Below are 121,896 nucleotides of genomic sequence, written 5' to 3'. Positions count from 1 at the left end.
TTCCCGTCCGTTTTTCACTGCAAGAGTTTTATGGTCAAGCTGCAGCTGTATTTACTGACAATTAACGTTTTATGAGTTCTATTTTGTGCCACCGGCCCCCCCCCAGCACCAGTTTTAACGCTTTTATATCGCTTCACGCCACGCTACGCCACGCGATTCCACGCTCCATACCATGCCACTTCATTTTATTCCAGAAGCGGCTAACTGCCTAATCAAGAGTTAATCCAGCTACCCTGCTCCTCCGCCTGGTCTTCCCGCGTTCAGAGAGGTCATGGCAGATGGCAGCGAGTGGGAGTACTGGGAACTGGACGCTACTGTAATGTCGCATAATAATTAGCTGGAAGCGCAAATTTTGCACAATTTATGCGCATACAATCAGCACAAACTGTACTCGGGCAGTTTATGCCTTTTGTCTAATTTATTCACAACATTTTGCGATTATAAATGCTTAAATGATGGCCGGCATTAAGTTTTGGCTTCCGGTTTTGATTGCCATCTCAAGGACAATGGACAAGCGGATATACTCACAGACGGGATGTACCATGTGGACCATGACTTTCATTTCGTCTTGTCTGTGAGGAGCCAAGGAGCCTTGTGTTAAGTGAATTTCGGTCGACGTTTTCTATTTGCAATTTCAATTGCAAATTAACTTTGCAATTCCATGTCTAACAAGGCCAAGGAGAGGAGAGCACTTCCCCTGTGACTGTGCCTGTCCCTGTACCCACCAAATGTGTGCAAATGTTCTACAAATATACGATGCCAAGAACGCTGTCTATATAGTATAGATGTCGGTATATGTATATATCTAGATAGCACCACATGGCAGCCACAAAAATAAACCCAACTGCCACTGCTGCTGTTGCTGCTCTGAAGTGGAAAATGCAATGTTCTTTGCTTCGTTGGCTGTTCGTTCCCCCTTGTTCGGTTCCCCTTGCACCCCTCTAGTTATTTCTAATTAAAGCTTAATTGTGTCTAACATTGTGTATGGCAGCCTCAGGGCCCTGACAGCTGTATGCTGCCAAGTAAGTGAAAAAATTAAACGGAATATCAACAAATTAAAGTTCAGCCTTAGCCGCTCGCTAGATAATTCCTTCAGCCACGAACCACCCTACCAAATATCCAACCGATATTAATCGACACAAATCCAATGTCCAGCCCGGAGGCTTACACAATTTTGGAGCATCTTTCTCGGGCCCATTCCGGCGATTATTTATGTTCGTACGTGCATCAATGTTGCTGCAGCTGCTACAGGGCAGCAGCCGGAGGCTCACAAGCTGCAGCAGACAATACTCCGCCACAATGTCGGAGAAAGAGAGAGGGGAACATATTTACATAAAGACTTAAGCCGGAAAGCCAGTGAACGTGGCCGAGTCACGTTTATTGGCCACAGGCTGTGGTCGGTCACACAACCAGCACAAATCATGCAAAATTAAATTCCAAAATAGGAAACAGAACACTGAAAATAGAAAACTGAAAACAGAATTTCTGTTTTCACTCCACCCCACCCAAAAATTTAGTGGCAGAAAAGTTTCCTATTCAATTATTAATTGAAAGCAAAAAATGTTTCTGCATTTTCCACTAGCCAAAGCAAATGCAATTTTCCAACTACTCTGCAAAAAGATCCGCCACACCACAGCAAGAAACCATTTTGGGTCCAAGTGTTTTGGCCAAAATGGGGGCCGGAGCTGGGGGTAACATATGTCACTTGGCTTGCTTGAGCAAACGCATAGGAACACGAACCGAAACACGTTGGAACAACTGTGGAAACCAGTGTACGACACAGGAAAGAAACAGACCGAGAACCAGAGTCAGGGTCAGAACCAGAACCCGAGGCAAAGGACAAACAACAGACAGGCAGCAAAATATGGCGGACGTGTGTGTTTGGTGTCCGAAAATGAAATGAAAACGAGAAACCCCCAAGTCAAAAGCCAAGATACGAGTAGCAGCAAATTTGTGGCATGCACGAGCAAATGATATTGGAGTAAAGGAGTAGATGTCCAGCTAAATGGATGTTTGTCTGTGCATTTAAAATTCCATGGAATTGGGATTTGAAACTGTAGAGCTTGAGTAGAAAAGTGCTGGTTTATCTGGCCACAAACTTGAGTAGTTATTTAGCAGAAAGGCAACTTTTGGTGTATGAACTATATTTGCATTTTTTACCGAATCCTAAAACCCCATTTTCCATATACCTCAAGTCGAGTAGAGCATATCTCACATACGCACGGGCAAAGCCAAAACACACAGCTGAGCTATTGTTTGATTTGAATAGTTTAGTGCTGCATAAACTTTCCCATACATGCCACACATGCCACACACACAGCGAGTGGTCTACTTGTGTTAGTGTTGCCTACTTTTGTGCGACTTTCAGCTGTTTTAACTCGTCGTATTTTTGTTGCACTTGTTGGACCTGCCAAACTTTAAATGCAACAAGCAAAGAATATTTATACATATATATGCGCACGACATATATTGTATGTGTAAATATATCTTTGGACAAGTTTTAATTATAATTTTTTGTGTGGCGTTGCTGCTGTTTGACCGCCATCACGCATACGCTCCCCATGGCGTTTCGCTATTCAACTTATTTATGACTTTATGTTTTTGGTTGAGCAAATTTAATTAAAGTTCATTTTACGGCCATTCATCAGCAGGGGAGTAAATATATGAGGGAGTACATATGTACATACATATATGCAAACATACACTGCCAATCAGACGAATAGACTCACGAGTTTTCCAAGTGAAAAGAGGTTTCTAAAAGTCCAGCAGCGAATGTTAGTGGAGCAAATTTATTTTTCCATTAATCAAGATTCTTTTCCTTGTTTGAAAAGTAAAGAATTCGACTTCTAAGTGAAAAGGGTTTTTTTTTTATGAATTATTTTGTGTAAATACCCCAAAAAAAAGGCCCGTTTTAGCGATCACCGAATAGACTCAATAATGAATATTAAGCAAAATCTTTCAAAAGCTTTGTAATAAATATTTTTTTTATAATGTTTGGAGCTTAACTAATAATGTTTGTGGACAACTTTTTTGGAATTGCTTTGTAATGTCCTTCAGGACATTAAAATTAAGGGGATTCAAAGGGTTCAATTAAAGCTCGCTGCAGGCCTGTCTGATGCAATTATGAAATGGTTTAACTTCTTAAAATTGTTGACAGGACTCATATCCTTTACGTAAAAGCTATCCCCATGCGATCCCTGCAAAATTCTGATCAGGAGAGAAAAAACTTCAAAATTAGGTGAAAATTTGAGTCTTTCATCCACTTCTTTATCAATTTACCGTTATATTTCGTGCGAGTATCCTGGTGAAATTAGCACGACCGTGTGACAAAAAATGTTGCAGAATCTCACCAAAGGACTTTAAGAGTAGCTTTCCTACTGATTTACTCAACATCCACGAAACAAATCGGGTGTCAAGTGCGCCATAAAAGCAAATGGAACCCAACACCAGTATGGTCCTCAAAGGACTATTGTAACGAGTCAAAAAATTTTCTTTTTTTCTTAGATCATGAAAGAATAATTAAATCGACCTATTCTTTTCAAATTAAAACTTTTTTAAAAAAAAAAAAACGGATACAAAAAATTCGGTTTCCGGTGTCATGACACGCGCGACAACAATGCAAGAATCCTTGCGAGACCCAGTAAGAGGATAACTTTTGTCTAATTTCAATAATACCACAATGCTAATAACATTTTTGTCACACGGTCTTGCTAATTTCACCAGGATACTCGCACGAAATATAACGGTAAATTGATAAAGAAGTGGATGAAAGACTCAAATTTTCACCTAATTTTGAAGTTTTTTTTTCTCTCCTGATCAGAATTTTGCAGGGATCGCATGGGGATAGCTTTTACGTAAAGGATATGAGTCCTGTCAACAATTTTAAGAAGTTAAACCATTTCATAATTGCATCAGACAGGCCTGCAGCGAGCTTTAATTGAACCCTTTGAATCCCCTTAATTTTAATGTCCTGAAGGACATTACAAAGCAATTCCAAAAAAGTTGTCCACAAACATTATTAGTTAAGCTCCAAACATTATAAAAAAAATATTTATTACAAAGCTTTTGAAAGATTTTGCCTAATATTCATTATTGAGTCTATTCGGTGATCGCTAAAACGGGCCTTTTTTTTGGGGTATTTACACAAAATAATTCATAAAAAAAAACCCTTTTCACTTAGAAGTCGAATTCTTTACTTTTCAAACAAGGAAAAGAATCTTGATTAATGGAAAAATAAATTTGCTCCACTAACATTCGCTGCTGGACTTTTAGAAACCTCTTTTCACTTGGAAAACTCGTGAGTCTATTCGTCTGATTGGCAGTGTATATCTATATGTATGTAGAATATACTATGAACAATTATGAAAAGACATTTAAATAATATTCTTTTTGGCCCAGACAAATTGCTGCAGATTTTAGTTTGGTAAATAAATTAGGGCAGATTGAAGAGTTTTTTCGAGGGACAAGAAATGATTTTTAAGAATATATCAAATAAAATATTTTTGCATATTTATGGTATACAAGAAAGTTTTTTTTTACCATTTTCTTCGTTTTCAGCAGAGGGAGAATTTCTCTAAAACATTTTCTCAAAAAAATCTTTAAGCCCTTTATAAGATGATCATATATAACGGACATTATAAATCATAGAACCCATTTATTACAATAAACATCTTTCTATTAAAAATAATTTATATAATGTTTTCCGTTTATATACGATTATTCTCCTGGCATGCTGCGTTTGGTTTTGAACATACCACATATTATCTCTATACTAAGGATCAGTATATCCCACCAAAAACTCCTTTATCGACACACGTTTCCTGTACAAATATCATGACCCAGAAAACCATGAAGACCCCCTTTTGATTTTTGTTTGTTGCTTTTTCGGTTGAGGCTCTTGCTGGTTCTGTGACCGCAAGAAAACTTCTATCGAGTTTCATTTTCGGGATTTTTCTTGGCTGTTGTTTTGTGTGGGTGCGTTCTGGCCGCCTGTAACTTGCCAACAGGGGACATTTTTTTAGGTTTTTTTTGCAGCCCCTCCCCGGCTGTTTCTTCTTTTTGCTGTTTGCTGATTTATATCACAATTTACTCGCATTCTTTACGCTATTGTGTGGCACGATGGCCGACTACTTGGCTGTTATTGAATTACTTGTGGCGCGGCGAAACTTACCTAGAGCAGGATCTCCAGCACCCATTCAAAAGGAAGAGAGAGAGCAAGAACTGTCGATGATAAATCAACGTACTAACGAATTTTTCGTTTGCTTTTAGAGCTTTAGTTTCGTTAGAGAGAGAAAACCAGAAGCAGCAGAGAGGAATCAGAGAATAAGCACAGAAACCAGAGTGAGAGGTAGATTCTCTGGGTTCCTTTGGGTTACTTTAAGCCTTTTGTGTTTGCTTTGGGCCAAGAACAGAAGAGCTGTGGCATTGGTAACTGGGCTGCTTCATAAATTTGCCAGTTTTGCTTTTGTTTTCTCGAGATTTTAGCTTGAGTTATTTTTAATTTCATGGCTCTGGCAATTTCTCAGCGTCAGTTTGGAAAAACCTGCCACAGACAGGGACAAAGTGCGGGAAAAACCCGAACAACGAAACACTCATTAGCTTTTGTTGTGGCCAAAAAGGGAAAAGAATGCATATTTTTCTCTACGCAGATAATCATTCCCAATTGTTGATGGCCTGAGTTTAATTAAATTAGCAACACTCGAGTAATTAAAGGCTGTTTTCGTTTTCGTTGCCCCACACGCTCCCCTTCCTTTGTATCCCTTTTTTGCGGCAACATCAATCATATGCCAAAACACAAATACGAGTACAAGACTTGACGAAAATTTTTCAACTTTTTGCCTCTTTCTCTGTGTGTCAGTCTCAATAAGATTTATGGCTAAATGTGGGTGGGATGGAGGGACACATGTGAGCTGGAAAAAGCAAAAATAAACGAGAAGGGACATGTGAGACACTTCTTACGCGTCACAACTTTTATACCCGGTACTCAATACTACATCTGTACCTTAGCGGTTTTTATCAAATTTTACATATTTTCTTCATCTGTCATCTACATACAGCTACATCACTTCTCACTCTGACACACTCGTTTAGCTAGCCCCCCTCCCTTAGAGCCGCACACTCGAGTGTCGGTGGATTGCGAGAGCTATGTATAATAATGATCTGAGCCTATCTTAGTATGGGGATTTGATAGATATGGCCATTGTCTATGGAACTTCGTACGGACACACAAACATAGCTATATCGACTCGGCTATTGATACTGATCAAGAATATATGTATATAGTTTAGGGGGTCGGAAACGCTTACTTCTGTGTGTTAATTGATATTGATTTTTCGAGCGCAAATACAACATACAACATTTACTCTTTAAGTAGCCCAGTCTAATTACAGTCATGGCAGGCAGCGCTGTCGACCTCTCATCTTGCCTTACATACAATGTATAGCATAACACACCGACTGTACTTATTAATAGAAAATTAACGATCAATTAACTAGCATATTATTTTGTAAATTTGAGGATATCAACCACAGAGACCGTTATATAAGATTTTCATAGATACAGATATTTTTTATTTTTACGACTTTCTAGCTGATTTCGGATTTGTGATAAACAAGGGGTGAACATTTAACGTATTTTTAAAAGCCGAAATATCCACTATGTTTGTTGGATCATCGACATGTCCCATAAGTTCTATTTTGATATTATTGCCCATCTGTTCAAACAAGAGCTGTTCATAGGAAATGTTGCGCTGTACTTCTTCCAATAGTTTAGCCAAAGAACCGGGTCGTATACCGAATCCTGTTCCTGACCTCTGCCTAGCATCCGAAATGGACAGTGTTGGAGACCGAGCTGGTAGATTACTTTGACCAACGACCTGGACTGAAAGCTTTCGAAAGTCACTGTTTTCATAGTCCAATAAGAAATCCAGAACGTTCTGCTTAGAGATACCATTTAGCGTCCTTATTTCAATTTCCTGGCGATTAAAAAAGTACTCAGTGGTAACGATTTCGATCCAATTCCGCATAACTTCTTCGACTAGGCTAGTATCGCCCACGCTCTTGCTACTGATAAGCATTTCGCGCACATCATTGAACTCAATTTCACTAAGCTGGGACACAAGATCCGGTATGCAAGACCTAAATGCCTCCATACGTCGCTCCACATAGTCAGCTGAATGCTTTGTCTCCTGAGTATTGATTGCAAAAACATAGGCCAGCACGCCGTAGCCAACACATTGATACATACTGAGGCTGTAGCCCAACTGTTCTTTAGTACGCAGCTGTTTAAAAAAGGGCTCTTCCACAATTAATTTTACCAGATCCATCATACATTCTAATTTTAGTTCGCTTGGTCCAATTTGATAGTAGTTTGTTACAATTGTATTAGTATCTTCCTGGTTTAAATTTTTCGCACGCAAATAATACGATCCAAGTGGAAGCTGAACTAAGCTATTGTCCAATGAGGATGGATTATCCAATTTTTGGCTATTGTAAGTGGAAATTACTTTTTCCATTACCTCACTTGCTTGTTTTTGAGTAAAATTTCCCTGTACGAGTGCCTGTATATACATTTTCTTGTGAAAATTATCCTTGAAGTGCCTGATGTCATCCACGTTTAATTTATCGATAGATTCATATTTCTGTAGCATACTAAATCGTTTATTCTCCAAAACCATTAAACGTAAATCATGATTTAAAATCTGTCCACTAATGAGCGCATTGAAAATTTGGCGCTTCTTGAGGGTTTTAAAAGAAATCACTTGCGCTGGATCTATTTTTATAGTACACATTACCTTCATGATTGTTTCTACCAAAAGAGGTAGTTTTTGGTTGTAACCACTCACACGCAGAATCAATCCCTTATCACCCATATAAAGGCCATATGTTAAGCCGGCTTCTATAGCTGGATATAATTGCTCGGCGATGTTAAATTCTACCAAGTAGGTAAAGAGCACGCCAAGCATATAATTACGTGCGCTTTCACGCACCAAAGGAGTGATAAAATATATATTTATGTAGCCATCAGGCAGTAGGAATATATCATCTTGTCGAAACCACAACTCACAAAGATCATTCCTTTTGAGGACCTTGGGACGTCGTGGTATATGTAGCATACCTTCTTTTTGCCAGTGCAGCGTGAAGTCCGTGGTTATGAAGGGATTCGATTGTGGAAATTTCAATTCTTTAAATGACGGTGGATCATGCCACATGGCTATCCATTTTAATGGTATAGGAATCGTTGTGTACTGCGTCCCAAACCATTTCTCCGTCTGATTGTAGTCATGATTTAAATATGGAATGTGCGAAGAGATCATTATATTAACATGAAATGCACTGAGGTGCTCTTTCAGTATCAGTAGAGCATCTGCATCATATTCAAAATACAGCTGAGATCCTGTAAGGACATCTTTTGGAGGTAGATAACCAATGCTCTCCACCACATTTTGTACATTTTCCATCGAAGGTAGTTGGATTTGAAATCGAAAACTATTTTCTGCAATCTGTTTAAACTCTTTATACATAACCTCTCGAGATTCATCGCTCTCATTTAACAATTTAATCCATGCAAAAGTAACTTCCAATACCTCATCTATGTGCTCGAAACCATCGTCTGTAAGGTATATGCATATTTTGAACATCGAGTAGATGGAGTTTGATTCGAAACTATCTCCTCCAGTTCCCGCCATGACGCTCATGCTCCATAAACGTTGTCGTAAATAAGAGCATAGGCTTCCCACACCCTCATATTCAATTAGTTGCGAGAAAAAAGCCTCTGGCTTACATCGATAATAATTTCGCATTGGGGGAAGAACCCATGTCAACTCCAATTTGCACACATCTTTTACAGGATACACAAGAAATACGTCGCTGAAAAACTATCATTAAATGCTTTCTGATAACTCAAACTATCCATATTTTTGGCATTCTCCTCACTATTGGGTATGTCTGCACAATGACGAACTAGTAGCTCTTCTATTTCATCCAACGATTGCTGCGACTCAATACAGACAATCATACGATTTGACCCATAATGCTTTCGTCGAAAATCATGAAGCGCCTCGTGTAGCAGTTTGTCATCTACCTGATCTTCAAGAGATTTTAGATTTCCCCAACTGAAAGTGCTATGGGGATAATCTTCACTAGCTAAACTCGCTAATATCTGATCACGCCGGACTTCATCCCGCATTGATGCCTCTTCGAACTCTGATTGAACAGCAAAACGTTCTCGGACTATGGCATCGGGAAGAAAAAGCGGGGATTTTATTAAGTTCATGAACATATCCATACCTTTATCTAAATGGGCTTCTTCTACCTCAAAGTAAAAGCACGTTTCTTCGTTCTCTGTATGGGCGTTACTAAAACCCCCGCTTTTCGTTATAAATGCGTCAAATTCGTTTTCAATGGGATACTTCTTGGAACCCATAAATATCATGTGCTCCAGAAAATGTGCCATTCCCTGATATTGCCGCGGTTCGCTAAAGGATCCAACGTTCACAAGTACCGCACAGGCAGCCAAATTTCCTTGAAAACGCTCTATAGATGGATTGGAGCTTTCACTACTACTGGCGATCAGTGTGGGTAGTCGGTGGAGAACATCTGGTGTATGTTCTATTTTATTCGTTGAATCCGATATCAGCATGGCTCGCAATCCATTCGATAGACTTAGGGCTCTGTAGAGTTTATTGTCGTAATCCGATTTATCCGGTGGTTCATGATATTGAACAGTGGTTTCAAATGTTCGACATAGCCACTTGAACATTTTTCTTTGAGTTTTTCTGATCCCAATGAGCGGCTCAAGACACATTTTCAGTTTCATGTAGTAGGTAACTTTATGTTGTACTATACACTATTTATTAAATGAACTTTAACTCTGTTAACGCAAAACCAAACAAATTTTGTAAAGGCTCCTACAATTTCAGAGAAAATGCCACAGGACACTTAATCCAACCCGTTTCCAACTGAATTGTAGGTATCCGGGACATGAAGCCTGAAATATTCTCAGAACTGCAAGGCTCTTTGAAAAAGTCTAACCGCTATTAGGTTCGTCCGTCCGTCTTGAAGAGCACCTGGATATCCAAGACTGTTAAAGCTATAGCAACCAAATTTTGCATAAAGTTGGCTGGGAAATGTTACGAGCGTATTTCAAAACTTCACATTTCAACTTCGCTTACTAACGACCAACAAAAGGGCCAACATCTTCTACAATGTAGACAGACGGACAGACATGGCTATCTCGACGCGGCTACTGATGCTGATCAAGAACATATATACTTTGTGTGGTCGGAAATGTTCTTTCTGTGCGTTACATACATCCAAAACTGTGCACAAATACAATATACCCTACTTACTCTTCGAGTACCAGGTATAAAAGGTATAAAAAAGATTAAAAAAATGAAAGATAGATTTGTTGACGAACTTCTGGTTACACTAAGGGGTCTACGACGAATATGAAGAGTTCCTCAAGCTACTGTTAACATAAAAACTAACTAGAGAATATTGCCAAAGCTTGAGCCTTTTTTGTTGATTCCCATCAATAATAAATATATGTACTTAAAGATATTCACTTAAAATATTCAGTCCTGCCTGCCTTCCTAGCCAACCTCTTCCCAAGCTCCTAATACCCTCTCAAAGGGCACACAAAACGCAGAAAGAAAGCAAAAAGAAATAGCAAAAAAAGAGGGCGGAAAAATCCCCCTTAAACGGGTCTAGCAAATGTAGTTTTGAGTCACATTTGGCTCGGCAGCCGGACTGATTGTTTAAATAAATGAGTCACAGCGCAAAAAAGATTCCCCTCCTTCTATTTATCGATTTTCGATTGCAACATGTAGCTGTCCTCCCAACCACCGCGGTGCAAAGCCCGCCTCTGTGTCCGCTCCTCTAAATTGACAATCTTTTGATTGATGGTAATGCCTTCTGGGGCATGGCAACCTTCCAAACCCTCCCTCCCAGTACATTAATTCACTAAAAAATTGCATTTTAGTTTTGTTTTTATGTGGAGGGGGCCCGCTTGTAGAAACCTTTTTCCTTGTGGGGTTCTAACGAATAGTTTGCAATTATCCCCGATGCCAGAGTTGGGTGGGGGCTGCCATTATGGGGAAAGGACGAACCCACAACCGGACGACACCCTCGCCAAGAACTCATCCACTTCAATGTCTTCGCCCCCTGCCATCCATCGACATGTCGGGGCGTTTGATGGAACGACCACATAACCATTTGACCGTCCATTCCTCAACATGCCTACAGTTCGGTACACAGCTATAAGGATTCACTATAACGATTGGTCATATTGGTTGTGTTTAAGATGTTTTGTTTAGGATTTAGAGATGGAATAGAAACGAATGAAAGCGAATGAAAAATTTAAAAACTTATGAATATGCTAATGTACCGTACTGTTCTCTGCTGTGGCATAAAAATGCTTCATCAATGAATGAAAAACTATAGATGTTCCATCCATATGTGTGAGTATGTGTGTGTGTGAGTATGTGTGTGTGTGTGTATGTGTGTGTGTTTGTGTATCGAATAATCGATAAACATAAACATTTGAGCTTTAAATTCAATATCCTTGATGGCCCGACACTTTTGTGTGCCACACAATGTATGAATGAATGAATGAGTGAATGAATGAATCAATGGTCCATTGGGCATTCCCTGTGTGTAGCAATCTGATGGTAAGTAGTTGCAACTTAATGTTGCATGACACACTTTTAGTATAACTAATTTTCTTTCCCATGACATGGCTACTCAAATAAAATTCGATGCGCTCGGGCAGGAAATGAAATTATGTGCTCTAATTTTTCAGCAGCTGTCTCAGGATTGATGCCTCTTCTTCACCTTAATAAGCCCCAAATTATATGGCAATATGGTTGGCTACCGCCCACCACCTCCCACCCCCAGGCCTTTCTTGGCCACAACTTTTTGTTGTTGGCCTGCCTGCACCAATTTGATTTTGTCATTAAAAAGTTTTTGGCGAAATAATAAAGTTTGTCAGCGCGTAATGCAAGTGGAAATCGAGGAAGAAAAAAAAGTATAAGAAGAAGAGGAAACAAAAAAGGAAATCAGAACCAAAAAGTGGCCAATGAAAGTTTTCAGTGGCGAGCAATCGGAATGGGGGGGAGGGGCCAAGATAGCCTGGCCAAAATTACAAGTACGAGTAGCCAGAACCAAAACTTAATACTTATCCTCGCTCTCCGCCGCAGAGTCAGAGATGTGTGGCCAACCGATATGCCAAGAACTTAAACTGGAAAAGCTACTCAGTCCGGCCCCCCAAAAAGAATTGCGAGTAAATAGCCAGCCCAGTTATCGCTTTTTGCTGGAGAAATTTTTAATTGATATTTTTAATTCCATTACAGAATTGATGACTGTTTAAATAGTTTCGGTTTTCGAATGCAGGCCAATCAAGATTGTAAGGGATGATAAAAATGGAAGGGAAGATAAAAATGGGAAGTGGAAAACATTTGGAATGCTTAATAAATTCCAGTGAGACTTTTTTAATTGCATTAAAATTGGCAGCAGAAATCTGCGCTCTGAAGGGAGGTCTAATGAGGAATTTTGTGTAACCGCATAGCTTAAGCGATGGCAAAATATCCAATTACACGACACTTGCTAAGTTAATGAGATAAACTAAGCCAAACCGCAAGCCATGCCATGAGTTTGATCAACATAAGACAGAAATTTTGGGGCAATTTTGAATGGTACATTCTCTTAAGAAGTTCATAAATTAAACTTGTGAATGCAGGTGACACTGTCGAGTCACTTTCTGTTCGTAATTGAATTACAATGGAAACTCTGGCCGATGCATAATTCAATTAGCAATGTGGAAAAAAGAGTGGCCTGCCCCAATGGCATGTTCTGTGCACAAGGCAACGTATGCGCAATGCGGAAGTACACATAGCCAATGAACGGGAATGTCGGAGGAACATGGAGAAGCAACAGGACGCGAGTTGCGATGCGCTCCGATGCGATGCTGCTACGTTATGAATTACATTTCAATATGCTTCAACGTGTTCATCATTTATTTAGCCGTCTGGGGAGAGATGCCAGGCTGCGAAATGCCAATAAAGGAGGTTCCTTCGGATGGCGGCTGGCAGCTTCAGCTTCAGCTGATGGCAGTCCTTCTGGGACACCTAGCCGACTGCAAACAGGAAGCGGAATGCTGCTGCTGCTTCTCAGCAGAGTGCTGCCGAGTGCTCCGTTTGCAATTTCCGTTTTGTCACATTTGTCTAACTAAATGGAAATTTATGCAGTGCTCTCCTGTTGCTGCTCCTCCTCTGCCTCAATGATCTGACTCTGGCTCACTGTTTCGGTGGCTGACTGGCTCAATGCTTTATTCACGGTCGAGTGCTTAATGAAAGAGTCATTACACTCATTCATTCATTCAATCGTTGATTCATTCATGAGAAGACAAGTGCGCGTGTCCTTTTGTTTTTTCATTTCCCTTTCGGAGTTGTCCCCCTCTGCTCGCGACTGTCTCCGTCTCCTCATCTTGTTGTTGTTGTCGTTAATTAATTGATTTTCATTGAGGCGTCTGCCAGGGCTTTGGGCAGCATTAATCATACGCCATGTTACCACTGTGGAAACAAGTGGGGGAAGCCTTCGCAGTCACACTCGCCTTGTTATTCTTTCATCAGATTTTCTTCATGTTTTACCTTTCCATTTCCATTGCCATTTCCGTTGCTTTATTTTCACAGAGTTTTCTGGAAAGAGAACTTCTGCCGTTCGGAGTTCTGAGCTGCAGCAGTTTCTTATGCCGTGTCAAAGCTTTTCATTAACGCTTGAGTGAGGTGGGTGGGGGAGCGGGCAGCGGAGACACAAAAATTGAAAAGCGAAAAAGTTGCATCTGCTGCAAGTTACAAATATTTCAGCTACCCTAGCCAAAAGGTACAATTGAGGTGTAATAAAAGTGAAGGGCAAGAAATTTTGTATTTGATTCTCAGTGACAAAATAAAAAGGGCATCCAAAAGTTTACATCACTCCACTGCAATCCTGTCATTAAATGATTGAAAATTGAATAGAAATTAGCCAGTCTTTTATGCCGCAGTTCAAATAAAGGAAATTCCTGCAATGTTGCTTATGAGAGTTTAAAGATAAAAACCTGTCAGTGCACTGGCACTTTTCCAATTTATGCATCTCCTCCGTAAACTTATAACTCACCCGATAATGGCCGCCCGTAAAGAGCATACAGCCTTTTGCCATTTGGCGGTAAACAAAATTTTCCACTTTTCCTACACTTTTCCGGATGCCAATGGGAAAGTTTTTCGATTGCTGCATGCATCGCTGAACCCAAGGATGTGCGCTCCTGCGAAAGTAGCAGCAACAATTTAGTGCATCAATAATCAAATTAGTGCAAAAAGATTAAACAAGTTTAATTGCATACCAGAGGAAAATACAAAATGCATTCCAAAATGCAATTAGGTATAGGCAAAAATAAACAGCAGCCAAATATCCTCTGCGGTAACAAAATGTCTCATAAATAATTCTCGGGGGAGCACCACAAACGGATTTGGCATAATAGATGGCCAGGATTTACGTGAAGTGCGGTGATGCTGCCTGAAATACATATGTATATGTATGTACCATATACATATGTATGTACGTATTAGTTGAATTTATTTATATAAAGATTGCATAACGACAGAGGGATGGGGGAGGCTTACAGAAAGTGTCTTCCGGTCCCTCGAGGCGATTGCCAGCGCCGGCTTAGCATGAATCAATTAAATTGGGGCTCCCGCGCCGCGTGTTTGCGGTCCAAGGAGCTGACATTTCCGGCTTAGTGGTTGACGTTTTGACAGTTTTATTGTTAGACCATTATTTCGGCGCAGACGGCGGTTAAGAAGTCAGTCAGTTCTATGATATATCAATTGAATTTGTTTTAAATTATCTAAATTTAATAATATTTAATACATTTTTATTAATTAGTTAATAGCTATTAAATATATTCGATTACAATTTGAATTTTAAATTGAAATGAACGTGAACAAATTACAATTGCTTTATGGACTGCTTGTTGGGCTGGACTGCTTGGCGAACTGCATGGTATAATTTAAAGAAAATTTTATATAAACTGCTTGATGCACTGCTTACAAACTGCTTGCTCGAGTGCTCTCGTTTTCTTGCTAGCCAAACTCACAACCACTTTTAAAAGCTTATTCAGAGCACCAACAGATGGCGCCAACTGGATTTTCCAAATATAAATTATGTTTTATTCTGTTAATACAATATAATTTTATTAAATTATTTAATTAATCAACTGTAAATGCTAATACGTAATAACTCTCAATCACAATAAAGAAATCGTAATATTTCGTAATACATATAGAGCTAAATAGTCGGTTTTTTTGGGACTTAAAGGTAACAAAAAAGAGATACCATAATATCGCAATATCATTTAGGCGCGATATCTTATCAAAATTTTAAGAATTCTAACTAAATGAAGGAAAATAACTTCCCAAATATACATACGACTAATTATACGAACTATACTTAGTTAGAAACTATAGTAACAGGCTCTAAATTATAGCTAATTTATAGTTAAGTTTGGTAATTTGTACAAATGGAAACTCAAGGGGAAATTGAACTAAGGCAAGAGGGGTACGACAGACACGACACGGAATCTACTTGTAGTCTAAATGGAAATGGATATGGTAATGGCAATGCTAGCATAGCTTAGAGTTATATACAATAGTTATCTATATACATCCAGGGGCGGGCCATCCTCTCATTTACTCCGTCTTGGTCTCAGTTTCTACGGAACGTTTGGACACCTTTTCGCTGGACGCTTCAGTCACCGGCTCTTTCGGAGCTGGCATTAGCTCTCCCACACCCAACTTTGTAGGCAGGGCATCTGGGGCATTGATGATGCCATAGGGTCGCAAATGGTAAATCAGATAGTCCAGAACATACATTTGATTTGGCGAAACATAGTGAAAGGATATGGCATTGTCCGAACAGCAATCCAAGCCCTAAAAGAATAGAAAGAAATTAGGAATCTATCGACATTGGAAAGAGGAGCAGAAACCAGCCTCATCGGTCTTGTAGAAGATGTACTGCCAGTACCAGAACTTCTTCTCCGTATGCGCTGGTATTAAATGGTGTTCTGGCACAAAAGGAAAGAATCGTCCCCGTCCATTGGCATCGCGGGAGTCTCCGGCCAGCACCTTGACATTCTCCAGGCACTTGCCCATCTCCACATCCTCAGCACCGGTGTTCTCCTGCTTGCACATTTTCGGATTGGGCAGGGCCTCCTCGACGAAGCGACGCACTGACTCGCGACTAAGGACATAGCCAGCACCACCGGACATGTACCCCTGCTTTACGTACGGCTTGAACTTGCAGCCAAAGTAGACAGGAGTCTCGGGGTTATACGGATACAGCATATAGCGCAAATTCTCCACTATCGTGTAGGTGTCGTCGTCGGCCTTCAGGAACCAATCCGCGTCGTTGATGTGGTGCTCGTAGATGTACTTGTATGCCTCCTTTGTCTTGCCCCACAGATTATTCCGTCCCTCGCCTATGGGCAGAGCCACAGCATCTAGTTCCTCATCCTTGGCAGAGCTCATGAAGATCAGCTTGTTGCAGCGTTTCCCCCATGTGCGCTTAACGTGGCGCGCCTTTTTCTGGTGGTTTGTCGGATTGGTCATGATCCAGCACAGCACCCGCACCTCGCTATACAGCTTCTCCGCAATCGAGGCATTCTCATGAGCATGCTCATGGGTTCCCACATCCTGCTCTGGCCCCGTCAGCTCCATCATATCATGGCTGTGATGGGCATCATTGACATCGCCATGCCGGTGGCCATCATAGGGCATAAACTCGGCACGTTCCGGCGTGGAGTACACAAAGAGCTCGGCCAGGCAGAAGCCCACGATGAGGCCCACAATCAGTGAGACAAAAGATCGTTTATTCGAACGTCCTGCGGAATAAACGAACGATTAGTTATGGATACCAAATCAAATTTAAGTTAATTACTTACCTTCATTGAGTATGGATCGTCCAAGCAGACTATTGGCAGTCATTTGGCTTTAGTTTGGGATTCTGTGCGGGTTTGGGTTTTCGAATAGAGTTGGAGGAACTCTTTTGGGACTTTCTTCTTTGGTTGAGTTGAGTTATATCCACTTTGGTTTTATCTTACATCTTCTGCAATACAAGATCTGCTTTATAGAAACATGTGTACCATAGATTGATTGAAACCCGAACTCTGGGGTGCAACTGCACTCCTCTGTCGCTCATTAACAAGTGTCAGCTATCTGAATATTTTGCAGGTTGTGGCTCGTTTTGGCTTGCCATCGTTCTGAAACTGTGTTAATCTCATGCAAAAACGTGACAATTGCTTGAAGAATAGCTCATTGCATTCCCGCGTCTGCAACTGCTGCTGCTGATCTGCTTCTGCTCTGCTACTGCTTGATAAATATTTATTTAATAAAACATTTTACTTATTTTTCATTTGTTGCATATTTTTCATTTGCAGTTTCTTTCCTACTACGAGTATGCACGTATTAAACACTCGCGATCCGCTCTTTCTTCCTCTGTTTAGCTCTAGAATTTCCGCTGAACTTTTTTTGGCATTTACTCATAGATCGTACATGTATCTACATTGGCTGTACATATCTACATACATATGTGTTTGTGTACACTTTGTAAACATCTTTAACGATGGAATAATGGCCAAAAGTATCTACAGCAAATTTGTCTAATTTCGAGTTGGTGTCATAAAAATCGCAAGACAACATCAAAAATTATCTAAACATTCATTATGTTTGACTTTTCCAGTGCAAATGTGGTACAAAGACAATTACACGTTTGACACTCGACTGTGAAAAACCACTTGGGGTGTGGGAGTTATTTTTTGTTGAAGACTTCGTTGGGTTTCGTTCATTTAGCTATTCATAAATAACAGGGTGTACATACATACATATGTATGTCACTAAACATACAGTTAGAGCTCTTAGTAAAATGATAATGAATACAAAATAATCGATTTATTTAATAAGCAATTATTTATAGCGTTAACTTTGATGTCTTGATTTACTTGATTAGTCTGTATAGACATTACTGTGGATCACTCACTGCTCCTTCGAGTATCTTCTGCTTACTGGGGATATCTTTCGGATGTCTTTTTAACTTCACTGTGATGCTTCGCAATTTATAGGTGCAAATGTAACCACATTATTGGACTTCAACAATTACAGCTGCGTCATAAACAGCTGTGACAACAGATGAAATCAAAATACAATTTATTTTATACCCATCATTATTTAAATAAAACAATACAATGATTTCCGAGTCTTTGTAAATATTCAGAACTCCTGTAAAAGTATGTTGGACCGGACAAGACCACGTTTCGTTGAAGAATGCAACTGAAGAACTCGATGAGAGAGAGTTTTAAACAAACTGCAAGTGCATTCTCCGAATTATCTTCTATTTTTTGCTCCCTAATGCATTTTTTATCAGCTGGAAAAAGCAGAAACACGCTCTCCGCTGACAGTCGACTGCAGTCGTGCTGTGCGTTTGCCAAAAAGCGATAATATGTTATGGTTTGTTCCTTAAAGTAATTGATTTTATTTTGGATGAATCACATGGGTCTGGGGCGAAACTTGGGCCTGGGCCTGGGCCTGGGCCTGGGCCTAGGGCGTGGACTCAGCCAATCAGCCACTACTTAACCTTATCGCCAATTGATATTTACACTTTATCATTAGGTTTGGCACGGAGTATAGCGATAACGTTTCATGATTATTTGATGGTTTTATTTTTCAATCACATTTTGTGGGTCAATTTTTACCGGCAAGCCAAAGTTTCCCAATAAGTATTCCATTAAGAATCTATTAACAAAATCAGTTTCTGCGAATTGGTTTTTATACCCGGTACTCGAAGAGTAAATAGGGTATATTGTATTTGTGCAGATAACGGTTGTATGTAACGCACAGAAGGAAACGTTTCCGACCCCATAAAGTAAATATATTCTTGATCAGCATCAATAGCCGAGTCGATAGAGCCATGTCTGTCTGTCCGTCTGTCCGTCCGTCCGTCTGTCCGTCCGTCCGTCTGTCCGTCCGTCCGTCTGTCCGTCCTGATGAGCGCCTAGTACTCAGAGACTATAAGAGCTAGAGCCACCAAATTTTGCATCCAGACTTCTGTATGCTCACACTGTTACAAGTGTATTTCAAAAATGAGCCACGCCCCCTTCCGCCTCCGCAAAAGGGCGAAAACCTCCCAAATCTACAATTTTGAAGATAACAGAAAACTAAAAACGACATTCCGTAGGGAATGACCTTATCTTTCAGATCACCAAAGTGGGATCCGATTGGATCATTATTATAGCCACAATGAAGAAATTAATTTGCAGTAGCCAAACCCACCCCGTCCCCCAGCATTCACACTCTGCTTCGCGCTGTTTATGGCCTGGCCCCTGACACGTCACTGCCTCTGCCGCTGCCTCTGCCGCTGCGTCTGTCGCGACTCTGTAGTGTGTGTTTCTAGGGGAGGGTGGCGAGCTAAAGGAGCGTGTTGGCGTGAGTAGTGTTGTTGATGTAGATGACGGATGAAGAATAAATGTAAAATTTGACAAATAACCGCTAAAGTGCAGATGTAGTACTGAGTGCCGGGTATAAAAGTTGTGACGCGTAAGAAGACGCGTCTCACACGTCCCTTCTCGTTATCAATTGAAATACACTTATCCTTATCTTATAGATAGTTGCGGAAGTTTCCTCTCTACATGTGATTCCCATAGCGCGATATGCAGCAGCGTCTCTCCTCCGCTTGGGCGGTAGGGGATCTGAATTTCTTGGCATTATTCCACATCTTGCAGCAACTTCCACCTTATTGCCAGACACCAGTGTAAGATCGGCTTAGGTCTACAGATCATACACGTAATTTTTGTTTGTACAGCTGCCCCATAGTCTACACTACCTTCCAGTGTCGTCTGAATGAGCTAGAATTCCAAAAAGGTCTTAATGCTCATTTCCAATTCGGATGCCATAGTGAAATGATATCATCTAAAATTCAGCTACCTTGGCTGTCCAACAAAGGTAAGGAAGATCATCCAACGCATTAATTGGCTACAGTTTTTTTACAATACTTTATATTTCAGTTCCCCTGGGACATCTGATTTTGACAGTTCTGATTGGTCTGGTGGTATTCTTTGGACTAGCAAAACTAGTGTCCGTTCCGCTGCGCATCGATAGCTTTGATAGCTTCAGATACTACAACCTCCAAGAGGAGGATGGACCCTGAGCAAAAAAGGGGGCAATCCATGGAACCGCATCCGAGCAGAAACTATTTCAATTTGTGGCTGTGTCGTTGAATGTTGTGTGAATTCAATTGCATCATGTGGGTGGAGACCTCAATGCCTGCACTGCCACCATTTTGCAATTTTAATTGTGATTGCAAATTAATTAAATTTAGGCATGCACCATATGCCAGTCCGAGTTCCATTCTAGCAATTAAACGCAATTTAACAGCGTTGTAAATTTGCCTATCATTTCAGATGCATATGGAAGGCATGGCGCACCTTTCAAACAATAAATATTGTATCTAATTTTAGAATCTAATCCACCATAAGTGCAATCGCTTCCAATTGAAAATTAGCAAAATAACCAACAAAAAAGAGTAAATTATATAATTATCTATTGCCGAATCACGAATATGAACTCATTTGACAACATGCGTGCCCACATACTTGTATGTACATATGTACATATGTACATATGTATGTACATATGTACATAAGTACACTCGTATATATAGTAATTTATAAAACTGAAACTACGTTCCTTGTGTTTTATTTATCAAATATTGTAGCTTTTTTTATATGCACACATTTACACTGCCACGGGGTGTTATCATTGACAATTAAGTTGGCAAATTTGAGTCCGTAGATTTATAGATAAAACGTTTATCATGGGTAGACACACCATATTAAATTTGTATGGCAATTCATATAAAGTTTATTACGAGGAACGTTGTAGATCTCTATCTTTTATCATTTATAATACGAATTTTGTTTAATAAGTAAACTAAATTATTAAGAACTTACTGAAAGAATATTATACAAAAAAATGAGGCGACTTCTGTGGCTCTCAAGAAAATATTTTGTAACCTCTCTCTGCATAGAATCTTTTAGAAAAAAAAAACATTTATTAAATTAATCCCTTTATACACATAATTTGATGCAAAAAGCCGGCTCAAAAGTTTAGTGAAACTGGATATATTATTATGTCATTTGGTTTAATAGATTTCGCTTTCAGCGCTTGCCCTATGGCCGTCCACACTAGCGTGACATTTTACACCGGCCCGACTGAACGTCATAACCAAACCCCTAACCTGAACCCTAAACCCGAACCGAACCCGCCCAATCGGCGAATGAGAGCCCAAACCAATTGTTTAATTGTTTTGTTTGGCCGCCGTTCCTCTTGGGGCAATAAAATCAGCCACGCTCCACGATTCCGCTCAAGTTTCAATTCATTTCAGTTTTTTCCCCGTGGTTTTTTGTTCTTTTTGTTTTTTTGGGAGCATTACATATGAGTATTTTAAATGAAAATGCTTTGTGGTGTGGGGTGATATTATTTCACTTCACTTTCAATGGTTTCGCATGCTGATAAAGAAATAAAATAAAACAAAATATACAAATGAAATACTGTATGTTTTGCTGGTTATCAATGTGGAACTGTGTGGTTGGTGAGGGCGGACAACTCTTATTGTTATCGGTGGACAAAAAGATATATGGCTTGCAGGCATCCGTTTGCTTTCGATTCGTTCGCTTCCATCAGAGCGGGAATTTATGTCGATGAGTAATGAGGAGCATAGAGATTGTGGCTTCCTACAATTATTATCAAAATAAACTATTAGGATATACAAACATACCCTCTCAAGTACAGGGGAGATTAATCTTCAATTCAATTAAATGATTCGCAAATTAAACTGAAAAGTCATTTCTTTGAAAGGCTGTTCTACTTAATTACTGCTTGTTTAGCTGATCATAAGAACCAGTTGTGTAATATCTATATCTTGATGGATAGTGTCTATGACATGTTAGTCGCAATGACAATACCTACCGCCAAAGAATGGAACTAGAAACTGATTGGATTTGTGGTTCTGTTAATGAATTATTGTCAGAAATGTTGTCTTTATTTATTGCCAAAGACTAAGTTATTCTTTTAGTTATTGTGTCTGTTCTACACTCTGTTGGGAGAAATCAGACTTGTGTCAAAGTTCATGAATCTGTATACCAAAATTTTGACAAAGTAGCCCAATGACCTGGACAACAACACATTTATGTCGCTTCCGATGGGGTTCTAAATGTTTAATCTTGAATCTCACACACTCTTGTGCACCGAGAGGCAGCTGCAGTCGTCGCACTTGAGATTACGATGAACCTTTGCTATGGAGGGGATTGCTCCGAATCAAATCAGAGGCTTAGCTAACATGCTCAAGTGCGAATTTAATTGGATAATAATTGGGGCTACGTCAGTGGCACGGGAGCGAACGTATACGGAACATACAATACCCTCTTTTACTGTCTCAGTGCATACGAACTTCTTCGATGACAATTTTTTTGCCTGGCCTTGTCTGTTATCGCTCTAACGCTTTTTGCATGCGAAGTACTCTAATTGTATGGGGATTCTGTATGTGTTGGGCGAACGTTATGCGTCATTGCATTGAGAGTCGTCCATGTGATACACTATAATATGCCCTGGCCTGCACTGACTACCCTGTAGGACAGGCAGCTGCACGCGCAGCATTTTTGAGAGAGCGAGAGATGCTCGCTTATCAGTGTCAGCTTCTGCGCCACTGCAATCGTAATGCAGGCCCGCCGCTCCCCCCTTCGCAAAATATGATGGGAACGAGGCCCCAACAACACTTAATCGGAGAGGCGTCAGACAATCACATGTGCAGCAATTGAAAGAGAGAGAGACACAGTCGAATTGGGACTAAGAGAGTGCTCCGCCACATGCAAACCCCAAATAAATTAAAGTAAATGCAGTTCTACCGAAGGCAAATCACCCCTGGAATGGTCACCGAGGGGAACTTGTGGGGGAGGGAGTGGAAGCAGCGGTACGAGCAGACAAAACGCATAACGGAAATGGCAGCAGAGAGAGACAGAGAGAGAGAGAAGCAAAGGGCAGCTGCTTGCGGGAATGACAGACAGTGTATTAAAAACAACAACAACTATGAAAACGCAGAGCACATCGAATATGATATACCCTAGGGACATTTGATTGCGCTAGTTGAACTACGAACTTTGATGCAGCTGGCTTTTAAAATTCATAAAAGCAACAGATGGTTGGCTTTAATTAATATTATTATATTAGCAACCTGTTGCACCCTCTACAATTTCCAGTAATGTGGGCAAAGTTACACTGCACTCAAAGAAAAATAAAGCTAATAAACCTTCAAAAGTTCACTACACATACATATATTCAAAGCACAAGATACTTTGTGAAATTGATATACTTTTCATTCAATAAAGGGCAATGTTTATTACGACGTCCTTTTTCTTGTCTTCCTTCCTCTTCCACTCACTTGCATTCCAATTGGAATCTCACTTTTTCTTTCTTTATCGTTTGCTCACTTTGCATTTGCTTTTTTCGGCTATTCTGAATGCAAAATTGTTGTGTTTTTACCTTTTGCTCTGGTTTTGGCTGCACTTTTGTGCACATGCATGTACATGTTTTTGTCGTTTTGTTTTCGTTTTGACACACTAATAACGCGCGCTGGGCTTAGCCGAAAATATATGCTGACAAAGTGGTTTTACATTATGCACAATTTTCATTTCATTTCCATTTTAATTGAGAATTTCTTGATGCAGCGTCGCCGTTACTTACAAATTGATTTTTTGCACATCCTCTCTGCTCTCACATGTTTCCCCGCGCAGGACGACGGCAATCCTTTTCGGACTCGTTTGCCTGCTTTCTATCGCACTGACGTTGTTTGATTAACAATCTAATTGCCTGCCCTGTCATTCATGCGATTTGTATTCGCATTTTGAATTCATCTAGGCACTTAAAATATTTCATTAATATTATTTACCGAAAACTTAAACGCGCGAGCTGAACCGACAAAGAGAAATGGGCGCGAAATTCTCACAGACGGAGAGAACAGCAAGTTTTGCTTCCAAAGTAGATTGAGTGAGGGTGGGTTCCCTCCTTAGTTCGCTCTCAGCGCACGTATTCTCTTGTTTTGGGAGCAGGCACTCAGCGAGCGACAGAGCGAAATAGAGACGAGCCTGTGATTGCGTCACCCCATATTAATATACCGTGCAAGTAGATTGCATTGCGAGAGGGAGAGCCAAAAAATAACCGTTCAATGCGCATGTCAGAAGGGTAGGAAAATGAGTGAATGAAAATTGGAGAGTGAAAATTAAATGCCGGCAAAGAGCCGGTTTAAGGGAACTTGAATACTGATTGGAAAAAGACTATAAATAAATTATTAATGATAGGAAGAAACGACACATGGACAAAAATATATGTTAGATACTTCACTGTAGATTTGAATTCCTTAATTCCGTGGAAATGTTTATTTCCTTTACAAACAAAGCTGCAAGCAGCCTCTTTCGAAACATTGTCTAGGTTAGGGGTTAGCACCTGGAGGGTGGGAAGTCTTTTGAAATTTTTTTTATGGCCGGTATGTGTACCCTTGGGTTCTTTTTTCTGTGTAACTTGCTAACTGATCTATTTCCAGTGAATGTATGTTTGCTATCTATCGGTGATTTCTGATAAGATATTACACATGTACTCACCTGCGCAACAATTACGATAAGAAAATATTCGCCATTTTAATTAAGAGATGTGTTCAATCATGTTCAATAATTTGTATAGGGTATCATCTGGATACAAGTCCACAGACAAATATTCCGTTATTTTTTCGATGGATTTTAAATTTAAGTGGATTTTACGTCGATCTGCAGGGAGACGCAGTTTATTTCACGACTATTTTGGTATATATTGGTATTTTTCCGAGGATCAGCCGGTATGTTTAATCGAGAAACCCGCAGTCACACTGGTATAAAGCGCGGTTTAATGAAGAAAGAACGTGAAATTACAGAAAACAGCGTAAAAACCGAACGAAATAGTGAAAAAACATCAAGACATGATGCCGAACAATTGTTCAGTGTTAATGTGTGAAATGGTCAATGCAAAAGAGAAATTTAAAAGAGTGCTTTCATCAATAAACTGTTGCCGCACCAGAAAATGTCACACATGGTGAGTCTCTACTTCTACATGATTATTTACATATCGGATGGCTTAGTGTATGTCGACTGGAAAATCAACCAGCTTCTGTCACAGTGCACTCAGCGATCGAGCGTTAAACTTCAAATCAATATTCAAATATTTGATCGACTTACATATTTATTTGCCATGATCTGTAAATATTTATTGGTGACCTTATTTTAATTGCACTCTTCGCCAAGACACTTTTCCACACAACAACGTGAGGAAACTAATGAAATGAATCCCTTTCTGATGACAATATTGTGGATTTCCATTCATTTATTATTAGCTATTGAACTGCAAACACGTATGCATACACATATCTCGTAAATATTTGCAGTGTTGCCTGTCATAATACTCTCTGCAAACAGGCAGCGAGTGACTGACTTGTGTGTGAATTAATTTAAAATGAGTTAAGCCCACAAATGGGGTTTTGTGCCCTCAAATTAGAATGAAAAATTATGCCCCAACGTGTGCCACTCCCCCGAAAACGAAACAGTCATTCCATGTGGATAATGACAGGCAGATACAATTCAATTATTACTTTATTCTTGCCCATCATTTTTCCACTTTATTCCATTTATTTTGTGGCATTTTTTTCATATGGAAACCGTATGGGACTTTATTAGTTGCATTCTCTTTATTTATTTTTACATTTTTAATGAAATTAAAGAAGGGAAAATTAGGAAATATAGCACTTAAATATAAGGAAAATTAAAAAAAATGTTTTTTAAATGAAATTAAGTACAAAATACTCAACTTTCGATGCAAATTTCGAAGGAAACATTCCCAGAAAACAATCAAATATATCTTGTTGAAGTTAAAACTGATTATAAGTACTTAGGTAATTCCTTAATTCTGATTGCTAGCTTATGATCTATTTTTATATATCATCTATAGATTTTTATACTCCTAAATGCTTGTGTCTTTGACTAAATGTTCTCTTAAAAAACGTCGATAGATCCATCGTATTCAGTGATTTGTTTTTTACATATTTATGTTTGTTCAGACTGTTTCATTCCGTAAATCGATTTTGTTGGATTTTATGGCTATGTGAAAAGCTCTAGTTTCGGGCCGGCAAATACATATCATACATACTCACATCTTCTTCGTATATCACTCAGTTACCTCAATATATAAATATCACAAGTGGGAGTCCCAAGTCGGAGTCGCCTACAGGAATGAGCAGCACAGTATGAGAATCATCACTGTGATGGGAAACAGCGCATAGATTTCGCTACGCGGATGGCACGTGGACACCAGGTAGGATATGTCATCCTCCTCATGCTCGATGCCATCCCGTGTGGGAACCTCCACGACCACAATCTCATCCGACAGAAAACTGATGTTGAAGCTGCACTCCGTGGTGTTCAGGCAGCTCTGCGACTCGCTCAGGTTCGAGTACTGGAACGTCGGCTTATATATATCGAATATGACGTGTATATCGTTTCGCACCTCATCGTTGTCGCTGTAGAATATATAATAGTAGTAGCCATCCTCGATAACATTCTGCAGGGCCTGAGCGCTGTTGTTGGGCGCCCGCTCCATGAAGTGCGGATCCGTGCAGTTCGCGTTCGGCTTGAAGAAATCACTGAGGAGTATGGCACCGTTGAAGCACAGGAATAGACCATTCTCGAAACTGGATACCGAGTTGGACTCGTCTGTCTCAGTAAAGTTGACGGCATTACCGCCGTGACTGTACTTCCTGTCGTACACATTCTCGCGCTTTGAGCGGTTGTACAGTCGCTCATACAGCTCTCGCTTTCGCTGCCGCTTCTGTTGCGCCACACTTGGCGTTGGGGCAACCACTCGGTCGCCTGAACTGTGCTGAACTGCATCGGCAGTGAGTTCGTGCTGCTGGGGTGTGCCCGGAGTCTCACTGTGTACCGGATGATGCGGGATGGGCAGATGGGGAGTGCCCTTTTTGAGCTTCTTTCTTATGGGTTTGTGCGAGGTGGTGGCAGTGGAGGGTCCGGCAAGGGTCAAGCCAGTGGGTAGATCCAATGGCTGCTGCTGTGGTGTTGGTTCCTCGCTCAAGTCCTCGCCGCCATGGTTCTCGTGCTCAAGCACGCCGCCCTCTGGTGCAGGCGCGGAGGGGCCTTCCATCTCCATTTTGTCCTCGAAGAAGACCTTGACCTGCTCGTGCCCCTTGGCATAGTTGGCACCCAGTTTGTTCTTGTTGTGATCCGTCAGGCCGCAGAGATTAAGTTGCCGCTGGCCCTTGACAATCAATATGCGCGATCCATCATAGCGCGAGCAGAACTTGACCCTCACATTGGCGCCCTTGAGCAGAAAGAAGCCCCAATATTCGAGGGTGTCGTCGGGCAGGGTCATCGATTTCTTCAGGCGAATGTGTTTGCGATTTGTGGAAATCTCCGGCTTGTTGCGCAGCTGAAATGCATTAAAGCTGGACGTCATCTTGAGGGTGTGCTTCGAGCAGAAGATCGATGAGATGCCAGCACGGATCTCAATGATATCCGACTCGGCCATGGGATAGACGACATCGGCAAAGACCGTTTTGCGCAGGTGCAGAGGCATAATTATCAGCGTGGCCGGCAGTATCACAATCAGCAGGCAGAAGATCAGAACCCGCTTCACGCCGTGCATTTTGCGGGTCTCTAAAAGAAAGACAGAAAAAACAACAAAAGATTAAGATAAATAATCGCACACAAGTTAATGATAACGGAAATGGTTAGAGTTTTTAATCCACCTTCAAAGCGATATTCTGTCAAGGGCTGCATTTTGTCTGTCTGTATTTTCCTCTGTGCTATGAAAATTCCACTGGGAAGCACGTCTAATCGGTAGAAAAGTCTGTGGAACACTGTCTTGATTGTGAGATTATCAAATTAGACTGAGGACTGGTGACTGCGGCTGGTAATTGCCATTTCCCTCGCCTCCTCCATTACTTTTATCACTGTGTGTGTGAGAGACTGTAGGTGTCAGCGATTGTATCAACAATCCCGCAAACGAATATTGATATACATAGTTCAAATATATAACCAAGCTATTCACAAGATTCGATCAGACATCCCCCCGATCGATGGCCGATCGAATGGCAAGTGACAGACTCTGTTTGATCGATGGTTAGCAGCGATCTATGTGCACTGCGCTATCTCTCTCTCTCTCTCTCACTCTCTTGCTCTATCTCAGTATATTCCTCTCTTGAACTTGACTTTTTTTAGTACATTTGTTTATCTTTGTTAAGTTTTTAGCAAGAGATTGTGATTTAGGCACAGGAGCGGAGTGGGTAAAAGTGGAGCGTGGAAATAGTTTTGCCTGGAAATATTCGACTTCTTGTGGAAATCTTTTCCTCTTCTACTCCTTCTCCTAATATAGTTTTGTTTATATAACAGCGTCTAGTCCACAATCTTCTAATCTCTCCTGGTTACGCACTATTTTCCCCCAGTCCTCCGTGCTTTTTTGATGGCCTTATCGTGGGGGCCTCTGCTAATTACCGGTCTACCTATTGATGCCAATGCTTGATAAGCCATGTTTTCCCTCATGAAAAATGCTGTTTATATTGGCCCCTGCGCTTATCATGCGTCAAGCGACGGGCTTTCTGTTCGTTCGGGTATCAACTTTATATATTTCACATTTTATTTATGGCACACACGAGTAATTTTTCATCATGTCACGTTTTTGTCGAGTGTCAATTCAGATGTTGACCAAATCATAAAAATAAAACAAGCAAATTGTTATCAAAGAAAACATGTGCGGGCTTAAAATCAACAGAAACTATGGAGTTGAATACTTTCTTTTAAGAAACTCAAAGAGCATTTGGGTCTGTCTTTAGTCTAGATTTGTTAAAAATTGATTGGGAAATTGATTAAAATTTATTGAAGAGTGATAAGAAATCTTGGAAGCAAACTTTAGTAGGCGGCAACTAGTATGTGATAAGAACTTCCATGTACGAGTGTAAGTAGACTCTTTGTCCTACTTTTGGGAATGAATAACACCTTTAAAGTCTTGCTGGTGATTGATGGTTTAATAGCCGTAGAATTGATTATCGCTGAAAACACAACATCAAAAACCTTTAACTTTCTTTTTAAAATGCACTAGCCCAAGGGTCTGAATGTATTCCCCTTTTCTTTCCCTGTTCTTTAAGGCTATTTTCAGTTGTCATAACTTTTCTACATTTGTTTTACATTTTTCAAGCTACATTTTGAATAAATTTCTGTTCGGTTCCTAGCATTTTCCTAGCAACAGCCAAGAAACCCACGAAAAAGAAAACTAGTCACGACAGGTTTTTATTTGGCTATTGCTGTGTGTCGTGTTGTGTCGGGTCGGGCATAGTCATGGCATTTTCCCCTCAGCGCAGCCGGTTTTTCGTTTAGTTTCAAAAACAAGACAAACATTCATTTGAAGGTTTTTATGCTAAGGCCTAAGACATGGCATGGCAGTGCAATAAGATCAAACAAATTCCATTTTTGTACTATAAAGTGGTATTCGATTCTTGCAATTTTTTTTTTCTGGGGCATGTGAATTGGTAAACAAATGACAGATGTTTATAAATTTTTAAATGGCTTTAGGTAGATGTTTGTAGGGCAGAAAGGGTGGCTTAAAGTATACAAAATCTCTTTGTTATTCTCCTTCGAAAATTGTAAGCAGAACCTCAACAAACTGCTGTTGTTTGTGCCAGAAATAGGCCGTCCTAACTCACTTTCTTGAAGGGTATTTGCAGCTTCGGCTTGTGCAGATACATTTTCCTTTATATTGTAATTTTCCACTTACATGCTTTTGTTGTTCCCTATCGTTCCGATTTGCGCGCTTTGCGTTGTGACAAGTGTGAAATTTAACAAAGAATTTCGCATGCAATTCGCGTCTCTTGTTCTTTGTTTATATTGCCATTGGCATTGTCTTTACTTTGCTGTTTCTATTCTGGTATTTTACTTGGGTTTTCCCTCGCCTAAAGATATCCAAAATTAGCCTAATGCATGTTTTTTATTTGTCTGTGTGTCTGTGTATGAGGGTGGGATAGGGCGGTCTTGGCTCTCTAATCACACATGCCGTTTCTCTGGCATTATTATCAGTCCGATTCTCCGATTTTACGATTTGTTATTTTGTATTGACACACATTTTAATCAACAAATGTTTGAGGTGCTCTCACTCTCTCGGATGCCTGCGTCTCTCTCCGTCTCTCTCTGTGTCTCTCGCTTATCTCGGAAAAATGCACTCACTCACTCTCCCATTTTCTTGTCTATTTCCACGCTTCGTGTTTAGCTCTGGAAATTGCATCAAGATTGTTTCTAACTATTTTTAAATGTTTCCAACATTTTCATTTTACTATTTTCACATTGTCAAACATTTTCCCAAGTAAACTTTTAGCTAGAAAACAATTATTACGAAATTTTCACCCGACGAGACGCAGCAAAAAAAAAACAAAACTTCACTTTCAAAGCAATTTTTCGAATGAACTCAAGAAATACTCTCGAGTATCTAGATACTCCGTACCGACCGATGCAAACCGTTAAATTTCATTGAAATTCACGATACGATACTGTAAACATGAATGCACAACACACAACGGTTTGGTTTGCTTTGGTTTCCCTTAACATACGTACAGTTTCCCTTATCATAGGGAATGGACGGAAACAGAGTATGGAAAATAAGGTGTCGACAACGGGTAAATACGTCACACAAAATTCAGGCTTGCAAGGTAAATTGCACCCGGCAACTTTCATCCCCGTGATGGAAATTTTCCAACGAAATCCTCTCCTGTGTCTAAACGGTCAGGGAAATCCTCTCCTGTGTCTAAACGGTCAAGGAAATTTTTGTATGAAATCCATCACGCCAAAGAGAGGATTTTTTCTCCTCTCTCTCCTCATTTTTGCGTCTCATATGAGTTTGAGTGTTTTTCAGCAAGAGAGAGCAAGATGAGTGAAAAAAGAGAGATTTTGAATTTTGATTGGTTGAAAGTTGAAAACGCGTAAAAAGTCGGAAAAAGTATTAAAAGTATTTATTTTCGATATAGAATTTCAAAGTACTTGGCGGGATGGAATGTAATAGGAAGTAAATGTAAGATCTTCCAGGCACTGTTCTGGGCAGGGAGTTGATAAATCTTTCGAAGTAATTTTGTATTACAGGTTGTTGAACTTGCCACTGTCCAGTGGCCAGGCCATCGACGGGTAGGTAGCGGGTTTTTCACACATGCATTTTTATTGCATGTTCGGTTATACCAGAATATATACGCATAACCTGCTTTATTACGTTTTACAGTTTTACAAGTGTTCTGGTAGAATTTCCAAACTGAATCGATTTGCTACCTACATTTTCTTGTATAAATAGTGGACCAGAATAGTATTCAGTATTCTGTTTTCGAATATCAACATGGATATGCGGACACTGCGGACTATCTTCCTTGATCTGGACATTTTCCGAGGACGAGCAAGGGACATCAACCGGACTTGCAAGCATGTTAGGGGGACGTCGCAAAAACAGCAATTAGCGTGAGGCAAAATCAACCGATTTGGGGGCCTAGAGGACTACACGCAGCCATTTTTCTTGGTCATGTACGAGTACAACTTCTCCTCAATTGGCAGAGAGGATCAGCACAACGAGTGAAAGGCGGTGGCAATAGCTTTATGCCATATTGATGGCACCTACTACCGTACCGTTCATCTGACTGTGGCGTCGCTAAGAGTCCAGCAGTTAGGAAGCATGGAGAAACTCGTCGCCCTGAAGAAGGTGCTAAATATGCTGGAGATCTGTAACATGGATTCCAACTTGATTGCCGTTGTCGCCGATGGCTGCTCTGCCAACGAGCAGGCAATGATGTACGCCGTGCAGAGATATCCCGTCCTGTACGACCTCCATAAATTGAAACAAACAATGTGGCTACAATACCGCCATTGGGATATTGCCTTAACGGACACATACACTCGCACATATGGGGATAATTGGGAGCAGGAGCTCCCAACCATTGAGGCGATCAATCCACAATGTGCACGCCGTCCACGTTCAGGAGCTGACGGAGATTCGGGATTTACTGCTATTTAAGTTGGCTCTGGATGGAATTCCATTCAGCCTGGCACATTTCAATGGCGGAAAGCATGAGGTTTTCGAACAGTCCCTCAGAGTCAATATTTTTAACGTATTCCGGACTATAAATACAAATCATCCAGAAATAATGTCGGACAGGCTTGCAGCCTTTCAAGTATTCAGCTGGGTGCTGAGCATGATGGTGAGCTTGACGGACCCCAGGGACTAGAACCTAATAAACATTAGCATTAAGTTAAGTTAGTTGTTTCTTCCTATTCATTCCTTTCCTGCTTTGAAATAAATACTCAAAAATAACTCTCAACTCAGCTTTAAATCAAGTACGTATCGTCTTGAAGATCTTAATATTTAAGATTCTTTCTATTTCCCGCCATTTACTTTGAAATTCTATATCGAAAATAAATACTTTTAATACTTTTTTCCGATTTTTACACGTTTTCAACCAAAAAAAAAAAAATTAATTTGGCGCTCTCTTTGAAAGCTTCGTTCAAACTTGTATTGATAATATGAGTGAAAACAGTTTTTGTTTTGACGGGAAGTTGGTGGCGATTCGATGTTTTTCGAGGGATGGAAAAAAAACATGGAAAAGGGCGGTTGGTTTTGTAGTTTTTGAAAATTTATTTGAATTGTTGTATTGGATTTGATACAAACTGGGTTTTAGCGCAATAGAAAGAATTTAAGATTATTTGTTCTAAGAAATTTGTTTATGAAAATAGATTTAAATTAAATTTGCAGCAAACAAGTCTCAAGAAATGTCTATTGCCTTATGAGAATTAATTTATTAACAAATCTGAAGATTAAAATTAAATAAATGCGGTTTATATATTTAGTAGTTTGTCCAAATAATGCTCAAAAAGTCCGCCAACTTAAGCCGGAACATGCCAGATTATATGAGGCACCAATAAAGTTAAAACCAAGAACGGTAAATATGGTAAAACAAATAAATTTAAAACGCACGCAGAGGTGATAACACAGACAATATTTGCAAAGCCACAAAACAAAGACAACAAAGAAATGAGCCGTCTGATAAAAACAGTGAAATGTTTTAATAAAACCCGAATCATTCCGCTCATTCTGACAAAGAGCAATGGGTCATGGTGGGATAACAAATTTTGAGTTAATTTAACCCTTCAACTTACTGTTCAAGTCTGGCATTGAGTAATAAAAATCCGTGTGATAGTAATGCAATTGTCCTGGACTGATGGACGTAGTCCTGTTGAACATCTTTTTGTTAGCCATTCTGTGGGATTAAGGACTTGGAGGAAAGGCAACGACCGCAGCTCACAAATTATCGCAATGAACTGACGGGAAGAATATAATCCGAATCGTTTGAAAGCGCTCCAACAAACTGGGGATAACGATGACGCTTAATCCAAACAGACAGACAGAGACACAGACGTCTCTTCTGAGCTAATACTGATACTGATAGTCTGGGGCTGGTTGCTGTCTATTATCATAATGCATTTGTAAACAGCGTTATAAAGTCTGAACACAACTGGCTACACACTCTCTGACATAATCATTCAATTGATAACAGCTTAATTGGGATTGTCAGTCATTCGGTAGTACAAACTACGATACGCAGGCCTACTTTTGGGTTCGGTATCTATTCATCCTTGGCAACAGCGTTAGGCAGCAGTGGCACGTGCCACTCCAATCTGTTGATTGGAAACATAATATCTGCATGTCACGGGGGAGCTTGTTTCCGATGGTTTTGCACCGGAAATGAATAAAGAAATTCGAGCAAAAAGTGTGCAAAAATATGAAAGACCTTGAGGAGGGCAACAATTAATTACGTTCCCTGTATGTGGAAAATGTATGCTGAAAAGTAGTTCAATTGAAATCGAGCTTCTGTTAAAAGATGTTTTGGTGTCTACACGAATGACATCCGTCAGATTCATTTGGCAAACAAACCAGATAAGATTATATCTTGTGTAGCGTTTAAATAAATGTAAAATTTATGTTCCCAAGGTATTCTATCTTATCTAGTATCATTCATTTTTATTATACAACGCTACGTGAAGGAAAGTTTTTGCATCAAAAGTTAAGGGTAAAAGGAACATTGACATGCGTTTCGATCACTTCGGACATTGGCGTGGTGTTCGGTTCTAAATAGGTGATCATATCGGAAGTTGTACTGGAGGTTACGATCCTCTGTTTCAGTTTTCGTACTTCCACTCGGATCTTTTGACGTCGCAAAGTGTTGAATTTTTCTATTTGATCCACCTTCTGCATCAAATTGTCCAACAATTTCACAACTTCAAGTTGCATCCCACCCGTTTTGGTTTTACTTTTTTGTATTATCCTGGGATTTTTCTTCTGTTTGTTGACTGTCTTACACAGACAGAACTTTTTGTCATTCTCATCCTTGACACACTTTGATTGATCCACATATCGCAACAGTCGCCCAAAGGAGGGAACGCTGACATTCACCAGTTGCCTGGTGTCGTGATTGTACAGCACAGTGGCCAGGAATCTCGCGGCTTTGGGTTGGGTAGTGAAACGCACTCGATACTGGACAATGCTCGACTTGAGGGCGGGTCTATGCTGATGTATGGACTCAACTTTCTGCAGGGTAAACGCCGTACAGCGATCCGTTAGCTGCGCCCGCGAGAGGCGGTACTCGTTGAGGCTGTCGACCAGCAGCTGGCCGAGTGGCAGCAGCTCGGCCTCCTCCTGCAACAGTTCCAAGAAGGCGTCACAGTCGCAGTAGTTCTCGCTGCGAGCTGCCTCGTGGCAGGTGCGATTCTCGGGAATTTCCTGGAATAGCGTGCGACAGGTGGGGCAGCCTTCGGGTTGGATCAGCGGATTTGCTGGTACTTTGGCTCCCAAATTCAGAATATCCTGCAATGTGAGGTAGAGATCGTGGGGTGAGGTCATGCGCTGTCTATTGATTGCCAGAGCAATGGCTAATTCGGGATATTGCTGGCGCACCCACGTTGGCAGCCACACAAACAGCATGGGATGACACACATGATCACTGAAGAATATCACAATTGATTCCCTGAACAAACCCAAGTGCTCGAAGCGTTTGATGTAGTCCCGTAGCGTTGGCTCCCGCTTCTCCGAAGCCTCGAAATTGCTTGTCCAGAAGAGCCCGAACAGAGGTTGTGTGTGGTTGAGATAATGCTCCAGCAACTGCTGACAATAATCGTAGACATAGTCCACATACAGACGCCTCTCCAGTCCATGGTACTCTGTGGATCGATTGCGCAGATGTAAACTGTCGGCAATGCCCCGCATGAAGGGTCGCAGATAGTAGTCCACGGGCTTCTGCCCAAACTCAAAGGGGAACTTTCGGATGAGCGTGAGATCCTCTGCGTAGGCCGTTAGGTAACCCTGTGCCTTATAATGCTGCCAAATGTAAGGCAACGCATCCATGGCGCTGGGCGATGGCAGATTGTGCACCGCACTGGGACTGTGCCCCGAAATGAGGGCCATCAGATTGATGTAGCTATTCTCGCCCATTCGCTTGTAGTTGTGCATTTCGAACCAGCCCTGGCTACTGCTCTCCAGTCCTGGCATACCGTCCAGGGTGGAGCGAAAGGCGCTCGCGGTCATGCCATTGAATCCGAACATAAGGACGCTGGGACGACGCTGACTCTGTGGTTGGAAATGTTCTGACTGATTGACGGGCTGGACAAAGGTGAAGGGTTGAACCTGTAGCACATCGCCCAGACTGTTCTTGCAAATGGAAATCATGCCACGCACATCTACCGGGACAATATACCTGTCCTGGAAGGGAATCTCCACTGCGCGACTGTTGAGGGAATGTTTGTCGAATGAGCTGCAGTTTTTTTGATATTATTCAGGGAATATCTCACCTGATGCTTCCCTTGATGTACAGTCCCAATGGAGTTGTGCTGATCCTGCGATAGCCACACGTGTACTTGGTGTCCCTTGGCTTTCTTTTGAGATTCTGCAAAGTGAGATTCACCGCTGATTGGTTGAAATGAAGGATGTGCAAATGGCGCAAATGATCGTAGCTAGACCTAACAATATCGTGAACATCCTGAATGGGCTGTACATATTTTCTAGTAATATTTGTACTCCTTGTCACACTTCGTCTTTGCAGTGGAATCTTTGGTTTCACGGGTTTCATGGGCTTCCTGGTTACGCGGTACTTTCCGGATGCTTTAATTGTAAAAAACTTTTTATATTTATTTTTTTTGTTACGTGCGGTAAACTTGTTTTTCTTTTTCTTCGCTCCATCGATTATGGAAATTGTGATTAAGAGTAAAACGAGTAGCAGAAAGCAACGAAAACTGCACAGGTTCATCTTCGAATGTCGACTGATACGATTTATTGGGAGAAAGTTTTATTTAAAGCATGATAAATGTAATATTTATGTGGAGAATCAATTTTACATGGGCAACTGTTAAAATGATTAAAGTGACTGTATAGCACTTGGCTTTACCAATAAATAATTTAGGTTAGGTTAGGTTGAGGCGGCTGTCGGGGATTGTCAGAGACCCGACACACTTAGGCCGGTTTCGGCCCATTGTGATACCGCATGTTTCGCTCCCTTCTCTCCCGTGAGACCCTATTTTATCCATTATCCATTATCCATTATCCATTATATTATGTTCTTTTATTCTGAGCTTGCAGGTGGCCATTGGCATACGAATATCCTCCTTATCATTGAGAAGGGGGATTGTTGTTCCAGCTCTGGCCAGCTCATCTGCTATACAGTTGCCTTCAATGTCCTGGTGGCCCGGGACCCATATTAGGCTTATGACGAACTGATAATCCATCTCGTGAAGAGATTTGCGACAGTTCGCAACTGTGGCCGAGCTTGTCGTTATCGCATTCAATGATTTGATTGCAGCTTGGCTATCACAATAAATAATCTAAAAAAGGTTGGAAATTTTCTCTCTGTTAAATCTGTTTTATTTCCCTTTTTTCTGTAGCTTTTCTTTAGTTTTTGCTTTACTGATGATTTTCAGATCATTTTTTCGTTGTTGTGCTGCTCACCGGTTTATTTTTCCTCGAAATATATTCTTTTTCGTTAGCTTGGCTTGCTTTAGTTTCAGTTTTTCCATTACTGCCTTTTTCTTGATGCTGTGCTTTTCCATTTGTGCCTTCAGTTTGTTGACTTTGAGGGGCTTCCTGCACACACAGAACTTCTTGCCTGTCAGTTTTTGCATGCACTCGGAATCCTTTCGATAGGAATTCAATCTCCGAATGGCACCCACATTCAGATAGTCCAATTCGTTCAGTTTATGGTTATATCGCAGGGTTCCGGCGAACACTGGGTGACTGGGTTGTGCGCTGAATGTCACTCGATAGGATTTGGACTCCTGCTGCTTCGTCACACAAGCGGAGACGGCCGTGACGGTTTTGAGTGTGAGATTGTAGCAGAGCTCTTGGAGGTTTCTATGGTGCAAAAAGTCATTTATGCCCCGCACAAGCAGCGCACCTAGCGGCAAATGCTTATTTTTCCTTTCATCGAGTGGCTTGTAGCTGTCGCAGGGGCATGTGGCATCACTTATGCCCACATCCGGGCAGCTGCGGCTCTCGTTCATGGGCGCCAGCAGCGTCTGGCACTTGGGACAGTCTTGCAGCTCCGGCACAGCGTGGGGCCATCGTTCGCCTAGCTCCAAGATGTGCTGGAGAGTCAGATGCAGGTCAAAGGGGGATGTTAGACGTTGGCTATTTGTGTTCAAGGATTGCACCGCTTCCGGATGCTCCACGCGAAACCAAGGAGGCAGCCAAATGAACAGCAGAGGCAGAAGGTCCTCAAGGTCTCCTTCATCGCTGAGAAGCATCACAATCGAGTGCTTGAAGAGTCCCAGCTCAATGAAACGCTGCAAATAATCCATAAGAAATGGCTCCAGAATGTTGCCATCCGCAAAGAGATCATAACTCGAGCTATTTGTACGAAAATATCCAAACAGAGGCTGAGTTTTCGTGGTCAAATGTCGCTCCAAATATAGCTGCCAGAATTCGTGGACATAGCGAAGATTCAGCAGTCTGCCAATGCAATCGTTGGGCATTTCAGTGTCGATTCCTTTGGCATAGTAGTCGAGGCTGGACTTTTCGTATTTAAAAGGACTCTGGTAGCTCATGTCCTCCCCATAGGCCGTCAGATAGCCACGCCGCTTGAAGTGATTCCAGATCAAAGGTAGCGACTCTAAGCAGCCAAATTTCTTCGCTTGGCATTCCAAGTTCTGCCATGTGTGTGGACTGTAGCCCGAAAGAATGGCCATCAGATTGGGTATGAGACCTTGGGCCACTCTCCCGTAGCCCTGCATCTCGTGCCAGCCCTCCATTTGCAGATATTTGCTCAATTCTGGTAGATTTTTCCGAAAATTCAGCCGGGAAATGCTGCCAATGTTAATCATGATGACATTGGGTCTAAGGCGTTGAGATTTTGGGGATTTTGGCAGCTTGCGGGCTGAACTGCGCGGCTGCACAAAGGCCAAGGCTGTTGTTTGGAGCACTTCCCCGAGGCTATTGCTGCAACTTGCTATCATGCCCTCCACCTCCGGCGGCACCACATAACCATCCTGAAAGGGCACATCTTTAGCTTCGATTTTGTTGCCCCTTTGGATCTCACGATAACTGCAATTGTAATCGATGATAAGTTGGGAGAGCAGATCGTTGATGTGAATCATATAACGCTGGTATTTGTCGTGGAAGCTTGTGCTTATTAAATCATCATCTTGATAGCATTCTCTATAGTCGATATTGGTTCTATCAGCTATGGTATCCTTGGATATTTGTTGGGAATTCCAAATGCGACACTCTGATGATTTGATGTAGTATTTTTCCGTTTCAACTGCCAATGGAGTGGACTTTTGTGTCGTTGTTTTATTTTGTTTCAATGCCAGAGCTAATGGCAGCCACAAACTGAGCAAGAAAAGTGTCCAACGTGGCTCCATTTGAGTTCTCCTACCGTCCCGAATGATCCACAGTCACAACATTTACCTTGGTGGTGTGTCCAACTCGATTTTATGGTAATTTATTTACTTAAACAATAGAAAATGTAAGTGATTTCTGTCTCTGCATGAATCATAGTTACGATTTATTTATTTATTATACTGTGCTGCGTTGCCCATTGCTTTTATCAGCAGATAAAGAATGGCATTGAATAAAAATTTGCTTGGGGTTTAATACTTTCAAAAATTAAACGAAACCGATTTCCTAGAAACAGCAGCTATTATCTAGCTATTTATCTTTTAGCACGGTAGCAACCACACAGAGTGACGCTTTTTTTGATTGAGTAACACGAACGATCATTCATAACTTAACTTCTTAAATGCAGGAGCCTGCAACTTTTTCTAATGTCAATCGAACTCTCTTAACGCAACGCTTATTTCCCCTGTAACCATTCGAGATATCTCTAAGTCATAACGCCACTCTTCTGAGAAAAACACCGCAAAATTGATTTTCCTCGCTGAAAACTAAATGCTAAAATGGGTCAAAAGGAAAACCTCCAAGCGCCGAGTGTTAAAGTCGAGTTTTGGCCATGGTGCGGTGTACATTTAACGCGATGAAAAAGTGTCTTTGGTGTGTTTTATTGCTGTTAATTTTAATAATTTTATGCAAGAAAGAAAATGAGCTTGTACAACGAGACAGGGAAGATTTAGGAACGAAAAAGTATTATGTGCAGACGCCCAATTGTCGCATCCCATATGTAAATCCATTTAGTCCCGAGATTATGAAGTACTACAAACCGCTGAAATTCATACCCTGCACCAATGAAAGTGATTTAATCCGTGTGCAATATGACAAGTATTTGCAACAATATGTGCTGCACATTAATGAGCATGTGATCCATGGTTTTCTGCAGTTGAATAAAACCCCCTACACGTGTTTCTACCAGCAAATTATACACGGTGAGAAAGCGGATGATTACGACAGGTAAAGTTTGCCATGCAATGATGTCATAGATGTGTGTAAAATGATTTTCCCCAAGCGCAGCATTGGCGATCGAATATATTTTGGTCAGGATTATGTGATGCCAGTGTCTGTGGAGGGTATGCTGGTGGAGTGTCGAGCATTAAGCCCCCCAAGAGTGCTGCAAAAGGATGCCTTTGTGTTGGTGCAGCATCAGAAGCAGCCGCCAGCGGCGCCCCAGGAGCATCCACGAAAGCCCAGTGTCATCATGTATGGAATTGATACCGTTTCACGCACAAATCTCCGCCGCACCATGCCACTGGTCTATGAGTTCCTGCAGTCACCAGGATGGTATGAAATGCAGGGTTACACCAAGGTACATGCAACATCCACAGCCTCCCATTCTCCACTTTTTAAATCTCCTTGTAATTCTCCCACAGGTGGGGGACAATTCCTTTCCCAATTTGTTTGCCATTCTGACGGGCTACTTCCCAGATTCGGCCAAGGCGCACATTTGCGATACGGACATCAAGGGCTGTCTGGACAGGATACCCTTTATATGGAAGGATCTGAAGAGTGCTGGCTACTTGACAGCCTTTGCTGAGGATGAGAAAGAGTCCAACACGTTTACGTACATGAAGCCGGGATTTACGGTGAAGCCCGTGGACTATTACTTTCGTCCATTTGTGGTGGCCCTGGAGAATCGCACGGAGATCCTGCGGTGCCCTGGCTGCTGCATGAAGTACTGTCTGGGTCGTCGATTGGCCAATAGTTACATCTTCGACTACTGCCGGCAGTTTATGCAGCGTTTTGTGGCCGATCGACCCATTTGGGGCATGTTTTGGTCGAATCATTTCAGCCATGATGATTCCTTCATGCCCTCTGCAATGCAGCACAAGATCCTGCAGGATCTGTTGAACTTTGAGCGTGACGGAGCCTTCGAGCACACAATTATGATATTCTTTTCGGATCATGGAGCACGATTTGGGCCGCTGCAGAAGGTGCCGGAATCTTTTCTGGAGGAGACACTGCCCATGATGTTTATCCATCTGCCGCCCTGGTTTCGGCGCAAGTATCCCGAGCATGCTGCAGCCCTGGCCCTGAATCAGCATCGTCTGAGCTCCAATTTTGATGTGTACAATACGCTGAGGCATGTCCTGGACATGGAGCAGGAGTCGGCAGTGTCCAATGCCTATGACTGTCCCACCTGTCAGTCGTTGCTGATGCCAATACCGGAGGATCGGAGTTGCTCGCAAGCGGGCATCGAGGAAACCTACTGCACCTGCAATGTCTATCGGGAGGTAAATGGCGAGTGGACCCGTCGCATTGCCCATAAAGTGATACATCGAATAAACGAATATCTCTGGCAGAGAAAACTGAATGAAATGTGCAGCAATCTGACACTGAAATACGTCACCAGAACGGAGAAAAAGGACAGCCCCATGGGCGACACCCAAATGGTTTATTATCGCACAAAGTTTATGGTAAATGAAAATGATGCCGAATTCTTTGGCACCACATTGTTCAATAATGCCACCGAAGCGCTGGAGATCAATGTGGAGCGCATAAGTCGGATAAACACATACAAAACGGACTCCAAATGCATGCACGATAAGATAAAAAAATTATATTGCATATGCCTGAGCGAGTTGAGGATAAAATAAGGCAGATAAGATATTCCATATAGCATTATTGTTGTACCGTGTTCATACGCATAGTTTTTTAGTTTCTAAGTTTGCATCCACAATTAAATTTCCTCACCCCAAGCCGAATACCCCAGGTGAATCTTCTATGCAAAGGTCAGGTTTTTATACCCGGTACTCGAAGAGTAAATAGGGTATATTGTATTTGTGCGGATAACGGTTGTATGTAACGCACAGAAGGAAACGTTTCCGACCCCATAAAGTATATATATTCTTGATCAGCATCAATAGCCGAGTCGATTGAGCCATGTCTGTCTGTCCGTCCGTCCGTCCGTCCGTCCGTCCGTCCGTCCGTCCGTCCGTCCGTCCGTCCGTCCTTATGAGCGCCTGGATCTCAGAGACTATAATAGCTAGAGCCACCAAATTTTGCATCCAGACTTCTGTATGCTCACACTGTTACAAGTGTATTTCAAAAATTAGCCACGCCCCCTTCCGCCTCCGCAAAAGGGCGAAAACCTCCCAAATCTACAATTTTGAAGATAGCAGAAAACTAAAAACGCCATTCCGTAGGGAATGACCATTTCTATCAGATCACCAAATTGGGATACGATTGGATCATTATTATAGCCACAATGGGGAAATTTTCAGTGGCCTAACCCACCCCGTCCCGCAGCATTCTCACTCTGCTTCGCGCTGTTTATGGCCTGGCCCCTGACACGTCACTGCCTCTGCCTCTGCCGCTGCCTCTGCCGCGACTCTGCAGTGTGTGTCTCTAGGGGAGGGTGGCGAGCTAAAGGAGCGTGTTGGCGTGAGTAGTGTTGTTGATGTAGATGACAGATGAAGAAAAAATGTAAAATTTGACAAATAACCGCTAAAGTGCAGATTTAGTACTGAGTGCCGGGTATAAAAGTTGTGACGCGTAAGAAGCGTCTCACACGTCCCTTCTCGTCTTTCTCTGTTTTACTGCACCCGAAAAACAATCTTTAAAGTACTTTGAAATGCCTCTTAAGTATGCTTCTTTGACTGTTAATTGCTCGGGCATGTCACAATTATGGAAAGTGGCAGATAAAATTGGTCGAACGCCCACTTGAACGTGCAGTCGGAACAAGTTACCAAATTACCGAATGCCTACGCATTCAGGGCAGAGCAGAGCAGAGCATGGCAGGGCAGAACAGAACAGAACAGAGCACCGCTGGGGCACAGCATTGTGTGTGATAACAGTTCGAAGAACTATTAAAATCAGGCAGGTATTCGGCTATATGTCACACAGAGGGTCTCAGTGCCTCTGTCTTCGTTCTTTTGCGGGACATTGGGTGCGCTTCAGTTGCGTAGAATTTGTGGTCGTTGGCACAACATGGATTCGCGCTTTCGTGCCGCACATCCACTGTACAAATGGTTCTTTGGTTTTTGCCTACTTTTAATCATTTGCGTGTTGTCCATACCGAAGGGAAATCAGCTACCGAATGTGACGAATAGAAATACGATTTCCCTGATATCGCGAATTGTTAAGGTGCCGAAGACACCCCAAAAATACTTTGTGCGCACTGCCCAGTGTCATATACCCTTTGTGGACCCATTCAATGAGGAGGTTATGAAAATCTACAAGCCACAGTCCTATGTTGGTTGCTCGAATGAAAGTGATCTTGTGACGACCCACTATGACTCGTTGCAGCAGCGTTATGTGTTGCACATCAATCAGGAGGTGGCACTGCAGCTGCTCAACTCTACCGATGAGGAGTACAATTGCTTCTATGAGGAAATTAGCTACGGCCAGGAAATAGATACCTACGACAAGTAATAGTTAGAGATGAAATCAAATTTTTGGGAAACAAATTACCGTCTCTGTTACAGACTCAAGGCAGATAAATACTTTACGGACGGCTATGTGGTGCCCAAGCATGTGGAGGGCATGCTGCTGGAGTGCCAGACCGCAGAGGAGCCACACATAGTGCTGCAGCGGGATGCTTTTGTGTTTATTCAATATCAGCCAGTGGAGCCCACACCCAAGATGAAGAAGCCATTGGTGCCCCGAAAGCCAAGCGTTATAATGTACGGCATTGATTCATTGTCACGCATCAATCTGCGGCGTACAATGCCAAAGGTGCACAAGTTTCTGCAGGGTGAAGGATGGTATGAGATGCAGGGCTACAATAAGGTTCGACTCCACGACACACTCTGTTTGCTGATACTAGAAGTATTTTTCTCCCTCTTGCTCTCCCTCCAGGTCGCTGACAATTCGTTTCCCAATCTATTTGCCATTCTCAGTGGCTATTCACCGGACACTGCCAAGTCGCAAGTCTGCGACACGGACGTGTCCGGCTGCTTTGAGGAAATGCCAATGATTTGGCACTACTTCCGTAATGCCAGCTACTTGACGGCCTATGCGGAGGATGAGAGTGGATCGAATACGTTTAACTATCTCAAGCCTGGATTCACCGAGAAGCCCACGGACTACTATTTCAGACCCTTTCTGCGGGCACTGGAGGTGGAGACAGAGGTGACCCGGCTGCCTGGACAGTATATGCGCTACTGCATGGGTCGTCGTGTGGTGAATCGTTATATCTACGATTATTGCAGGCAGTTTATGCAGCGATATGTAAAGGAGCGACCCATTTGGGGTATGTTCTGGACAAATCACTACAGCCACGACGATCCCTTCATGCCCTCGTCCATGCAGAACAAAGTGCTGACCGATCTGTTGGACTACCAAATGGATGGGGCCTTCGAGCACACCATAATGATATTCTTTGCCGATCACGGCACGAGATTTGGCAAGTTAAGAGACCTGAAATCGGGTTTCCTGGAGTCGCGGCTGCCCATGATGTTCATTTATCTGCCGCCTTGGTTTCGCGAGGAATACCCCAGCTATGCCCGTGCTCTGGAGCTTAATCAGAATCGTTTGAGCTCGAACTTTGATCTGCACAATACGCTCAAACACATCATTGAGATTGGCGGTGGAGGCGAGTTGCCCAAGTCCTACAACTGTCCCACCTGTCAGTCGTTGTTCTATCCACTGCCCGAGGACCGAACGTGCGCCCTGGCGGCAATCGATGAGCACTGGTGCACCTGTGAGCCATATCGAACCATCTCCGATCTGGAGTGGGCGGATCGTGTGGCCAAGAGCGTAATACCCCGCATGAATGAGTATTTCGCGGAAAAGAATCTCTCCCATTTGTGCAGCAATCTGTCCCTAAACTATGTCCACAATACGCAAATCAAAACGGGTCTAGCCATTAGCTGGCACGATGAGTTGCCACAACTGGAGGAGGCCGTCTATCGCACCAAGTTCAAGGTACAACAGAACAGCGCCGACTTTGAGGCCACGGTTGTCTTTAACAATGTCACCGAAAAGGCCGAGGTGAAAGTGGAGACAATCAGTCGCACGAACTCCTACAAGGAAGATTCCAACTGCATTGACGATAAAATTGCTAAATTATATTGCATTTGCTTAAGTGACCTCAAGCCATAGAGCTTTCAAATCTCGATTAATTTAAGAAGTTATTAAGAATTAGGAATACAAATTAAAGTACAAAGAAAGGGTTTTTAAACGTTGTCCAGGCTTAAAACACAAGCCAACCGATGTGCCCTGCTGCATGCTGCGGTTTGTTTCTTTCATTTCGCTCTCTGCGAGGTTTCTGCTCGTTTTCTTTCATCATGCTTTCGGTAATGTTTGCGGTAACACTTCCACAACTTAGTTGGGAAAAAAGTGTGCCCTGTAATTACAGAAATAAATACACACACAATAAATTCTTCAAACTCGAGCTATGTTTCGATACAATTTTACACGCAAGGCTGTGATTTGTGCCATCGTTCTGCTGCTGGTCTTGACACTCTATTACTACATTTGCGATCCATCAAGGAAAGCAGATGTTGAGCCAACAACTCGCTTGGATTTGGCAGAAATTAACAGATCGCACCCCAGAGAATTTCCAGCCAAACCCCTTTTGGATCTGCCAACATCTACCAGCGAAAAGATAGAGGAAAAACCCGAAAATGTTGCCGAAAAGTTCTTTGTGTTTAGTCCCAAGTGCAAGATACCCTATGTGGATGCACTATCCAAAGAGTTTCAAGAGTTGGCAGTGCCAATGCCCTATAAGGAATGCACAACAGATCCGGATTTGTTCAGCGTTAGCTACAATCGCGAAAAGCGGCACTACACATTGCACCTGCATCACGAACTGATGAAGACTCACTTTTCCAACTACACGGCTTATGCATGCTTCTATTATGAGACAGTGGCGGGCACTAATGATACATTTGCCATGTGAGTAATTGAAGGATCTTTTAGCCAGATGATTGACTCTCTTTTGCAGGGCCCGTCATGCTGAACTCTTTGACAGTGATTTTGTTGTTCCGCGACACTTTTTGGGCTTGGTTGCCAGTTGCAATGACATCAATAACGTCTCGAGAGTGGTGCAGGCCGATGCCTTTTGCTTTGCCCAATATCCGGAGAATCGCAACGAAACGAATGATGAGGGGCGCGCAAAGGACCATCCGAATGTCCTGCTCTTTGGCATCGACAGCATGTCCCGCATGAACTTCCATCGCACAATGCCGCTCACCTCGAAGTTTGTGCGTCGCGCAGGCTGGTACGAGATGGAGGGCTACAATAAGGTGGGGGACAACACTTTGCCCAATCTGGTGGCCGTGCTGACGGGTCGCAGTCCCAAGCAATGGGCAAAGAGCTGCAACTTGAAGACTCCCGGCTGCTTCAACTACATTCCCTTTTTGTGGGATCACTTTCACAATGCGGGCTACATGACGGCCTATGCGGAGGACCTGCCCTCGATATCGACATTCAACTATTTGAAGGCGGGCTTTGTACGCAAGCCGGTGGACTTTTATCTGCGCCCCTTCCTCATGGTCCTCGAGCATGTGCTCAAGTCGATGGAGTATCTGGGCTACAAATACTGCCTGGGCCGCAGGCACAGCTACAGCTATGTCTTTGACTATGCCAAGCAGCTGATCCAGCGCTTTGTTCACGAGTCCCCAAAGCCGCTGTTTGGTCTATTCTGGACGAGCAGTTTAACCCACGACGACCACAGCGGTGGCGCCAATCTGGATGCGAGTTTCGTCAGCTACTTGGAGCAGTACAAGGAGCTCGGGCTGTTTGACAATTCCATTGTCATATTGTTCAGCGATCATGGGGCGAGGTATGGCGCTTTGGCGAATCATGCCTCGGGCTTTCTCGAGGAGCGTCTGCCCATGATGCACATTTATCTGCCGCCCTCGTATAGTCGCGCCTACCCAAAGGCGGCGCGCGCCCTGAAGCTAAACCGGAATCGTCTTACCTCCAACTTCGATCTGTATCTGGGCATCAGGTCCATTGTGGAGCAGCTACGTCCAGGCATAGACTTTATGAAGACCTATTCCTGCCTCGGCTGCCGTTCCATCTTTCGAGTGGTGCCCCGCAACAGAGGCTGCCGTGATGCCAATATTCCCATCCACTGGTGCGCCTGCGAGACCTTCGTGCCAGTGTCCATCACGGGTCTGGCCGCCACACTGGGCCGACTTGTTGTCTATCGGATGAACAAGTATATGGCAAAGCTGAATCTGGACACCGACTGCCACAAATTGTACGTCAGCAATATACTGAAAGCCAAGCGCCAGCTGCACTTTAATAGCGCCGGCGTTGAAGTTGGTCCGACCAATGGCATGGAGACATTTCAATTGGAATTCACCACCTTACCGAATGATGGAAAATTTCGATGCCATGTTAGCTGTAAGGGTAACGCAGAGAATGTGAATGTTGAACTGGAGGAGATAAGTCGACTGAACTCCTATCGCAATGAATCGTATTGTGTGGAGGATTTGCTGGCCAAGAAAATGTGTGTCTGCCACGAGAGGACCCCCAATGTAGTCGATTTGCTTGACGTTGATGTCTACACAAACAAAAAGAGAAAAGTGCGCTATGGCTGGCTGGAGGATCGAGAGGACGAGTATGATGAGTCGAATGAGGAGTTCGTCAACGCTAGCCTCAAGCTTAATGTTTGATTTCATTATCAAAAATCACAGCATCCCTTCCCTCACCAATCACCCAACAAAACAAAACTCACTTTAATTCCAAATGGAATCCACACAACACGGACGATCAAACATGTGGAGACGTAGATCATTTTTCAAAATAAAGAGGTGCTCAATTATATTCTTTAGCCTCCTCTTTATTTTCATATGGGTCAATCATTCCAATCTCGAGGATGATGCAGCAACGATTCCTGCGGATCATCAGAAAAAAAACGATGGGGAGACCACACCCCGATCGGAGCGATTGTGTCACCTGGCCAAGCAGCAAATCTTGAAGGACCGGGAGTACTTCATGTTAAAGAAGGAGCGGGAACAAACTACCACCACCGAGACTTTTGAAGAGTACGAGACCACAGCTATGGATATCGAATACCTAGCCAACCGAAAGCCAAAAGTGACAGCACAGCCGGCGAACCGATACTTTGTCTACAGCCAAAAGTGCAAGATGCCTTACGCGGATCCCTTCTCCAACGAGGCTTTGGCCATTTACAGTCCAGCCAAACTCAGGACCTGCACGAATGACTCGGATCTACTTACGCTGAGCGTTGATCTAAAACAACATAAGTACAAGATGCAAGTGAATACCGAAGTGCTTGTCGAATTGGATCCGAACATCACTCAGCTGACTTGCAGCTATCAAGAGGTGAGAAGCGTTAAAGATGCCACCGGAAAGTTCTTCAGTGTGTAAGTTCGTAGGACACATATCTTAATGATTGATTACTAATTGAAAGAACCACAGACTTCTCCCACCCGTCGACATGACAGACAACATGGCGTTGGATAGGAATATAAGCGGAATATTAGCCGAGTGCCGTGATAAAAAGAACGCATCCAGAATAGTTCAGCGGGATGCCTTCCCGCTCGTGCAAGTGATCCCGAAGACATCTCGGACTGAGTCCCATCCCTTGCCCAGGCAGCCCAGCGTCATTATGCTGGGCCTGGACACCATGTCGCGGATGAACTTTAAGCGCACAATGCCAAAGACTGCCGAATATGTGCAACAGTTGGGCTGGTTCGAGATGGAAGGCTACAACAAAGTGGCGGACAATACGTTTCCAAATCTGTGCACTGTTTTGGCTGGTGGCAAGCCAGCGCAACTCGATAAAGTATGTGAAGAGCATAGCTCGTGTCCTTGGATATGGAGGGACTTCAAGGAAGCAGGCTATTCGACGGCTTACGGGGAAGATATAGCATCAGATTCCGTCTTCCCAGTTAGTGAATCCGGGTTTCGCTATACCCCTACCGACTTTTATCTACGCCCTTTTCTATCGGGCCTTACTGAGTCGATGCACACCTTCAGAAGATTTGGCTACAACTATTGTGTGGGCAGACGACTAGCCATTTCGTATCTGTACGATTTTTGTTTGCAGTTCACTCAAAGGTTAATCGAGGAGTTGGATCAACCTGCCTTCGGTTTCTTTTGGAGCTGCACCTTCACCCACGGCTATCATTACGGAGCTTCCAGTTTGGATCGCGTATTCATGGACTACCTAAAGATACTCGAGACTCATCAGATCTTTAAGAAAGCCATCGTGATCCTGTTCAGCGATCATGGTGAGAGATTTGGTGAACTGGCCGAACTACCAGACGGGTTTCTGGAGGAACGTTTGCCCATGCTGCACATCTACTTGCCCCCTTGGTTCCGCAAAACGTATCCCAGTTATGCCCAGTCGCTTTATCTGAATCGAAACCGCCTGTCGTCTCCCTACGATCTACACAACACGCTGCGGCACATTCTCCAGCTGAATGCAACGAAACCTGAAGATCTTCCCCGCTGGAAAATTGTCCCACCAGTCAATCTCTTTTCCACCCATTGCCACAGGAACGCAGCTGCAAGGAGGCCTGCATCGGAGATCACTGGTGTACGTGCAAAGAATTCGTTGCCGTTAAGCTCAACGCACAGGCCTATAGCCTAGTCAAACTGACACTTTTCTACATAAATCGTTGGTTAGTTTTGAAAGGTCATAACAAAGTGTGCGATCGCCTGTTGCTCGCGGATCTGGATCATGCCGAACGGAAGCTGCTGAACGAGGATAATGGGGAAGAGTCCATGTATGGTAACATTATGATTTATCGTCTGCGCTTTCACACCAATCCCCCTGTGGGTCGCTTCGAGGCCACGGTCCGGTTTAACAGCTATCTCAAGCGATTGGTTGACTTCGATATAGAAGATGTGAGTCGCTTGAACAGATACCACCAGGATTCCCTTTGCATAGATGATAAAACTGCCAAAAAGTTCTGCTTCTGCAGTGGTATTTTCAATCCCGAATGGACCAATCAATAGTACCAAAAGAGTTGTTTTCCAAATTACATAAATTTCATTCTTCAAATGTCATCACAACAAATATCTCAATGATTTCAATCCCAATATATGAATTATGTGCTTCCATTTAAATGTTTCTAAAGCTCGAAAACAATATTAAGAGTGCTCTCTACGCTGCTCCTTTCACATTCTCTCTCTCAAAGACTCTTCCCCGAGCCTGGTGTTGGTGTGAGAATAGCGACAGATGTAGAGGAAACGAGAAGGGACGTGTGAGACGCTTCTTAGGCGTCACAACTTTTATACCCGGCACTCAGTACTACATCTGCACCTCAGCGGTGTTTTGACAAATTTTAAATTTTTTCTTCATCTATCATCTACATCTACAACACTTCTCACACCAACACGCTCCTTTAGCTCGCCCCCCTTCCCTAGACCAACACTGCAGACTCGCGGCAGAGGCAGAGGTATCAAACTGCGCGAAGCAGAGTGTGAATGAGAGAATGTTAAAAAACAACAAAAGCTGCGGGACGGGTTGGGTTTACCCACTGGAAATTAATTTCTTCATTGCGGCTATAATATTGATCCAATCGGATGTGGTGATCTGCTAGATATAGTCATTCCCTACGGAATGGAGTTTTTAGTTTTCTTTTATCTTCAAAATTGTAGGTTTGGTAGGTTTTCGCATTTTTGCGGGGGTGGAAGGGGGCGGGGCTAATTTTTGAAATACACTGGTTTCAGTGTGAGCATACAGCAGTCTGGTGGCTCTAGCTCTTATAGTCTCTGAGAACTAGCCGACAAACAAGACGGACAGTCGGACGGACAGACGGACAGACAGACATGGCTCAATCGACTCGGCTATTGATGCTGATCAAGAATATATATACTTTATGGGGTCGGAAACGTTTCCTTCTGTGCGTTACATACAACCGTTATTCCCCACAAATACAATATACCCTATTTACTCTTCGAGTACCGGGTATAAAAAGTAGCGGAAGTAACGGAGTAAAGTAACTGAGGGAAGGGGTGTCCGGATTAACATAGCCTAAGCTAAGCAATCAACTAACTTTTTAGGCGGAAATCACAACGACACTTCCTTAAAAAATAACCCAACGAACAACTCTCTAAACAAAACTCACTTTAATTCCGAATTGGCACATGCCATGGAGCGTTAAGTTCTCATCTGGCTGCCACAACCGAACCGAACAAACGTCAGCGTTTCAAATGCTAGTAATGATAAGTGCTAATAATGATAACTGAAATAAGATTGCCAAGTACCCAGAGAGGAAATTTAATAATTGTCTGACAGATCTTAAATAAAAAGTTGAAAGACGGCTCAAAAAAAAAAAATTCCGAATGGAAGCCACACAACACTAACAGGAAATAATGTTGACGCGTAGATCAATTTTCAAAATAAAAAAGTTCATAATTTTACTATTAACAGTCTTCTTGATATTCATATGGGGCAATCTTTGGAATGCTAAGAATAATGCCGCCGTACCGAATTCTGGCGCCGAGGACCAGGCTAGGGAGACCTTATCCCGGTCGGAACGTTTGTATCAACTGGCCAAGCAGAAGCACTTGAAGTATCGAGAGTACTACATGTTGAAGAAGGAGCAGGAACAAACGAACACCTCCGAGACGACTAAAGAATACGAGACCACAGCCAGGGATATCGGATTTCTAGAAAGCCGAAAGACAAAAGTGACAGCGCAGCCGGCGAATTGGTATTTTGTCTACAGCCAAAGGTGCAAAATGCCCTACGCGGATCCCTTCTCCAACGAGTCGTTGACCATCTACAGTCCAGCCAAACTGAGGACTTGCTCGAATGAGTCGGATCTGATTACGCTAAGCTTTGACCTGAAACTACAGAAGTACAAAATGCATGTGAATCCCAAAGTGCTAGTCGAATTGGATCCAAACATTACTCAGCTGACTTGCAGCTATCAAGAAGTGAGACGCGGACAGAATCAGACCGGAGAGTTCTTCAGTGTGTAAGTTCGTAGGACTCATAGAAACATTAATATTTGAATGATTGATTACTGATTTAATGAACCACAGAATTTTGCCACCCGTCGACATGACAGACAACATGGCTTTGGATAGGAATATAAGCGGAATAATTGCCGAGTGCCGTGATGAAAAGAACGCATCCAGAATAGTTCAGCGGGATGCCTTCCCGCTCGTGCAAGTGATCCCGAAGACATCACGGACTGAGTCCCATCCCTTGCCCAGGCAGCCCAGCGTCATTATGCTGGGCCTGGACACCATGTCGCGGATGAACTTTAAGCGCACAATGCCAAAGACTGCCGAATATGTGCAACAGTTGGGCTGGTTCGAGATGGAAGGCTACAACAAAGTGGCGGACAATACGTTTCCAAATCTCTGTGTTGTTATGGCCGGTGGCAGTCCGAAGGAACTAGAAAAAGTCTGTGCTGTGACAAGCAATGTCCGCATAGATTTGTGTCCGTGGATTTGGAGGGATTTCAAGACAGCAGGCTACTCGACTGCTTACGGCGAAGATGTATTGCAGTACGGCGTCTTCACTGGCCCCGGTGTCGGATTTGGTCAATTGCCAACTGACTTTTATCTGCGTCCTCTTCTGCTGGGCCTCACTGAGTCGATGCGAACTTTTCGTAGGTTCGGCTACAACTATTGCTTGGGTCGAAGAATAACCATTTCGTATCTGTACGATTTTTGTATGCAGTTCACCCAAAGATTTATCGAGGAGTTGGATCAACCTGCTTTCGGTTTCTTCTGGAGCTGCACCTTTACACACGACTATCATTACGGAGCTTCCAGCTTGGATGGATTATTTTTAGACTACCTGAAGACACTCAAAAAGCATAAGATCTTTGAAAAAGCCATCGTTATCCTGTTCAGCGATCATGGTGAGAGGTTTGGTGATCTTGTCGATCTGCCAGACGGGTTTCTGGAGGAACGTTTGCCCATGCTGCACATCTACTTGCCCCCTTGGTTCCGCAAAACGTATCCCAGTTATGCCCAGTCGCTTTATCTGAATCGAAACCGCCTGTCGTCTCCCTACGATCTACACAGCACGCTGCGGCACATTCTCCAGCTGAATGCAACGAAACCTGAAGATCTTCCTCCGCTGGCAAATTGTCCCACCAGTCAATCTCTTTTCTACCCTTTGCCGGCAGACCGAAGCTGCAAGGAGGCCTGCATCGGAGATCATTTCTGTTCGTGCACCGAATTCATTTCCGTTAAGCTCAACGGAGAGGTATACAACATTGTTAAGCTGACGCTATATTATATCAATCGTTGGATGATGGTGGAAAATTTCAACAGATATTGCGATCGCCTGGTGCTCGCTGAGATGGATCATGCCGAGCGCAAGCTGCTGAACGAGGATAATGGTCAGGAGTCCATGTATGGTAAAATTATGATCTATCGCCTGCGCTTTCGTACCTTTCCACATGAGGGTCACTTTGAGGCCACGGTGCGCTACCACAGTGAACGCCAGATTTTGGTTGACTTCGATATAGAAGATGTCAGTCGCTTGAACAGATATCACAATGATTCGCTCTGCATCAAAGATAAAATTGCCAAAAAGTTTTGCTTCTGCAATGGAATCGTTGATCCAAAGTGGATCAATCAGTAGTACCAATAAAACTAAACAATTATGCAAATTTCGTTTTTCGATTGACAATAGAATATTGAATATTCCTTTTCTTGCACAAAAGCTCAACCTTCTAGGGTTTCCGCCCAATCTGTTGAGATGGATTTCTAGCTACCTGTGTTCTAGGTCTCAAAGGGTCCTTTTCAAAAACTCCTTATCTTTACCTGTTATGGTTACTTCTGGAGTACCACAGGGTAGCCATTTAGGCCCCTTAAGAAATTATATTATATATATATATATATATTAATTATATATTATGTATTAACAAATTATCGAATACTTATGTATGCGGATGATGTTAAGCTCTGTGTCCAGTATAAGGACATTTCATTTCACTCTCGCTTGCAATCTGATCTCAATAGCTTTCAGTCATGGTGTTGTGCAAATATGTTACACCTTAATGCCTCGAAGTGCAAAGTAATGACTTTTCATCGCTCCAGCCCCTTACTGGCTCCATACACCCTCTGCGGTAGTTCTCTTGAGAGAATTACATTAGTTGATGATCTTGGTGTTAAACTAGACCCCAAGTTAAAGTTTTCTGAACACATTTCTACCATGGTAAATAAAGCCATGGATGTGCTTGGGTTTATAAAGAGGTGGTCAAAGGAATTTGATGACCCCTATATAACGAAGACTCTCTATACCTCGCTTGTTCGTCCGATTTTCGAATACGGCTCAGTACAACATACATCAGGACTGTATTGAATCAGTACAGAAAAACTTTTTATTGTTTGCCCTACCGGGCCTCAACGGGGATGCATCTGTGAGACTTTTGATAAATCTTCCATCCTTAGTTAGTCGTAGAAAAATGCTTGGTGTAATTTTTATGCACAACTTGATCAAGGGGGATGTAGACATCCCTGACTTGTTGAGCCGCGTAAACTTTATCCACAAGAAACTATATTCCTTTGTTCCTTCCAATGTGTAGATCGAATTATGCCTTGCACGAACCCTTTAGAGTTTTATGCTCTGATTATAATTCCCTCTATCACATTATATCCTCGACTCACTCCCTTCCTCTTCTTAAATCTCTTATACTAGCCTACCTCTCCCATAGTTAGTTAAATTTTTGACTTTGATAATTTTGCTTGCTTAGCTATAGTTGCTCAACTAAAGTTGTGTTTAGTTTTAATTTTCCTCGAACATCTATCTTTCCTGCATGCTCGCGACCGGTTCGGTTAATCGCGCCGCGCGTCATGCGGCAGCGCCACTCGGTCGGTTGGTCGGGAGGAGGGCTGCGTTCTTCTGGGTTCCGCGCGTAACAGGCTTTGGCTTGGTGTCGCATGGGCCACTTGATGGTGCAGTCATTGCATATCAACGTCCAGAATATAATAATTATGTACTCGAGTGTGAATTTGTATTAGTACCAAAATGCTTACTTATTCTCTCTCTCTCTCAAACACTCACCCAAATGCTTATGTGCGCTCTTTGGCGGTGGAGAGGGAAATGTAACGGCTGGTCTTGGTGTGAAAGGCACGACCCACATACATATATATGTACATATGTATGTGATGAAAAATATAAACAGATTCAATATTTTAAAGATCAAATGATTAGGTAATTTTTTTGAGTTGGAAATTGGAAAAACGGAGTGCGACCATTATCTCCCTTTAACAAATTCAAATTTGATTCCCTTAACTTTAGAAAATCACAGCAACCTTCGCAAACCAATCACAATTGAACACCAATGTCTACAGTACTCATTATATGGAACACGAAACACACGAAGGAACAAACATGTTGAGACGTAAATTAATAATTAAAATCAAAAAATATAGTATAATATTCTTTGCGATCCTTTTGGTTGTTATATGGGCCAACTATGCTTCCCGCGTCAAGGACGGTGATGACACCGTTGGCCCATTTCCTCATAGCAAGGATCAGGCGAACACTACGGCACACCTATCACGCTTGGACAGACTGTACGAGCTGGCCAAGTGGCAGCACGTGCTGAATCGGCAATTCTACGAATGGAAGTGGAAGCAAGCCCTAACGTCCTCCAAAATGACCACGGCACAAAGCTTAGACACCACACGCAGCAATGATGATCTGCTGTTTAAGTACAGAAAGCAAAGGAAAACAGCCAAGCCAGCGAATCGTTACTTTGTGTACAGTCACAAGTGCAAGATTCCCTACGCGGATCCCTTCTCCAGCGAGGCCCTGGCCCTACACACTCCAGCCAAACTGAGGACTTGCACGAATGAGTCGGATCTGATTACGCTGAGCTTTGATCTGAAACTTCAGACATACAAGATGCAAGTGAATACCGAAGTGCTTGTCGAATTGGATCCGAACATCACTCAGCTGACTTGCAGCTATCAAGAGGTGAGAAGCGTTAAAGATGCCACCGGAAAGTTCTTCAGTGTGTAAGTTCGTAGGACACATATCTGAATGATTGATTACTAATTGAAAGAACCACAGACTTCTCCCACCCGTCGACATGACAGACAACATGGCTTTGGATAGGAATATAAGCGGAATATTAGCCGAGTGCCGTGATAAAAAGAACGCATCCAGAATCGTTCAGCGGGATGCCTTCCCGCTCGTGCAAGTGATCCCGAAGACATCACGGACTGAGTCCCATCCCTTGCCCAGGCAGCCCAGCGTCATTATGCTGGGCCTGGACACCATGTCGCGGATGAACTTTAAGCGCACAATGCCAAAGACTGCCGAATATGTGCAACAGTTGGGCTGGTTCGAGATGGAAGGCTACAACAAAGTGGCGGACAATACGTTTCCAAATCTGTGCACTGTTTTGGCTGGTGGCAAGCCAGCGCAACTCGATAAAGTATGTGAAGAGCATAGCTCGTGTCCTTGGATATGGAGGGACTTCAAGGAAGCAGGCTATTCGACGGCTTACGGGGAAGATATAACAGCAGATTCCGTCTTCACAGGATCAGGCAATGCGCCTGACTTTACTCTACGCCCTTTTCTATCGGGCCTCACTGAGTCGATGCACATCTTCAGGAGATTTGGTTACGACTATTGTGTGGGTAGACGACTAGCCATTTCGTATCTGTACGATTTTTGTATGCAGTTCACCCAAAGATTAATCGAGGAGTTGGAACAACCTGCCTTTGGCTTCTTCTGGAGCTGCACCCTCACACACGACTATCATTACGGAACTTCCAGCCTGGATGGATTATTTTTAGACTACCTAAAGACCCTCGAGAAGCATAAGATCTTTGGAAATGCCATCGTGATTCTGTTCAGCGATCATGGTGAGAGGTTTGGTGATCTTGTCGCCCTGCCAGATGGGTTTCTGGAGGAACGTTTGCCCATGCTGCACATCTACTTGCCCCCTTGGTTCCGCAAGACGTATCCCAGTTATGCCCAGTCCCTCCAACTGAATCGAAACCGCCTGTCGTCTCCCTACGATCTACACAACACGCTGCGGCACATTCTCCAGCTGAATGCAACGAAACCTGAAGATCTTCCTCCGCTGGAAAATTGTCCCACCAGTCAATCTCTTTTCCACCCATTGCCACAGGAACGCAGCTGCGTGGATGCCTGCATCGGGGATCACTGGTGCACTTGCAAAGAATTTCTTTCCGTTAAGCTAAACGGAGTGGCATACAACATTGTTAAGCTGACGCTGTATTATATCAATCGTTGGATGCTGGTGCACCATTTCAACAGACATTGCGATCGGCTGTTGCTCGCGGAACTAGATCATGCTGAGCGGAAGCTGTTGGGTGTTGATAATGACAAGGAGACCTTGTACGGTACCATTATGATCTATCGCCTGCGCTTTCGTACCTTTCCACATGAGGGTCACTTTGAGGCCACGGTGCGCTACCACAGTGATCGCCAGATGTTGGTTGACTTCGATTTAGAAGACATCAGTCGCTTGAACAGATATCACAATGATTCGCTCTGCATCAATAATAAAATTGCCAGGAAGTTTTGCTTCTGCTTTAAAGAAGGAAACACCAATCCCGAGTGGCAGAGCTTGCTAATCAATTTTAAGGAAGGTGAGGAAAAAAGTCAAACAGATTCTGTTGTCGCACTGGAACCAATCGATGTTCCAGCTTTGTAATTAAATGTGAAAATTTGCATCAGTTAAAATGGTTTGTTGAAATCAGTTTCAATGGAGTATTTGATGGGTCGGTTGTGGGGTCTCGTATTCGCTGCATCTTCTGGCTTGGTGTACAATTCCGACGACGCTCTGCTGATTGGGGGTAACCTTAGCATACAGAAACTGATCGATCAGAATATCGAAGATGCAGTGGAAAAGTTTGACGTGAACATGGAAAATTGTAAGATGCCGCAGTTGAGGGTTTTGTCAGTCAGACAAAGGCCACGTGCCCCAGAAATTTGCATAGCGAAACATCCTCGTCTGATTGTGTCCAAGTGGAACCCGCAACGCCAGCAATATCAGCTGAAAATTCAGCAGGAAGTGGCAGCACAGTTGTCGGGGGAAGAAAAGCCCATCGTTGAATGTTCTTACAGGGTCATTGACCATGGCAGACTACGACAACCAGCGATGTTTAGGGACCAGCATTTGGTGCCCAAGCATGTGCAGGGAATGCGTTTGCAGTGTGCCCTGAGGGCTAATCGAAGTTATGCTATGCATTCACGTCATGTCTCTGAGGATTTGTCGTTTGTGCAGCTCAAGGAAGAGCTGCCGAGGCTGAGCAATCGCCAGCCCAGTGTCCTGCTGCTGGGCATTGATTCAATGTCGCGTGGCAATCTGCGGCTTGTCCTGCCCAATGTTAGTCACTTCCTCGCTGGCAGGCAGTGGCACGAGATGCGCGGCTTCAACGCAGTGGGGGACAACAAACTGATGGACTGCCCGGATCGTTTGTCGTTCGTGTTGCAGGACTTTAAGCTTGCCGGCTACGTGACTGCAATGTCTGAAGACCGTCCAGAGAAGGGCATGTGCCAGCGGCACACCGTGGACCACTATCTACGGCCCATGCCCATGCCCAAGCTGAGGCGGTGTCTGAGGAAACGACGAGGCATGGAACATACCCTGGACTATTGTACGCAGCTGATCGAGCGATATGTAAGGGGCTCGCAGCCATTCTTTGGCTTTTTCTGGATTCATGCCGAAGCGTCGCATCACGATGAGCTGCTGTTTGACTATCTAAAACGATTCGAGGTATTGGGACTCTACGAAGAGGCCATTGTGGTGCTGTTCAGCGATCATGGCATGCGTTTTGGCAACTTGGTTAAGCTACGCGATGACCAGCTGGAGGAACGTCAGCCCATGTTGTTTGTAACCCTGCCAAAATGGTTTCGGAAATGCCATCCGGGATTTTCCCGGGCCCTGCAGCTAAATCGCCATCGCTTGAGCTCTCCCTACGATCTTAAAATGATGCTGAAGCATGTAGCCTCGCTGCAGGTCTACCATGAGTCTCCTCGGTCTTATTCTCGTTGTCAGAGCCTGTTTTATGCTCTGCCCAAGAATCGAAGCTGCTACGATGCGGGCATCAGGCCACATTGGTGCACCTGCGAGGCATATAGAACGCTGCCACTCAGCGATAATATACAGACCATGTCACACTTTGTGATACAGCGAATTAATCAGTTTCTGAGCGATCTGAGTCTATTGAATCGCTGTAGTAAGCTGCGCTTGTCTGGCATTCGGGGTGCCCAGAGAAAGGAAAGATCACCGCAGGACGAGCCAAATATGATTCTCTATCGGTTGCAACTGGAAGCCCTCCCCAATAAGCTTGTGTTTGAGGCCACCGTCAGCTACAATGAGCTGACGCAACTAATGGATACGGACATCTGGGAGATTAGTAGAAAAAGCTGCATCGATCTAGCTGCCAGTTGCATTGGACACCAAAAGGCTTCAGTCTTTTGCGTGTGCCACAACAGAATAACTTATAATTAGATGCCAGAGGGCGGACTCTGTAAGATTTTATTTGAATTTCCATTGCATTGGACTCTTATGTTTATTCGATATGCAACTAGATATCTATATATATTCATACTTATACATAGGCCTCTAATGAAATCAAATGTTGAATTAAATTCTGACTCGGACTCTGTCGCGGAATCTGATGACTGCAAAACCTAAATGGTCCCTCAACAAACCTTAGACTATTTCGGATTAGAAAACTATTATAAAACCTTGCAATTAAATTCTGTTTGAGATCTACATATACGAGTCCACCGGATATCGCTCGGCCTCCTCCAGCATGTGCCTAAAGTCCACGGGCACGGGCTGTGGCACAGGGCCAGTGGGTGGTCGACCCGGCACATGGCCATTCATCATTTGTGTGGGTTGCTTGCCACTGGAGTGGCCACGGGCACTGCTGCGATTTTTGAGATGTCCATTCATCATGCTCACATGATGACTGATCGTGGGCACTGCCCCCGGGACATTCGTCTCCAGATCGTGCAGTATGGCATCCGTTTGCTCGTTGCGTAGCACTTGATTACCCAGCGGTGCGGTGGCATCTGTGTCGTCGCCTTGGTTCAGCAGCTGTTGGATATGATTCCGTATAAGACGCTCAAATTCACGCTGCACCGACGGACTGTCCGTATCGCCATCCACCTGAGGGATTGGTTTGGATTATGTATTGAAGTTTGGGGTTACACATAAGATCACTTACAATCTGCAAGCGATTGCTGGTATCCAAGGTCTTGAGCATGGGCAAAGTCTGCTCCCTAAATAGTTCCAATCGACGTCTGAACGAGGACACTGTATCGTCTATGCGTCCCCGTCCCAGCTGCAGCTTCGAGCAGTCCAGCAGTATAATCGGTGGACGTTGCTGGTACTAATGGGGAATACATTTTTGCGTTATATTTCCTTGGTTTAATCCACTGTGAATTTTCTCACCTTATTCTCAAAGTATCTAACTTGCTGCAGATTCCGCGGATAGCCATCAATGATGATGCCCGTTCGGTCGAGCAGCTGGCGCAGATTCGTTTCTAGTAATTGATTTAATGACTTTTCCGGTGCCATATCGCCAGCAGCCAGAGCCTCCTTAACCGCATAACTTTCGGTATTGGCACGTGGCGCAGAGTCTGTAATATTACGCAAAATGCGACCCACACTGCAACATAAATTAATACAGATATTAATTATAATTTAGAGCGGGTCCTGGCAATCTTAACACCTCACCTAACATGCGCCCAGCCTGGATTCAAACCCACAGCCTTGAGGCAAAGTGTGGCCTTGTTGCTGCCGGGTCCACCAATCACCCATATAATGGGTGGCAAAACTGGCAGATTCGCGGAATCCGTTTGTCGCTTTGGCTGTTGTGTGACAACCACACCGCTGTCATCGTCAGCACTGGTCGTAGTGGTGTTGCCGATACCCTGATGCTGTGCCACACTGCTCTGATCGATGGCCAGTGGCAAGATGGTCTCGGTCTCTGTGGCATTCTCGTTGTCGTCTGCAATGTGAGTCGCTTGGGCTTGACTAGGTGCAGTGTCTACGCTAACTATACTGCCGGGTATATCATGTATCCCTCTGCCCATACCTGTAACTCCATTCATCATGGCCTCTTGATTCTCGAGCGTGCTTAGTATATCTAAGACAGCGGTGCGAAAATCTTTATACACCTCTGTGGGTGCACGCTCGCCATTAACCTGAGGAATGGTCAAATAATTATAGATTTATAGATTGGTCTTTGAATTGTGTTACTTACGGCCAATAGCATATCGCTTTGATCAAAATAATCAGCGACTGGCATCACATTTTTAAAGAAATTTTCCAATTCCATTTTGGCTAGGGAGAGTACAACATGACCCAATTTGGCACCATAATCGATTTGCTTTTGCAATACCGATTGGCGCCACGATATTAAGATCACGCCATTGACGACTTGTATCTGTGGACGCAAAGGAAAAGCAAAGAAAATGGGAAAGTTACTACCAAAAATACAATGCATGCAATCATCATCCAATTAGCACTCGCTCGTGTCAGGATACACACTCTAAATTCATGGGAATTATGGCTGAATAAACAAACTGTTTGTGGGTATGTCTGTGACCCATTTGCCAGTTAATTAGTTCAAATAGTTCAGCCGGCAATTTACTGCGCCAATAAGACACAACACCAGCACACATGAAATATGAGTTGTGTTTTCATAATAAATAAAAAAGGATATAGAGGAGGCAAAAATTACCTTCTCCGAGTACTCAACAACGTCGCGCATGGAGCGTGGATATCCAGATATTAGGTATGCTTTGGCAGCTGGAGCCATTTTCATTTCCAACATCAGAACTTCGGTGACCGTTTTTGATGATAGTTGCGAAAAGTCCTGCATGTCTGTTAAGGAAATACTTGAATGCTCCACTGTAAGTCAAGTTTTTCCTTCATTATATCTTACCATTTCCCATTGCATATTGCTGCAGCAGATCCATCATATTGATGTGCGTTACACCACGTCTCTCCTGCATGAAAGTATCGCAATGGGTTACCTTGCCACTACCGGGGCCGCCTAAAACAAATATCACTGGCACTTTGGGCGGATCGAATTTGATTTTTCCAGCATTTTGCATATCGATACCGACGACATTGGTAGTAGCCCCCGATGCTATAGCGGCGGCTTCCAAGTCGCCAGAATTTTGGCCATTCCGATTTCGTGTATGATTCCAATCGTTGCCTGGTTCGCCGGTATCTTGTGCCGCGCTGGCATCTGCAACGAAAAATTATAGAACAACTTTAAGTTTTCTTCTAGGACTGATTGATTCGAGCAACAGTTGACCCTGAGCCTGGCATGGGGTTGCTTGGCCATTAGTCAACCGGAAACCGGATGTGTTGGCAAGTTAGCGGCGGTGGCGGCTACTTGGCCCCTCGTGCTAGTTTGGCATTAGTCCTGCGAGTCCCTTTGAGAGGTCGGAAGTAATTTGACAGAAGTGGGAAATTAGTTGGCGTGCAGCGAGGGGTGCTTGGTGGGTTGACAAATCGCACAAAACACATCATTAAAACATGGTTAACAATTATTTAATTGTATAGCAACTGGCTTTATACTCGATGGCATATAGAATTGCGTCATCGCTGAATTCATTCATGGAAAATCAGCTGCGACATATACATAGATAAACCCCTATAGCCCCCATACCCCCTTCTATCATGCAACCTCGCGTGCGGCAATTTCGCATATTTCCAGTCGTGTCCAAGCCGCACGAGTGTCCTGTGTCCCGTGTCCTGGCTTTAGTTCTGTGACATTTTTATTGATTTTCCTGCAGTTTTATTTAATTGACATGTTTTGTTATTGTTGCTATCCCTTTTCATCTTGTGTGGCGACACTTTTCATGGTTTTTCATGGTTTCCCTTATATCGTTTTTCCCATTTGTTTTTTGTGCTTTTGTGGGTGACGCGCGCGCCTTTTCAGGATTTATGTGTATTAGGGGTTTTTGGTGGTCAACGTACATGTCCAAGGATATATCGAGGCCGCCAAGTTCCGATTGAAATTATAAGAGCATTGAGCAAGGTTCGCCTCTAACCGTTATGGATATAATGCTGATATTCCTATATTATATATGTAGACTTCATTCAAAAATCGTTGTTTTGTCACAGAAAATTGTTTTTGCAAAATGATTGCCGTAATTTTAAATGGTAATTGTCATTTGAGCAATGGATAATTGAATATCAAAATGTCAGAGTATCCTTTCAGGGTAATAGCCAAGGAGAATCTGTTCCTTAAAGCCTAAGGCACAAATGGTTGAAATTATTTTAAATGAAACTAAGAAAATGTAATAAAGATATGTGGAATATAAACCGGGAGAGGGAAAATTCTAGGAGCAATGAAATAATGTATACTGCTTGGAATATCTTTAGTTATTTTTTCAGACATAAAATTGTTCAGACATAAAATTGTGGAATTCTGAACATTTCCTGCAATGTTTTGCTGATACTAGAAATCTAAGGTAAAGAAATTAAAGAAATTGTGAATGATTCCTGGAATATCTTTAGTTGATATTTTAAATTTAAGATAACGAGACCTAAACCAGTAGACTTAATTCCCTTTTTACATTATTTGCAACGCCTAAGACTATGCTACAATTATTACAAAAACATCTCAAATTCCAGTGAAAAGCAAGCCAAAAAATAGACTCCAATTAATTTAACGTCTCTGCTGTCCATTGCAATGAAAATCCTTAATGAAATGTCCTTTATGACACACTCCCAACGCAGCTTATTGTTCGCTATTCTCCCCCCATTAGCGTGTGCCCTTCGACTCATTAGGGGTATTTGTATATATTTTTTGTTGTCGAGAGGCCAAGCAACAATCTGTGAATACAAATCTCTGGCAGGCAGGGATCGGGGGCAACATTACTCACCTGTGTCTAAACAAATACCCATTATCCATTCGGTGGCCAGTATAGCTGAATTTTCGCAATGCTGTTTACCCTACCACGCATCTACCAGAAGCAGCAGCGGCGGCAGAACATGCAGCCCGGCGGCACACACACGCTTGCAACGCGTTGCACTGTTGCACTTCGAGAACAATTATCGTAAACAGGTGCTTTTATGTGTGTGTCTGTCTGTTGTTCAATGGAAAATTTGTGGCTTTAAAATTCCATAAATGTTTAGCACATTGCAACAGCAGCGGCTGTCCATGTTCGCGACGGTTAATATATATATTTTAGATATATTTTGTATATATATTTATAAGTATGTGTTTATTGTTGTGTATCTCCGGGATACAAGTTCGGGGGGTTGTCCGGGTCTTATGGTTGTTAACACGCACGAGAACGGGTGTACCACTGCCGCCGGTTATATTATGTTGCTCTTTGATTTTGTGTTCTGATTTCCGTTGGGGTTTCCGGGAGGGTGGCTGGCACGTACTTGCTCCATGAACGTCCGAAACGAAACTGAATTTCAAAATTGACAAATGACTCGGCAGCAAGTGTGTGAATGCCGATTCCGAATAGGAATCCGAGTCGCGGCACTGGACTTGGTCAACCGGTCGCGGACCAGGCGCGCTTTTCCAATTAATGAATTTTTTATGAATTCCAGTGGGTTGCCGAGCTCCCCCACATTCGTTTCCAGGGAGTATCCCTGTGTGTGTGGTTTGTGGGGTTTATCTATCACGGTTTGGATTTTGTGGAAAACTCACGCACCATTCTACTGGCATTTCCATGACTGTGTCATTCATGAGGCTGCCGCCACCGCCGCCATTTGTTTATGCGCTCCAAACAAAGTGTCCTGTCCGCGTGGAGTGTCCTGGAGCCAGCGCCAAGCGGTGCGTTTCTCATAGAGGTTCCAGCACCACACATGTTCAGACTTTGTGGAATACTTTAAAGCCCTGCCCCCAGCCCTGCCCTGCTGTTATTTCGTGATGTGCTGGGTGCTTCCCGTCGTCCATGTTGATTGTTCTTGTCATTCTTTTGTTTTGTTTAGTTTGGCCATAGTGTTTTTTGTTCATATTTTTTCGATCTAAATAAATCCTTTGACTTGCAGCTGTTCAAGTCGAGAAGCCAAAATACTAGGCAACAGCAAGGTTCAGGCTGTTAGGATATATCGAATCGAATATCGAATGCCAAGGAATTAAATTACCCAAGCATTTAGGCTGTAATTTATTTAATTTGATTTACTTGTCTATTTTTGGAGCCGATAATTTTCTACACACAGAGAAAAAAGATGAGACCATCGAACTAGATGCAAAAATATACGAAAATATTACTAAGAATACTCTAAAAGTATTCCATCATAATATCCGAAATATCAGTAATATGAAAATATATGATTTAAAATATTTTTTAATAGAGTATATTTTGTAGTGATTGATTGTATTGTGTTTTATACGAGAATTACAGTTGAATAATATTGTGCATAATAATTAAAAGACGAATATTGAATTTAACATTTGAAGTCGTGTTTCTCTTTACTCTGTTCAAGTGCAAAAATGTTTCATTTGAAAAATGTAATAAACAAGTTTTTATTAGTAGTCTTTTGAAAAGTTCTCCAGTTCCTACATTCCATGTAGAGAAGGACATTCGGAAGGATACGAGATTTAATTATAAACTTCAACTAATTAAATGACCCTGAGTGTGAGCTAACAAGAAGCGTTCACCTGTCATGACTTGAGCCAATCTAAAAAGACCCTTCTGTGAGCCTGATGGCAGCAAAATTGCGCAATCATGCCCACCCCTCACCACCACACATCTAAAACCTAAAACAAATACTATTTGGACTAACCGTCCAAATTGATAAACTCTATAAAGCGGAGAGATGAAACGATATAGCCTGTGGGTTTCTCCGTAAAGGAAGGGCAGAATGCATTCAATTAATATTTCACACCAATAATTGACTGTAATTATTAAGTTTTTCTGTTCCCCATTGTGTGCCGAAGGAGTGTGGCAGGGAAGAAGCGTTGACAGATGACAGCTGTCAAAATTTCCGAAATCAGTTCAATTAAAATTCTATTGATTTTGTATGGGGCTTTTGAAATGCTTGTAATACAGGAAGGGGGTCTGAGAGTGGGTCAGAGAGCGGGTCTGCGAGTGGGCCTGTGGCTGGGTCTATGGTCAGGGTTCTGGGTTCTGGGGGAGGTATAGGCTTAGGCAAGGACACGCAAGGAAGTTCAAAGCTCAAGGAAATTACATATCGATCAAATTGGTCTCATATCGATCCATGGCCGACCACAGATGCGACGCCTAATTTGTTGGAATTTGTGGACATGTCATGTGGCCCCGTCGACACAAGGACAAAAACAGACAACACCCACTACACAGATAATACCAACCGACACACTATAACCCATAGACTGACATTGACACCCACACCCAAAGGCCCATACCCCCAAACCCGGCACCCACACCCGTACCCCAAATCGTTGGGTTGAATTTTCCCAACTTATGAGTAAAGTAAAGCCTTCGCAATGACCACAACATCGAGGACTGAGGACCGAGGACTGAGAAAAGTGTACTGGTAACCGAGGCTCGTGTCTCTTGCTCGTCCTTGAGTCCGTCCGGTGGGGCGTTTGGTTATTAAATGCCTTTTTGAAACTTAATTAAGGCTACGGTGTTTTTTATACCCGGTACTCGAAGAGCAAATAGGGTATATTGTATTTGTGGGGAATAACGGTTGTATGTAACGCACAGAACGAAACGTTTCCGACCCCATAAAGTATATATATTCTTGATCGGCATCAATAGCCGAGTCGATTGAGCCATGTCTGTCTGTCCGTCTGTCCGTCCGTCCGTCTGTCCGTCTTGTTTGTCGGCTAGTTCTCAGAGACTATAAGAGCTAGAGCCACCAAATTTTGGCACCAGACTGCTGTATGCTCACACTGAAACCAGTGTATTTCAAAAATGAGCCCCGCCCCCTTCCGCCCTTGCAAAAGGGCGAAAACCTCCCAAATCTACAATTTTGAAGATAGCAGAAAACTCATTCCGTAGGGAATGACCATATCTATCAGATCACCAAATTGGGATCCGATTGGATAATTATTATAGCCACAATGAAGAAATTAATTGGCCTCTGCCCCTGACACTTCTCTGCCGCTGCCGCTGCCTCTGCCGCTGCCTCTGCCTCTGCCGCTGCCTCTGCCGCTGCCTCTGCCGCTGCCTCTGCCGCGACTCTGCCCTGACTCTGCAGTGTGTGTTTCTAGGGGAGGGTGGCGAGCCAAAGGAGCGTGTTGGCGTGAGTGGTGTTGTTGATGTAGATGGCAGATGAAGAAAAAATTTGACAAATAACCGGTGAAGTGCAGATGTAGTACTGAGTGCCGGGTATAAAAGTTGTGACGCGTAAGAAGCGTCTCACACGTCTCTTCTCGTTTGCCTTAAATATGTACATAATCCCAGGGCAAGGTGTGGTCACTGGTTGTTCATGCCTTTTTTTTGGGTTAAGCAATATGAACCGAAACATCTGTGATTAAGGACAATCCCGAAGATTGTCTTCAAATGGGGATCAAATAGAGGTGTTCAAAGGAGCTTAAGAGCGGCAAGAGAAGAATTTAGAGGAATGTAAAGGGGATTTTTAACTATTAAGGGTCCACCCAAGATGCAGAGAATTTCCCTTCAATCTTCTTCTCTCTCTCTCTATTGGATAATCTGTGACTATCCTTCTACTTTTATTTATAGCTTTCACCTAATCAGAATTAACCATGTCCTTGCCTGGTGTATTGGCCCCTTCGTGGCTTATGTATTTGGGCCAATAAAGTCATTTAAAGGTGATTAGTGGAATAGCCTAAAATATTTACAAATCTCAAACCAAATTTGACTCTCTGAATCTGTGGCATGTGGCAGTGCATGAGAACTTTGTAGCCGCCCCATGGCAGAGAGTCATCCACCACTCTCCCCCGACTATAATGTGACTGTTTTATATAAATTTTTGATCATCAACTGTAAAGTTCCCAAAGGGCGGAGCATCAAGGCTCTTTGGCTGGGTGAACAAACATGTTTTTGTCCCCATATGAAACTTTTAATTATTTTATGGCATTTTCGATGAGAGTTTTCAGTTTGTTATTTGTTATCGCGTTTAAATATTGATTTTGGCCCAAAGGACAGTCGAATTTTGGTTTATCTTGCGACACAAATGTTACCTATAATCCTCCAAATTTTAATATTTATTTACTTACAACTTAAAATATAAACTATAAAACATAATATCACTGGTTAGAATTCTACAGAATTTGACTAAAGCGACTAAAGCTGAGATAAATTTGTATCTTAATTTATTTTTTACTCGACTGCTCGCCCACACTGGGCGCATAGGCCTGATTCTCATAGCCAGCAAAATTGCCCAGAACCATGGATATGCGGGAGGGTGAGTGCTGTATGCCATTCCCTGTTTGTTTGTCATCCGATGATCCATTTATCTTGGTGCCAGTTGTGGGCAAAACAAAGTTTGCCCGCTGGCAACGTCGATGCAGGAACATTCGCAGCTTGAAGAAAGCAAAGAGCAGGACGTAGACGCAGCAGGAGAGTATAAGAATCCCGAGAACTGTGATAAAGGAGCTCTGTGGCTTGGTCCAGTCGATTACGTGATAGATATAGGGTTTGCCTTTTCTGTAGAGCGAAAATAATGTAAAGAATGATGTTGAATGTTGCTGAAAGCTGCTAAATGATGGTTGCCTCCACTTACTTGTTAATGCCGCCACACACTTGATAGATGTATGAAAATATGGCATAAGTTACGCCGAATAGTACGGGCAGAAATATATGTAGCAGCCGTAGCGGATGTGCCACAATCCACAGATCGATGAACATGCAAATCGAGTTGAAGGCATGAGTGAGCACATTTGTGGCATCCAAAGTGCTCTCATTAGCTGAAGAGAAAACAAAAAATATGTTTTAATTCTTAAAAAAATAAATTTGAAGAACCCACTCACCATCATAGAGAATAGTCCAATAGATAATGGTTATAACAATAGATAAAACCAGAGTTATAATGTGCATGCCCCAGTACAAGCGAAAGTAGCTGAAGTTGCTCTTCACATTCAAAAGTTTATCTGGAAAATTCACATAGAATTAGCTACTTAAATACTTAATTTATATATCCCAAAACTTACCCGCATATTCTGGATGATAATGCCAAATGGTCACCAGTATGGCACCCAATAAATTTGTCAGCATACACATCCAAATGCCCCAATTGGTCATGTAGATAAAGTACAGCCAATAGCTGGTCTCATCATCTGCCAACGGCCACATGGACTCGATGACCACGCCCACAAAAAACAGCGCCATGAACCAGCGATAGAATAAATAGGTAATGCTTTTGGTGCAGGTTTGCCACTATAAAAAAGAATTATGGAAAATTCCCAGATTAGTTCTTGGACTATAATTAGATTAAAAATCACTCAATTGATTCAAAAATCAAAAGTTATTTGTCTGAACCATATAATAATAGGGTTTTCTTATAGCTAATCTTTTAGCCATGGCAAGTAGCCAGCTAGTGGCTACTAGTGGCTAGTGGCTTGGTGCTGGTTTGCCCCGCTTATGAATATTTCAATGACATAATTTAAAATGCTAGAACAATCGCTGTACGTTGCGGGCGGTCTTAACTGTCGAGAGAGGTCACATTCTATTGATACTGTGAATGGAAGAAGTCATCAAATATGCTCAAGGATAGACCACACAGAAAATGGTTTGAAAAAAAATGCGAGCGAGCAAAGAAAACGCCCACTTTGTTTTACACTTGGGATTGGGATTGTCAATGGAGCCGCTCAAGGATATATTAATGGACTATTTGGAACAACCAGTGTGGTTTTTGGATATACATTCTTCTGGGTAATTATTGGCACCTTCTTTTCTGTGCAGTCTCCTACTATAATCTCTACCATAGCCAACCTCCAAATGCGTATGTGTCCCACGGATAAGACCAGTTTAAAAATGAACCTTCATGTACATTGACCCGGCACCGAGTGCAATACAAATAGTCCACCTCCTCCTCAGGTGCGTGTCAATCGTAGGCGTTTTGTGAGAGCTATTAACTTTACAGTATTTGTTTTTACATTGGTGTTGCTTGAGACTCTGTTTATCTGTTTGTGTTTCTCTCTGTCTGTGAGTCTCTTTCTATATGTTAGAATTTCTATATCTTACCTGCGATTTGACAAAATCATCGGGCGTGTCATGATCAAAGCCGCAGCTTTTGCGTGCAAACTCCTTCTTTACGGGTTGGACTATCACCTGAAGTTTGCTCATCTTGCTGGCTAGCTGTTTAGTCTCTGACTATTTGCTTGGTTCTGTGCAGGCTAAAATGTTTGCTTGGCTTACGTAAGCCGGTTGCTGCATGCAACTTTTGTGTTCTCCAAAGGGATTATGCAATGCCAATGGTTTGCGCTGATGCCATGGGGCTAAGCACGATCTGGAAAAGCAATGCAAAAATATATTAGAAAAGTTATGAATAAATATTTTAGGGTTACATCAATTAAAACAGTCTCACAATAAAAACAAAAACGTGCAAATCGTTCAACTGAGCAGTGAACGAACAAAACCTTCAGGTTTCAGCGATACACCGATTGAGCCAAACCTTCAAGTTCCTCCTTGCAGGACATTCAAGGAAAAACCTTTAGGTTTCACCGGAATTCAAATTTTTAATGTTAAATAAATCTAAATAACTTCCGATGATTGCAGCATAAAAACAGTTTTTTACCCGACACGATTTTTCCGTTTCGAACCAAACTAACTTTTTCTAAAGATGGGGCCTAGAAATGGTTTATGACAATTTTTGTTTTTCTATGGCAGAGTTTTTTTTTAAGAATTTTAAAAATCTGGTAATTTAAAAAATTTGAAGAAACAAATTTAATCCTGTGGTCTTGATTCTTTTGTGTTCATGTGCTTTAATTTTGCTTCATTTAAGGTTTTGCTAATCAAAATCTATGGAGAATCGGCTGAGCTAAAATTGGATGACAGAAGAAGCGTTAAAACAAATACCAGACTTTAAAAATTCTTTAAATAACGTATTAATTAAAGCAGTTAAATTGCTTGGTTCCCTAGTCTTTTTCAGCACCTTACGGGCTGTTTTTAATTTCCGATTTAATGCACTCATTTGGAAAATGCTTTCCTGTTCTAAACTGAGTACACAGTTGTGGGGAAGTCATGCCAATCCATTTTCACTCAAAGTCAATCCTATCTCTGTGTCGTCAACATCTACAAAAGTACAAAATTTAACAAAAATAATTTTCTCGATATGGATATAACACGAAAGCTGCTTGTTCCCACCTGGCGACCTCTAATGCGGGGTGAGTAAAATCGTATCAGGAAAATAACAGCAGGGGAATAAGATTTTGGGGGTTGGATAGCAACCCGATTGTATTGTGACAGTGCAGTGCGTTCCCTGATCAATTTCCCTGTGGTGAAGATGGAGAAAGGCAAATCCAAATATGTAATGTCCCATGTCTATATCCATGGTATGATGGGCAGTGCCAAGCAGGTGATACGCAGCAGTCCCAGAGCCAAGTACCATTGTGAGTTGAAGAGAATCTGTGAGGCTTTACATTTAAGATACATTTATATCCCCTCAGTGCACGTCTATGATAAGCTACAGAAGGAGGCAAATGGCTTGGGTTTATGCACCCAGGGCCTGGGCGGTGGCTATCTTGTTTATGATCCGCAAAATAAATATATTAAGCTCTATGGCCGATCGGGTGTGCTGGGTAAGGCCGATCATGAGAAGGCCAAAGAGATTTTGCGCAAGGCTTGTCCAGGCTGTAAAATCGACGCAGAGTCCGGGGAAATTGAGCCCTAAAATCATTACTCTTTGAATCGAATTTCCAAATTTACTGTTGCAACTTCAGATTTATATTATGAAAATTAAGAAACACAATTTTGATGCCGGGATTTATTAAATTATGGTTTACATTTCCTTTGAGCATGCGCTTTGAAAGGCTTTCCTTTGTAAATCAGACATAAATTTACAGCAAAATTACAGTCAAGAGTCTGGTTAATCATGCTTATAATGCTGCCATTGATGGTATATTCATATTATTTTATGGAGTGCAATAGTCTGAGTGGGGAGGCTCATCATTTATAGATCAATTTAGCTGGCAGTTCATGCGCTTCGCTGCACCGCTTTATTGTCGTGGCCATTGAATAATTACACGCTAGAGTACATATATACATACATATATATAATATCAGAAATATGAACCCTTCCCGCAGCTGTTTTGGCATTGGCTTTTGCTTTGTTAATTACAGCACTGAAAATATAAATGTAAGCAAAATATGAGACAATTAGCCTGCTAAGGTCGAAGTCATGAAGCCTAAGGTTCTTCGCTGTTCAGTTTTGAGATCGAGGTGTAGGTCGTACACCCCACAAAAAGAGTTGGGTAATTTATAATATAGACAGCCAGCACTAGTACAATGGAATTATAACGACTATTATTTACGGAATGACTATGGTAACGCCAACCTTGGGACATCCATAAAGCGGCGTCACCTTTGATTAGATATTGCCAGTCGTGCTGCTGCTCAAACTCCACTTTAAACAACATCATTTGGTTATATGTGGCCAACTTTTCTAACAAAATAATTACCGCTGCTCTGGGTGGTATTATACGAGCACTACACATGATGTTCAGTGTCCCTGAACTTTCACGAACGGCACGCTAATGAAATGTTTCAACAAGAAAACGCGTCTACCCACCACCTAACTAGAGGTGTTTGACTGGGGAAGTAGCGCTGGTGCGGTGCTCAATGGTTAACAAACAGTTTTTGGCCACAACTCACTTTGGAGTCTTTTCTTGTGTTTACACGTTTTTTTTTCGGCGGGTCGCTTCTCGCTTGTGCTACTAAAAAAAAGGGGGCCAAAAAAGCATACAGCAGTTTTGTCTGTCTGTCTACAGTGCGTATCGAAAAGGTATTACAGATGAAGGTAAACGTTGCAGACCTACTTTTAGATAAGCCAGTTGTGAAACTGACTGTACTCTCGGATCTACGACAAGATATATAGGTTTATGGCCCCTGAAGTTGTACCCAACAAAACTCGTTGACCTTTACGAGAGCTGTGTAAATAATTTTTGTTGTCGTCTTGAATGCAGTCAAACCGCTCGGGTGAGTGGCAGAGCAATGCCAAAAATGGCTAAAGACACGGCCAAGATCTTATGAAGATCTTCTCTATGATAAGATAAAGTCAGCGACAGACCACGCGGTCTTCTGATTAATTCACAATCTTTTCTACAATCACTTTTCAATCAAACAAAAAGTGAAATCAAAAGCATTTCTTATGCTAATCAAAAAAACTTTCATTCTCAAGTGGATCTTTGCTGCATCATAAAAATTCTTGTGGTTTATATTTAGTAAACATTTTTGGAATAGACGCTAATTATTCCATTGATAAACGGTGATTTGTATGGGCAGGAGACGAACCCTCTAAATAATTGTTGGCTGTCGATTAGACTGTCAATAAAAAATAATATTATGGTGCTTGTTGACAGAAACGCGTTGTAAAGTGATTAATAAGTTAAGAACCGCACATAACCGTCATTTGTTCCATTTGGGAAACATTATGTAGCATTTTATAGCTAAAAAACAGTTGACATTTTTACGATTTTCCACGCTATATATTGAGTCAATTATCGACTGCTAATTAAGTTATCCAATAGAAATGTTGTATGGGCAGGGCAGAGATCGTTCAAGCTGTCAATTATATTTGATTCAAGTTGACTTTTTTTGGAGTGTGTCTTTAATTGAAAAGATAAATAATAAAATTAAAAGTAAAAGTCATTTATGGACTGGAAATTCTTATAGAGATTCCCGCAACTAAAACAGCTAGCACAAGTGCGGAGAAAACTTGTTTCTCGAGTGCAAATCAACAAATTAGATTAGCCCGTGCGATTACCATAACTAAAACAACCTTTAGCACCTTTTTACAAATTTTCAATGTGTGTGTAACACTCACCTTCAACCAGTTCGTATCCAAGTTCGTTCGCACACAGGAAATTTATAATTGTTCAGTTTTAGTTGGGCAGCACACTATTTGGGGGGGTTTACTCATTAACGTTTTATGTGTCGGAACGTGCCTGCAATTTTCAAGTGTACAAGCACAATGAGGCAATCCGTATGCGATACACCTCCGAAATAGAAACTTTACCAAAGCAAATAAAAGAATTTCAATTTAAGTAAATTTAAAATAGAATAAATATACTTTATTTCTTCGTCAGAAAGCCATGACAACTGGCAAACCACATCATCATCAACATCAACAATTCAAATGGCCAGACCCCAGACTCTGGCTACAAAACAAAGAATAAAGCAAGAAATTCGCTGAAGATTTGCTGTCTGAACAATCTTTATTTTCTTAGACAGTGAATATATTTTTTCTAGGTAGTTATTTATGCCACAAACTCTTATTTTTTATTGTTTTAGTCACAAACTCTTATTTTTTGATTGTTTTTGCCACAAACTCCTATTTTTTGATTGTTTTTGCCACAAACTCTTATTTTCTGCTTCTGTTTTTGCTATTATTATTTTATTGCGGATTATACGCGGAGCTTGGCTGGGGGGGCCTGGAGCTGTCTGTCTGTCTAAACTGTTTTTTTTTGGCTTGCTTGGTAATTTCTATTTGGGTCACCAATGGCAACAGCAGCAACAACAACAGCTACAACAACTTTGCATAACGGTATCTAGACATATTTTCGAGTTGTACGATGACGGCTGCAACAACAAACAAACATTCACGCGCCAATGCACCAGAGAACCTCCAAAAGGCAGTCAGAGAGAGACAAATACAAACGACACGCACTAACTAACCATCCGATAAAATATTCGTTGTGCAGACCATCCGAAATCACGACTTTTCGCTGCGACGCACGGCATAAAAATGATCGTTGATCCCCCTCAAAGCTTGCTCGTGGGTTTGAAGTTGATCGTAGGAGTCAGGCTGGGTATCTCGTGTATTGGCTTGGATATCGTAAAGTCTGGCCTCGTATATCGTAAGACTCGGCTGCTGCTTCTGCGACGACGACTGCCAAACACGAACACAGCCGCCAGGTTAGCGATTCGTGCGGGTTGGATGTGTTTTATGTGCGCTCCAGCTGCTAGATGGTACAGGTGGGGTATATAGGCTTCAAACCACTAAAAATCAACCCAATCGGAGCCACATTGCACCATGAAGCATGGCCTGACCACATCTATGTTCTCTTGCTCTTATTATGAGGCTTAAACCTCCATTTAATGGGTATACTCTATTCTAAACACCAAACATACCCATCTTAGTTGTTTTATTTTGCGCTGCTGCTGCCGAGATATTGACAGAACGATAAAAGCCATAAAACACGATGCGATGCTTCAGCACTCTTTACTCTGTTTTTGCTGACTGCTTCTTCTTTTATCAAGTCTGAGCTTAATTACTCGTTTATGTTAGTGTTTGTATGTGCAAGTGTGTGTGCGCATATTTTGGGCAAAGAATAACAAAAAGGCTTTCTCGTACAGTTTGCCAAATGTATAGAGTGGCGGAGGGAAATACAAGGGGATAGATCGTATGTGTGGTATGCCTTAATCAAATTTTGTACTATTCCGCCTCTGATTACTGTTACGTTCTTTTCTTACAGCTGTGTTCTTGAAATCTAATTACCAAATTTACAAAGAAAACGGTTTACACAAAGGCAGAACCAGAATAAGAATCAAAAGTACGGTAAGTCTTGGAATTGGGTTGGAGTGAGACTTAAAGCGAAAACACAACCGAAAATTAGAATTGCTCGTTACCCAATTCTGTATGTGTCATTGAACCTGCTGTTCCACTTTAAATTGAAGATTAGGGTATATATGTATGTACATAAGTTGGGTGTTTATAAATATTTTTAAGGCTCTTAAAAAACATTGATAAGTTGCGTGGACAAGAAATGTATTTAATTGGATGTTCCCAAAACTGAAATATATGTATACATACATATGTATGTATGTACATATGTATATCATTATAGATAATATCTCTTTGATGGATCTTTGATAAATTCACGGAAAATGTGGTAGCTAAAACCAAACACCCATTGGATAAAATAGAATAAATTTGTTCAGATAGCTATTCTTAATTAAAAAATTTCAAATATTTACAGAAATTGTGAATTCTGGATTCAAAATTCCCATTAAAATATGATTTTCATCCCAACTTATAGGTCTACCCTCTAAAACCGGTCCTCGTCTAGAGCTTCTATGATTAATTATAACTTATTTTTATTAATCTTTGATATTCGGTCTCCCATCAGCATCGGAAATTAAGAGACTGGAGAATTATATCTGTAGATGAATTTTGGTATTTTTGAGGCACAGAAATTATCCATAGCATAGTTCTTTTTTCATATTTCCATATTCTATGCAACATAATTTATAACTTAATATAATTCCTTTTTTCCATTCGGATCAGAATCTCTTAAAAATTAAAAAATTTCTCACATTTTTAATTTAATTTAATGTTACTTTAATGTTCAATTTACTTAAATAATCTTCACTAAAATCTTGTGAGCTTTGATTTCTTCACTTAAACCTTGTCAGCTTTTGATTTCTTCACTTAAATCTTGGTCAGCTTTGCTATTTATTTACTTCCATGTTATTCCTTAGTGTATATCTGCATTTTCTCTCGCTATTTTCTTTATACAATTTCAAATTTCTCATAATACATTTCAGAATGAAACCAAATGCACAGAGTATTTATCAACAAATTTCATAACTAAATATCTACTATTTATGTCATTCATATAGTAACAAGATCTTTGCTTATTAACTAGCCTAACTAAACCAATTGATATGATATAACACAATGGGTGTATGCGTGTGTGCTGTGTATGTATGTATGTAGCTTCGACATTAAGGAACCAAATGATTAAAACTTATTGTATCAAATACTAGATATATGTATATTTTATGTATAAATAAATGCATGCGAATGTGTAAGAGTGCAGCTCGCCATAGATACATATGAGTGAGTGAGTGAGGGGTGTGCTTGAGGTTTCATAATGCTGGTGATTCTTAGAGATTGTTAAAGTTATGACGGTACTCAGATGAGACCCACAGCATGCGGTGTCCACACCACACTGAATGCCCTATTAAACATTCTCTTCAGCTTGTGGAGACCAAAGAGCAGCAGCCAGTAGCACATGATCAGCACAAAGATGCCCACAAATGTCACCAGACAGCGTGTGGGATTGTTCCAATCCAATATGGGATACACATAGGGATTGCCAAATCTGTGTGCAGAGAAAAGAAAATTTAATGAAAATTATACAACAAGCGAGAGAGATATACGGGTGCGGCACTTACTCATCTGTGCCCCCACAAAAATGATAGATGAGGGTAAAGACAAAGAACATAATCGCCAAAGCCATGCTGTAGACCATGTGCAGCAGTCTGAGCGGAAATGCCACAATCAGGAAATCGATCAGCATCATCACCGTATTCAGTCCGTGGGTAATAACGCTAATGGCCGGAAAACGCATGGGCTTATCTGCAAATTAATTGAAGTAATTCAACCCAGTACATAATGTAATTCAATTCTCGAACTACTCACTCATTTTGCCATGCAGAAAGACCCAGTACACGGTGGATATGATCAACGCCAGCGATATGGTCATATTGTACAACCACCAGTAGATCTTTAGGCCTCTCGTGGTCTCCGTTTTGTTACCCGATTCCTGCACCAGACTGCGGGTATTCCTTAGATCAAAGTGCCAGCAGGTGACCTGCACTGCTGCTATGAGCATGGTAATGGTGCACAAACCATAGCCCCAATTGGTCATGTAAATGAAGAACTTGCCATCGCAATACTGCACGATAATGCACATGATGTAGACTCCCAGAAAGAACAATGCCCATATCCATCGATATAGCAAGTAGAGTGCATTCGTGTCATCCTTTTGCCACTGCAAAGGGAAAGAAAATCGATGTAGCAAGCGATCGAGAGATATTTATAAAGAAAACTACACACGATTAAATGTTATATGAAGGTTCAGTGTAAGTACAAGTAATCTCTGAGTCATGTACATATTTTATTGCAGAACTTGCACTTGTGCAATCAAATATACCAATAAATCCTTATCGCCGGTGGGTTCAGATGAACGTCTGCCCCTAACACCATGATCTTGTATTTAATTATTTTAAATACGTATTCCAGTGCCAGTTCTTGCAATCATTATAATTTGTACAAAATTATATTAAATATAACCTTTAAAAGTCCCAATTAAAAGCCCCTCGACATTGTTTGAAATTTCCACGAGTCCTTATCGCTGATTTCAGATTTCACTTGTTTTTTACACGGCTGATCGGTTGTGTTTTGTTTTGTGTAGTTTCTAAATTAAATATTCCAGACCGTTTCGGTCATAAAACAAACAAAATGCGCGCAGTTTTTACTAATTTATGACAGCTTCTCACACATTTTTTGCTTATCACACGATGACGTAGCAGTGGCAGATCCATAAAGCGAGTCAAATTTTGTTTTTTATTTTCTTAGCAAATCAGCAAAAAAAATCTCTGTTTACGCAAGTGTAATAATAATAATCATAAACACTCGTAATCATCATAACAATCAAATTAGTTTGGAAAATTTTTGCGGAAATCAAATCGTTGGCATCTACGCTACATTTACGCTACTTTATTTATGGGTTGGCATTTATTTTGTTTGAAGTCTGATAAGGGTAAACCGTACTATCACATAATTTGTCTGGTTCCTGCCATGATTCGCATTCCACGAACTCTTTTTGGGGGGCCGCTACCAATTGGGTACTTTTTTCATTTGCGTGAAATGATTCATTATTTGTTACGCCGAATTTGTACTTTGAAATGCTCTTTGGTTTGTTTTGTTATCATATAATGAAATGTACAAAAAAAACTAGTCTGGCAATGCTTATCAGCTTTTGTTTATAGTGCATTTATCTAGATAATTAGCTGGAAGGTGGTTTTCGGTTTTGGTTGTTTTGTCATCGTTTAGCTTTAGTTTTTGGCTGGAGCTTTAGCTTTCCCATTCATCATTTACTGCTCTGTTCCCATGAGAACTCCACACCGTTGGTAGTAAAGCTTTCGGTTATGAAACTAAAATGTGTTAATTGCTTCTTAGGCATGTGGTTTAATTTTGGGGTCCGTTCTGCTTTCCATTCATTCGTGAACTCTGTGCTATGTGAACTCTGTTTTTTGTGGATTTAGAAGTTTGTTTTTTGTATATTTAATACTCTGTTTTAATGTTGGTCTATAACTCAGTTTTTTATTGGATTAAGCACTCTCCTTTTTGTTGATTTTATCTAAACTGCTCACACACTTGTTTATAATGATTTGTTGGCGCTTTTGATATCTCAGCTGTTAGCTGAACTATTTTTATAATGTTTTTGCTTTTGTTTTAGCTTTTAGCTGACAGCTTTTATCCAACTTATCGTTGGATGGGAAGCTACTGCCTTATTCGCCTTATGTAATACATTTGATCTGCTGTAGATTGTATAAACGAATCGAAATTGCATCGAACAGCAGGAATTTTGATGTGCAAATTGATTTGTATCACATAATAGATGTTGATTAGATCAGCTTGTCAGTGATCTGTGGCCTACACTCTTTCCGCCTCACATAACTTTCGTTTCAAAACACGTGCTGAAGTTTCCCAGGCAAATGATCTCACGATCAGCAGTTACAACGTTCGTTGGAAATTACAATAGTTACACCTGAACTGCTGTTGTTTGAACTCTGATACCATATGGGATGTTTTTTGTACTGTGGGGGGATATTCCACATCTCACATATTCCTTTCTCACCTGCGATCGGTAGAACAAATGAACGCGTTTGTAGGCAAATCCAAAATTCTCTCGCTGCAGTTCCTTGTTGAAGCTCTTGCAGAAGTCATCGAAAAGCATATTTTTTGTTTGTTCTGTTTTTTATTGTAGAGATGAATTTTTGAGGCAGAAGAACCCTCCGACGTGAGTCGCGTATAGCCGGCAACTGGCTGACGTTCCCGAAAAGGCCTTTTTTATTTTGCTGTTTCCGCACTCCTCTGACTAAACCAGAGCTTTGAGTTATGTTTACGACGCGACACGAACACCGCGGGATGAAGAAGGAAAGATAAACAAGGAAAGAGAGAGAATGCGATACGGGGGGGAAACACGATGATGTTGGAGTGGCGCTGGCAGTGAGCGATCTTGAAAAAAAGCACTGAACCCTCCTGGGACTGGGGGGTTGGGAAGTTAGCAGCAACAATTAGCAAAAATAGTAGCTCCACTTGGCACGCGCACTCGGACACGACTACTGGGCAGATCGATATGGTATATGGGAAACCCAGCGATTGCTCGAGCAGGGAGCCCCGAACCCGAGCCGAAACGATGACGAACTTCGGAGCACACACAACAGACAGGCAGCACAGCAGCAGCAGCAGCGCGTTGCAGCAAAACGAGGGACTATTTTGATCGAATGCCTAACGGGAAATGTGAAAATAAACTATAGACATATCATGCTTTATAAACGATCATAACCGATCTGCGAAGCGACAGCGACAGATCTTTCAGCGTAAATTCAATTAATTATATGGACAAATTCTGCAGTCAAAAGAGACGACTCTCTTTGGGCCTCTCTCTTTCTCTCTCTCTGGGTGTGGGAACCATCATTTAATGGATGATATTATATCAAGATATTGACAGCACACACACACATACAACTGAGATCTATGTCATTGTTGACCAGCACTGAACTTGAAGCCATAGAGGTCGACCAATTAAGATCACTATCGAGAGAGAAATATATTTTCAAAAGCAGCCAAAAAATGCTGTGCCAAGAATTACATACACATAGTACATACAATTTTGTTCTTTCTGACCTACATTGCGCGACAAATGGTATAAATAGACGATAAGCAAAGTGGGGAAAGGTAAGGTTCTTTCTACTATATGGTCCGTACACCTTATCTAATCCAAAAAGAGAGAGAGAGCTATTATGAGGTACTTGGACGCAGACTAATTGCAGCTAAATTGGCTTTCGATAACCTCCAAGAACTCAGCTTAAAGTCCAGTAATTGTCTTACCCATAAAAGTTCAAAGTGACATGAATTGATTTATATGAGTTCAAACTCAAGAGATAGAGTGTGTGACAGGGTATAGGTCATGGCCTGGTCATCAATTTGAATTCGTTTTTGCAATTGAATTTTGATCAATTGAACGCCCGAGACCGACACCCATTTAATAAAAACACTCCCGAGCATCGATTACGCATTGACTGACATTCCTCTCTGATATTTGCATATATTTCTCATATATGTACATATAAACATACATATACTTTATACATATATTCCCAGCATTACAGCCTCCCAATTATCAGGGGTAAAGCGGGTCCACAGGTTCGTTAACCTTGCAGCTGACCTTGCCATTGACGAAGTCGAAAGTGTCGTCGACGTTTGTAAAGATAAGACACGCCCATCTTCTGATTTATCCTCTTTTTATTCTATTTATTAATTTAATTATAATTGGAACTCAATTTGCCTGGGACTTTCGCTGGGAATTAAAATCTGAATGTAAAGATGAAATTGCCTGACAGCGACATAAGGTTTGTTTGATCGATTGGATAGCCGGGGGTCGTTCTCAGATATCATTAGATGGAATAAGTGTGATTACAGATCCAATATCAAACAACAGAAATGCCTGGCATGTGTTTACGTTTACGCTGTTTTTAACCTTGAATTGCATTAGAAATATTATCCTGTTAACGTTTCCTATAAACACTTATAAATACCCTGTATTACCCAAGTGAAGCGATAAATTCGTTCTGTAATAGTAAAACAATCGATGATTCATCGTAGAGATAGAATTCATATGATTACTATTCCTACCCTTATCATTATCTAACTGAATTTCCTAAGGGCAAAAGCCCCCCATTCAATCGTAAGCAAACAAATGGCAATGGTGAACTTGAAGCAGTTCAAGTTCCACAATTGTCAAAGCTCTGATGATATCAGAAGAGGAAACAACGTCAATCAGCGACAGTCTTTCACATGGGACATGCCCCGGCAGATACACCAACAAAACATTGATACATTTTGCTACAAGGAAAGGTTGAAACATGTGCCAGATATACACTTTCGGAGGGCATAAAGATTTACGCAAAAAGCAAACTAAATTCCAGAGAACTTTTAAGTGAAACTAAAGCTCGTGGGGAACATTTCAACAAGCGAATTCCTTCTTCAGGGTATTCCCACAATCATGTTCCTAATTTTTCTGATATTTTGCGTGTAGTTTTGTTTTCTTTCTGCCTCCTTATCGCTGTCTGGAGCCTCTGGAGTGCTGTCCATATGAAAAAGCCGCCAACCTCTGCAAACGCGGCCGACGTCCATCAATTGCTTTATTATTGACTTTGAATCATGTGCGAAAATTCCCAAAACATGTTTAAATATTTACGGGCCATCGATTGGTTTTCCTGGGTCTTGGGTACGGATATTCCAAGTGCTGGCTAGCAAGGGTCCCCACTTTAGTGGATAGCCCTGCTCCAACTTGACCACGTTCGCATTTTTCTAGAGATCTTATCTGTGGAGGCGCGCGCGCTGTTTGAATTAGACATAAACGGTTGATAAGCAGTCAACTCGTATCACACCTCGATTACTCAGCCGATTCAAGCCAAAACGATTTGCGGAAATTATGGCCCATTCGCATGGCTATCATTCGGTTATGCCGCGTGGCTACGACAGTCCGTGTTCTACAAGCGAACCAGCCGCCTGGTGTGGTCCCTCCTCTCAGCCCTAGTCCAGCGCCAGCGACGCCGCGTACATCCGAGCACAAACAGCATGCGGGACACCAGCGAGGATTCCTGCTGCCTGCCCTTCAAGCAGGAGTTTCAACGCGCCAAATTCTCGCTGCATCACGATGATCCTGGTGTCTTTTGTCGCTCGCAGTGGCAGTGCGGGGATCGCAATATTCTGTGGCTTCTGTACCGCTGGATTTGGGCGGGGTTCTTTGCCGGTGGCGTGATTGGTAGCATGGTGAGCACCTTCAATGACGGCAAATGGTTCATTTACCTCACGGACTGGGGGTTTACACTGTGCTTCTATGCCTGCACCTATGGCGCCGTGGTGGCCACCATTTACTATATTAAACCATCGTATTTTGGTAAGTTTTTTACTCCATTTGAGGGGTTTCTTTTCATGACAATTTCTGCTCTTGTAGCTCCTGGCAGCGTGGCGCTGAAGATCTATTGGCTCTCCCACTACACCACAGTGGTGATTGCCATGATGATAACGCTTGTGTTCTGGGCAGCGCTCTATCCATGTGAGTAGCTCCACGGGTTGTCAATTGATTACACAAATTTCTCTTTGATAGCCATGCCGGAAATGGGCGCCGAGCTGTACAACCTTTGGGCGCATGCCTTCAACTCGATATTCATGATCGTGGACTGTTTTATGGTGGCCTTTCCCACGCACATTATGCACTTTATTTATCCCTTTGCCGCGGGCATTACCTATGGCATTTTTTCGCTGATTTACTTCTGGTCTGGAGGCGTTGATTTGTGAGTTTTGGCTTTGTCTAGTTTTCCAACGAATTTATCCACTTTGAATCCCTATTTCAGCATGGGCAATCGTTACATTTACTTCATTTTGGACTGGGAGAGACCAGGCCTGGCCATAGGCACCGTCTTTGGTTGTGTTGTGCTCGTGAGCTGCTTCTGCATATTGGTCTTTGGCTTCTATAGACTCCGCATGTGCATCTACAACCGCTGTACTGGGCAAAAGCAGCTGGAGATACCCTCGACAAGAGCCTCCACGGAAACAGTGCAAGTCGCTTGAAACGCTGCATCATTCCACATATTTTAAAGCTATGTTAAATAGTATGTATAAGCTTATTGTTAGTCAGCCAATTTGTGCTATTAAATACCCGAATTTCTACGATAAATTCAGCTTGCTTTGTGAGTATATTCCAAGTGCCATGCACATTATTTCTATGACTTCTTATCATGTCTGATTGTAGGGAAAACCCGTGGGGCACTTCGGGCCTGCGAGTGCCAATAGGTTTATGGTTTCACCATGAATCAGCTGAGAATATTGCCAGGGATATACACACTTATAAATACTCTGAAAACTTTCCACGACCATTGAACCCTTTAACATTTTATGAATGATTTTTGGCGTCCAGACATGACCTCTACGCGCCCAGGGGGGGTCCTATCAGTGGCGTGAGCGCTAAAATATACATAAATTCTTGTCATACCGGAAGATAAGGGCCGCGATTGGCCGATTGCTCGCTTGATTATCCTCTAAACATAACCGATTTCTGGGGCTATAAAACACATGCTTCGCGTGGTGCTGCCAGTTCGAGCTTCACCGCGGAAAGAGTCACCAGAAAAGGGGGAGAATTTTCAAACGATGCGGAAGGAAAGTGAGGATTCGTGTTGTCTGTCCCTCAGGCAGGAGTTTCAGCGCTCCAAGTTCTCGCTGCACCACACGGATCCCGGTGTGTTTTGTCGCTCCCAGTGGCAGCGTGGGGAACGAAGTGTCCTCTGGCTTCTGTACCGCTGGCTGCTCGCCGCTTTCTATTCCGCTGGCGTGATTGGAAGTCTGTTAAAGGTGTTCAACGAGGGCACTTGGTTTATTTATCTCACGCATTGGGGCTTCAGTTTGTGCCTGTTTGCCAGCATCTATGGTGCTGTGGTGGCTAGCATTTACTTCAGCAAACCCACGTATTTCGGTGAGAATTTAAAGCCATTAAAGATTTTCCTTGTGTGAGAGTGCCACCTCCCCTTGCAGCTCCTGGCAGCGTGGCGCTGAAGATCTATTGGCTTTCCCATTTCACAACTGTGGCGCTCTCGATGCTGGTAACGTTGATCTACTGGGCAGCGCTGTATCCATGTAAGTGTACATTTCCCAGCTGAAATGGTTCAATCCTCTCTAAATATTCTTCCTTAGCCATGCCCGAAATGGGTGCAGATTTGAACAACCTCTGGGAGCACGCCTTCAACTCGATTTTTATGATCCTGGACTGCTTCATTCTGGCTTTTCCCACGCACATCCTGCACGGTATCTATCCCCTGGCGGTGATTCTTACATTTGGATTTTTCTCGCTGGTTTACCACTGGTGCAACGGACATGATTTGTAAGTGTCAAATGCCATTAAATTCCTGAAGGTTTTCTCTTTCATATTTTCACTTTGCAGCGATGGCAATCCTTTTATATATCCCATCCTGGACTGGGCTCGACCAGGCCTGGCCATTGGCACGCTTTGTGGTTGCTTGCTGCTTGTGTGCTGCTTCTCCGTTTGTGTCTTTGGGCTGTACAGACTCCGCCTGAGCATCTACAATTGCTGTGGGAGAGAACAGAAAATAGTCCCAACTGCTTGACATTGAATAAAGGATTGTGGTTGGATATATTCTAGATAATTTAATGCAGTTTTAAAAAGCCACAATTAGGTGTATTTAGGCCATTTTCTGTACGACAGCAAACTGTAGAGAATGGATTTGATTGGACCACTTCTCCAGGGCATTATAGCGAGCGGCGCTGCTATTGACCTTGTCCAGCTGCAGCACCTGATTGACCTGATCAATGCGTCCCTTGATGGTGCTGTCGAGTAGGAAACACATTAATTAATCAATCATTAAAGAGGTGAAAGCCATTTCCTTACTCATCCAAAATGCAGGAGACCAGAAGGCTCTCCACTTCGGCGGGCTCAATGTTCAGGGCGCTGGCAATAAATGGTATAAAGATGTTCTTGTACGGTCTAATCAGTTTTATGAGCACTTGGGTGCGTATATTGCGCAGAAGATCCTCAATGTGTTCGCGTATAAACTGATCGGCCATAATGTTGCTACGATGCTGGCGCAGAATGGTCTCAAACTCGTTGATGTCATTGTTTTGATACGAATTAACCAGATTGGTCATGGCGAGTATTTCGGGATCGTTCTTGTACGGTTTGGCCTCCTGCGAGTCGAATGGATTGATGCCCGATTTCATCAACCTGCAAAGGAAGAAGGGATTAAGAGGGGTTTCCTTACGCGCGTTGGATGTCACTTACATGTTAGCCAGAACCAAGTACTTCAGGCATGTGGTACGCCTGGGTGAGCCGCTCTCATCGTAATTCTTGAACGCCTCAAAGAAATCGGTGTGCGCTTTCTCGAACTCGCCCTCACGCAGATGCATCTTGCCGCCACACTCGCGTATCACGCCCATAATCAATGGATGCGGTATGGCCGACTTGATGTGCAGCGACTGCTCGTACAGCGCCTTCAACTTCTTGTTGTTCTTCTGGACAGTGTACATTTGAATCTCCAGCGCGTAAATCTCCAGCAGTTGTGTACCCTTCTTGAGATCATCCTCGCCATCGTCCGTCTGGCAGCTCTGGTGCAGCTGCTTGAGTATCTTTTGCAGCTTGGTAAAGTCGCTGCGATCAAAGTAGAGTTTGCCCAACTTTGTGTTTGTCTTGAACCACAATCTGTCGTTCTTTGCATCCCTCAAAGCATCCAAAGTGGTCTCGTAAAAGTTCTGCAACAAAGCCATCTGCAAAGAACATGAAAAATGTATTATTAAATAGAATTTTGGCCTTTTTTACCTACATTCTTGGAGGTGGATATGTAGTCCAATATCGAGTTGATGCTCTTTTCCGAGTGATTTCTGGTGACGGCGCTCTTGATGTACGTCAATAGTTGCTTGTAACGTACCATCATTTCGTCGTAGTTGCACTGGGGGAGCTTTATATTAATTAGACATTCAGATACACACATTTTACGTATTTACCAATCGAAAATTAATCTTAATCATCTGTTTGAGCGCCTTGAAGCCCCACTCGCCCTTCTCACCATTCTCCAGATCGAGCACTTTCTGGAAACTGGCCAGCGCCGCCTTGGGCTCCTCCTCCTTCAGCGCCTTGCTGTTGTAGTACTGATTCTCCAGATCCACGTCGGGCTCTGAATTGCTATCCTCGGAATATTCCTGCAAAGAAAAATAATTTGCACCCAACCAAGCGACGACATTGAAAATGTGTCTTTTCTTGCTTTAAAATGTTTCCTTACCAATCCATAGTCCTCATCATCATCGCACATGAAGTCATCATCGTTGTCAGACATTCTTTTACACTTTTAATTGCTATTTACTACAAAAAATTGAAAAGACAATGCCGGCATATAGAATTGCGAAAAACAGAATTAGTGTGTGTTGCGATTCGGTATATTTGGGGTATATTTGGGAAATTGAGAATGTATATTTCGGTATATTTCCGAGGGTCAGTCGGTACATAATTCTGCGGTTACACTCTGACTGATTAGGCGCAGGTGAGAATTTCCCTGACCGTTTAGAGGCCGGAGAGGATTTCCCTGACCGTTTAGACGCAGGAGAGGATTTCCTGACCGTTTAGTTTAAATTTTCAAATACAAAAATTCACTGCAGGAGGAATAGGAAGAATTACAAATGACATGATAAGAGCACTCTTGCTCTTGCTGGTATTTTACCTCCCAAACACAGAGCTAAAATAGTCACAGAACTACTGAAAGTAAAGTCTCTGAGCCCGGCTTTGCATAATGAAGTTACTCGATCCAATGCAAAGACTGCTTACACAGTTGTGTACCAAGAATATAGTGACCCTTTCGACAATTATAATGAAACCAAAGAGTAAAAACATAGTCAAAATCTTTAATTTGTCTCTCAGTCTTTGACAGGAAAAAAACCAACATTTCAAATGAAGAATGCAATGCGATATTTCAAGCTAAGCTTGAATTTGCACAAAGTGCTTACCTATTTAAAAGGCGGGCGTTCAGTGTGTTAAGTTTGAACAGTCACTCGGAATGAGCCATGCTCCCAAATCCTATTCGCTGTGGCATATAAATAAAACAAAATAATCTTTTTTTTTTTCAAAATGAGCTAATGGGTATACAAGTGACCATACTATCACTATTGGTTGGCCAGCAAAAAATTTTCAAATGACGTAACATTCCATTCCCACCAACGTAACTTATAATGCTTTTTTTTTTGGTTGACATATTTGGTTTTAGCCCTTATTTTGCTATCAATCCATTAAAAGTAGATCATGAAAACTAGCCAATCTTGTAGAGAAGTGACTGATGATTCAAGTGAAATAACAGTTTTAAAGCTGAGATACCTAACCAGCTGGTAATATTAAACGGAAGATCAAAGTCGAGCAAAATTATTAAATATTTCCGGTATATTTGCGGTATATTTGGGTGATGAGAATGTTTATTTTGGTACATTGCTGAGGGTCAGACGATATTTCGATCGCAAACGCGGTCACACTTAATCTTTTCTTGCCAAAATGAGGTTTGTTGTTTTTGTGTTGATATTACCGTTATTTTATTGTTTAAATATATAATTATACCGACAGTTTGATGAAACGTCTTTTGCACACTTCGATTCGTTGCAGCCGCTCCATGAAGAGCACGCATCCATCGGCGGATCGCAATTCGCAGCCCATTGCCGATGCGCTTGTGGCGCAGGTGGACAGAGCCACACCAAATTTACAGTTACTCGAAATCGCTTCTGGATCTGGTCAGCACGCGGGCTTTTTGGCCCCATTTTTGCCCAACATCAGCATACAGCCCACGGAAAACGCGCGGGAAATGTTCTCCTCCATTACGGCGTACGCCGCAGATTGTGTGACTGGCAATATCCGGGCGCCCCTGCACGTGGACATTACCCGGGAGCCCGGGCAGTGGGAGGCGCCGCCGCAGAAAGCAAGTTACGATTATATTTTCAATTCCAATATGATGCACATCAGCCCCTGGGCCTGCAGCGTGGGACTCTTCCGCGCAGCGGGCCTGCTGCTAAAGCAGGGCGGAAAAATGTTCACCTACGGGCCGTATGCCCAAGATGGGGTCCTGCAGCCACAGAGCAATGTGGACTTTGACCGCAGCCTTAGGCAGCGGAATGCCTCTTGGGGTGTGCGGGACATTAAGGATCTCAAGGTGCTGGCCACGGAGCATGGCCTGCGGCTGGAGAAGCAAATGGAGATGCCCTCCAACAATAAATTTCTGACCTGGCTCAAGTTGTAGCCGAGTGCACTGCTCCCCTGGCGTTTACCCCTTAAGATAACGAAACGACGTTTGTGGCGGCAATAAAAGATTTTTTATTGCATGGAGTGCCAACTCATCGAACTAGGCCAAGTGGACACACTTAGATGGACCCTGAAAACACCAATTGATAGTCGAATAGAGATAGATTGCAGACGGCCTATAAAACCCCGCAACGCCATGGACTGGGGCAACATTTGGCCAGGAACGGTATTCGCTGCACCATGGAACGCTTTCAGACCGCCATTTTCCTGCTACTCCTGCTGGTTGGCTGCTGTCTGGCTGGTACGGCGCGTCGGCCACGCCTCGATGGACGCATTGTGGGCGGCCAGGCGACGACCATTGAGGCAATTCCTTACCAGGTGTCGCTGCAGCGGAACTATCACTTCTGCGGCGGCTCACTGATTGCGCACGGCTGGGTGCTCACCGCTGCCCACTGCACGGAGGGATCGGCCATCCTGGTGTCCAAGGTGCGCATCGGCTCCACGCGCACCGACTCGGGCGGCATCCTGGTGGGCATCAAGAGCGTCCATCGTCATCCAAAATTCGACACCTTCACCATCGACTACGACTATTCGGTGCTGGAATTGGCGCACTACGAAAGGAGCAACGTAACTCAAGCGTTTATTGGGCTGCCCAAGCAGGATGCAGACATTGCGGATGGCACTGCGGTGCTGGTCTCCGGCTGGGGCAACACCCAAAGCTCGCAGGAGCCGACGAGCATCTTGCGGGCGGTTACTGTGCCGACCGTCAGCCAGGCACAATGCAACGAGGCCTACGGCAGCTTTGGCACCATCACGGATCGCATGCTATGCGCGGGTCTGCAGCAAGGCGGCAAGGATGCGTGTCAGGGCGACTCCGGTGGACCGTTGGCCGCCAATGGAACGCTCTGGGGTGTCGTTTCCTGGGGCTACGGTTGTGCCCGTCCCGATTATCCAGGCGTATACTCTCGAGTATCGGCAGTGCGAGATTGGATAGGATCAGTAAGTGGAGTTTGAGCTTATTTTTGATTGAATTATAAAGATAACACAAATTGGTTGGCTGTGGTGTTTACGTTAACATTAACATGTATGGTTAACCCCTGTTATTCTTGACGGTGTTAGTTGCGCGCCGGAAAGCACATTTTTTACATAATTGGAATGTGGCTGGCTTGCAAAAGATAAAGCAGAATGCAGACATCTTTGTTTGCTGCAGAAACTATTATAAACTTTATCCTGGGCTATAATAATTTGCAGAAATTAACTTTTTGTCGCTAAAAGTCTAGAAATAGCTAACATTTGCTCTATGTATGTAACATAGCACGCAGTGTACTGTAAGGATATGAATGTTGCTGTTCAAAAGCTCAGTGTTATGTCACTCACTAAGGCGCTAGTTTCAAATGTTTTTTTACATACAGCAAGCAAAAACGAGAAGCCTTTTTCTTGAGTATTTGCATTGTTTTTGTACTATTTCATGCCAATACGGAATTATTTTGAATTTAAATGCATAGACGCACCAGACTTTGTCATAAAAGACATTTATGCGCCTCTGCTCAATCTATTCATCAACTCCAACTGAAAGCAATTGACCCAGAAAAACCTCCAATAAAATAATATTGACACATTGTGTGCAGCATAAGGGAAGAGGAGGACGAGCACCAAACAGAGTCTCTGTCCATATCCATATCGACAACTCTAGACAGACATTGAGAGACTGAGGGCAAATTTACTTAATAATTGGCCCAAAGGCAAATAAAAGTGCAAAGATGAGGCAATATGCAAAGTGAATAGAAAGGACTTTTGTGTTGGTGGCTGTGTGTGGTGCCATAAGTTGCCTATTGGAGTGTCCCCTTATGGTTTTCATGGTACATTTCTGATGGCCAACACACACTCCTAATTGTTGATTAAATGCTACCACAAATTGCTGCAAACGTTCAGTCGGTTTCTGGTCGATTTGCCTCTTGTTTTTCGAATGCCTGCCGCTTGCTCTCCATTTACCAGCTGCTGTTGTCAAAGCAGTTAGCACTGCAACCACGCGTGTCGGCAAGGAAGGAGGGAGAGTAGTCCGACAGGTTACTAGGTAGCTAGCAGCAAATTGCCCAAGAGGTGTGTGCTACTCCTGTTCGTTCCTGTGTATGTGTGAATGTCATGTCCTTTGGGTCATTGCAATTTTGCACGTGAACTTGTTAACAGCAAGAGGTAGGAGCAAAAAAAGAACACAAGCAAAGGGGAGCACCGAAGTCAAGACATGAACTGCAAATTGAACAGTTATGGGTAGATGGATACTGCATTGGAGCTGCCACTATGTTCACTCTCCAATGAACTGAGGACAAAGCATGATACGAGCATGATATGGGGCATCCTTAGATGTAGGGGGCATAATCTTTATAGAGCGTAGCGAAAGTATAAGAAAATTCAAGTAGAATATAGCTTAAAATAGCCTTTTTAAATTAAAATTCCCTTCATTCACTTTCAGAATTAATTTCCTTATGCGGAAGCTCACTATTTCAGTATCCTCTAGCTGTTGTTTACCCGAAAGAGGCATTCAATGCATGGATTAAAAACTCAAATTATTAACTACGATAGCAGCTAACGATAAAATACAGAAATCTTTCACGAAAAGGAAGAGAAATTGAATCGCTACGATGTTGAAACACAAAAAATGAATCAAACATGTGAGTAAATTTGAATTTATATTTTACATTCCCATATTTGGGAATTAATCGATTATGTTAATAGGTAACTCTTAAATACACAACTCTCAACATGATAAGAACTGTGAAAAAAAAAAGAATTAAGATTCTACAGGACACACACAATTGTTTATCCTTTAAAGTACCGCCACCCCTTACCCCTTTTTCAATTCTCCTTGAATTGGTGACCCCGACTAACGACTTGTGGCAGTACTTAAGTTGTTTTCTTATTGTTTTTTTCTTCTTCTGGGCTTGCCCTCCTTTTTTTGGGATCTCCTTAGCTTCCGCTTTCCTTTTTCGCCTTCTTCTTCTTATTCCTGTTGCATGGATATTGTTGTTGCTGTTTCTGTTTCCTGTGTCCAGTCGAGGACGCAGTCGAGACATGGAAAATGTAAAATTTGTTTGTTTCCTTTTCATTGATGTTGAAAGTTTTTGCAGCTGCTGCAGACAATGCAATGAGTGGGGCATACCCCACAATCCCCACTATCCTACTGTTCCTTCCACTACTGTCTACTGCGTTTCCCCTTGTTCCCCTCTCTCCTGTTTAGCCTCGCTTCAGTCTCTAATTTTATCTGCTGGCATGCCATGGGGACTGTCTTATTATTATAGTTTGTCGATTTGTTTGCATTGTAGTCTACATTGTTGTTCTGTCCAGCAGCAGCAGCAGCTGCCACAACAACATCCAGCATCGATTGTAATAAATTATTTTGCAGCTTTTGTAATTTGTTATGTGGCCAACAAATATTGTCGAAAGGATAGAAAAAGGAATTCGACGTACACTTGTTTTTAACCAATAGAAGAATGAGCAAGATGAAGTTGAGTTTTTAGGTCTTGAGGTTGGCTGATTAAATCTGTTATAAAGGTTGTTAAAAAGGTTATGTAAGGAAATTCCTCCCCTACTTTTAGCGTACATTTTCTCAGCTTCCCTTTAAATCGTTTGTTACATTTGCGCCTGGAAGTCTAACCAAATGTATTCAAAAAAGGAAAATATTAAATACATCTGGTTCGTGGCCATTTCCGACTTGTCTATGACTCAGTTAGGTGGGCTACGCGTCGTATGCTTGATCTGCAAGCATGTTGCCATGGCACTGGCTCTCTTGCTCTCGCTCTCTCAGTTTCTGTTTTTATGGAAATAATATTCTTGTCAGGATTGAAAAGGATACGTGACTGGAATATGAATGCAATGTGCATGCGGGAATGTGCAAAAAAGACCCGTAACAAAAAACTGCCACTGAAACAAGAGGCTGGGCAGGCAAAAAAAAAGACAAACAGCAAAAGACAGGAGGGGGAGACACAAATGTAACTGTCAAGGCTCTGCTGCCGACTGCGACTACGACGACTACGACTTTTGCTATCGTTGTCGCCTGTCGCAGATCCGTAACCGTGTTTGTGTTTGTATTTGTATTTGTCTTTCTTTGGTTGCTCTGGCTGCTCTTAGCCACTCTCCACAAGCATCCTCATCATCCACATCCTCATCATCATCATTTCGATGCTTATCCTTGCTTATTGTCCTGTCAGGGCAATGCTTGCGCTTTTCTCCCATTCTGTGCCCTGTGTATGTTGGTTGTATTATTTCCTTTTTTTAATTTTTAAGAAAGCATATTGTAATTCTGTTGTTTACCTGAACATCGTGCTTTCCCGTACGATATTTTTTAAAATCTCGACCTCAGGCGATTCCATGTTTTCGTGTTGTTTACTGACTTCGAGTGCGCTCTCTCTTGCTCTCTCTCTCTCTCTGTTTGGCTTTTGATTCGAATTCTGGCTTCCCCATGCAGCAGTCACTCATTTGTCCTGTCATTTGTAATATTCCCCACGCCCACGCATCCTTGACAGCGGCTTAGCCTCGATGTGGTCTTCGGTGTTCTCCTGCCAGAGGCTGATGCTCCTGCTGTTTAGCTATTCGTAGCATGTCCTGGGCAATGGCTAGGATTGTGATGTATGATTTTCAATTTCACCTCAGGCAAAAGGCCCTTTCAAATTTAGTTTGAAAATTATTCCGGGATATTATCTTGGAGCTTATTTGTGCGGCCCAGCTAAGCTACGTGTTTTTCTGAATATACAGGCTCCATTAACTACCTAACATGTGTGAGAACATGAGTGTTAAGTGAGAGTCTTTTGTGGGCGTTTATGGCATTTAACATACCTCAAAATATTGACTTAATTTTATGCTGTTTATTTCAATACATTCATAGTTAATCGAACTACTCCAAACATCTAATAATAAGTCTGATAATTTCAAGTTAAATTATGCTTTAAATTTGATAACTAATTAAGTAATTGAGCAAGGAAAATACCGATTAACCATAGCAACTTAGCATTCCCCTAACTTTATTTGCATTTTCTAGACCTTGAATGGGCATATCTCATATTACTTTCGCATGCTTTCTTATCAGACTGCGTGAAACCATATAATATCTACCTTTATATGCTTATACAAATATTTATTCATGACATTATCTTATCTACATGGAAACTAAACACATTTGTCTGTCAACTGAAAGACCATTTGAGGGACCATCCTGTCTATCAGTGGTATTCCAGTGGAAACAGTCGCAGAACATAAAATGTCGAAGTAACGTGCCGAAATGCATTCACGAAGTATATAGACCGATAATCCTATAAGCTCCACTTCTTTCTGGTTTATGTTTCCACCATGTTTTCTATGTTTTTATTTCCCATCTAAGTCTGTTTATCTTCGCTTGTTTCTCTGTTTATCTTTCTATTGCTTTACATATCAAGCACACAAGATTTATGATGTGTTTTCGATATTACTTTTATGATCAAATGGCAACAACTAAATGTCGATTGAAGGGATTCATTTGACTAGATGGAAATGTACCAAGAAAGGAAACGGAAAGTGCCAATTCAAAAATTGTATTCCGTTTTTGATTACTTCCGTCGATCAATAGAATTTTGGAGTATTTATTGTGGTTTAGTCAATTCCATGGAAATGTCTAACTGACTCAATGTGGGTCGTAGCCCATAGATAAGCGAAATCTAATCTTTATACTGGGGTATAAAATCCACAATTTTTATTATCGACAAATGTGCCGCACTACATAATGCGCTGCTATTGAGTGCATCGCTTCAGTTTCCATTAAGTTTCTGTTCCGAACAGTAAACAGTCGTGAAAAATCGAAAAAATTAAATCAATTTAAATATGTGGAAGAAGGTGATTTTTGCTGTGGTTCTTGTGGCCTTTGTGGGCGTGCAAATAGCCAACTCCCTTAGTTGCTACAGCTGCAAGGATCTAACCAGCTGCCAGAATCCCACGCTCCAGACCTGCAGCAATGCGACGGCCAATGACAGCTCATTGTGGCTTGCCACGTTGCACAATGATGTCCCCATTGTGGAAGGCAGTCTGGGCTTTTTTTGCACCAATCTCACCTACTACCATGCTAACAGTAAGTGCCTTCCCCTAAAAGGATTCCCACCCAGTGCTAATTTCGTACCCAAATTTTCCAGACAACAGTCGCATCAGTGAATTCCTGGGCTGTGTCCATCCTAATGCCATGGTCTGTGATCTGACTCTGACGAATGTGGCAAACAGAACCATTTGGAGCAAGGAGTGCCACAACTGCAACACGGATTATTGCAACAAGAATAATCCCGCAGGCACTTTCAGTGGCAGCGCCTACACCATGATTGGCTCCGTCCTGGCCCTGCTGCTGGCCAAGATTCTCAGTTAGGATCTACAATTCGCACCCGAATTTTGATTTTTAGCGTATTTAAAGAGAGTTTTTGTAAATATATAAAATATTGTTGGGATCAAAGAAGGATCCACTTGTAAAACTCCCACTTACTTCCTCTTTTCATTGATTTTATTGCACTCATTTAGGGGTTTATTTCTTTCCATGATACTCAACGAATGAGCATATTAATTCTTTATGGGTCTATGTCGGATCAAATGCCAAACAAAAAAAAAACAAATGTTGTAGAGTGATGTTCGGGTGAACTGTGAATCACTCGTTTTGGCCTAGTCTTTTATGATCGCCACTTAACGCAATCCATCCAAAAAGTTCCCCCTTTTCGATCGCCAACAATTGGTACGTATTATATGGTTATAGCTGATAGCTTTACCAATGGTTTGCATATTGTTATGGTGGCCAGATAAGCGATAAGTCTGTGGGGGTTTTTATGGGCGGAGACCCCGCCATAGTCAAGTGCACAAATTCACAGGCTGTGACTAAGCCGTTGGAACTGCGAATAAAGTTAACTCAGATACTGATAAGCACTGATAAAGGGGGAGAGAGAGCAAAGAGTGAGAGAATCTCACAGTTTGTTACTCATTAAAAAAATTAATTAAAGTATTCAATACCAAAATTAATCAAATTTTAGCAATTTCCAACTACAAATCCTTCGACTCGCACTCAGATTTCTTTTTAATAAATATTTTAATTCATTAAAGAGGGGGAAAAAAATGGATTTTTTTAAATTTTTTTTAATTTTTAAAGCAGGAAAAATACATCTGGTGGAAAACCTTTTTGTTCAGAGTCGTCAATACTCCACATTAACGATAAACCTTTCAAGATAAGCCAATCATTATATACCAGAGTATATGGCTGTACACTTATCGCGATTGAGAGAGAGACGCTCTTCCCCTCTTTAAAGTGCAAAAAGGCAATATAAAAATTCGAAAATTGCCAAAAAACTTTAGTTTAAAGCGAACAGCCCTTGAGCAAAGTACTCGTGAATTATAATAGTGATAAAAACTAAAACAAATAGCGAATAAAATGTATACGAAATCGATAGTGGCTAGTGTGCTGATTGCCTGTATTTGCGTGCAGTTTGGTGAGTGAAACGAACAAGCGAAAATCTCTGCAGAAATATAATGGATACTTCTTCTAAATAAAGCCGAATCGCTGGTGTGTTATACCTGCACCACGCCCAAAGATTGCAAGAAACCCTCGAAGACCACGTGCAGCAATGCGGCGGCCAATGAGACCAGTCTCCATTTGGGAATCTACCATCAGGGAGTGCGAGATGCCACCAGCACTCGCTTCGATTGTTTGGCATTGCAATACACATGGAGTGAGTATGATTCAGATCCACCCTCAGAGAGTTATCTCTATAGAATTTCGCTCCCTTTGTAGATAATCAAGTGATCCATCAGTTGCATGGCTGCGTACATCCCGCTGTGGGTCCCTGTACATTGAGCCTGAAGCCTGCCTATGGGCATTACAACAAGACTAAATGCCTCACCTGCTCTGGGGATAAGTGCAACAAGAGTCCTGCCGGCAAAGTGAGCAGCAGCATCTACACGATACTTGCCAGTGTTGTGGGTTTGCTCTTGGTCAAAACCTTGGCTTAAAATGGGAGCCTTGGACTATTTTTAAAAATTAACTAAACAGAGACTATTGAGAACAAATACATTATTTTTGCTATAAATTACAGCAGCTCTTGCTGCCTGCTGCTTATCTCAATTCAGTGATTAGATTGTCTTCCATGGTATTTCCAGGGCTGCACGTTTTCTTCATTACTATTTCGCAAGTATTGTTAATCAACTTGAGATTAGTTATTTTTTATGATGCACACACCTTTTGGGTTGAGTAACACAGCTGTCCAGACAGCTTGCACTTGAACAAATTGTGTACAAATGGTTTCAGCTAATCCCAAAGTGAACGATGGCTTTTAGCACCAGCTGCTGCTTGAGTGCCATTTGACATTCATTTGGATGTTGGCAGCCTTCATTTGAGTGCTCCCAAAATACCCATGTAAATGATGACTAAAATCTACTAATTTTTCAGGAAAAGTATCTCTAGGCAAATGATTCCCTTGCCTCGATGGAAATTCTCTTTGCTGCATGTCACTCAAGTGTGGCTGCCACACAGCAAAACATGAATAAATCTTTAATATTTTTTTGCTGCTGCACATCAGGCTGACTAAAAGGCCTCTTCTTTTTTTGGTTTTGCATTGGGGTCATGTTCGTTCTCGTTGTGTGGGAACTGCAGTCAGGCATTTAATTGATTGATTGTTGCTCGTCTATGTCTGCATCGATTTGGCCATGTCCAGGCCATTGCCATTCCCCAGCCTCCACTCCACTCTCTCCCCCTGTCACGGCCTCCGTTTCGTTGTTTCATAACCAAAAACCAGAGTCCATGCCTCGCCTGCAACTCGCCCCCTGAATCAGCTCCTATTCTCCTGTTATCAAATCGACTTCGTGGCTATGTGCCACACACCGTGTTGCTGCTGTTGCTGCCAATTAGTGTTGGTGCGTCATCTGTGCGCATCTGTGCAACAAACTGTGTGTGTGTGTCGGTGTGTACGTCATCAATTAATTTTTGTATTGCTGAAACTTTGTTTTTTGGTGGTATTTTTTGCAGTGGGAGAGAGAGAACGTTACGTGTACGTGGTAGAATCCCAAACCCTCTGTTGACTGATTGGTTTCCTTGCAATTCAATTGTTTTGGTACTGGAAATACGAATGGATGGGCTTTCTAAACAAAGTTATGGTCATGGATTTTGACATATGGACAGCATGATGAGTAATCAAGCTATGTTTTTGGATGTGTTGAGAATCGCTGTTTAGTATGCCATTATGCAGTTCATTATTCTCTGTAGCTCCTATCACTTATTGTGGAAAACTACAACTTTTGCATTGATTTTTTGTCGAGTTTTCGTTAAATCTAGATTTACCGTTCGATAGGCTTTTATATTTTATATTTAAAATATTTTAAATGAATTCTGGATGACTTTTAAATAATAAAATTTCACTTATTTTATGCAAAATATTACATTTGCATAGTTTTTTCTTCGATAAATCTAGCTGCTTTCGCTATATTTGCATATTTATATTTTAAGTAGTTATTAAACATTTTTTAAAAAGTTGTTTAATATTTTAAATGCATTCTGGGGCTCTCTACTCTATGTTTATTTTCTACATTCATTAATCACTAAATTTAATTAGCTTACTCTCCGTGCCCCACTTTTCGCTATTAAAAATCAAAGCTTTTATACTGAAACTCTTTCTAAATAACCGATCCCAATACACAAAACCTGTGATACCTGTGATAACAAATGTTATTAGAAACCAGAAACCACTCTGGGAATCGCGTAGCTGTCTTTCTCTCACTCTCCTTACCAAAAACTTGTTGGGAAAACTCGAAGAAACTAAATTAAGTTTAACTTGAACTACAATATGTACATTTGATTTATGCATTGAGAGTCCATGGCCTGAACCCACGCCCTGTTCCGACTTTGTCTCCAGCTCCTGCTTCATCTGCCGCTCCTGCTCCTGCTTCAGGAGGGGGGAAATCTCCTGATAACTAAGCAAAAACCTATTCAACTTTCACGTTCGCATTGTTTGCACAAGCACGAAAAGTTATTAAGATGCATAGACGTGATTTTGCATGTTTTAAAAAAGAATACATAATGTTCCAGTTGGCTGGGGAAGGAATAGATAGAGATAGAACCGTAGTCAGGCTCTGTCTTCTTAACTTGCACTTTAAGTACTCTTAATTTACTAAACAAATTTTCATTTGCAAACGAAAAAAAATGGTGCATTAAAAGAGCGTCGCAGGTCCTCGTCCTGCCCATTCCTTTGGTCCTCCTCCTGCCAATTCCTTTGGACCATCCCATCTCATTGACATGCCTGAGACATCGAATTGAATTAAAAGTTTGCCGCAAGGAAACAGAATAACGAGAAGTTTCCTTTTCTTGGCCCAAAAGTTTTTCCGCATTTAAATTGATTTGTAATTCGTGGTTAATTCAGTTTTTTTTGTGTGGCTCTCTCTTTTGGTCAGTTTTCAATTCTCATTTTATATTCAATTTCTCAGTTTTTTTTTATTAAAATTAATATTATTGTAATTTGACACGGAAATCGTGACAGTTGTTTGAAATTTGCCACGGAATTTGCCATTCGATTGCACTGAATGCACAATTAAATATTTAAAAACATTTTTAAACTGTCACAAAATGCAGCCTGCTGCGGTCTGGGGCCCAGGCATTTTAGAAATGTGTTAGAGATAGTATTAAGGAAAAGTCAATTTGAATTATGATGCTAAAATCGGGAATTAAATTGAAAAATTCACCACTGCACTCCACTGACATATTAAAGAGAAACAAATTATGACGTTTATATGTGATTTAGTACAGTTTCTCCCGTCTTTTTCAATTGCAATTTCATTTCCATTTACATTTTCATTGAATTAATAAATATAATAGAAATACTCGCCATTAATCTCTTTATTTTGGCTCTGATTTTAAAGTTGTGCAAATTAAATTGGGGAAAATATTTCACTCGAATGAAATCGCATTATTTTAAGCTGTTTATGCCTTTGTAATTTGAATATTCAAAAATCAAATGAAATTAGGGAAACGGAAAAGGATTCTCGTTCATCTCTTCTCACATTTCTCACAATTTAATTGGAGAAACAAATAAATCAGAAACACAGACAAACATCCCAAATGTTTTCACATTCGTTTGCTCGTTTTTGCTGTTTTTCGGGGGGAAATATTTACACACACGCACACCTTTGTACTGGTCATAATTTATGAGAGACACGAGCAAGTGTAAATGCCAAGAATATTCAAATGAAAAGTGAAAATCCCCAAAACAAAAATAGCTGCTTATGTTCAAGGCAAAGGCGGCAGAATCAAATCCCTTTGGCCACACACACAACTAATCTAAAGAACTTGTTGTATTTCAATTCGTAAATTATTATTGTAATATTTGCCTAAAACGTTTATCGCATTGTCGCAAAACGCATTAGAAGGAGTTGGAAGTATGAGACACCCTACGTTGATAAGGCGATGAGTTTGAGGTTTTGTTCAGAGATTAGCAAAAGTCTTTACTGCTCCCAAACGGAACCAAACGGTTCGGTTTCGGGTTTTCGGGGTTTGTTTGTAAGTCATTAGAAATATATTTGCCTTGCTTGGCGTGGAACGCTCAAATTTTATTAGGGATTAGGCATGATATGATGATGACGTTGAAACAGAGACGACTGCTGCGCGTGGCAGCTTATGATTTACACATTTTGGGTTGTGAATGTGTATTTTGAGGTTGAGATGGAACAGGCTTATAATATCATAATAACAAACTCATTTTTAAGAGACTGAGGTTGTTACACAGAGCTGCCAGAGTGTAGTAAGTGTGTTGCCAAAGTGGTAAACGGGATGCTAGGAATGTAGAATAATTAGTAACGCTGTACATTTGCAGGATCTCTTTAGTTCCACAACTGTAGCTCATCTGAAAAAAATCCCCTTAACAGAGAACTATCATAAATTTCATGCCTTTCAGATTTAACAATTATCTGCCTTAAAATTTACAAAACCCCACGTAGTATAATTAAATCCCTGGCCCAAAAACTCCTCCACCTGTGCTCTCTGTTGCACAACTTGTAGAATTTATGCATGACAGGAGGCATGCCTTAATCCTTTGCCAAGGCGCCAACGTGTGCTGTGGGATGACTGTAGAGAAAGTGCCTTTATTGTAGGGACAGGGAATTAGAGTGCCTCGTGTTTCTTATTAGCAAAACAATCGCAAAAACACCACAGGAATGTAGAATGTATGATGCAGCATACACGATGCAGGATGCCTTCCCATATTATGATTAACACTCCGCCCCCCGAAAAGCAGAAACAAACAAAAACACAGTGAAAGCCCGGAGAAAATTAAATTAAACTGGTGAATGAATCCGTTGCAACTCAATTAACTTTTTGGAAAATCTGCTTAAAGGTTCTATGCATACATGGCCCTCGACGGGCTCTCGAGCATAAATCAATCATTATGTGCAACGCCAGAAGTGACACTTTATAAGGTTATTGTTCCTCTTCCGCATTAAGCATATTAAAAGTGAAATGCACCGGGGAAAACATGGAGGGGAAAGGGGCAAAAAGTCAGAAACCATTTTATTGGAGGCGACAATGAAAAATCGCTGCCGCATATGTTCGACAATAACCTGACATTATTGACTGTTAATATCCGGCAAAATAAATGCTGGCATTTGTTTTAAATATTGACTAGAGGATGCACTAACTTTTTAGGTTTGAAAGCAAGAGAATATACTGAGTCGAAGTGTGATAAATATTTTATAAAGCTGGCAAAAATTTGAAGCGATTATTTTGAGCGATACTAATGTTTAATTCCTGTAAGTAATATTTTAAGATAATATATTTTATGTCTATGCATTCTCTGGATTTTAAGTATACAGAGAAAAGGCCAGTTTTCGGTCTCCTTGTAGTGAAAATTCGACGACTATTAATATGTAAACAACCGACACGCGACTTTTTCTTTTCCACTGTTCCCACAATACCCTCCCTTCTATAGGGTAGACTTAAATCGATCTGGGTGCAACATTTCAATAACTGAAACGCCAATTAAAATTGTACAATGGGTTCTCGGTCAGAGGAGTGACTCCAAACAAAAAAAAAAAAAAAAACCAAGAGAATCCAATGGAAAAAAATGCCTGGATGCTGGAGAGGGCGAAAAAATAACAGTGGACGAATGTCAGTTAAACGAACAAACAGCAAAAAACAAACACAAGCAGACATCTGCATTGGCCGAGTTGACACACAACCGCACATGCATACCATACATATAGATATGTGTATATGAGGCAGACAGGAAGCACTCACCCACACAGCGAAGGAGAGATGCAACACACACATACGGACACACAGCAGACTCTCATATCCTACGACCTGGGCCATATCCTGTGCTGCTGGGCTGTTACGCGCTTGGTAATTGGTATTGTTTGCCTGAACGCGTGTCCACTCTCCGGGAAGTTGCTGCCACACACCCGCACTTTGCTCCTCTATGTTGGCACCTTTCGATCCCGCAACCGAAAATACAAAATGGAAACCAATGCAATGTACACGAGTCGGGGCTGAGGAGACGAAGCAATGGGGGCAACCAGGGAGCTTACATAAACAAGCAACTAGCGACTATTAATTTTCAATTATAAAGAAGCGAAGGATCTGCCAATGAGGCACAGGAGAACCGCCAGTGGGGGTCAGTGCACTGTCACTTTCGCTTTTTTCGCAGTGACAGCTGTCAAAATATTTGTTGGAAAAACGTTGACAGAACTGCCGCCATATAGGTCAGAATTCATGATAAAATGGAGGATGTAAATGGATACGATACGTAATGGATATGTCTGTGTGTGCACAGAAGAATCGGGAAATGACAGGGGCTGGGTGAAACTTTAATGAAAAGTGCAGAAATATATTCTCATAATTTTAAGAAATGGAAAACTCAGCTTTCTGGACCTTCAATTTATTACTGCACTCAAGCACTCACATATTCAATTACCAACACACATAATTATCGCTAAGAGGGTACGGTATACAGTCACTGCGCACCCTTCAAACCGAAATGTTACCGTTAACAGGCGCAACATGTTGGAAGCGCTCCGTTCAAACGAAACTGATTCGAAAATCCCTAACAAGGAATCAGTTTCCGTAAAAATGTTGCTGAAGCAAGAACTACGAAATGATTTTCTCGAATTGTATTTTGCTTGTCTTGTCTGAGAATAACACAACAGAATGGGGTAGGGCGTATGTGTAATGTGCTTCCAAATGAAATTGCGAGATGTTTTCCCTCTTGTATGTCTTATTATATGTATTTCCCTTCCCTTACTTCTGGGACAACTCGCCACACACACATACACACTTTCACATTTTATTTCATTAGCGCGTAAAATTCGTTTTAATTAATATATATAAAAATTGTTGCTGCTGTACGTTGGATGCTGGCTGCTGTCTGCCTCGGTCAGCAGTCTCCTTGTGGGTTCAATTTGTGGAAAACAGAGCCCCAGACATGCCTGGCCACCCCCTGCCGCAGTCTCCTATGCATTTTATATCATTTTTGCTTGAGCATAAAATGTTGAAAGCAGCCGTTGCACGTGCGCAGCATGTTTAATTATCCCCTGAATGAGGATGTGTGTATGTGGCACGAGTGGAACGAGCGTCGAGGCGTCATGTGGTTTCGGCTCATGTGGTCAGTGTTTCAAGTCCAAGCTTAATGACTCCCTGCTAGTGTCTGTAGGTCTGCCTTCTCTCTGTGCTGGCCATGGTCTGTTTTAGTTGGCCATTAAACTGCACATTCGAAATGTAGTGCACACGCACACAAAATATTTTGAAATGAAATTAAAAGTTGATTCGGGAAAGATTAAGTGGATTTAAGGGCTGGCGCATCCCCCTATTTTTGATGGCGAAAATCTGCAATTTTATTTGCTTCTGTTACACAGATTTTTATGGCTTAAATACTCCACAAATTGTGGCTTAAATTTTACAAAAATTTTGTTTGCCCGTCTCTAGTTTTCTGTGAGTAGTTTCTCAATTTACAAAACAAATTGAAAAACACTTGCCATGCATTGCTTCTAGGATCTAGTATGTGTGTATGGTTGTCCTTGTAGTTTGCGCTTTGCATAAAAAAATTTGCATATTCCAGCCAGGAGTTGACTAACTTAAACAAGGACTTTTCTGTGGAGTTTCTTTAGTTGGGTTTTCAAGGGTTTGGTTTTGTCTCCAGATTTAAGATTTATTAGGGAATTATTTTTGCTGAAAATGAAAGGAATATTCTTCTGTTTGGTTTTAACTTAATGGACTTTTGGTTAGCTTTAAAATCTAAAATCTAAATCTTTAAAATCTAAAAAAATCTAAAAATCTTTAAAAAAAATCTAAAAAAAATGTTTGGAGCATTTTTTTGGGTTCTAGAAATTTGTATGCAAGTCGAAATTTCTGGCATCTAAAGAGCTTCTCGTTCCGCTTTTGCGGTGCTTATTTTTTTCTGCACTCTTTTTCTACGCTTTTGACCGACAATATTAATATGAATGACTGTCATGCGGCTTGGTGTCGCCTCTCTCTTTCTTTCTTCCTGTGTCTGTGTGCATAATTATGTATGCCACTGTGTGTGTGTTTGTGCGAGTATCTGTGTGTGTGCAACGAAACGTTAAATGTGCACGTGACAAGCGTGTAATGAGGAAGTCTTCTGTCTTCGCAGCAAAACGCCGCTCGTCTAGGACGACGGCAGCTTCAATATATAGTCCCTCGTACGAGTATGTGTACTACTATACTCTACTATATATAGTAAGGGGCAATGTCGTGCCATGTTACGCATATATATCCGACTCGACTCGACTCGACTCTACATATATTTCAATCATTTTAAGTGTGTTTGTGTTACAACGTCAGCAGGACAACGATGCCACCACAGGATAGTCGCCTCATCGTCATCTCTCAGGCACACATATTGCTCCTGCTACTGCTACGGCTCCTGCTCCTGCGTCCTGTCCTGGTGTCGTCGTCGTCTGAAAATTGGACAATGATTTATGAGGCGTTAAGTCAAACTTCATATTAATTTCATTTCATTTTCAACCAAACTTCTCAGCCCCGCACGACCAACCTCTCGTTTCCTTCACTCATTCTGCCTCCTGGCTTTCCTGTCTTTTGACTTTAAAGTTAAAACTGAAAACACATGAGACACGTAAAATACTCGTAGCAAACAAAATAACATCCAAGGCAAGAATAAAGGATAAAAGCCGTCTGAACATTCGATGGCTATGCCATGAACGAAGGTAGCCGGAAAACGTGTTATGAATTTATAGAATGTCTTTTTTACCGTTTTTGTTGGCAAAAATTTTAAAAAGAACGAACAGCGAATATTCTCATTTTTAAAGAATTTAAAACAATTTATTTATATGCATTTCCGAAACCGAACTTTGTAGAAGTCTTTTAAATGGATTTTTATTTTATTTTTCCCAGCTTGTGATTGTTCTTTCTTTTTTCTGTAATGGAACATACATTTTCAGTGGAGTTGTATGCCAAGAAAGAAAAATAATTCGTTTAAAAGCGTAAGACTCTCCGAAAGCCTAATTTTTGGTATGGGAACTAAAATTCTTTGGGTTTAAAGTAGGAGGAAAATCTCCATACTTAAATCTACATCCAAACCTGTATCAAATTTTTCTAAATTGTCAAATTGCTCCCAAAAAACCCACCAAAGAGTATGCCCAAGTCTAGCACAAACACACCTATACTCAAGCACACACATGACACCGTGTCACACATTCAGTCCCACAAATTTCAAGTTTCGTTACCCATGTCCTTGGATTCGGGTTCCTGGTTCTGCTTCTGGCTATCGTTCTGTGGGCCTCTTTTCCACCCTCGAGCATAATCATATTTTCTACCAACAATTGTGTATAACATGTGTAATTTGAACATTTCATTCATTCATTCATTCATACATTTATTCGCTCACACAGATAAGGCATGCCAGTGTGGGTGTGTTATGTGGGTGTTCTGGTGTGTGAAAATAACTTGTGGCATGCTTTGAGGCGTTGTGTGTGGCAAGCCAGAACTTTGAGCACTCCTCTTGCTGACTGCCTGGCTGCCGCTGCTTCTCCTGCCACTGGTTTTGGCATTCTCCAGTGGTTTTTGCCTTTTTCACACTCTCCTGCCCCGCTCCTGCCCCTGCCACACTCCCACTCTCTGAGTCTGCCCCTCTTCCGCATTCCCTTCACTCTCTTTGTGTGTGTCTGGCCCTCTGTCTCTGGTTATTGGCCAGTGAAGCGTTAACCATGGTCAATAAAAAATTTATTTAGACAACCACAACAGCTACAACACAATTTTTGCCGTTTCCCGATAATAAAAAAAATCACCATGAAAATTACTTGAATTGAAGGCCGAAGTGATTAATACACTCATGTCGATTGCGATTCCTCATCGACTTTTAATGAAAATTCATTCAGTTATGACCAAGCCACAGGCTAACTACCGATCTACCGACTGAGGGGAGCTGCTGCAAGAGGCGTGGCATGTAAGCGAATTTCTAGTCTTTAACCTGATTGCCTAATTTATACAGAAAAAGCAAAAATAAAATCTTTTTCGGCCTATACAATCAAATATACAATATATATGTATATTTAGGAGTATCTGCATTGCATAACTCTGCTAAAAATCATATAACTTCTTCCAAAGATCATCAATATTATGTTGAGTCGGGGGAAAAATTTATTTGGCAGGCAACAATACCACAAAAGCAAAAAAAGAACACAAGAATCAAATAAAATTGTTGTAAATTTTGCCTCTCATTCAGTTGTGTGTGCGCCGTACCTTGTTTTTTCTCTTTCTGCCCTTGATAGAGCTGCCTGCCCTCCCCCCTTTCTCTCTCGTTATGCCTCTTGATGGTGTCGAGCATTGGCATTTGATTTATTTCCTGGTACGTTTAAATATTTCAAATAATTCATATTTTATTGACTACACACATCGACACAAAGAGAGAGATCGCTCTCCTTCTCTCTGTGCCTCTCCCTGTCTCTCTCTGTTTGGGAGCAATTAAATTGCATTGTGCATTGCATTTTGTGTTAATTCAATTTTTTTGGCAAAATTTTAAGTAAGTCATTTTTTAAAAAGCTCAATTTTTGTTTAGTTATTAGTGGAGTTTTCGATTTGCTGCTTTGTGTCTGGAAAATTTGGATATTAAGTTTATGTTGAATTAAATTTTGCATAAATTTCAATGAAAATTGTGCAAATTGAAACTGCATTTTCACTTAATTAATAAGGCTTGTCTTTCGCCACAAAATCGTCTACAAATTGGCAGTAAGAAGTGTGGAAAACACACTTTTGGCAAACAATTACACAAAACCGAATAGAGAAACAAATAAACAATGCTCGGGCGAAACAATAAATGCATTTTCCAAAATGCAAAAGCAAAAATGTCTCCAGGGTCAATTTGAAATGCATTTACATAGCTGCAGCCAGCCCAGCCAGCCACTCAAAGACACACACACACGAAATACGAGTATAGATTAGTGTAATTACAATACCATGGAAAACGACGTCGACATGGACATGGAATGGCAAATGGCTCAAGGGCATTTCCACTCCGCTGGGAAATGATGTGTAGTCCAGCCCTGTCCAGCCATTCAGATAGGGATTTTGTATGTGGCGGTGGGTGTGGCATTAGGGAGGCATTAGGCATTAGAGCTGTGCACAGCGTATTTGGAAATTCTGCTTTTGATTTCATTTCATTACGCATTTGCAATTTCATCTATGAATAATTGAAAATGTGCATTGCATACTTTAAGGCCAGCCCAAATTGCCATTACAATTGAACATTTTGGCTGTCCCCCCCGGCTCGTTCGGTCAATGTTTTTGGGGGCTAATTTAGACGAGAAATATGCTTATTACGCATTAAAACTAATTAAGCATGAAACTCTATTTGATGGCCAGAACTCTCTTCACTTTGAATGGGGCGATAACCCCACTTTGGCTTGCTCAAACTTATGTTTAAAATGTTGATTGATGGCTTCGGAAATGTTGATTTGTAGCTTGTAGATATTTATCTCAGCATTTAACAATGATTTATGGTTTAACTGCCTCGATTTCAGGCATATGATTATTGTCGTGAGGTCGTTCGTCGGAGGTTCTCGCCCTCTCTCGCGGCGATTAACAAGCAGCTTCCTTTGCCTTATGTTCGCTCTTCTGGTGTTCACCTTAATGGCTCTTAATTGCAATTCCTTTTCACCATGGAAAGACTCTTCAATTATCACACAATTAGGTGGGAGTGCCAAGTGGAATGAAAATAAACAAAAGTAGGTGAAAAATGGAAAAGAATGTGAAGTTTTCGACTAGAGAATACCTGGTAGTTGGGCTCATCTTATTTTAGATATTATTAGATATTAGTGTTGAGAAAATGAGTTTGTTAAAATGGAAAATAGTTCAGTGAATATTTTAGGCCATGTCTCTTCTATTCTCGCTCTGACTTCTTTCTCTGCCTAAAACCCATATACCCCTTGATGTTGATCCCAAAACAACCGAAAGAGCTCCCCACAAAGACCAGCGAATAAGTACCAGAGAATAAGAAATAAATGCCGTGGAAACAAAGTCAGTAGCTCACTTTGAGAGTCCGTCCGCTGGCAAAACACTCTCCAACACTCGACATAAATTAATTATAATTCCCTCCCCCTCCTTGTAAGTGTTCTCTGTTGCCCGCCTGTAATTGTAATTGTTGTTATGGCTGGCTTATAATTGTCGGTGCTTGTTGATGCTGTTTCTCTGATGTCGTAGTAGTTGTAGTCCTCTTCTATCCTCTCCTCGATGTCGTTGTCGTTGTCGTTGTACAGCTCTAAACAATTAAGTGCAAATTGTAAAACATGTACAACTCTGCGGTCTGTGGTCAGGTTTTGTGTGTGAAGGTAACCGAAAACCCAAACAGAAGCGGCAAACGAAAACAAAACTATTTGAGGTTTTTTATTTAAGTGACTTTTATGTGTGGAGTCTGTGGGAACTGCATTGGAAACTTAATTTCTATTTGTTTTATAGAAAAAAAAGAAGTTGTACAGATTGGAAATACTGGAGAATGTGCTGAAAAGTTTATTTGATTTTTTTTTGGTTTAAAATAATTAATCGATAAGATATCGATTAGAAGAAAGTCCTTTAAAAAGGTTTTATTGTATTAAACTATGTGTTTTACATGTTTATTTTTATTAGGTTGGTTTTGGTGTAAGATAATTCTTCGATAATTTATCGACTTAAAGATAGTCCTTTAAGGTGCGCTGCCATTGAAAAGATGTGATCGATGGAACACTAAAATTTGCGATGTTTATTTAATCGTTTTTGGTTTAAAATAGTCGATAATTATCGATAACCACTTTCATTGTATTTTCCTTGGACACACACTCTCAGCCACGTAAATCCAAATATTGTCTACACATACAAATCAACCATATTTAATCGTCAGATACTCATAACCATACTCGTAGGCCAGCATTAGAATAGCACCTCCGGGTCCCGCACGCATTATCTTTACACTCAAGCCCTTAAACAGCGCTCGAAAGCCCTCCTCTGTGTAGATCGTCCAGATCGTGGGCGCAGTCCATTTATATTTGATGGTGCCTTTGATGGGCTGAGGGCCCTGGATGCGGGACTTGGCCACATCGAAAGTGACGCTAAACACACAGCTAACGCTGCTCGCGAAGAAGCCAAGGGCACCGCGACGCAAGAACTCTGCGAACCTATCCTCATAGGCGGGAAGTTCATCTTTGAGTCCTTGATATAGGCCAAAATATGCGAAATGAAAGATGGCATTGCGGAGCATGAGCGCTGTAATGCCTCGGTAGAGTCCCTTGATGCCAAAGCCATCGTTCCGAATGATTTTTCCGGCCACATTTAGGGTATTGAGAGAGTCCTTGCGATACGCCTGCTGTGTGATTTTGACCACCTCAAAAGGATTCAGGATAGCGCACTCCAGTGTGCCCGCCAGTGCCCCTGCCATGGCATGCGTCAGAGCCGTCGGCTGTGGTGCTCCAAACAGAAAGAGGGGCTTGACCTGCTCGTAAATCACAAACTTGCAAGCTCGCTTTGGGGTCTCCGAGCAAATGGGAGGCACGATGCCCTTCCAAAAGCCAGCAACACCTTCGTAATGATAGATCTTTGAAATGCAGTCCATGACACCCGAGTATTGAAGCTGTTCGGGATTTGCCTGCACACCCTGCAGCTGTATTCGTGTCTTGACAACATCAAATGGATGCAATAGTAATAGTTCGAGGAGACCCGCCGATCCGCCAGACAAAAATTGCAAGAGGGCTTTACCTTTGCCTGGCTTTGGCTCTTTTTGGGTTCCATTCATTCGGGACACAAATAAATAAAAATGCTTTTTAAACTGAAGTAAAACTCAGGGACAATCTGTCTCCATGGTTTTTAAGGTCACTCTATCCACGTACCTCCTACCTACGATCTCGGATGTTCATGAATGTCAAGTGCACCTGCATCGACATCAAAAAGTCAGTTTTGTGGCTAGTGCCAGTGGGGGTTCGGGATCTCATAACAACAATTATGCTAATGTAGCCCAATCCGGGTACGTCAATCCAACATAATTGCTAACAAATTAGTCATGGTCACACAGTGTACCCCCACAGTTCCGCAGTTGACCCATTACGAGTCTCATCATCCTCCATCCGCCTCCTCCTCTTTTGTGTGGTGGTCGTGTGGGTTGTGTACAGCTCTCGAGTTTCCATGTCGGAGGCGAACTTTAACACGCGAGCGAGCAACAGAATGAACAGAAGCAGGACGAGGCAGGGAGCAGCTGCAGGACGAGGCAGCAGCAGGAGGCAGCACATTGTCTGTGGCTAGGTGTGTATTCTGGCAATTTGCTTGTCACGCTGCAACGCAAAATGTAGACCAGGGTACTTGGGTGCCTTGGCTAAAACCAACTGTAGGAGTCTCCGCTTACATGGCATCGTCCCCACCCTCCCAGCCCTCCCCTGGGCCGCCACTGATGAGGCAAACGAGTGTTATTTCCATGTCCTTCAACTGTGCAAAGAGGGGTCTCGTCTCACTCACAAGTACTTTTGCTAGGTCCTGCTGCTGCTGCTGCTCCAGCCTTTGGTTGCCCCATTCTTTATCTCAATCTTGTTCTGGCCACCTAGGTGGCTGCACTTTTGATGGAGTACGTTAAATTTATATTAGAATATTAAGTAAATGAGCACTCCACTTAAGCAGCAGGCGCCAGGTGAAGTGTGGGTCATCATCTGCTTCATGATGAAGTGACTATTAAGGCAGCGAAAGCTCAAGTGGTTGCCATAGCATCTGGCAATTGCTCTGATCAATTGCAGGTAGTTACAAGAAACAGGGGGAAAAACTCATGGCGTATATATTTGACAGCAGAAGAGTGGCTATATAAGAAAGTATTTCACTTGAAGGAAATAAAGTATTAAATGGAGGTAATAGGTACGGAAAATGCTAAGAAAAATACACAAAGAGAGTCTTAAAATTGCTTGAGCTCCCCTAATCACTGATAAATGTACTCACTTTCAAGTTATCTTTTGCTTCCTTCTCTTAATTAACTATTGTCTACATTTTACACATCAAATATATTCCATTTCATTGGATAAACTCTTTGAGTCTCTGACCATTTCCACAACTATATTTCCTTGTTTCTGTTTCCACATCAACACTTTTAAGTTACTTCCAGTATTCGCTTTATTTTCTCTATTTTCTTCATGGCATTCCATGGCATAAAAAAGGACACCCACAGCCATTCTGGCTGTCAGCAGACATACTCCTTGTCATTTTAAAGCTATTTGATGTATGACAAATCAAATTTGACAAACTGCCAACAGTTGTTTTGCATTTTTGCAACATTTTTTACAGAGGACCCGGACCCGGACCCGGCACCCATGCTGCCTTCTCCCCATGTGAAATCAACTCCTGTACTTAATACACAGCACATAATGGAGCACTGGGGAAGGACCTCTTATGGGGTGTTCTCTGAATAGGAAAGAAGGAAAAGAACACAACAAAATTTACATACTCATGTTTTGCAATACGCCGTGTGACATGCAAAAATGTTGAAATACGGCAAAAAAAGAAAAAAGGGATTCAAATGCGGTGTATGGTATGAGGATTAGGTATCTTTTTGGGTACAAATACGAGTATTACGAACGTACATGTGTAAATTTTAATGCTGTTTGATTAAAGACAATGATGTTTTGAAATTTTATACCGCAAGGAGAAACACCCAAAAATCATCATGGCGTAACCCACGTAGCAACGAAAATTGCGGCAAACTTTTTCGCACACGGGGGAAATAAAAAGAGTTGCCCCCTGCTGGCTGGGTTTAATTTTAGGGCTTATTCGAGTATGCACTTCATTTCATAGAACCATGTATATTTTTTGAATAAAAAGACCAAGGGGGGCACGGCAGAGTGTGCGGAAATATGCACTGTCTGACAGTCAAAAAAAAAAACTGGGAGGCTCCAGCGAAACGTGAGCTCAATCAAGCGCCTCTGAGTGTGGCTATGGCCCGACAAGGGAAATTTACAAGCCACACACACATGAGCTACAAAATACTAACACAGCCAAACAAATGGCAGAAAGGAAAAAGAAATGTCCCCAATGGGGAATCGGAATGGAAATCGCAATGTAGGAAATGGCAATGGCAAAAGGCAAAAACTGCAGTCTCGAGGAAGTCGTGGAAAATGCAATTCTCGTATGAAAAATTAAAAGTCGCCCCAGTCGCGTAAGAAATATGCAATTTGCTCGATTTGTGCATGATTTCGCATTGTGTTTGCATAGCACCGCGAAATACACTGAGAGAAATGAAAGTTGTTAACATGTTTGATTTACCTTTAACGGGTTTCAAGGCATCTTTTTAGCTTTTATCTGTACATCAGTAGTAGAAAATTGTACCATGGAATGTTGGGAGTCCTACAAATCTTGAAAGCCAATTTTTAAGTTCCCTTGCAATTAGGCATAGAAAGTTTTGCTTTGAAATGTTGAGGGTCTGACAAGTCTTTGAAAAGCATCCCTAAAATGTACCCTCAGCGAATGGCCGTCAGTAAGGCATATCAGGCAAACTTAAAGTAATGTTTTTGCTCACTGTACTCCCCCGTGTTGAATCCTCTTGCAACATATGATGTGCAGACACTATTGCATACTTATTCCACACTCCAAAACCCCCCTAGACACGCAGCGACAAACCCGTTATCGATACAACACGCGCAGCCGGGCTGGCACTGCCTGGGCTATGTGCTCTTCCCGAAAAAAGTAGACCCCAAGGACATGGTGTCATTTTGGCAAGTTATTGCATTGCACATGGCCCACAAAGCCAGACTCCCAAAACCAAATCCAAACCCACTTTCATTTCCATTGCCACACGCGCTCAATGCAACCCCAAAGAGACACTGAGAGCGGGTTAGGAGAAGGGTAAGGGTTAGGGTTAGAGTATTTCCCCTCTTTTTTTTGTCTGTGTGTTAGTTTCATTGGCCCTGCGGCATCTTTGACTTACCCAACGCTTTTTTGATTGTTGTGCGGAGGTTCTCGGTTGTCGTTTGACTTAATGCATGAATGACTTTGAGTGGAACTTGGACCTGCCACTGCCACTGTCTCTGATGCTGCCTGCCACTGACTATTGCCAGTCCCCAGACTCCTGCTGTTGCCTAAAATTACCTTGTCTTTGTACATTTTATATGACGATGACGACAACGACGACGACGAAGTTGTCCAAGGCGCATCAAGCGGACGAGGCATGTTGCAACTTTCGATGCACCCTTGCTCCGACATCATGTTAATGCCAAGGAAATTTGGGGGCTACCTTAAAATCGAGTTATCTGCATCTGTCTGGGAAGCATCTGGCAACTGGTAACTTGGAACTGTTGACGTGATGTATGAAGTTTTGCGGAAAGTTGTGACGTGGCAACGTCTCTGGCAAGTAAATTAGTAATCAATATGTGAAGGAGATTGCTAGAAGAAGCCACTAGCACTGGCTTGAAGGGCTCACTCTCTGGATGCATCGCTAATCCCATTAGCTGCAACATGAACTCCACTCCGACACGCACTCGACTCTGACTCAGGCTCCACTCGATGTTGCTTTAATAAGCTGCAGGTTCCCCAAAAAGAACCCCAGTCTTCCCCCATCATACTCACTCGAGTTTAATCAAAAAACTTGCAAGTCTTGTTGATGGAATGCTACGAGTAGCAGAGGGCCTGCCTCTAGCCTCCCCCCCTTACAGCATCTTGTGGCACACATAAAGCACTTTGTATGCATGTCGCTGTATGCTACTCTATGCCTCAGCTCCAGCCTCGCTCCGTATCTCCTGCTCCCTGTGTGTTATGAATATAAATTTATTTCCCACGTCACAACACAAACACCGCGCATGCTGCCACTGCCGCATAGCCACAGCCACACTGCCTCAGAATGGGGGGAGGGTGGTGGACTCAGACATTTCACACATCGCGCATAATAATAATAATAAACGATAACGAAATTTACTTCCTGGGTAACCGCGAGAGCATCCCTGAAAATGGGTGGATCCTTCTGTCCTGTCCACAAAGCGCATCCTTCTTACTTCCGGGCATGCGGCTCCTGTAGTCGTCTCCTCTTGTTATGAGCAAACTAGAATTATGAATAGAAGCCAGCGCCGCCTGAAATTGTAAAGTACTCCATGGCATGGCCCATGGATTTTAATTTTGTTAATGCAAAATGTGCAAAAGCTGCATTTTACAAGGGATAAACCGAGTATTAAGTGGCAGGACTGCGAGGAAAACTGTTTGAGACGAGAGTTATAGATGGAAGGAACTATTAATTGGAAGAAGAATTGAAAAGGTGTAAGAAAGAAATTAAAAGAGAACGAATTAGAAAATATGGAAAGACAGACAGTCAGAAATCAAGATTTGAAAGTCATAATTTGATTTGGGGGAAAATGAAGGATGAATGGATAGACTTATTCAATGAAAGTAGAGAAGAAACTAGAAGGGACATGTGAGACGCTTCTTACGCGTCACAACTTTTATACCCGGCACTCAGTACTACATCTGCAACTTAGCGGTTTTTTGTCAAATTTTACATTTTTTCTTCATCTGTCATCTACATCAACAACACTGCTCACGCCAACACGCTCCTTTAGCTCGCCCCCCTTCCTAGACCCACACACCGCAGACTCACGGCAGAGGCAGAGCCAGCGGCTGGCGGCCAGTGTGCGGCCACTGCGCGAAGCAGAGAGTGATTGAGAGAATGTGCAAAAAACAAATATAAGCTGCAGGACGGGGTGGGTTTAGCCACGGCTATGGCAGAGGCGGAGGAACGGCAGGGGCAGACGCCACACACTGCGCGAAGCAGAGTGTGAATGGGAGAATATGCAAAAAACAAATATAAGCTGCGGAACGGGGTGGGTTTGGCCACTGCTAATTAATTTCTTCATTGTGGCTATAATAATGCTCCAATAATGCCCCAATGTGGTGATCTGATAGATATGGTCATTCCCTACGGAATGGCGTTTTTAGTTGTCAGCTATCTTCAAAATGTAGATTTGGGAGGTTTTCGCCCTTTTGCGGAGGCGGAAGGGGGCGTGGCTTATTTTTGAAATACACTTGTAACAGTGTGAGCACCCAGAAGTATGGATGCAAAATTTGGTAGCTCTAGCATTTATGGTCTCTGAGATCCAGGCGCTCAACAAGACGGACGGACAGACGGACGGACAAACAGACATGGCTCAATCGACTCGGCTATTGATGCTGATCAAGGATGTATATACTTTATGGGGTCGGAGACGTTTCCTTCTGTGCGTTACATACATTCACTTTGTGCACAAATACAATATACCCTATTTACTCTTCGAGTACCGGGTATAAAAATCATATAGCCTCATATAGAAAACCTTATAGCAACCCGAAAACTCTACTTCCGACTCCTTTAAACTTTCCCTTGAATGTTAAAAAAGAGCCTCGGCAAAAGCCACATCTGTTTGCCATTTTTGTAATGCTCGTAATGCTCGTAATTCTTGTGATATAAGTTTTCATTACGCGTGCGTCTCCCAAAAAAGTTAAAGAAAAAGCCAAAGCCAACGTGTGAGATGTGTGTGTTTATGCCTCTCCGTGCCACAATATGATGATGATGATGACGTTGACAGACCTACGCACCAGACGCTGCCAAAGGAGGAGACCGACGACAGAGATATGTAGCTTAAAGATTCGCCTGCTGGTGCTGCTACAGTTTTTTTTTTGGATACACGAGACGGAAGCCGAAGACGAAATCGCAAGAAACTCATCTAGAAAATTGTCAAAGTGACAGCTGTGCGAAAGTATTGTGACATGTGTTTAAATGAGCTGCATTTTGTGGGGCCGCACACACACAGACACTAAGAGATATTTGGGGCTTAGATACAGTCTGGTGGTATAATGTAAATCCTTAAAGCCATTTGCGGCGAAGTCAACTTAATTTCATTTTTGCATGAACTTTTTGAATGCCAAATGCAAACATTTGTAGACTCTGACAGACGTTTAGCAAACAAACACAGTAGCGGAGGAGAGCATAGAGTGGGGCACAGAATGGTACACAGATGGGTCTGTTTTCCAGAGTCCAGTGGATCCTGTGGAGCCTGCATAATTTAAACGTTGCCCCAGTACAAAGTTAACTATTTTTGTGGCGTGCCAATGGATTTAGTTCTCTCTTTCTCCACCCTCTTCACCCCATTCATCGTTCGTTGAGTTAGCGCCAATTTAAACAAGTTGGCAGGCCTCTTTTTGGTCCTGCCTGCCCCGCTGTGTTGTGCTTTTGTTGCAAACTATCCGCCGCCGCCGCCAACTAAATTATCTGCATTGTTTGCATTTGTCCTTTGTTGGTGTTGTGTGTGCTGCTCGCTCTCTCTCTCTCTCTCTCTCTCTCCCTCTGTCTCGTCCTGCTTTTAGTAGGTCCTTGGTCCGCTTTCTACGGTAAATTCATTTAGTGTGTGGCGGCATAAATTTCATGGCTAAAATATGTTTCTCGTTTGGCTTTCATTGCCATTCTCTCTCCCTCTTTTCATGGCTCCTGGCTAACTAGTTTATTGAATTCTGCTTTTTTTTTTTGGGGATTCTTTTTGCAAATGCAATCAATTAGGCAGCGAGAGGAAGCTGCAAAATTTGAATATTCTGAACTAAAAATATTCTGAAGGTTGGCAATTGGTGGTGGGGGGCCAAATGATTGATATATGTACATAGAAATGGGTTTACATTTTCTATTACATTCAGCTGATTGTTGTTTGAGGGTTTCATAAAATTTCAATCAGATTTTCGATTCGTTTGACGTAAGAGAGGAACTCCTTTGAACCTGTTTATATTTGTGTGAATAAACCTCAGTTCATTGGCTTTCAATGGGAAAGTAAGTAACTAGTTCTTGACTTTTTTTCAGCATTTTTGAGCATTAAATTAAATGTTAAATTTTTAAATTAAATTAAATGGTTTATGCTATTAAATATGTTTGTTAGGAAATTATAATATTTGTAAATATTTTGGTCAACTACTTTTATTTGTTTTTAATCGAGAAAAATAATTTACTTAGTCGTATTCCATGTAGTTTAATAAATTTTAAAAATATTTAATTTTGAACACAGTCACGCCCTAAGATACGTACTTATACCGAAAGAGATTTCATTCAAAATAATTCCAATTTAAATGAATATATCGAAGATTTTCAACTTCATCTTAATTTACATATCCCTTTCCGCTTTCCTTATCAATTATCTTTGGGCCAATCGAACTACATCTCTGTCTGTCTCTCTGACTTTCTGTGTGCAGTGTTTCGAGTCAAAATATCCGGCCAGGCCACAGAGAGATAATCACCGCAAAGGAGTCGCACACACAACAGATTTTCCCCCATTTGTATTCGTTGCCACGCCTTGCGCTTTAGCAACCCTTAGCGGGGGCTCTGGCGGCTCCTCGGGCGACATTTAAGCGACAGCCGGGCGACACAAACAAGCCGAGAAACTGACAGTTAAATGACACGGAGGGTGGCAGTGTGCCAGAAGGAGGAGGCAGGAAGACACACACACACAACAGGCTGCAGAAAAATGTGCAACACATCCTGTCTGGCAGTATTTTCTGGGATAAGAAAGAACATTACTTTTTATTGAAGCTAAAGCTGGAGATGAAACTGAAGCTGAAGCTGTAGCTGCTGAAGTGCATTATGTCTGTCTTCAGTTGCTTGTAAAATTGCATTTGTCGAACCTAATACGAAAGCTGTAGGGATAAATATCTCGAGAGAACACAACTCCTTTATTGATTTTCCCGTTTCGCCTAATTAGTGGGAGATCTAGAAGAGAAGAGAGACAGCCTGAGAGGTGTGCGCTTGTTTGCACTGTGGAAAACCCTTTCAGTCACGTCTTTTTACAACTTTTTTCCCCAAACTATTTTAATTGCAATCGAGGTCTCTCGTTCTATTGATTTGTCTTGAAAGTTTTTCGGCGGTAGCACCCCCAAACCGCTACCCTGACAAATTGTTTGCCTCTTTGGCTGCTGGCTGCTGACTACTGCCTTCTTCCTGCTGCTGTGTGCGCTCATTTACATAATTTTATCCTTGAATGTCTTAGCCTTCTATCCTCCCCTTTTTTTTTGTGTGGGCACAATGCCAGCGCTCTCAGGTATTCACCTTGAACCCCGTCTTCTAGAGAGTGTAACTTCCTCAGGCCATTTATCAAACGATAAACCCTTTTGTCCTTCCCAAACCCTAACCTTGTTTCGGTTTCTTCGTTTGGGCCGCTTATCTGACCGGCTACACACTTGACGTATACGTAATTTCTTGTGGCCAAATGATTAATGTTTCAGGTGCTTGGCTTTTGTCTGGTCTATGACTTCTTGACATTGAAAGAAGATCAAGCATTTGTCGAGAACGGGAAAAATGCAGAAAAGTGCATCGAAATTATAGAGAAAAATCAGAAAAAAGTTATTAGTAAGTTTTACTATCGTTTTAAACATTCTTTTTTTGGGGTAATTATCACATTTGGCTTAAGGTTTATGCTGCCAAAAGTTGTTAGCAAGTTTTTGGACTCGAAAACTAGTCACAGCTTAAGCTTAAAAGTGGCGGCTGATAAAAGGAAATCTGTGGGAAAACTATATTTGAAAGTTTGCTATCAAAGATTGCGCTAAGAAGGATAACTATTTAGCTACATTTCTGCTGATTGTTAAGGGGAGTGACCTGCCTCATAAATCATTTCAATCACATTCTACCCAAACGTTAAACATACCAATGCACGTAACTGCAACTTAAACCTACAAAACAGCCACTTTGCCCCACACTCGAATGCACTCATACATACACTCGTACACTCGCACACTCCGTGTACAAACACTCGTATATGTTTTGCCATAAGATTTGCACTCAACCGCTAAGTAAGTTGCCCAGAAGCCATGCCATAGTCTATAAGCAGCGATACGTAAAGCCCAAGGAGAAACTCTGGCGAAATGTTATACAATTCCCAATCCCCCATGTGTGTGTGTGGGAGTAGGTGTTGGCCTGGTTTCTATTTGAGCCATAAGTAGCCTGCAGGCGGCTGTCGGCTGTAATAAGGGAACGGATCCCCACCACACAGGCAATGGCAATGACTCACAGGAGAAGCAAATACAAGGAGCTGCAGCAACATCACAAGGAGCTGCAGCAACAGAAGGAGTTGAATGCCAGGCCATGCTTTGATGCACACATGTGGCAGCAAGGACTCTCTCTTACTCTCTCGCTCTCGTGCTTTACGCTGTTGATTTCCATTACAAATTCCACCAATATTTTGCAACATTTTATTGTGTATGTCTCCTCTCGCCTTGAAATTTAAAAAACCAAAAAAGAATGAACAAAAAAAAGTTGCCTCAACAATTTACAAGCCTTTGGGCTATCCACTGCTTAATCCTTTATGCCAGATCCTTTGGCTAGCCTTGGGCCATAGCAAAAGAAAAGAATGGCAAAAAAGGGGAAGCAGGAAAAAAAGTTACCAAATACTTTGGCAAATTCCGCAGTCCGACGCTGCCGCTGCCACTGCTGCTGGCAACACTCAAAAATGTTTGCTGGCGGCCCAATAAAATCATCAGGAAATCCGCCGCAGCTACAGCCCCGCCGCAAGGACACGCAGGACAGCCCCCAGACACTACAGAACGGAACGTTGTTCCTCCGGTTTCTGCTGCTACTGTCTTTCCAATTCTTTCGCTTTCCTTGTGGAACAAAAAAATGCCTTTAGCTTTGCCTTTCCTCTCTCTGTGTATCCATATTTTTTCAGCCGATTTTCTGCTTCTTTTTTTTTGTTTCTTTGGTGCACTTGAAACATTTCCCGGGCGCTTTAAAAATTCGTTGGTGTTGCAGGCCAAAGAAAAATGAAAACTTTACAGACAACTTGGCTGGTTTTTTTTTCCTAGAGTCCTTGGGAACCTCCTTTTTTGTTGCTGTTATTTCGCCGCAATCAAAATGAAATTATTTGCATTACAGCACTGTTTTGTGCATGGAACTACACGAGGAATTTGCCCCACAATGCCAAACATTTCAAGTGTCCTGTCTGGTGGGGCCTAATTGGTGGGGATTATCTGTGCCTTCAGCCTTTCAGTGTTCATCCTTCAGCCAATTAAATTCCGCCACACAGAATAACCAGGATTCTTTGGGGTGCAATCAACTTGAATCCTTTTTTTCACTAAACACAGCCATAAAAAGCATTGCCACAGGATTTCCCTCCCCCCCACCATCCCACTAGTTGAGTGTTAATGCAAAGGATTTGGTATGGACTGTGTGTGGGGGTCCGGGGTCCTTGCCACGCGTACGTGTGGCATTTGCAACGCTCATAAAATCACAAAGTCACGTAGCAAAAGAGGGAAGAGGGACTGGGAGAGAGAGTGCGCAGCCCCGGCCCTTGTCCATCACATCCTGCGACTCCACTACTTTTGTTTTGTCCGTTTTGTAGATGTCCTGCCGTTTGCCAGGCCAATCTAAGCGTGCGGACACCCGGAGCCTTGTCCCTTTATTATGACAAGCTGCGGTTTTCCTGGCTGCCTTGGCTGCCTCCTGTCTTGCCTGCCTCCTGCCTGCTGCCTTCTGTTTTCGGGGGACACCTCCTTGTCTGGCAATAAGTCAGCCTTGTATGCATGTGTGTGCTTCCCCCATTTAATAGTTTCTGTTGTGCTGTGGGACATATTTATGGGGATTTTCAGGATTTCTCCCTCTCCGTTGGGTCTTGGTCAGGGGTCAACTTTGTGGCTAGTTATTCTGATTAATGTTGGGTTGGGGGGAACATATACCTTTACAATTGTTGCTCTTTCGCCAAGTTACTGTGTGGGCGAGGGGAATTTGGTTGTTGTTTTGTGTAGGAACTATTTGAGATTTGATGTTTGCAAAGATTTGAATGGGAAATTATGGGTAATTAAGTGGAGATATCACAATTTAAGGAATGTAGATGTGGATGAGTTCAAGTTGAAAGATACTAGCGGATAAATAGAAGGACAAATACAGATAGTAGATTGATAGTCAGATAGATCAAATTGCCGCCTCATCTATTAATTTAATTACAAACAAAGAATTGCATAGAATGTCATCAGCTTAAACTAAACTTTTTCTGTGCTTATCATCACATTCACCACCGGCCACCCCGTTTCCAAAAAACTACGTCATAATCTTCGGCTGCCGAGCAACTCTCAGCTTTCGTTGGGATGAAACTGTCTGCACTCACCACTAACTGTATAAAATCCCATGGCAGCAGCAACTAGATCGCAATATTAGCAAGAACAACAACACACACATTGCAAAGCTCTCTTTTCTTTTCGCTCACGCACTCGGACATTGCACTCAGACTACATTTTTCGAGTACAGAGAATCATGGATAAGATCTCATCAGAGCAACCTTTGGCAGCATCATGTTCATTCGTGTCGCGTATGTAAAAATTCGTACAATTTGGGAAACACGTCTTAATATATATATTTTTTTTTTTATTACGAAAAATATACACATAAACAAATTCTACACTACATTCTACATACATATGCATTTATTATACATTTAATTATTATTTTCATTACTTATTTATAGTCCCCCGAGCTGGAGAGCATATATCTATTTGATATCATCACGGGAAGAGAATAATGTCAGCAATAGTT

The 121,896-nt window shown here is 42.0% G+C and overlaps 25 protein-coding genes across 31 annotated transcripts; 15 read left to right on the top strand and 10 right to left on the bottom strand.

Moving 5' to 3' along the window:
• Positions 1–6,574: 6,574 nt before the first annotated feature.
• On the bottom strand, positions 6,575–9,853 carry LOC117901917 (nardilysin). Its single transcript, XM_034812886.1, is given in 2 exon segments — positions 6,575–8,877; positions 8,880–9,853. Coding segments are annotated over 2 exon segments (3,240 nt in total). The 5' UTR covers positions 9,817–9,853.
• A 5,247-nt stretch (positions 9,854–15,100) lies between these two features.
• On the bottom strand, positions 15,101–39,179 carry LOC117902519. Its single transcript, XM_034813944.1, has 2 exons — positions 37,650–39,179; positions 15,101–15,120 (listed from the first exon to the last, which is right to left on the bottom strand). Exons 1-2 carry the CDS (start codon positions 39,079–39,081, stop codon positions 15,113–15,115), a joined length of 1,440 nt encoding a protein of 479 aa, XP_034669835.1. The 5' UTR covers positions 39,082–39,179; the 3' UTR covers positions 15,101–15,112.
• LOC117902520 (glycoprotein-N-acetylgalactosamine 3-beta-galactosyltransferase 1) lies at positions 15,177–24,054 on the bottom strand. Of its 2 annotated transcripts, none has more exons than XM_034813945.1 (4): positions 23,816–24,054; positions 16,969–17,132; positions 16,019–16,908; positions 15,177–15,958 (listed from the first exon to the last, which is right to left on the bottom strand). In XM_034813945.1, exons 2-4 carry the CDS (start codon positions 17,009–17,011, stop codon positions 15,719–15,721), a joined length of 1,173 nt encoding a protein of 390 aa, XP_034669836.1. In that variant the 5' UTR covers positions 17,012–17,132; positions 23,816–24,054; the 3' UTR covers positions 15,177–15,718. The 2 variants fall into 2 exon arrangements, with proteins under 2 accessions (XP_034669836.1, XP_034669838.1); XM_034813947.1 differs by lacking the exon at positions 23,816–24,054 and having other exon boundaries at positions 16,019–16,726; positions 16,760–16,908; positions 16,969–17,350.
• On the top strand, positions 19,662–20,687 carry LOC117902521. Its single transcript, XM_034813948.1, has 2 exons — positions 19,662–20,020; positions 20,083–20,687. Exons 1-2 carry the CDS (start codon positions 19,978–19,980, stop codon positions 20,223–20,225), a joined length of 186 nt encoding a protein of 61 aa, XP_034669839.1. The 5' UTR covers positions 19,662–19,977; the 3' UTR covers positions 20,226–20,687.
• On the bottom strand, positions 25,958–33,547 carry LOC117902517. 3 transcript variants are annotated; one of them, XM_034813941.1, is made up of 2 exons: positions 33,337–33,547; positions 25,958–27,819 (listed from the first exon to the last, which is right to left on the bottom strand). In XM_034813941.1, the coding sequence occupies exons 1-2, from the start codon at positions 33,434–33,436 to the stop codon at positions 26,375–26,377; spliced, it is 1,545 nt and encodes a 514-aa protein (XP_034669832.1). In that variant the 5' UTR covers positions 33,437–33,547; the 3' UTR covers positions 25,958–26,374. The 3 variants fall into 3 exon arrangements, with proteins under 3 accessions (XP_034669832.1, XP_034669833.1, XP_034669834.1); XM_034813942.1 differs by lacking the exon at positions 33,337–33,547 and adding an exon at positions 27,912–28,032 and having other exon boundaries at positions 25,973–27,819; XM_034813943.1 differs by lacking the exon at positions 33,337–33,547 and adding an exon at positions 29,933–30,342 and having other exon boundaries at positions 25,976–27,819.
• LOC117902512 lies at positions 34,175–36,314 on the bottom strand. The gene is made up of 2 exons (XM_034813936.1): positions 36,022–36,314; positions 34,175–35,957 (listed from the first exon to the last, which is right to left on the bottom strand). Exons 1-2 carry the CDS (start codon positions 36,297–36,299, stop codon positions 34,235–34,237), a joined length of 2,001 nt encoding a protein of 666 aa, XP_034669827.1. The 5' UTR covers positions 36,300–36,314; the 3' UTR covers positions 34,175–34,234.
• A 486-nt stretch (positions 39,180–39,665) lies between the features above and the next one.
• On the top strand, positions 39,666–41,811 carry LOC117902515. Its single transcript, XM_034813939.1, has 3 exons — positions 39,666–40,063; positions 40,124–40,415; positions 40,480–41,811. Exons 1-3 carry the CDS (start codon positions 39,669–39,671, stop codon positions 41,701–41,703), a joined length of 1,911 nt encoding a protein of 636 aa, XP_034669830.1. The 5' UTR covers positions 39,666–39,668; the 3' UTR covers positions 41,704–41,811.
• A 1,183-nt stretch (positions 41,812–42,994) lies between these two features.
• Positions 42,995–45,248, top strand: LOC117902514. The gene is made up of 3 exons (XM_034813938.1): positions 42,995–43,476; positions 43,534–43,837; positions 43,907–45,248. Exons 1-3 carry the CDS (start codon positions 43,037–43,039, stop codon positions 45,149–45,151), a joined length of 1,989 nt encoding a protein of 662 aa, XP_034669829.1. The 5' UTR covers positions 42,995–43,036; the 3' UTR covers positions 45,152–45,248.
• Positions 45,249–45,417: 169 nt separating this feature from the next.
• Positions 45,418–47,728, top strand: LOC117902511. Its single transcript, XM_034813935.1, has 2 exons — positions 45,418–45,946; positions 45,996–47,728. The coding sequence occupies exons 1-2, from the start codon at positions 45,447–45,449 to the stop codon at positions 47,674–47,676; spliced, it is 2,181 nt and encodes a 726-aa protein (XP_034669826.1). The 5' UTR covers positions 45,418–45,446; the 3' UTR covers positions 47,677–47,728.
• Positions 47,729–47,746: 18 nt separating this feature from the next.
• Positions 47,747–49,636, top strand: LOC117902516. Its single transcript, XM_034813940.1, has 2 exons — positions 47,747–48,390; positions 48,446–49,636. The coding sequence occupies exons 1-2, from the start codon at positions 47,750–47,752 to the stop codon at positions 49,620–49,622; spliced, it is 1,818 nt and encodes a 605-aa protein (XP_034669831.1). The 5' UTR covers positions 47,747–47,749; the 3' UTR covers positions 49,623–49,636.
• A 1,694-nt stretch (positions 49,637–51,330) lies between these two features.
• On the top strand, positions 51,331–53,589 carry LOC117902513. The gene is made up of 2 exons (XM_034813937.1): positions 51,331–51,960; positions 52,028–53,589. The coding sequence occupies exons 1-2, from the start codon at positions 51,353–51,355 to the stop codon at positions 53,586–53,588; spliced, it is 2,169 nt and encodes a 722-aa protein (XP_034669828.1). The 5' UTR covers positions 51,331–51,352; the 3' UTR covers position 53,589.
• Positions 53,590–55,321: 1,732 nt separating this feature from the next.
• Positions 55,322–57,653, top strand: LOC117902510. The gene is made up of 2 exons (XM_034813933.1): positions 55,322–55,972; positions 56,028–57,653. The coding sequence occupies exons 1-2, from the start codon at positions 55,344–55,346 to the stop codon at positions 57,643–57,645; spliced, it is 2,247 nt and encodes a 748-aa protein (XP_034669824.1). The 5' UTR covers positions 55,322–55,343; the 3' UTR covers positions 57,646–57,653.
• A 43-nt stretch (positions 57,654–57,696) lies between these two features.
• LOC117901101 lies at positions 57,697–59,448 on the top strand. The gene has a single exon (XM_034811729.1). The coding sequence runs from the start codon at positions 57,697–57,699 to the stop codon at positions 59,446–59,448; it is 1,752 nt and encodes a 583-aa protein (XP_034667620.1).
• A 161-nt stretch (positions 59,449–59,609) lies between these two features.
• LOC117901324 (adenylate kinase isoenzyme 5) lies at positions 59,610–63,876 on the bottom strand. 2 transcript variants are annotated; one of them, XM_034812033.1, is made up of 9 exons: positions 63,855–63,876; positions 61,898–62,206; positions 61,694–61,836; positions 61,214–61,396; positions 61,046–61,154; positions 60,685–60,958; positions 60,400–60,616; positions 60,173–60,337; positions 59,713–60,114 (listed from the first exon to the last, which is right to left on the bottom strand). In XM_034812033.1, exons 1-9 carry the CDS (start codon positions 63,874–63,876, stop codon positions 59,713–59,715), a joined length of 1,824 nt encoding a protein of 607 aa, XP_034667924.1. The 2 variants fall into 2 exon arrangements, with proteins under 2 accessions (XP_034667922.1, XP_034667924.1); XM_034812031.1 differs by having other exon boundaries at positions 59,610–60,114; positions 60,685–61,154.
• Positions 63,877–68,066: 4,190 nt separating this feature from the next.
• Positions 68,067–74,797, bottom strand: LOC117901325 (protein rolling stone). Its single transcript, XM_034812034.1, has 7 exons — positions 74,715–74,797; positions 73,864–74,049; positions 70,065–70,329; positions 69,032–69,257; positions 68,852–68,971; positions 68,605–68,788; positions 68,067–68,528 (listed from the first exon to the last, which is right to left on the bottom strand). Exons 3-7 carry the CDS (start codon positions 70,164–70,166, stop codon positions 68,195–68,197), a joined length of 966 nt encoding a protein of 321 aa, XP_034667925.1. The 5' UTR covers positions 70,167–70,329; positions 73,864–74,049; positions 74,715–74,797; the 3' UTR covers positions 68,067–68,194.
• Positions 71,067–71,813, top strand: LOC117901326 (sex-regulated protein janus-B). Its single transcript, XM_034812035.1, has 3 exons — positions 71,067–71,206; positions 71,267–71,431; positions 71,489–71,813. Exons 1-3 carry the CDS (start codon positions 71,155–71,157, stop codon positions 71,710–71,712), a joined length of 441 nt encoding a protein of 146 aa, XP_034667926.1. The 5' UTR covers positions 71,067–71,154; the 3' UTR covers positions 71,713–71,813.
• A 1,816-nt stretch (positions 74,798–76,613) lies between the features above and the next one.
• LOC117901588 (protein rolling stone) lies at positions 76,614–80,211 on the bottom strand. The gene is made up of 4 exons (XM_034812398.1): positions 79,691–80,211; positions 77,467–77,818; positions 77,220–77,403; positions 76,614–77,146 (listed from the first exon to the last, which is right to left on the bottom strand). The coding sequence occupies exons 1-4, from the start codon at positions 79,787–79,789 to the stop codon at positions 76,957–76,959; spliced, it is 825 nt and encodes a 274-aa protein (XP_034668289.1). The 5' UTR covers positions 79,790–80,211; the 3' UTR covers positions 76,614–76,956.
• Positions 80,212–82,577: 2,366 nt separating this feature from the next.
• On the top strand, positions 82,578–83,800 carry LOC117901171 (protein rolling stone-like). Its single transcript, XM_034811825.1, has 4 exons — positions 82,578–83,020; positions 83,078–83,179; positions 83,231–83,417; positions 83,478–83,800. The coding sequence occupies exons 1-4, from the start codon at positions 82,699–82,701 to the stop codon at positions 83,692–83,694; spliced, it is 828 nt and encodes a 275-aa protein (XP_034667716.1). The 5' UTR covers positions 82,578–82,698; the 3' UTR covers positions 83,695–83,800.
• A 435-nt stretch (positions 83,801–84,235) lies between these two features.
• Positions 84,236–85,248, top strand: LOC117901170 (protein rolling stone-like). The gene is made up of 4 exons (XM_034811824.1): positions 84,236–84,592; positions 84,652–84,753; positions 84,811–84,997; positions 85,058–85,248. The coding sequence occupies exons 1-4, from the start codon at positions 84,271–84,273 to the stop codon at positions 85,239–85,241; spliced, it is 795 nt and encodes a 264-aa protein (XP_034667715.1). The 5' UTR covers positions 84,236–84,270; the 3' UTR covers positions 85,242–85,248.
• A 13-nt stretch (positions 85,249–85,261) lies between these two features.
• LOC117901169 (COP9 signalosome complex subunit 2) lies at positions 85,262–87,060 on the bottom strand. Of its 2 annotated transcripts, none has more exons than XM_034811822.1 (6): positions 86,907–87,060; positions 86,632–86,826; positions 86,451–86,585; positions 85,913–86,394; positions 85,523–85,855; positions 85,262–85,461 (listed from the first exon to the last, which is right to left on the bottom strand). In XM_034811822.1, the coding sequence occupies exons 1-6, from the start codon at positions 86,958–86,960 to the stop codon at positions 85,317–85,319; spliced, it is 1,344 nt and encodes a 447-aa protein (XP_034667713.1). In that variant the 5' UTR covers positions 86,961–87,060; the 3' UTR covers positions 85,262–85,316. The 2 variants fall into 2 exon arrangements, with proteins under 2 accessions (XP_034667713.1, XP_034667714.1); XM_034811823.1 differs by having other exon boundaries at positions 86,451–86,576.
• A 1,000-nt stretch (positions 87,061–88,060) lies between these two features.
• Positions 88,061–88,977, top strand: LOC117901506 (UPF0585 protein CG18661). 2 transcript variants are annotated; one of them, XM_034812277.1, is made up of 2 exons: positions 88,061–88,164; positions 88,268–88,977. In XM_034812277.1, exons 1-2 carry the CDS (start codon positions 88,160–88,162, stop codon positions 88,893–88,895), a joined length of 633 nt encoding a protein of 210 aa, XP_034668168.1. In that variant the 5' UTR covers positions 88,061–88,159; the 3' UTR covers positions 88,896–88,977. The 2 variants fall into 2 exon arrangements, with proteins under 2 accessions (XP_034668168.1, XP_034668167.1); XM_034812276.1 differs by having other exon boundaries at positions 88,124–88,164; positions 88,229–88,977.
• A 127-nt stretch (positions 88,978–89,104) lies between these two features.
• LOC117901505 (trypsin-1) lies at positions 89,105–89,972 on the top strand. The gene has a single exon (XM_034812275.1). It carries the CDS (start codon positions 89,138–89,140, stop codon positions 89,909–89,911), a length of 774 nt encoding a protein of 257 aa, XP_034668166.1. The 5' UTR covers positions 89,105–89,137; the 3' UTR covers positions 89,912–89,972.
• A 4,697-nt stretch (positions 89,973–94,669) lies between these two features.
• LOC117900361 lies at positions 94,670–95,386 on the top strand. Its single transcript, XM_034810710.1, has 2 exons — positions 94,670–94,988; positions 95,050–95,386. The coding sequence occupies exons 1-2, from the start codon at positions 94,745–94,747 to the stop codon at positions 95,271–95,273; spliced, it is 468 nt and encodes a 155-aa protein (XP_034666601.1). The 5' UTR covers positions 94,670–94,744; the 3' UTR covers positions 95,274–95,386.
• Positions 95,387–96,223: 837 nt separating this feature from the next.
• On the top strand, positions 96,224–96,972 carry LOC117900576. The gene is made up of 3 exons (XM_034810986.1): positions 96,224–96,375; positions 96,439–96,615; positions 96,678–96,972. The coding sequence occupies exons 1-3, from the start codon at positions 96,318–96,320 to the stop codon at positions 96,893–96,895; spliced, it is 453 nt and encodes a 150-aa protein (XP_034666877.1). The 5' UTR covers positions 96,224–96,317; the 3' UTR covers positions 96,896–96,972.
• A 12,188-nt stretch (positions 96,973–109,160) lies between these two features.
• Positions 109,161–110,182, bottom strand: LOC117900646 (mitochondrial 2-oxodicarboxylate carrier). Its single transcript, XM_034811078.1, has one exon. The coding sequence runs from the start codon at positions 110,149–110,151 to the stop codon at positions 109,243–109,245; it is 909 nt and encodes a 302-aa protein (XP_034666969.1). The 5' UTR covers positions 110,152–110,182; the 3' UTR covers positions 109,161–109,242.
• Between the last annotated feature and the right edge of the window lie 11,714 nt (positions 110,183–121,896).

Source organism: Drosophila subobscura, chromosome U (assembly GCF_008121235.1).
Source record: "Drosophila subobscura isolate 14011-0131.10 chromosome U, UCBerk_Dsub_1.0, whole genome shotgun sequence".
In the NCBI taxonomy this organism is placed as follows: Eukaryota; Metazoa; Arthropoda; class Insecta; order Diptera; family Drosophilidae; genus Drosophila; species Drosophila subobscura.
The sequence above is the reverse complement of the archived record's forward strand: the minus strand, read 5'-3'. Positions and strand labels throughout refer to the sequence as shown.

What these genes read in the sequence shown, in the direction of transcription:
- LOC117902520 (XM_034813945.1), bottom strand. Translation starts at nt 17,011, where the DNA reads ATGACTGCCAATAGTCTGCTTGGACGATCCATACTCAATGAAG. An exon ending in ACGATCCATACTCAATGAAG is followed by an intron (nt 16,909 to 16,968) that starts GTAAGTAATTAA and finishes TTTATTCCGCAG; the next exon opens with GACGTTCGAATAAACGATCT. An exon ending in TCTTCTACAAGACCGATGAG is followed by an intron (nt 15,959 to 16,018) that starts GCTGGTTTCTGC and finishes CTATTCTTTTAG; the next exon opens with GGCTTGGATTGCTGTTCGGA.
- LOC117902521 (XM_034813948.1), top strand. Translation starts at nt 19,978, where the DNA reads ATGATATCATCTAAAATTCAGCTACCTTGGCTGTCCAACAAAG. An exon ending in ACCTTGGCTGTCCAACAAAG is followed by an intron (nt 20,021 to 20,082) that starts GTAAGGAAGATC and finishes TTTATATTTCAG; the next exon opens with TTCCCCTGGGACATCTGATT.
- LOC117902517 (XM_034813941.1), bottom strand. Translation starts at nt 33,436, where the DNA reads ATGGCTAACAAAAAGATGTTCAACAGGACTACGTCCATCAGTCCAGGA. An exon ending in CTCAATGCCAGACTTGAACA is followed by an intron (nt 27,820 to 33,336) that starts GTAAGTTGAAGG and finishes TCTTTCTTTTAG; the next exon opens with AGACCCGCAAAATGCACGGC.
- LOC117902512 (XM_034813936.1), bottom strand. Translation starts at nt 36,299, where the DNA reads ATGAAACCCGTGAAACCAAAGATTCCACTGCAAAGACGAAGTGTGACA. An exon ending in TACATCAAGGGAAGCATCAG is followed by an intron (nt 35,958 to 36,021) that starts GTGAGATATTCC and finishes TTCCCTCAACAG; the next exon opens with TCGCGCAGTGGAGATTCCCT.
- LOC117902519 (XM_034813944.1), bottom strand. Translation starts at nt 39,081, where the DNA reads ATGGAGCCACGTTGGACACTTTTCTTGCTCAGTTTGTGGCTGCCATTA.
- LOC117902515 (XM_034813939.1), top strand. Translation starts at nt 39,669, where the DNA reads ATGGTGCGGTGTACATTTAACGCGATGAAAAAGTGTCTTTGGTGTGTT. An exon ending in AAAGCGGATGATTACGACAG is followed by an intron (nt 40,064 to 40,123) that starts GTAAAGTTTGCC and finishes CCCCAAGCGCAG; the next exon opens with CATTGGCGATCGAATATATT. An exon ending in AAATGCAGGGTTACACCAAG is followed by an intron (nt 40,416 to 40,479) that starts GTACATGCAACA and finishes ATTCTCCCACAG; the next exon opens with GTGGGGGACAATTCCTTTCC.
- LOC117902514 (XM_034813938.1), top strand. Translation starts at nt 43,037, where the DNA reads ATGGATTCGCGCTTTCGTGCCGCACATCCACTGTACAAATGGTTCTTT. An exon ending in GAAATAGATACCTACGACAA is followed by an intron (nt 43,477 to 43,533) that starts GTAATAGTTAGA and finishes TCTCTGTTACAG; the next exon opens with ACTCAAGGCAGATAAATACT. An exon ending in AGATGCAGGGCTACAATAAG is followed by an intron (nt 43,838 to 43,906) that starts GTTCGACTCCAC and finishes CTCTCCCTCCAG; the next exon opens with GTCGCTGACAATTCGTTTCC.
- LOC117902511 (XM_034813935.1), top strand. Translation starts at nt 45,447, where the DNA reads ATGTTTCGATACAATTTTACACGCAAGGCTGTGATTTGTGCCATCGTT. An exon ending in ACTAATGATACATTTGCCAT is followed by an intron (nt 45,947 to 45,995) that starts GTGAGTAATTGA and finishes TCTCTTTTGCAG; the next exon opens with GGCCCGTCATGCTGAACTCT.
- LOC117902516 (XM_034813940.1), top strand. Translation starts at nt 47,750, where the DNA reads ATGGAATCCACACAACACGGACGATCAAACATGTGGAGACGTAGATCA. An exon ending in ACCGGAAAGTTCTTCAGTGT is followed by an intron (nt 48,391 to 48,445) that starts GTAAGTTCGTAG and finishes AAAGAACCACAG; the next exon opens with ACTTCTCCCACCCGTCGACA.
- LOC117902513 (XM_034813937.1), top strand. Translation starts at nt 51,353, where the DNA reads ATGTTGACGCGTAGATCAATTTTCAAAATAAAAAAGTTCATAATTTTA. An exon ending in ACCGGAGAGTTCTTCAGTGT is followed by an intron (nt 51,961 to 52,027) that starts GTAAGTTCGTAG and finishes AATGAACCACAG; the next exon opens with AATTTTGCCACCCGTCGACA.
- LOC117902510 (XM_034813933.1), top strand. Translation starts at nt 55,344, where the DNA reads ATGTTGAGACGTAAATTAATAATTAAAATCAAAAAATATAGTATAATA. An exon ending in ACCGGAAAGTTCTTCAGTGT is followed by an intron (nt 55,973 to 56,027) that starts GTAAGTTCGTAG and finishes AAAGAACCACAG; the next exon opens with ACTTCTCCCACCCGTCGACA.
- LOC117901101 (XM_034811729.1), top strand. Translation starts at nt 57,697, where the DNA reads ATGGAGTATTTGATGGGTCGGTTGTGGGGTCTCGTATTCGCTGCATCT.
- LOC117901324 (XM_034812031.1), bottom strand. Translation starts at nt 63,876, where the DNA reads ATGGGTATTTGTTTAGACACAG. An exon ending in GGGTATTTGTTTAGACACAG is followed by an intron (nt 62,207 to 63,854) that starts GTGAGTAATGTT and finishes TTTTCGTTGCAG; the next exon opens with ATGCCAGCGCGGCACAAGAT. An exon ending in GCAATATGCAATGGGAAATG is followed by an intron (nt 61,837 to 61,897) that starts GTAAGATATAAT and finishes TTTCCTTAACAG; the next exon opens with ACATGCAGGACTTTTCGCAA.
- LOC117901325 (XM_034812034.1), bottom strand. Translation starts at nt 70,166, where the DNA reads ATGAGCAAACTTCAGGTGATAGTCCAACCCGTAAAGAAGGAGTTTGCA. An exon ending in TTATCATCCAGAATATGCGG is followed by an intron (nt 68,972 to 69,031) that starts GTAAGTTTTGGG and finishes TGAATTTTCCAG; the next exon opens with ATAAACTTTTGAATGTGAAG. An exon ending in TTGGACTATTCTCTATGATG is followed by an intron (nt 68,789 to 68,851) that starts GTGAGTGGGTTC and finishes TTTTCTCTTCAG; the next exon opens with CTAATGAGAGCACTTTGGAT.
- LOC117901326 (XM_034812035.1), top strand. Translation starts at nt 71,155, where the DNA reads ATGGATATAACACGAAAGCTGCTTGTTCCCACCTGGCGACCTCTAATG. An exon ending in CTGGCGACCTCTAATGCGGG is followed by an intron (nt 71,207 to 71,266) that starts GTGAGTAAAATC and finishes GGGGTTGGATAG; the next exon opens with CAACCCGATTGTATTGTGAC. An exon ending in TCCCAGAGCCAAGTACCATT is followed by an intron (nt 71,432 to 71,488) that starts GTGAGTTGAAGA and finishes ATATCCCCTCAG; the next exon opens with TGCACGTCTATGATAAGCTA.
- LOC117901588 (XM_034812398.1), bottom strand. Translation starts at nt 79,789, where the DNA reads ATGCTTTTCGATGACTTCTGCAAGAGCTTCAACAAGGAACTGCAGCGA. An exon ending in ATTTGTTCTACCGATCGCAG is followed by an intron (nt 77,819 to 79,690) that starts GTGAGAAAGGAA and finishes TTCCCTTTGCAG; the next exon opens with TGGCAAAAGGATGACACGAA. An exon ending in TTTTGTGGGGGCACAGATGA is followed by an intron (nt 77,147 to 77,219) that starts GTAAGTGCCGCA and finishes CTCTGCACACAG; the next exon opens with ATTTGGCAATCCCTATGTGT.
- LOC117901171 (XM_034811825.1), top strand. Translation starts at nt 82,699, where the DNA reads ATGCGGGACACCAGCGAGGATTCCTGCTGCCTGCCCTTCAAGCAGGAG. An exon ending in CTGGGCAGCGCTCTATCCAT is followed by an intron (nt 83,180 to 83,230) that starts GTGAGTAGCTCC and finishes TCTCTTTGATAG; the next exon opens with CCATGCCGGAAATGGGCGCC. An exon ending in TGGTCTGGAGGCGTTGATTT is followed by an intron (nt 83,418 to 83,477) that starts GTGAGTTTTGGC and finishes TCCCTATTTCAG; the next exon opens with CATGGGCAATCGTTACATTT.
- LOC117901170 (XM_034811824.1), top strand. Translation starts at nt 84,271, where the DNA reads ATGCGGAAGGAAAGTGAGGATTCGTGTTGTCTGTCCCTCAGGCAGGAG. An exon ending in CTGGGCAGCGCTGTATCCAT is followed by an intron (nt 84,754 to 84,810) that starts GTAAGTGTACAT and finishes ATTCTTCCTTAG; the next exon opens with CCATGCCCGAAATGGGTGCA. An exon ending in TGGTGCAACGGACATGATTT is followed by an intron (nt 84,998 to 85,057) that starts GTAAGTGTCAAA and finishes TTCACTTTGCAG; the next exon opens with CGATGGCAATCCTTTTATAT.
- LOC117901169 (XM_034811822.1), bottom strand. Translation starts at nt 86,960, where the DNA reads ATGTCTGACAACGATGATGACTTCATGTGCGATGATGATGAGGACTAT. An exon ending in TACTTGGTTCTGGCTAACAT is followed by an intron (nt 85,856 to 85,912) that starts GTAAGTGACATC and finishes CTTCCTTTGCAG; the next exon opens with GTTGATGAAATCGGGCATCA. An exon ending in GTCTCCTGCATTTTGGATGA is followed by an intron (nt 85,462 to 85,522) that starts GTAAGGAAATGG and finishes CCTACTCGACAG; the next exon opens with CACCATCAAGGGACGCATTG.
- LOC117901505 (XM_034812275.1), top strand. Translation starts at nt 89,138, where the DNA reads ATGGAACGCTTTCAGACCGCCATTTTCCTGCTACTCCTGCTGGTTGGC.
- LOC117900361 (XM_034810710.1), top strand. Translation starts at nt 94,745, where the DNA reads ATGTGGAAGAAGGTGATTTTTGCTGTGGTTCTTGTGGCCTTTGTGGGC. An exon ending in CACCTACTACCATGCTAACA is followed by an intron (nt 94,989 to 95,049) that starts GTAAGTGCCTTC and finishes CAAATTTTCCAG; the next exon opens with ACAACAGTCGCATCAGTGAA.
- LOC117900576 (XM_034810986.1), top strand. Translation starts at nt 96,318, where the DNA reads ATGTATACGAAATCGATAGTGGCTAGTGTGCTGATTGCCTGTATTTGC. An exon ending in CTGTATTTGCGTGCAGTTTG is followed by an intron (nt 96,376 to 96,438) that starts GTGAGTGAAACG and finishes TTCTAAATAAAG; the next exon opens with CCGAATCGCTGGTGTGTTAT. An exon ending in GGCATTGCAATACACATGGA is followed by an intron (nt 96,616 to 96,677) that starts GTGAGTATGATT and finishes CTCCCTTTGTAG; the next exon opens with ATAATCAAGTGATCCATCAG.
- LOC117900646 (XM_034811078.1), bottom strand. Translation starts at nt 110,151, where the DNA reads ATGAATGGAACCCAAAAAGAGCCAAAGCCAGGCAAAGGTAAAGCCCTC.